The sequence below is a fragment of the Chiloscyllium plagiosum genome, unplaced genomic scaffold (assembly GCF_037043375.1).
Source record: "Chiloscyllium plagiosum isolate Xiang-an unplaced genomic scaffold, Cpla_swu_hap1 HiC_scaffold_46, whole genome shotgun sequence".
Lineage (NCBI taxonomy): Eukaryota > Metazoa > Chordata > Chondrichthyes > Orectolobiformes > Hemiscylliidae > Chiloscyllium > Chiloscyllium plagiosum.
The window spans coordinates 4,666,111-4,799,873 of record NW_028270184.1 but is presented as its reverse complement, the minus strand read 5'-3'; the positions used below and the strand labels follow the sequence as shown (position 1 = coordinate 4,799,873).

The 133,763-nt window shown below is 47.6% G+C and overlaps 5 protein-coding genes and 1 long non-coding RNA gene across 15 annotated transcripts in view; 3 read left to right on the top strand and 3 right to left on the bottom strand.

Moving 5' to 3' along the window:
* Positions 1-693: 693 nt before the first annotated feature.
* LOC148136196 (uncharacterized) lies at positions 694-5,347 on the bottom strand. Its single transcript, XR_015754615.1, has 3 exons — positions 5,333-5,347; positions 1,001-1,244; positions 694-874 (listed from the first exon to the last, which is right to left on the bottom strand). It is a non-coding gene; the product is annotated as an uncharacterized LOC148136196 (long non-coding RNA).
* Positions 5,348-5,633: 286 nt separating this feature from the next.
* On the top strand, positions 5,634-18,805 carry LOC122544025 (transmembrane protein 179B-like). 2 transcript variants are annotated; one of them, XR_015754545.1, is made up of 6 exons: positions 5,634-5,789; positions 11,428-11,621; positions 12,894-13,034; positions 13,652-13,730; positions 14,862-15,102; positions 18,387-18,805. XR_015754545.1 is itself a non-coding variant. In XM_087983576.1 (5 exons), the coding sequence occupies exons 1-5, from the start codon at positions 5,694-5,696 to the stop codon at positions 15,036-15,038; spliced, it is 687 nt and encodes a 228-aa protein (XP_087839702.1). In that variant the 5' UTR covers positions 5,634-5,693; the 3' UTR covers positions 15,039-18,805. The 2 variants fall into 2 exon arrangements, 1 of the variants encoding a protein (XP_087839702.1); XM_087983576.1 differs by having other exon boundaries at positions 14,862-18,805.
* A 5,676-nt stretch (positions 18,806-24,481) lies between these two features.
* LOC122543816 (pre-mRNA-processing factor 39-like) lies at positions 24,482-53,327 on the bottom strand. 2 transcript variants are annotated; one of them, XM_043682618.2, is made up of 14 exons: positions 53,173-53,327; positions 45,769-47,285; positions 42,120-42,245; positions 40,894-41,012; positions 39,361-39,528; positions 37,538-37,709; positions 36,845-36,952; positions 36,244-36,408; positions 35,688-35,814; positions 32,242-32,510; positions 29,754-29,938; positions 27,669-27,743; positions 26,812-26,965; positions 24,482-26,073 (listed from the first exon to the last, which is right to left on the bottom strand). In XM_043682618.2, exons 1-14 carry the CDS (start codon positions 53,252-53,254, stop codon positions 26,011-26,013), a joined length of 3,330 nt encoding a protein of 1,109 aa, XP_043538553.2. In that variant the 5' UTR covers positions 53,255-53,327; the 3' UTR covers positions 24,482-26,010. The 2 variants fall into 2 exon arrangements, 1 of the variants encoding a protein (XP_043538553.2); XR_015754544.1 differs by lacking the exons at positions 24,482-26,073; positions 26,812-26,965; positions 27,669-27,743; positions 29,754-29,938; positions 32,242-32,510 and having other exon boundaries at positions 35,709-35,814; positions 35,946-36,408.
* A 4,569-nt stretch (positions 53,328-57,896) lies between these two features.
* Positions 57,897-96,066, bottom strand: syvn1 (synovial apoptosis inhibitor 1, synoviolin). Of its 5 annotated transcripts, none has more exons than XM_043682604.2 (16): positions 95,921-96,066; positions 94,438-94,771; positions 89,330-89,422; positions 85,400-85,552; positions 83,250-83,298; positions 79,901-80,004; positions 77,946-78,072; positions 77,587-77,686; positions 75,992-76,057; positions 73,797-73,913; positions 72,448-72,596; positions 69,530-69,679; positions 67,457-67,597; positions 66,495-66,681; positions 65,215-65,366; positions 57,897-60,277 (listed from the first exon to the last, which is right to left on the bottom strand). In XM_043682604.2, exons 2-16 carry the CDS (start codon positions 94,567-94,569, stop codon positions 60,126-60,128), a joined length of 1,872 nt encoding a protein of 623 aa, XP_043538539.2. In that variant the 5' UTR covers positions 94,570-94,771; positions 95,921-96,066; the 3' UTR covers positions 57,897-60,125. The 5 variants fall into 5 exon arrangements, with proteins under 5 accessions (XP_043538539.2, XP_043538541.2, XP_043538543.2 ...); XM_043682606.2 differs by having other exon boundaries at positions 95,948-95,969; XM_043682608.2 differs by lacking the exon at positions 95,921-96,066 and adding an exon at positions 95,730-95,820.
* On the top strand, positions 93,996-123,290 carry LOC122543815 (speedy protein A-like). Of its 4 annotated transcripts, none has more exons than XM_087983569.1 (7): positions 93,996-94,053; positions 100,898-101,146; positions 110,976-111,034; positions 112,634-112,719; positions 113,849-114,020; positions 114,817-115,099; positions 122,928-123,290. In XM_087983569.1, the coding sequence occupies exons 2-7, from the start codon at positions 100,927-100,929 to the stop codon at positions 122,987-122,989; spliced, it is 882 nt and encodes a 293-aa protein (XP_087839695.1). In that variant the 5' UTR covers positions 93,996-94,053; positions 100,898-100,926; the 3' UTR covers positions 122,990-123,290. The 4 variants fall into 4 exon arrangements, with proteins under 4 accessions (XP_087839695.1, XP_087839696.1, XP_087839697.1 ...); XM_087983570.1 differs by lacking the exon at positions 93,996-94,053 and adding an exon at positions 96,347-96,367; XM_087983571.1 differs by lacking the exon at positions 93,996-94,053 and having other exon boundaries at positions 96,972-101,146; positions 122,936-123,290.
* A 2,585-nt stretch (positions 123,291-125,875) lies between these two features.
* The window catches only part of LOC122543812 (mammalian ependymin-related protein 1-like), a 24,301-nt gene continuing 16,413 nt past the window's right edge, over positions 125,876-133,763 (top strand). The window contains exons 1-2 of the mRNA XM_043682602.2: positions 125,876-125,926; positions 130,687-130,785. Of these exons, the coding sequence (XP_043538537.1) occupies positions 130,710-130,785 (76 nt within the window). The 5' untranslated portion in view covers positions 125,876-125,926; positions 130,687-130,709. The remainder of the gene's footprint in view (positions 125,927-130,686; positions 130,786-133,763) is intronic.

Here is a 133,763-nt window from a genome sequence, read left to right as displayed (position 1 = left end):
GGTGTGTGGGTGTGTTGGGTGGGGTGTGTGTGGGTGGGGGTGTGTGTGGGTGGGGGTGGGTGGGGGTGGGGTGTGGGTGGGGGGGTGTGGTTGGGTGGGGGTGTGTGTGGGGGTGGGGGGGGTGTGTGGGTGGGGGGGGGTGTGTGGGTGGGTGTGTGTGTGTGTGTGTGTGGGTGGGGTGTGTGTGTGGGTGGGGGGGGTGTGTGGGTGGGTGTGTGTGTGTGTGTGTGGGTGGGGGTGTGTGTGGGTGTGTGGGTGTGGGGGTGTGTGTGTGTGTGTGTGGGGGGGTGTGTGGGTGGGGGGGGTTGTGTGGGTGTGGGGGGGGTGTGTGGGTGTGTGGGTGGGGTGTGTGGGTGGGGGGGTGTGTGGGTGGGGGGGGGTGTGTGGGTGGGGGTGTGTGTGTGTGGGTGGGGGGGGGGTGTGGGTGGGGGGGGGGGTGTGTGGTGGGGGGGGGTGTGTGGGTGGGGGGGTGTGTGTGGGTGGGGGGGGGGGTGTGTGGGTGGGGGGGTGTGTGTGGGTGGGGGGGGGTGTGTGGGTGGGGGGGGGTGTGTGGGTGTGTGGGTGGGGGGGGTGTGTGTGGGTGTGTGGGTGGGGGGGGGTGTGTAGGTGGGGGGGGGTGTGAAGGGATCTCCCCCCTCAGCCTGGAGCTGGATCCCTCTGTTCCCCCTCCCAGCGCCACCCCAGAGGCGGCTGTCCCCGAGCCTCGCTCGCTCACCTTGCCGAGGGGGAACTTGTGCAGGAAGGCGGCGCTCCTGTTGGTCTGGCCGAAGGTGAAGTGCGGGGGCCCGCTGTGGAGCCGCAGCTTGGAGCCGCTGTACTGGGCGGCGATCAGCGCCTTGAAAGCCCGCCAGTTCTCCGGGTAGGAGTAGAGGATCTGTGGGAAATGGAGGCACACAGCTCAGTGAGGAAGGCCCGCCGAGGTGTGGCGGCCGCCAGCCGGCCGCTCGGAGCCGGGATGGCGCCGATACACCGCGGATTGTAACCGGCAGCGTCCACTTACCCCGTCCGCCATCTTGCCCAGGCCGCCGGAGAGAGAGAGAGAGAGAGAGAGCGCCACCTGACTGACGGCACTGTCGTAAACCGAGGCTGGGGGGGGGGCGTGGCCGCTGCAAATGATTGACAGCAGTCAGTCTGACCCAGAGCCAAAGGCTGCAGAGACACAGGGCATTAGCTCCAAGTCTACACCGACACCACTCCTTCTGCTGCTTCCAGTGGGGAATGGCACACATGCTGGAGGGTTTGAGCTATAGGGAGAGATGGACAGCACAGAAACAGACCCTCATATCCAACTCGTCCATGCTGACCAAATATCCAAAATTTAATCCAGTCTCATTGCCAGCATTTGGCCCATATGCCTCTAAATCCCTCCTATTCACATACCCATCCGGGTGCCTTTTAAATGTCGTAAGCGCACTCACTGCCTCTGGTAGATCACTCCATACACGTACCACCTTCTGTGTGAAAAAGTTACCTCTTAGGTCCCTTTTAAATCTTTCCTCTCACGAACTTCCCCACCTTGGCTGTTCACCCCATCCATGCCCCTCATGACTTTATAAACCTCTATAAGGTCACCTCTCAGCTTGTGATGCTCCAAGGAAAACAGCCCCAGCCCTATTCAGCCTCCCCTCCAGCCCTTGTAAATCTTTTTTGAACCCTTTCAAATTTCACAACATCCTTCCTACTTATGTTCCCTTTCTTGATTTATTAAAATCATGAGCCTGGTTACAGGCTTGCTAATTCAGGGAGTCACATAGCTGAATTCTTCAGAACTACAGTCAGACCCTGATGATCCAAACCCTTCAACTGCTGTGCTAAATCCTATTGTAGCTATTTGTACTGAGGGAATGTTGGAGATTGGATCATTTTATGCAACAATACATTTTAGTTTAATGTTTCAATTGAAAGATTGAATTTCTGACAGTAAAGAGCTCCCTCAGCACTGATCTGCTGACAGTGCAGTGCTCTCTCAGCACTGACCCTCCGACAGTGCAACGCTCCTTCAGCACTGACCCTCCGACAGTGCCCTTTCCCTCAGCACTGTCCCTCCGACAATGCCCAATCCCTCAGTAGTGACCCTCCGACACTGCAGTGCTCCCTCAGCACTGACCCTCTGACAGTGCTCGCTACCTCAGCGCTGACCCTCCAACAATACCTGCTTCCTCAGCACTGACCCTCTGACAGTGCCTGCTACCTCAGTGCTGATCCTCCGAAAATGCCCACTTCCTCAGCACTGACCCTCCAACAGTGCAGCACTCCCTCAGCACTGACCTGCATACAGCCACTCCCACAAGCACTTCCACCCCTCACTATTCCTCATTCATCACACGTGACATCACTTCTGCCCCTCATCATTGCTGATGCCACATGCTCAGTGACTTCCGCCACCCCTACTGCTGTGGTCACCACCACTTCCGCCTCCACCAGCGCCACTCACCTACATTCTGCTGACATGCACCCCACAGACCCCACTGTCACTATCCCCACCCCCCAGAACCCCAAAGGGAACACTACCCCTGCTCATGACTCCACCCCCATTCCCCCCACCATCACACCCACTCCAGTTACAGGTTCTGCCCCACTCCCAGCTCTACACCCACACCAGATCCCAGCTCCCAGCCCTGCCGAGTTTTCACCATCCCCCCAGACCTCCCCCTCACTGAGGACGAACGATCAGTCCGCAGCAAAGGACTCACCTTCATCCCCCTCCATCCACGCATCAATGAATTTAATACACGCCGTGACGTCAAACAATTCTTCCGTCGCCTCCGCCTCCGAGCTTACTTTCACAATCAGGACTCCCGCTCACCTTCCGAGGACCCCTTCGCCCACCTCCAACATACTGCATCCACCTGGACAACCCGCTCTGGCCTACTACCTGCCCTCGACCTCTTCATTTCCAACTGCCAACTGCCTCAACCTGTCTACCCCCCTCCCCCACTCCAACCTCTCACCCTCACAACGCGCAGCCCTCCAATCCCTACCTCACCATCAAACCAGCAGATAAAGGGGGCACAGTGGTAGTCTGGCGCACTGACCTCTATACCGCTGAAGCCAAACATCAACTCGAGGACACCTCTTCCTACTGCCCCCTCGACCATGACTCCATCCCCCATCACCAAACCATCATCTCCCAGACCAAACAGAATCTCATCACCTCAGGAGATCTCCCACCCACAGCTTACAACCTCATAGTCCGGGAACCCCACACTGCCCGGTTCTACCTCCTTCCCAAGATCCACAAGCCTGACCACCCTGGCCAACCCATTGTCTCAGCGTGCTCCTGCCCCACTGAACTCATCTCTACACTGTCCTATCCCCCCTAGTCCAGGAACTCCCCACATACATTCGAGACACCACCCACGCCCTCCACCTCTTCCAAGACTTCCGTTTCCCCGGCCCCCAACGCCTCATCTTCACCATGGATATCCAATCCCTCTACACCTCCATCCACCATGACCAGGGCCTCCAAGCCCTCCGTTTTTTCCTCTCCAGACGTCCCCAACAGTACCCTTCCACTGACACTCTCATTCGTTTAGCCGAACTGGTCCTCACCCTTAACAATTTCTCCTTTGAATCCTCCCACTTCCTTCAGACCAAAGGGGTAGCCATGGGCACACATATGGGCCCCAGCTATGCCTGTCTCTTTGTTGGCTATGTAGAGCAGTTGATCTTCCGTAATTACACCGGCACCACTCCCCACCTCTTCCTCCGCTACATTGATGACTGCATTGGCGCCACCTCGTGCTCCCGCGAGGAGGTTGAGCAATTCATCAACTTCACCAACACATTCCACTCTGACCTTAAATTTACCTGGACCATCTCTGACACCTCCCTCCCCTTCCTGGACCTCTCCATTTCCATTAGTGACGACCGACTTGACACTGACATTTTTTACAAACCCACTGACTCCCACAGCTACCTGGATTACACCTCTTCCCACCCTATCTCCTGCAAAAATGCCATCCCGTATTCCCAATTCCTCCGCCTCATCTGCTCCCAGGAGGACCAGTTCCACCACAGAACACACCAGATGGCCTCCTTCTTTAGAGACCGCAATTTCCCTTCCCACGTGGTTAAAGATGCCCTCCAACGCATCTCGTCCACATCCCGCACCTCCGCCTTCAGACCCCACCCCTTCAACCATAACAAGGACAGAACGCCCCTGGTGCTCACCTTCCACCCTACCAACCTTCGCACAAACCAAATCATCTGCCGACATTTCCGCCACCTCCAAACAGACCCCACCACCAGAAATATATTTCCCTCCCCACCCTTTTCCGCCTTCCGCAAAGACTGTTCCCTCCGTGACTACCTGGTCAGGTCCACGCACCCCCTACAACCCATCCTCCCACCTTCCCCTGCCACCGCAGGAACTGTAAAACCTGCACCCACACCTCCTCCCTCACCTCTATCCAAGGCCCTAAAGGAGCCTTCCACATCCATCAAAGTTTTACTTGCACATCCACTAATATCATTTATTGTATCCGTTGATCCTGATGCGGTCTCCTCTACATTGGGGAGACTGGGCGCCTCCTAGCAGAGTGCTTTAGTGAATATCTCCGGGACACCCGCACCAATCAACCACACCGCCCCGTGGCCCAACATTTCAACTCCCCCTCCCACTCTGCCGAGGACATGGAGGTCCTGGGCCTCCTTCACCGCCACTCCCTCACCACCAGACACCTGGAGGAAGAACGCCTCATTTTCCGCCTCGGAACACTTCAACCCCAGGGCATCAATGTGGACTTCAACAGTTTCCTCATTTCCCCTTCCCCCACCTTATCCTAGTTTCAAACTTCCAGCTCAGCACTGTCCCCATGACTTGTCCGGACTTGTCCTACCTGCTTATCTCCTTTTCCACCTATCCACTCCACCCTCTCCTCCCTGACCTATCACCTTCATCCCCTCCCCCACTCACCCATTGTACTCTATGCTACTTTCTCCCCACCCGCACCCTCCTCTAGCTTATCTCTCCACGCTTCAGGCTCTCTGCCTTTATTCCTGAGGAAGGGCTTTTGCCCGAAACGTCAATTTCGCTGCTCCTCAGATGCGCCTGAACAGCTGTGCTCTTCCAGCACCACTAATCCAGGACCTCACACAGTCCCTTCAACCCAACTCATCCATGCCAAACAGATATCCTAAATTTAATCTAGTCCCATTTGCAAGCACTTGGCCAGTGTCCCTCTAAACCCTTCCTATTCGCATACCCATCCAGGTGCCTTTTAAATGTTGTGATCACACTCACTTCCTCCGGCAGCTCATTCCATACACACACTACCCTCTGTGTGAAAAAGTTGCCCCTTAGGTCCCTTTTAAATCTTTCCCCTCTCACCTTAAACCTCAGTGCTGGCACTGAAAGTCAGTCTTAAGTCTGGGTAGTGGTTCCCCATAACCTCAATGCAGGACTTACCCCCCCCCAGACGGGGAAGAAAACTACCCACTGTTCAGAAAACTAAAAATTAACAACATGTGGGCCTTTTCGTGTGTGTATGTGTGAACCCTGCACACGCCTGAGATGTGAAGTGAGGTTTGTAATTCGTAAATTGGTGCAAATCTGTTGGTCAGAGGCTGTGGGCTGTCTTATTCGGCAAATGAATGTCAGGTGAGGGAAAGGGCTGTGCTAAGAACACACATCCCCTCCTCTTTTATAAAAAAAAACATTACTGCAAGTTCCGTGTTTCGGCGTTTGGAAGATGGCGCTTTCTCTGCTTCAGTGTCTGGAGATGTCGATTTACGCAGCTGCTTTTATTTGTGGGATTGTCAGTGCTGCTCTGGTTACAGTTACTCAGGTATGGACTAGACTGGGAGGAGAGAGACACCCAGAGTGTATGTGTGTGAGCAGAGCAACACAGGGACAACCAGCCCTAATGTCCTCTGACTAAATATTAATGTGGACTTTGTCATGAAACCAGACCCCTTGTCCAACACAGAGAGCAAAACTTTGCGACCAAGAGGAGAAAAAAAATGTTGTTGAGGCCACTTTTTAAAAAAAAATTACTTCTGGTATTTTGAGATGCGTTGCTCCTTCTTTAGTCGAGAAACTTTTATTTTCAAAGGATTCCATCCCAGTTGTAAAAGCTGTTTACTTGTTAGGTGTGGGGGTTGGGGAAGTTGGAGGCAAGGTGGATGGTTAACGCTTGTTAGCATAGAATTAGAATCTCTTCGAAAATAAAACGGTTTATTTTTCAAAATGCAACTCTTTCTCCCCCCCCCCCCCCCCCAAAGCTAAGTGTTTCTGGGAAAGCATTGAGTTGGAGAGAAAACTTTTTGTAAATAACTTCCCCAGTGTTAATCTGGTAGCTAACACGTGCTGGACAATATCAATTTCACAAATCCTTCTCCATTCTGAGGCAGAGGAGAAACAGTTGTCACCAGCACCTAACTGTTACAGTATACAGTCAGGGCTTGCTTTATTGTCATAATCATAGAGCACAGAAACAGACGCTTTGGCCCATCTAATCTTAGCTAAACTAGTCTCAGATGGGCTGCTGGCCCATTTCCCTCCAAAGTTTTCTTATCCATGTTTTTATCCAAATGTCTTTTAAACATTGTAACTGCATTCACCACTTCCTCAGGAAGTTCATTTCACATGTGAACCACCCTCTGTGTAAAAGGAATTTGCCCTTTACGCATTTTTAGAAATCTCTCTCCTCCCGCCTTGAAAATGTGCAACCGAGTCTCGAAATCCCCCATTATAGGGAAAATATAACTGCCATCAATAATCCCCTCGTGATTTTATAAACTTCTATAAGGTCACCTCTCAACCTCCTACACTCCAGTGTAAAAAAAAAGGTCCCAGCCTATACAGCCTCGCCTTATAACGCAAACCTTCCACAGAGATGCGCAGCACCGAAACAGACCCTTCGGTCCAACTTGTCCATGCTGACCAGATATCCCAACCCAATCTAGTCCCACCTGCCAGCACCCGGCCCATATCCCTCCAAACCCTTCCTATTCATATACCCATCCAAATGCCTCTTAAATGTTGTCATTGTACCAGCCTCCACCACTTCCTCTGGCAGCTCATTCCATACACATACCACCCTCTGTGTAAAAATGTTGCCCCTTAGGTCTCTTTTATATCTTTCCCCCCTCACCCTCAACCTATGCCCTCTAGTTCTGGGCTCCCCGACCCCAGGGAAAATACTTTGTCTATTTATCCTATCCATGCCCCTCCATGTCTTTATAAACCTCTATAAGGACACCCCTCAGCCTCTGATGCTCCAGGGAAAACAGCCCCAGCCTGTTCAGCCTCTCCCCATAACCCAGTAGACACTCCAGGAGAAAATTTTAAAAAGTGGGGATTGTGGAACCACACAGGACGAGCTCTGTCTCTGCTTTCTAGTCAGACTCTGGAAAGGGTTAGTGTTTTGATTTCCCCCCGCGCCCCCCCCCCCAATGGGCTGTGTTATCCCCCTCTGAGAGGGTATGGAGTGAAAACATGATGTGAGTGCCTACTGGTCCCATGTGCTTGCACGTGGTTCAAAAGCAAGGCATTTGTGGCTGCTCGGTGATGCCCCTCACAGTCAAGTAGCTCTCTGGCACCCCCCAGAGCTGATTCCAAGCCAATCGCACACAAACAGAGACAGACAATTTACGCACAGCAAGATCCCATGACCAGCAATTTGAGTAGATGCTGCGCTTTATTGAAGTGGAGGGGTGGTTGACCCAGGGGAAAGGAGAGGAAAACTCTCGTTTTTACATTCTAATTGAAACACCTTGCCCACACATCCCTGAAGGTGGCAGGATGGGTGGATGAGGCAGTAAAGAAAGTATTTGGGATGCTTTCCCTCACTGGGTAAGGTGCGGGGTATAAGAGCAGGGATGCAATGCTGGAAATCTCATGGTCACAGCTGTGGAGGTTTCTGTACAGTTCTGGTCCCCACATTACAGGAAGGATGTAATGTCTCCGGACAGAGTACAGGGGAAATTTACAAGAATGTTTGCAGGGTTTGTAAAGTGCAGCGATGCAGAAAGATTGGATAGTTTAGGGTTGTTTCCTCTTAGAACAGAGGAGGCTGAAGGCTGGCTTAATCAAGCTGTACAAAATAATGAGGGGATTGGGGAGAGCGGACAGATCTGTTCCTTTAGTGTCGGGAGTGTGGTGCTGGAAAAGCATAGCAGGTCAGGCAGCAACTGAGGTGCAGGAGAGTCAACGTTTCTGCCAAAAGCCATTCCTGATGAAGGGCTTTTGCCAGAAACGTTGACTCTCCTGCTCCTTGGATGCTGCCTGACCTGCTGTGCTTTTCCAGCACCACACTCTCGACTCTGAGCTCCAGCATCTGCGGTCGTCCTCACTTCTGTCTATTCCTCTAGTGGTCAACTTCCAAAGGGGTACAGATTTAAGGTTACTCACAGAAGGATTAGAGGGGACGGAAGGGATAATCTTTTCACCCAGAGGCTGGTGGGTGTCTGGAATTCTCTGTCCAGTTCAGTATTTGCGACAGGAAACCCCTTCACTCATTTAAAATGAAGCCGGGTCTGCTCCTGAAGAGCTGGAACCTGCAGGGTTACAGACCCCCGGCTGCTGCTCAATGGGATTTGAGCAGGCGGCTAGTTTGCTCGGCACAGACATGAGGGGCTGAATGGCCTCTTTCTGCGCTGTAACTTTTCAGCGGTTGTTCAGTTCTGTAGAGGGAAGGAGTTCCATGCCTCCTCTCCTTGCCCGCACTCTGGTATGGTGCAGTTCAGTGGCTATGATCTTAGGAATGTGTCTGAGACTGGAATCTCAGAATGCCTCTCCTCTGTCGCTGAGCGGGTTAGTCCGGGAGGGCAGGCCAGAAGTGGAGGAACTTGTTTTGAGGTGTTTTTTTTTATATATATGCACCCCTTTCCAACAGTCTTATTTCTGCGTGGGCTGTTTGTCTTCTCAGAGATTGAGATTTTGCTGGTCCATTTGAGAAGTTGGTGCTCAGCTGCCTTCTTTAACTGCTGCAGTCCACAGGGGGGGGATGGTGGCCTTGCGGTATTATGGCTGGACTGTTAATCCAGATAAGGGTCCTAGGTCTGAATCCTGCTGCAGCAGATGGAGTTTGAATTCCATAAATACCTGGAATTAAAAATCTAATGATAAACTGAATCCATTGCTGATTGTTGGGGAATACCCATCTGGTTCAGGGAAGGAAACTGCCATCCATACCCAGTCTGGCCTACACTTGACTCCTGACCCACAGCAAGGGGTTTTACTCTGACTTGCCCCCTGGGCAATTAGGGATGGGTAAGAAATGCTGCCTCATCTCCTGAATGAATAAAGAGAAATGTTCTTAGGGAGGGAATTCCAGGAATCTTTTAAAAATTAATTCCTGGCCAGCATTTATTACCTATCCATAATTGCCCAGAGGGCAGTTAAGAATTAACCCCCTTGTTGTGGGTCTGGAGTCGCACGTAGGCCAGACTGAGTAAGGATGGTGGTTCCCTTCCCTGAACCAGGTCGGTTTTCCCCAGAATCGGCAATGGACTCCTGGTCACCATTAGATGCCCGATTCCAAATTTTTAAAATTAAATTCAAATCCCGCCATTCGAGCCCCCTTCCCAGAACACTATCTGAGTCTCTAGATTAACACTCCAGCAATAATACCACCAGGCTGTTTGACTCAGTGACACTGAAAGAACGGCAAAGGATTTCCAAGCCAGGATGGTGAGTGGCTCAGAGGGGAACTTGCAGGGGGTGTGGTGTTCCCATGTATCCCCTACCCTTGTCCTTCCAGATGGTAGAGCTCTTGGGTTTTGAAGGAGCTGTCGGAAGGTTTGGTGAGTGGGGACCCAATTGTTATCTCTCCCTGTGCGAAGGTGTGTGATTTTTACAATGAAGGGTATGCTGTGAGGGGTACAGGTGAGGACTTGACAGACTACCAGGATCTCTCACTGTGTCTCTCACAATCCTGGTGCTGAGGTGGGTAGGCAGTATCCCAGATACAAAGACCACTGGTTTTTCCAAGGTGGAAGTTTCATTCCTGATGACACAGGATTGTCAGTCAGCTATGTCAGTGCTCCCCTCTACCCCCACAACCCCTGGCTCTCTGTCTCTGCCTCTTCCCCACTCCACCCCCCCCCCCCCCCCCCCACCAACACCTCAGTTGTTGTGAGACCTCTTCCCTGTGACTGCCCCCACACTTTTTTTTTTCCGCCACCCTCTTCCTTGCTACTGCTCTCTTTCTCTCCGATCCCTGGGAATATTAATGAAATTATGCATGTCTCCTGATAGATCTCATGATTTGAGATTTTTTTGTTTGCCTTGCGCTCTCTTGATAAATGTTCTGGATAACACCGTGTCCCCAAAAACACAGGACTTGAAATTGTATAGTGCCTTTGCATGGTCTGTGGATTTATCAATTGATTAAAATGGTTTTATTTGCACGCAGCAAGCTCGCACGACAACAAATAAGTAACATCCATTGATGTAGCTCTGGCCTTTAATGTTGTAAACTTCCCCTGAGCTTGTTTAATGCAGCAAGTGGCCTGGAGAGATCCGTCCAAGCCTGCAGCCTCTACCACCTTGACAAGGCCACTGCTCGGCCACGCCCCCCACCCATGGCCTAGTGCTCCCTCAGTCTCCACACTCAGAGGGGGATTGGTTGGGGTTTTGGGGGTTGGTGAGGGGCATTGGTTTGGGAGAGGGGACACTTGGCTAGGGAATGGGGGGGTTGGTGAGGGGATTTGGGGGAGGAGGCTTGGCTAGGGAATGGGGGGGGTTGGTGAGGGGATTTGGGGGAGGAGGCTTGGCTAGGGAATGGGGGGGGTTGGTGAGGGGATTTGGGGGAGGAGGCTTGGCTAGGGAATGGGGGGGTTGGTGAGGGGATTTGGGGGAGGAGGTTTGGCTAGGGAATGGGGGGGTTGGTGAGGGGATTTGGGGGGAGGAGGCTTGGCTAGGAATGGGGGGGTTAGTGAGGGGATTTGGGGGGAGGAGGCTTGGCTGGGGAATGGGGGGGTTGGTGAGGGGGCTTGGCTGGGGAATATGGGCGGTGTTGTTGAGAGGATTGGCTGGAGATTTGGGGGTGGAAATAAAGAATTGGTTAGAGATTGAGGGGGTTTGGGGGGATGAAGGATGGCTGGAGATGGAGGGGGGTAGTGAGGGACATTGGGGATTTGGGGGGGAATGAAGGATGGCTGAAGAATGAGGGGAGTAGTGAGGGACTTTGGGGGGGGGCCAAGGTTGGTTGAGGTTTGGTGAGGGGCATCGGTTGAGGGTTTGTGGGTCAACGTTGGCGGGCATTGGTTGAGGATTTGGGGGTTGTAGTTGGCTGGGGATTTGGGAGGGGTGGTTTGGGGCATTGCTTGGTTGGAGACGGGTTGGTAGGGGATGGGGTGCTGTTTGGGCAAGGTGAAGATGGTGAGCGCTGGTTCCTCTTTCGTCTTGGTGTTGGTCTCTGGGGTGAAGGGGGCTCCTGGTTGGAGTCTGTGATCCCTATGCCTGTGCTCTGGTTTCAGGGAGAGTTTGGCTCTGGTTGTATCCTCTACGGCGTGGCTAAGTACAACTCCACGGCAAAATCCCTGGTGGTGGAGCAATTTGGCAGTGTCACCCTCTGCGGCTTCGTCAGTGCTGTCTCGGTGGGCGTTGCCATCTATTGTTTTTGCACTGTCTTCTACTTCATCTACAGCAGCTTCATTGAGGAAACAGACAGGTGAGTGTTGGAGCCACTGTGCCCACTCGTGGTAGACCGTCCATGGTGGAAGACCCCCTGGGGAGATGTACTCCAAATCCCTCCCTTGGCTGCCAACTGCGCGATGCAGTGCACCGGTTTCCTGGAGCTTGCCTCCACCCACTGAGAGGAAGCCCCCTCCCTGACATCTGGGTGTCCTCTTGATAACACCCCCTCTGGTAGAGCTCCCGCACACCCCCAAAAAGGTGCCCTTTAAATCCGACCGGGATCGGCTCTTGACAAGGTGAGGCCGTCACGTGGTCGCCCAACTTCCTTCCGATGGCGCTATAGCAATGCACGTTTTCCCCCCACGTCGCAGCGGGGCAAACTGGAGTGCAGGCTACAGCCAGGGTCTTTAACGGAGTTGGGGTGAGGATTGATCGATATTAGTAAACTAAGAGAGGAGGAGGAGGAGGCCATTCAGCTTCTTGGGCCTACTACCCCCATTCAACATGGCCAGAGCTGATCGTCCAACTCAGTCCCTGTTCCTGATTTTCCCCGCCCACCCTGTGCTCCGTATCCTGAGAGAGTCCTTCAGGCTAAAAGGATCAAACTCCTCTTTGAAAACATTCAATGTTTCATCTTCAACTCCTTTCTGTGGCAGAGAGTCTCGCAGGCTCCCCACTCCCCAGGTTAAGAAATTTCGAATCTCAGTCTAAAACAGCCTCTTGTAGAGTGTGAGCCCCTGGGTCACCAGGAACATCCTTCCTGTGTTGACCCTGTCTAGTCCTGTTAGAATTTTATAAGTTTCTATGAGATGACCCCCTCGTTTTTCTGAACTCCAGGGAACGTTGTCCTAAACTGATCCGATCTGTCTCTGATCTGCAGAATCGATCACCTTTGACCTGCGACCTGTCGGGGGTGGGAGATGAGGAAGAAGGACAGGGTTGGGTGGGGGTGGAGAGATGGACAAGATGGTGAGAGACAGGGATGTAGATTGTGTATGGTTGGGGGGGGGGGTGGAGCGGGTTGGGGAAGAAACCGGGAGGAGTTGGGGGTGGGATACAGGAGGTGGGGTTGGGATGGAGAGATGGGGACGGGGTTTGGGAAGATGGAGATTATCGAGGGGGAGTGATGTTGGCGTGGGAAAGACCAGAGGTGGGGAAGAGGTGCCTGTGTGGGGGTGAGACTGGGGATGGAGGGAGAGACTGTGAGGGAATGGGGAGCGATGGGGTGAGACTGTAGTGGGGGAATGGGGTAGTGCAGAGAGATGGCTGGTCACACTGAGACTCTGTTTGTGTTTTGGATGCTCAGGGGCTTACGATGGCTCACAGCCTGTCTGGTGACAGCCGGCGTCTTCCTCTTCCTCCTACTGGTTGCTGGCTGCCTCCTGCGAGTCGGCCTCAGCTCGTTCTGTCAGTCCCTTCTCTCGGAGACCAGGGTGGGCATCAAGAGGTAAGGAGGACCGGTGCCAGGGTGCGGCGGTGGTACCATGTGGCTGCAATCACCCCAGTCCCTGGCGGTGGAGGGGGGGGTGTTTCGATGATGAAGCATAGGGCTTCCAGAGGCAGGGAGTTGGAGAGTGCACCCCTCGCTCGTTACAAAACCAAGAGAGAGCCTGAAGGACCGAGGGCAGAGAGAAGATTTGCATTTCCCTAGCGCCTTTCACCATCTCGGAACCTCACGGCCAACAAATCACTTCTCTTTTTGAACTGAGGCCACTTCGGTCGTTGCGGCCAACTGTCATGCAGCAGCAGTGTGAATGACCGAGGTCATGTTCTTTTTTTGGGGGAATGGGGGGGGGGGTTTCCTTAGCTGACTTTCCCATCTGAAAGTCACCTCATCCAATGGTGCAGTGCTGACCCTCTGATGCGCCCGCTCCCTCAGCGCTGACCCCTCCAATTGGACAGTGTTTCTTCTGGGATTGTGTTGTCCTGGATGTAGTTTCGATGTTTGTCCGAGTGAGCTGGGAGTTATGGGAGGAGCAGAGCTTCATGGCAAGGCTGTGTGGTTGGGGGCGATGGAACAAACACAGACAGTGCCTGGGTCTAAAACCCTCTCTTGTTCCTCAGCTGCGCAGATAGTGAGAAAATGAACTGGACATCATCGTACAACGGTTCCCGATTCTACCAAAACTTTACCAGTGCTGAGGTGAGACCAAGTCTGTTTTACTATTGTGTTCTTTAGTGTTATGACCTTTCTGTGTCTGAACCCCCACTCTGTGCCAACTTCAGCTTACCTTAAATTATGATACCCCTCTGTTGGCCCAGTCCCCCCTCGCTCCGTGTACTCAAACTTTCTCCTGGAATCCAAGTGAAGTGGGTAAGAGGTACAGTCTGGTGAATTTCTGTAGTGCGTCTTGGAGATGATGCACACTGCTGCTACTGAGCATCGGTGGTGGAGGGAGTGGGGATATGGTGCCAATCCAGCGGGGGCTGCTTTGTCCTTGGATGGTGTCGAGTTCCTTGAGTGTTGTTGGGGCTGCCCCCAACCAGGGGCAAGTGGGGAATATTCCCTCACCCTCCTGACTCGTGCCCTGTTCTCACATGCAACTGATCTACCAACCACCGAAATCACCATCTCAATTTATTTTGAAACCAGTATTTGACACCAATAAAAACACCCCTGTAGCCAGTTCAACATTTTCCAAGCAAAAGTCCATTAAGGACAATGCAAACCATAAAGTGGAGGGGAATGGGATTGGGGGGAGGGGGTGGGTGGGTGGGAGGGAGGGCAGTAAATGAAAATGGAGTTGGAAGGGAAATGAAACCCTGAACCCATCCCACAGTGCCCACCTCTCTCTGAAGGCAGTGAGAGCATTGAACGTGCTCCCTCTTCCCAGGTCAAACATAACCACCGGCGAGGGGTGGACAGCTGCTAGACACCCCGCCCCACCTCAACCTCCCCACAGCCCTCTGCCTGGACCTGTTTATAGCCAGCCTGGTCAGGCCCATGTGGAGATCCTCCAACCTGCTCACACCCCTCCTGAATTTGTGGCTACACAGGTTAGCCTGCATTTAAAAAAAAAAAATCACACGACACCAGGTTACAGTCCAACAGGTTTATTTGGAAGCATACTAGCTTTTGGAGTTACCTGATGAAGGAGCAGCGCTCCGAAAGCTAGTGCTTCCAAATAAACCTGTTGGACTGTCACCTGGTGTTGTGAGATTTTTAACTTTGTCCACCCCAGTCCAACACCGGCCCCTCCGTGAACCACAACATTGAAAATAATTGCGTCTTTGCAACACGCTGACGGCTCTGAGCACCATCTTGTTTCTGCAGACCTCGACCTGGGTGAATTTCTTCTTCTGGCTCGTGGTATTAACCGTCCTCATCGTGCAGTGGAGGCGACTCGACGGCTTCAGGCCGATGAACGGCGCCGATCCCGAGTGGAGCACAGCCGTGGCCGGAATCACGCCCGAGACTAAACCCTTGATCCCATCGGGACCCCGACCGTGAAAACCCCTCGCGGTCACTGCAGTTTGAAACGTGGGATGAGCTGCAAGAAGAGTCGCTTGAGGATGTGTGTATTTGCCTGTTTGTGTTTGTAAAGGTTTCCCCTCTCTCCCCTGCTCGGAGGATTCAGTACGACTGACTAAAGATGAGTTCCTGTTATTCCAGCCTCGGTGACTGCCTAACTGGGACTTAGTGCTAATGGGGGGTACCATTTTGCCTGCGTGTGCATGGAATACATAAAGCAGCTGGCTTGTGTCTGTTCAAAGTGACTTTCTCTTTTGAAATAGTTTTGTTTTCCTGTGGACCAGCGTCCAACCAGAGTTGATTGTAGTTGAGTTCCTTATCTGGGGGGGGGGGGGAGGAATGGTCTGGGAACTGAGAGAGGTTTTCTGCAGGTGGGGGTGGGAAGGGATCATGTCTGTGGGATGGGGGAAGGAATGAAGGCTGTCGATTCATAGGCACAGGGTGAGTGCTACGTCATCCTGGCAGAGAACCTGAGACAGTCACCTGTCTGATCAGCAACAGCTTTTCAGTGACATGTGGACAAACTGGTTTTTGTAACAAATCATCTGCCAAACTAAAGCTTCCTTCTCTGCGCTCCTTGGGACAATTTGTAAATGTGTGAGTTAAAGCAGAAAGCGACATTTGTATTGAAGGGAGGGAGGGCTAAGACCTCGACCACTCGAGGGTACAGTTACCTCCTCTCAGTACAGTATGAATGTCGACTCTCCCCTTACATTGGTATTCTTGCAAACGGTCCTGATGAGTGCAAAACAAAATGAAGTATCTTTTTTTCCCCCCAGCAATAATCAAGCTCTGTGTCACCAAGCAACCAAATAATTCATCTTCTAAACCTTCCTGTAGTTGTTGGTGTTAGATAGGGACTGTCCATTTACCACCTGCCACACCCACACACCCCCCAGCTGAGTCTATCTGACATTGCAGTACCCTCATCCTACTGCTGCCCTTTCTGCGGGTTGCCGGTTGTACTGCAGCATGTTAAATTTCAGTGTTAACCACTGCTGTGTTTGGCGGCACAGTGGCTGAGTGGTTAGCACTGCTGCCTCACAGCACTGGGGTCCCAGGTTCGATTCCAGCCTTGGGCAGACTGTGTGTGGAGTTTGCACATTGTCTGCATGGGTTTCCTCTCACCGTCACAAAGATGTGCAGGCCTGGTGAATTGGCCATGCTAGATTACCCCATAGTGTTAGGTGCATTAGTCAGAAGGAAATGGGTCTGGGTGGGTTACTGTTCGGAGGGTCGGTGTGGACTGGTTGGGCCGAAGGGCCTGTTTCCTCACTGTAGGGAATCTAATCTAATCTGAAAAAACAATTACGTACAGCAGGAGATAGAAAAGGTCCAGGCCAATGCTTGCAATAGGTCAGCACTACCTGTAATATCGGACTTGGAAACAGGAGTTGGCTATTCTGCCCTTTTTGAAACTGCGTACTATTCAGCAGTGGCCTCCACCTGCTTATCTATTTGCTCAACTCTCCCCTGAACCTGTGGTGAAGGATGTCTGTTGACTGAGAGTGTGAAATGAGGTGAGCCAGTCTCTCAATGCAAACTTACTCCTGGACCTCACTCCTAATTGTGAATCCATCGAGCTGCACTCTGCAATGTGTATCCCATCTCAGCCTGAAGGTCAGCAGTTTGAACCCCATTTCAAACTGGGCCGTGACAGCACCAAGGGGAAGGGTGTGCTGGCTGCTGCAGTACTTTGCATAAAATGTAAAGTAGAAGGGTTCCAGGTACCCCTCTAGGAGGGTTAGACTGTCCTGTGGCTGAGATTTGAAGAGAGAAGCTCTTGTGGTACAGTGTGTCGTATCCGAGGTTAATGTCACAACTGCTCCAGGGATGTGAAACGATATCTGCAAACAGATTTGGTTAGCAAATGTCTGAAGAGAAGATGAGGGTTTATGCCACTTTTGCTGTCCCTGACCTGGTGTGTGAAATAAGATGGACTGTCTTCCAGCTTGCTCAATTTTTTTAAAGCACAAAATGTAGTTTTATTCAAAAGGAGGAGACAAGATTTTGAGAAAACTACCACCTTCTACTTCCTCCTTGTTCTCCCAAGTGACCGTGAAAAGGAGCTTTTAGTTATCACGGACACTCATCACTTCTTCAGGAAGATCCCACCCTCCCTAACGTCAGGCATATGGTAGTGAGCATTCACACAGATGCTGTGTCAGATTCATACACTTGTAGTGCAGGGATCTGTAACAGGATTTAAGTTGACTGCTCACGTGTAACTGATTCCTGGATTCATTGATTTGCTGTCACAAGTACTGAGATAGAGTGGGGAAACGTCGTTCTGCGCACTGCACAGGCAGATCATACAACACCAAGTGCAGCAGGGTAGCAGAATAGAGTGTGGAATACCGTGGTAAAGCTGAAGAGAGAGAGATCTGAACTAACATTTGAGCTGTCTGTTCAAAAGTCTGATAACAGCAGGGAAGAAGCTGTTCTTGAGGCATGTGCGTATTCAAAGTTTTATATCTTCCCCTCGACAGAAGAGAGTATAATTGGAGTGGGAAGGGTGTTTGATTATGTTGGTTGCTTTCCCAAGGCAGTGGGAGGGATGGATGGAAGGCTGGTTTGTGTGATTGGACTGGGCTGAGTTTGCGACTCTGTAGACTCTTAGCTGCCTTGGAAGAGCAGCTATGCATCCAGATAGATAGGATATTTTCTATGGTGCATCTATCAAAAATTGGCAAGAATGTGGGCATGCTGAATTTCCTTAGCCTCCTGAGGAAGCAGAGACGTTGTTGTGCTTTCTTGACCGATGTGTCAACTTGGGTGGACCAGGACAGATTATTGGTGATCATCAGTCCCAGAAACTTTGACGTTCTGGAATATCTCCATCTCAGCAGCATTGATGCAGACTGGGGCGAAACGTCCACTCTGCTTCCTGAAGTTAATGACCAGCTCCTTCGTTTTGCTGACATTGAAGAAAAGATTATTGTCTTTACACCACACCCACCAGGCGCTCTCTACTTCCTGTATTCTGTCTTGTTATTCTTTTGAGATCTGATGGTGGTGGCGTCGGCAGACTTGTAAATGGTGTTAGGGTGAAATTTGGCCACACAGTAATGAGTGTATAAGTAGTACAGAAGGGGACCGAATACACAGCCTTGCAAGGTAACTATGTTGAGAAGGATGGTGGAGGAGGTGTTGCTGCCCGTTCTTACTGAATGCAGTCGATGGGTCAAGAAATGGAGGGTCCGGTTACAGAGCGGGAAAGCTGAGACCTAGGTCTGAGTTTATGAATAAATTTATTTGGAATATGTTGTTGAAGGCCAAACTGTAGTCAATAAGTAGGAGCCTGACGTAGGTATCCTTGTTATCCAGATATTCCAGGGATAAACGTAGGGCCAAGGAGATGGCTAGGGGCCTGTCGCACCGATTTAGTGAATTGCAAAGGACCAAGGCAATCTGGAAGGCTGGAGATGAAGTGAGCCATGACTAACCTCTCGAAGCACTTCATAATGATGGCGGACAGAGCCACGGGGTGGTAGTCATCGAAGAACGCTGCATCGTTTCTCTTTGGCACTGGGATGACGGTGGCCTTGAAGCAGGCAGGGAACTTCAGATGGAAGCAAGGAGAGGTTCAAGATGCCAGCGAATACTCCTGCCAACTAGTCCATGGACTCCATCTTGGCCAGTCACTGTCCATGGGTTAACATTTTGTGATTGGAGATCTAATGGAAGTGCTTGAACTAATACCATGGTGCATTATAAATAAATAAAATTTGTTTTAAGTTCTCAAACTTGGCTCCAGTGGTTTCTATGGGGTGTGGCTAGGGCAGGAATTGAGACACTGAAGGCCTGGATTGGAGGGAGTGTGATGGAAAGCATGGCGGGTATGAGGTTAAATAGCGGAGAGCACCCCAGAAACAGGTTGGAGGAGGAGTGTTTTTAAAATATTACCACACAACTGGGAGGCATTACGGGAATAGAGTCAAACAAAACGCTATAGTACAGAGATACTGCTGAACTTGGCATTACAATGGCATGAAGTGACAACTCCCCTATTAAACAGATGAATCATGCCCTCATCATCATCGTGAGGCTTTGCCAGTTCAGCCTTCAGCCTCCCTAATGCTGAGGTGAATGAATCCAGCCTCGCCACCAAACTGGATTTCCACATCTGGAGAGCTCTCTGCCCTTCTCTGTGGTCAGCAGGTACCCAGAATGGTAACGGTGCTCCTGCTCACTGAAGCTTGGTTAAGTTCAGTCCATCCGCCTGTTTACCAGGCACACACATTAAAAAGGGCCCTTAGTCGATCATAAAGGATTAGGAGCCCTCTGGGGAAAATAATTCCAAACAGTAAGAATGTTCTGAGATTCTTCCTCATTGTTAAATAGGAGACTCCCTATTTTGAAACTGTGCCCTCTCTCTGTAGAGTCTCCCTTGGGGGGGAACATCTTCCCTGAATTTACTGTGCCAAGCGCCCTCAGGATCTTTCAAGATCACCCACTCATTCTTCTGAACTCCAATGGATACAGGCCCATCACATCAATGCTTTCTGCATGTTTAGGGAAGGCAATGACCTAGTGGTATTACCACTAGACTATTAATCCTGAGACCCCATTGACCTGGGTTCAAATTTTGCCCTGGCAGATGGTGTAATTTGAATTCAATAAGAAGGTGGAGTTAGAGTCTTAACGATGACAATGAACCTAATGCTGATTAGTGAAATCAGATGGATTTTCCAATGTCCTTTCGGTAAGGGTTTAATCAGTCTGATCTACCCCCAGAACTACAGCAATGTGACCCTTTGCTATCCTCCGGACAATTGGGGACAGGGCAATAAATGCTGGCCTGGCCAGTGATGCCCATATCCCAGTGAACTAAAAGGCATTGCAGTTGAGTGAACCCTCTCTCCCAAAGATATAAATACACTGAAGAGGTCAAACAGGGAACAAATAAGGCTCCAAGGGGTACAACCTGTGTGAGCGAGAGAGAAGCTGTAGGATATTGGAAAGTTATTGAATGAATACCTTTCTTCGGCCTTCACTCTGGTAAAGGAGAACACAGATTAGGGAGTTCAGGAAAAGAGATTGTAAGGAACTTGCTCAGTTTGACACAGGAAATGGGGAGGTATTGGAGGCTCTTTGGGACATAAAAACAGACAAATTCTGTCATGATCTGGAGATGCCAGTGTTGGACTGGGGTGTACAAAGTTGAAAATCACACAACACCAGGTTATAATCCAACGGCCTGGCGTGCTTCTAATGAAACCAGGTGTTGTGTGATTTTTTGACAAATTCTGTGGCCTGGATGAATTGCACCCCAGGCTGCTGTGGGAGGCGAGGGCAGGAAATTGCAGGGGATCTGACAAATTTTTAATTTCTCTCTGGCACAGGGAAAGTGCCAGAGGACTGGAGTATGGTCGATAATGATTCCACTTTAAGGAGGTGTGGAAGAGATGAACCAGGAAATTAGACCGGTGAGTCTCCTGTCAGTGCAAGGGAAATTATTGGAGATAGTTCTGAAGGAGTGAATTAATAAAGAACAAAAACAGAAGGCAATGGAGAAACTCGGCAGGTCTGGCAGCATCTGTGAAGGGAAATCAGAGATAACATTGCGGGTCCAGAGGCAGGGCCACTATACCAGAGGAAGGGCCACTGTACCAGAAGCGTTACCTGCCACTTGTCTGAACAGATCCTGCTGAGCATTTCCAGCAATTTCTGTTTTTTTGTTTGTTTGATTTACAGCATCTGCCGTTCTTTCAGTGTCTGTGGGTTAATGAGGGATAGGCAGCATAGCTTTGTCAGAGGCAAGTCACACCTAACGGCTTTGTTATAATTTTTTGAAAATGTGGGGATGGGGGTAGTTGGTGTAGTTTGTATGGATTGGAGCAAAGCTTTTGACAAGGTGGCACACGGGAGACTGACTGAGGAGGTTAAAGCACATGTAATTCCAGGAAACGTGGCGAGATGGATCTGAAACCGGCTTAGTAATAGGACATTAGCTCAAAACGTTGATTCTCCTGCTCTTCGGATGCTGCCTGCCCTGCTGCGCTTTTCCAGCACCACACTCTCGACTCTGAGCTCCAGCATCTGCGGTCCTCACCTTCTCTTAGTGTTCTATTACTAAGAATAGTGGTAGAAGGCTGTGACTGACTGGAAGCCGGTGTCCAGTGGTGTACCACAAGGATCAGTACTGGGACCCTTATTGTTTAATATTTACGTCAATGATATTGATGAAAACGTGAAGGGAACAAATTTGACACCAAGACTGGGAGTGTAGTCAACAGTGAAGAAGATTGTTATAGATTACAGGAAGTTATAGATGGGTTGGTGAGGTGGGCAAACCAGTGACAGATGGTATTTAACCCTGATGAATGCAAGTTGATGCACTTTGGAAGAAACAACAAGGTGAGGTGTATTTAATGAATTGTGGGTCACTGGATAGCTTAGAGAAACAGAGGGATCCTGGGGACATCACTGACAGATCACGTGAAAAGAATAGTTAAAGAGACATATGGGATAGTTGGTTTCAGCAGTTTACCTCCTTTTGCTCTTGGGGCAAATAGTTTATGTTGGAGTTTAGATTAGATTAGATTAGATTAGATTACATTACAGTGTGGAAACAGGCCCTTCGGCCCAACAAGTCCACACCGACCCGCCGAAGCGAACCCACCCATACCCCTACATTTACCCCTTACCTAACACTACGGGCAATTTAGCATGGCCAATTCACCTGACCCTGCACATCTTTGGACTGTGGGAGGAAACCGGAGCACCCGGAGGAAACCCACGCAGATACGGGGAGAACGTGCAAACTCCACACAGTCAGTCGCCTGAGGCGGGAATTGAACCCGGGTCTCTGGCGCTGTGAGGCAGCAGTGCTAACCACTGTGCCACCGTGCCGCCCAGAAAGAAGGATTTTCCTGAAGAAGGGCTCATGCCTGAAACGTCGATTCTCCTGCTCCTTGGATGCTGCCTGACCTGCTGCGCTTTTCCAGCAACACATTTTCAGCTCTGATCTCCAGCATCTGCAGTCCTCACTTTCTCCTAGAATGTTGGAGTTGTACAAAGTATTGGCCAGAGTACTAGGGGTAGTTCTGGTCACCTCACTACAGGAAGGATGTGAGCGCACTAGAAAAGTTCACCAAGACGTTGTGTGAGAGGGAGAAATGGAGCTACAAGCAGAGACTAGGCGTAGATTGTTTTCTTAAGAGCAGAGAAGATTGAGATGGGGACACGAATGAGGTATATAAGATTATGAGGGGTGAAGAGAGAGCAGCTGCTCCTCTTGGTTGAAAAGGTCAATTACAAGGTGGGGTGGAATAAAATTTTGGGGAAGGAGCAGGAGATTCAGAGGGGAGTTAGGAAAAAAAACCTTTTCTCTCAGCAGATGGTGGGACCCTTGAATGCACTGCCTGAGCAGATAGTAGAGGGTGGAAATCTTCCAACCTTTAAAGAAAAATCTGAGTGAGTATTTCAAATACAACACTGAAGGGCAAATGCAAGAAATTTGGATTAGCGCACTTTTAGTGGTACTGTAGACTTGATGGGCCGTTTCTGTGCTGTATGAATCTATGAAAGTTAGGAGACCAAAGCTGGATAGTGCTCCAAGAACAATCTCAACAATGACCTGGAACAAGACTTCCTCACTTCTATCATCCATCCCTCTTGCAATGAAGACCAACATTCAATATGCTTCACCACTTGATGCACCCGAATGCTGTTTTTTTTTGATTCATGTACAAGATTCCTCTGCATGGCAGTTCCTCCCCCTTTAAATAATATATTGCAATCCTACTCTGTCATCGTTGATCTGTGCAAAGGCACTTGAGAACGGTGCCTGTGGCACAGACCATTTTAAAAACAGGAGGTTCTAGTATTTTCAGACCGGACAGCCTGGTGCACCAGGGCAATCTGGAACAATTCATAATCGGAGCAGAGGTGAACAAATAAAAACTTGCCACGTGGTATGGAAATATGGTATCTAGCATTGTGCCGTTTCTAACGGTGGAGCATTCGTGATGAAGCAGACCACTGCCAATGGAGATGTCATATAGCAACCAGCGCTAATCAATAAATTAGCAAAAAATTATACTCCTCAAATATCACTAAGTTGACCGTATTATTCTGTCCAATTATTACGGTGGCTCAGTGGTTAGCACTGTTGTCTCACAGCATCAGGGTCCCAGGTTCAATTCTAGCCTCGGGTGACTGACTGACTGTGTGGAGTTTGCACATTCTCCCATTGTCTGCGTGGGTTTCCTCCCACAGTCCAAAGGTGTGCAGCTTAGGTGAATTGGCCATACTAAATTGCCCACAGTGTTAGATACATTCGTCAGAGGGAAATGGGTCTGGGTGGGTTGCTCTTCGGAGGGTTGGTGTGGACTGGTTGGGCCAAAGGGCCTGTTTTCACACTGTAGGGAATCTAACCTAATTAGAGTTTTAAAAAATTTATAATTGAATGACCACACAAAATATCAACAATTGATTCAATGTTGAATACTGCGATGTCCGGATAGCCAGTTGAAGGTGTAAATGAGAAGGCTGTCTCTGTTGCTAAGTTGTATTTAAGCCAAAATTGCATTATTATTTAAGTGATTTACGCTGTAAATAAAGTATAACAGTGACCTGTACACCCCCTGCATTACATTTCTCTTATTTAGTGTGTGCTTTTATATTGATCGTATGGACCTCTTGATTATCTGAATATTGAATCAATCAATCAGCATACTCCTGGTCCCATAGGTGCTGATTAATAAAAAATGTTTGCTGTGGTTCGAAGTGGTCACTGAAGCTCTGTTTACAAGACTGGGATACTTGGGTTATGAAGATGCACTTCAGTGGGTTTGAATGATCAAGAAAGGCTGGGACATTTTTCCACTGGAGTGTAGGAGGTGGAGGGGTGACCTTATAGAGGTTTATAAAATCATGAGGGGCGTGGATAGGTGTCTTTTCCCTAGGACGGGGGATTTCAAGACTAGAGGACTTTTTTCTAAGGTGAGAGAAGATTAAAAAAAGACACAAGGGGCAAAAATTTTACACAGGGTAGTTTGCATGTGGAATGAACTTCCTGAGGAAGTGGTGGATGCGGGTACAGTTACAACACTTGAAAGACATCTAAAGTACACAAACTAAGTACACAAATAGGAAAGGTTTGGGGGGGATTTGGGCCTGGGGCAGGCAGGTGGGACTGGTTTAGTTTGGGATTATTTATGGAATGGACTGGTTGGATTGAAGGGTCTGTTTCCGTGCTGTATGACTCTATGAAGCAGAGAGAGATTTTTTAAACCAGAAACAATGCTATTTACCTTAATAGAGTGAATTCTGGATAAGGTTTAAAACACACTCGGAGAATGCTGAGGGAGAGAAAGGGTATTTTCTGTACAGACTGTGTTTAAACACCAGATGCAACGTTTCTAGAAAGTTCTTCCTGAGCCCAGTCTCCAACAGACTGCACAGAAATAGCCGTCTCCAATCTTCCTTTTATTTACACCATCCATTCACAGAAAAAAATTACATTCATTAAAAAATTGCTACTTGCAAAAATGTGTTTGTTTTTGCCTGAACAAGAATTTGTACAGAAGATGAAAAAAAAAATAAAGGATTCACATTGGAGGTGTCAGGGATCTGCTGTCAGTCACTGCTGGCTGTGAGGTGTAACACAAATCTCTGGCTTATCAACTCACGCCAACTTACAGACTACCATCGGCACTGTGCAACAACAGATAGACAACGCTGGTGAGAACCTGTCCATTATGGTAGCAGCAGAAAGGGATCAGAGAGCACAATTAGTGTTACACCTGAGGTGGGGCCGTGTCAAGGGCATTCAGCCAGGAGAGGATCCCGTCCAGCCGAGACCCACTCATGGGACGCACTCACGGTGTCTCGCTGACGGCAGCTTTTACCGTTTCAAAGGTAAGGGGGGGGGGGTAGGAAGTGGGGTGGAGAGCGAGGAAAAGGGAAGACAGAAAGGCCAGTGTTGCGGGTGGGGGAGTTAGCGGCTGACTCTGGGTCGCAGGGTGCTCACATCTTTGAACAGATGGCTGAGACAGACAGCGAAAGTCAAGGGTACGAGACACGAGGCAGCCTTTTAGAACAGCCGTAACTCTTGACGTGAAACTGTACTGGGAGTCATGTGCTTGGCTACTCCGTGTAACTGAGCACTGTAAATCCCAGTATGAACTAGCCCGAGATTTCAAGTATCTTTCTGGTGTAAGCCGCTGTACCTGTGCCAAGTTATTAGGCCTTGCTTCAAATTCCAAACCTCTCCTCCCAGGAAAACGGCTCACTTACCTGCAGGCTGCCACCAGGGGATGCAGCAAGTGCCGTCACCGGAGCCACAAGGAGATTACAGAAAAGGAAAATCTTTGGCTTGTGGAAATCAGGTCAGAAAGACCAACCCATCTCGCTCTGTCTCAGCTGCTTGGTAGTGCACTGTGAGGGAAGGAGCATGAGATGTCAATCCAGATGTTCACTCTCAGCAGGGGTTATTGGGTACAGACTCCACCTTGGGGGAGTGCGGAGGGAGGGCCAAAGAAGCAGGGCAGGTGGAGGTAAGGGGGCAAGGGAGCCTGCTCTCTTAAACCCCCCATCTTGGAGAGAACATAACGACACACCAAACGTTACCCGAACCCTTCTACAGATTAAAAAGTTGCCCATGCCTTCTTGCTCTCCACGTTAAACATGAGGAAGAGGAGGGCGAGGAAGGTAGGGTGCCTGACGGTAACACCTGTCAGGAGGAACTGCACACAAAAGATGCCTGGTCTCCCCGAAACGGGCGTCGTTTTCTTCAGGGGTAACATCACAACCGCACAACGGACACAAAACACCTCGCGGATTCGATACCAGTGCCTGGCTGTCTCTTCCTGCTCATCAGGGGCTGGGGATGGTGTTTTATGGCTGAGGGGCTTTAGAAAAAGGCAGGGTAAACAGAAATCGGTCCCTTTTTTTTCAGTATGTACATAGTTCACACGCCTTCGAGCCACGCCACCGGCTCGTCTCAGCTGTGTGGGTAATACTGACTGTAGTTCCACGGGTTCTGATATCCATACGATCCATAAGGCTGCAACGAGAGAAAAAGACAATCGGAAAATTGGTGCAAGCCTCCGTCTACCGTGGAAAACCCAGCCCAGCCTTCAGTTGCAACTAAATGCTCTCGACTGAGCCAGAGGGCTTGAGCTTTCGGTGAGACTCCAGCTGACACGGGGTGAAGAATCTGAGCGCTGCTGCACACTTTGCCCCATTGGACAAACTGTTGCTGCTGTTTTCACAGATTTGTTCCTCACTCGCTCCTGGGATGAGTGCATCACTGGCTGGGCCCAGTAATTACTGCCCGTCCCTAACTGCCCCCTGAGAAGGTGGTAGTGAGCTGCCTTCTTGAACAGCTACACCAGTCTGTGAGTGCACCTACACCGACTACGGCACTCCAGAATTATGACCCAGCGACACTGAAGGAGCAGCCGTTGTATCCCCAAGTGGGGATGGTGAGAGGCTCAGCGGGGAATTGGCAGGGGGTGGTGCTCCTCTGCATCTGCTGCCCTGTTCCTCTCAGGGGGACACGACTTTCAGAGATGTCAACAAAACAGAGTTTACCCTGGGAGAGGTGGGCAGGTAGAGAGCAGGCTACATTGTGGAGTGAGGGGTGGGACTGTGCACTAACAGGAGGAGAGACCATTGTCCACAGACATATTCAGGCTGACCAGAAGGGCTCCTGTTTGCTGCCTGAAAGAGAGGGGGGGGGAGTGTGTTGAGGGGACAGGGAAATTCTGGGGGGTGAGGGGGTGGACAGATAGAGCTGTACCTGATACCACGCGCTGTAGTTGTATGCTGCCTGACTGCTGGTCACATCGCCACTCATGAGGGCAGTGGAGCTGGTGCTGGTCGTGGCAGTGCTTGCTGTGCTGATTGTGGAGGCATCGTCCATCCTCGCTCGCTTCTCCTCGAGTTCCTCAGTGCTGCAGAGCCAAGGGTTACATCATCAACAAACACATCAGTGTTCTCGGGGAGAGGGTCAGTGGCAGACTCCTGTCCGTGAAGGGATGACTCATGGGCTTGGAGATCTTGGCCACTTTGTGCCCTCGTGAACCCACACCCCCAGCCCACTCCCCCATTCCCCACTAACCTGCATCCCATTGTGTACAACTGGAGAGGTTTACCTCTTATACACAGAGGAGGGGCCTTCTGCACAAAATCCAGGTCCAGCAAGACTTACACTGGGCCCTGGGGGGGGGGGGGCGTTGCTGGAAGAACCAGGGGCCCCTCCCTGAGGGGCACCGCACTGAGAGGACCAGAGAGCCCCCCCCAAAGGGGCGCTGCACTGCTGGGAGGACCAGGGCTCAGTCAAGAGACTGGAGTCCGGAGGACTGATTCTGCATGTGATACCTCAACCAATATTAAAAGGAGACAATTTGATCAACGCAGATTTAGCAGGATATGGTAAATACGCTGTTGTCTGCAAGGGGCAGGGACGCGATGCCTTCAGGAACACCAAAAGTGTGCACTGTTGTTTCATGCTCAACTCAATGGGATCAGGGCACTCTCTGCCAACTCTTGAAAGTCTGACTGCTCCCTCACATTGCAAACAGATAGTAGGCCAGGAGCAGCGAGTGACACTCTGCAAAGGCAGCGAAATCAAACAAACAATCAGCTAGCACTCACCCGTTCTCAGCTGCTCGCTTCTTACTGGAGTTCTGCTTGAGGAGTTTCTGATGCTCATCATAAGCATGTAACAAACTGTAGTTGGGGGTGGGGGGACAGGAGATGGGGAGGAGGAGAACAAACACATGGGACACTAAATCAGGCTCTGACAATGGGATACAGCAGACACACTCAGGTTGTAGCCTGTAGCTAGTGAAGGGGCTAAATCACTCACCGCTTCCGAGAGAGAAGCTGAAATAGTTGTTTAATAGTCTCCAACCTCAGATCCCCAGTTGTTAACAGCCCAGCTCTTTCTAATCTTGGCTGAAGGTAGCAGGCATCACCAGCCCGCAGAGCGGAAAAAGGACTGACTTCTGACAGTGCAGCCAGGCGGATATTCAAGGGGGTCCTGGTATGGTAGACAGGTAGGGAACCACTGTGAGTGCCCTCTCACAATAAAGAATCCAGTCTGAATGGGACGCCCTTGACATTCGAAAGACCCAATGCACTCAATGTTAAGGAACACAGTCACGACCAGTCATATTAAGACAGGGGCACCTCGAATATCCGAATGAGGTGGACGGGCACTATTTCGTTTGCATAATCGATTATTCGGTTAATCAATTAAATGCCTTTCTTCTGGGGCTTTACATTACAGTGTGGAAACAGGCCCTTCAGCCTAACAAGTCCACACCGACCCGCCGAAGCGCAACCCACCCATACCCCTACATTTACCCCATACCTAACACTATGGGCAATTTAGCATGGCCAATTCACCTAGCCTGCACATCTTTGGACTGTGGGAGGAAACTGGAGCACCCGGAGGAAACCCACGCAGACACGGGGAGAACGTGCAAACTCCACACAGTCAGTCGCCTGAGGCGGGAATTGAACCCGGGTCTCTGGCACTGTGAGGCAGCAGTGCCTGCCTCAGGTGACTGACTGTGTGGAGTTTGCATGTTCTCCCCGTGTCTGCGTGGGTTTCCTCCGGGTGCTCCGGTTTCCTCCCACAGTCCAAAGATGTGCAGGTCAAGTGAATTGGCCATGCTAAATTGCCCGTAGTGTTAGGTAAGGGGTAAATGTAGGGGTATGGGTGGGTTGCGCTTCGGCGGGGCGGTGTGGACTTGTTGGGCCGAAGGGCCTGTTTCCACACTGTAAGTAATCTAATCTAATCTAATTGAGGTGATGAGACACATGAGCCCCCGCCCCCCAACCCCATTCCCCTACCTGCCTTTCCCAACCCCATTCAACATTGCTCCCCCCCCGGCCATGCGGCCACCCCGCCCCTCTCCTGGGCAGTTGGACTGTACACCAACAAGACTGCTGCAGCTGCCTGTGTGGGGTCAGTCTCCAAGTAGCGTGCGCACGTGCACACACACCGCTTTTTACTGCAACTTTTTGACAGGTTCCACTCTGCCCTGTACAATACAACTTGAGAGAGATTATCTGGGGAAGGGGGCGGGGCTTAGGTTACACCCCTCTGCAGAACTGCAGGGAATGTGTGTGTGTGTGGGCTGGGGGAGACACAGCGAGAGAGTGGAGGGTCAGTCATTTGGAGACGGTGCCTGTTTAATCACGATAAACAAAAGACGCGATCAGTGTTGGAAACACGTCTTTGATGTGATGTTTCTATCGGGACTTCAAGATCTCCTTTGGATAATCGAAGTTCCTCTGTACGCCAGTCAAAAAGAAGGGTAGGGGAGCCTTTATGGAAGGGAGAGTGGTTTGGAGTACTGGTGAGGGGGATTAAATATTCCAATCAGCCTGAGACAGAAAGTGTGTGGGCTGGCAGTGAGACACTCAATTGTCAGTGTGGGCAATGACTGATCCACAATCAAGCATCCAGCACAGATAGGGCTATCTGCATCCTGCTTGAGTCCTGCTCCCAGCCTCTTTATCCCCCTCCACTGGCCTTTGACTGTCTGATATTGATGCCCCCCACCACCCTTCTGGTCTCCCCATTCTGAGTGGAAATATTCTCCTACGCTTTCGGAATTTGAGATATTCCGGAGTGCAGGAGGCGCAGCATGTGCTTTTCTTACAGATCCGACAGCACAGAGATTTCGTGCCCCCCCACCACCACCGATACCAAACGGTGACACCCACCTCTGTACGTTGCAGCCAAAATCCTCCAGGAATTCGACTCTCCGCTGGGAGAAGACAATTTTGGTTTCGAGGGGGAGAGAGCTGACCAGCACTTGCTCGAAGCAGCCCAAGATGTTGCCCTCATTCACGCGGATGTCACTGCTGAACTCCAGCTCCAACAGGTTGAGGTACAGCTTGGGGTTGTCCTGCTGAGGCCAAAGGCTCTGCATCAGAGGGAGGCAGCTACTGCAAAACTATCATCTCTCTCTTTCTCTCCACCCCCCCCCCCACCCCCCCAACTCACAGAGGAACATACAAGGCATTCCCCCTCCTTCACCACACACACAGGCCGAAAAAGTGCTGAAATACACTGCCAAGGTGGCTACCACCTCACACCAGCCTGCATGGAGAAAGTCCACTTAACAATAGCACAGGCAGACTGTCCCAACTGGACAGCCAGCTCCCAAGGAGCTGACACTTTGGTGGAAACCACCAGAATTTGATCCCCAGGGATACTTTGCTCTCCTTAACCTGGAACTGGGAGAGATGGATTCTAGCCGCCAGTGCCAGCTGGTGTAGGAGCTTCAGAGTTTAGCATGCGGCAACTCAACCCATCGAGCCAGGCCCAGTATACCTTCATCCAATTTGCAAAAATAAAAACCCCTCTAAATGCAGCTTTGCCTATCATTCCAGTTTGGGAATTGGAGTATTTCTCCTGTACAGAAGATGGGACACTACATTACAATTGCTATCTATTATCTTATTTCTTTATTTTTCTACTTACTTTATGAAGGTAATGCTTAATTATTCAAACTTTGTTTCTTTTAATACTTTGTACCCAAGTGTTCTGGTACCTAGGCACCTTTGTACTAAGATGGCACCAGGTGTGGCGACATTATATACTTTTCACTGTACTCTTGAACAGGAGTAAACATGACAGTAAAATATAAATCTTAAAAAGACGGGCATGGGAATCCACCTGCAATGTATACCTGCAACCCAATCACAACAGCATCAAGTGACCGGAACAGGAAGACAGCTTTGACAAGTGTTCCGGACGGGAAAACACGGTTCCACTTTAATGTGCAACGTGTCAGGAAATAAACACAGTCGATGGTCTGAAACCCACAGAGTCAGCATTTCAATGTTAGTGTTTTAAATACTCAGTGGAAGCCCTTGTTATTGCATAAACAGTCATCGGGATAGATGCTGAACAACATTTCCCTTCACAGATCTTATCAGGAGTAACAGGGTCATTCCTGTTAACTGGATGTCCTGTAACAGTGGGAGCGGTTGTAATTATTTGTAAACGGCACTTGGCTGATACAGGAATTTCGCAGTAGATTTGTTGGTTGGATGTGGGGGTCACTAGCTAGGCCAGCATTTATTGTCCACATCACCGTGGGTTTGGAGTCACCGAAAGGTTAAACCAGACAAGGACTTCAGACTTCCTTCCCGAGAGGACATCAGTGAACCAGATGGGTTCTTCCAAGAATTGACAATGTTTTCACAGTCACCATTAGGTTAGCCTTTTGTTTTGCTGGATTCAAATTTCACCATCTCTCTGGTGGGACTCAAACTCAAATCTCCAGCCAGAACATCAGCCCGGGGCCCTGAATTACTAGCCAGTGTTATTATTGTGACACCACTGCTTCCCCCAAGTGTTCCAATGTTATCCATCAATGTGCAGTGCTCAAAGCAGCAGTGGGGCTGGCCACAAACACAGCTCTCAGAATCTCAGCTACTCACCACCGGCTGGGTAAAATAAAAACCTGTTTCTGCTGACTACACGCCCTCCACCAGTTCTTCAGTCGTTAATCTTCAACCGGGGCCCAACTTTGCTCAGTTCCCCTGTCGAAATCCCTCTCATGATCTGGAGGAACTCTGCTGACTTCTACCTAACCAGCTTCAATTAAATCAGCTTCAGGTTTTCTTCTGTATCTCCTTCGGCAAGCTAACGAAGCTGCCCACTTGGGCCACATGTAGGTGATGGGCATGATACTGTGCAACGCAATTACCACAGAAGAAAAACTTGCATTTGTATAGTGCCTTTTATCAACCTGGAACATCCATGAGTACTGCCACAATTAACGAAGCTCTCTGCTTCCCCCACCTTTTGAATAGGAGCTCCAAAGACTCACATGCCACTGTCTCTCGCTTTAAATGGGGGATCTCCTTATTTTTCCAAGAGTAACGGCTAGATTTGGGTTCTTCCAAAAAGGAGGAAGCATCCCTGTGACATCCTGACAGAGCACCAAGTAAGAACATTCCTCAAACTGAAGTAATAAAGACAGCAGCTTTCAAAAGGGAATTCAATAGATGGTTGGAAGGGAATAAACTTGAGAATCTAGGGGAAGCAACAGGGGAGCGAGACTAATTGAATAGGTCATGCAGAGAGCTAGCACAGGTACGATGGGGCGAAGAGCCTCATTTTGTGATGTACCATGATAGGATTCATCACTTTGGAACACAGCATCTATCCTAACCAACCTCTCCCCATCTCCCTCACCTTGTCTCCCTCGATAGCCTCCAGCAGCACCTTCCGGGCCTTTGCCATGTTCTTCTGGACTTTCAGGAGTTGCCGGGCTAGCTTGATGGAGAAGAAGGAGGCCAGGGTGGTGCCCCTGTGCTGTTCAATGGCCTCACGCAGGAGTTCTTCTGCCTGGTCCAGGTGCCCGCAGCGACGCTCCAGGCTCACGCGCCGCAGCAGCACCATGGCCAGCCCTGGCACTACCATCTGGAAGGACTTGAGGATTCGGCGGGCTTCCTCCAGGTCACCTAGGGCAGAATTCCGTATCAGTCAGGGAGGGCTGAAGGAAAATGGCAAGATACAGCTGATGCACAAACCAGCTTCCAGCAGAGGCAGAAGCGTGTCACATTTCTGAGGGGCCTCCCCATCGTCAAGCCCATCAATCCCTTTCTCCAGCTGTACACCAAGTCAGTATTGTGGAGTATCAGAGAGACTTTGTAAACTTCCTTCTCCTCGCATTTTAAATCTCACACAGCCCCCCCCCCCCCACAATCCTCACTCGTACCACCTTCACCCTCCTTGTACTCCCCGCATAACAGACCGGTCACCCCTTCCCGCTCGGACTTCTATACACCTTCCCCGTTAAACATAAGAAGCTGGGTCTGAGCTTGACATGTTGAGAGCTCTCTGTGACAGCCACCTTGGGCCTTGACTGCTCACCCAGCTGACACCCACGGAAGCTGCTCACTGGTTGCTAGCCTGGCCTCGTACCCATCCCTTGGTGAGAGCTGCAGTTCTGAACAGGTGAATCCCGCTCAAAGCGCCTGCCCCTCAGTTGCTTCAGCCAACTCAGGGACAATACCAAACACCTTGCAAACAGCGAGCCTGGTTGACAAGCTCCCCCAAGGTCAGGCAGGCCATTAACTCCCGTGATAAAAAAAAAAGGGCCACTGGTCTCGAGAATCCTCGATGGGGTTCTCTCGTCTTGTCTGCAGCAGGTTGAGACTTTCATTTTGTGTGATTCACACGTTTCTAGCCCAGCGGTCAACCGTCACAGATTGTGGGTTGCCTCAGTAAGGACTTTGCAACAGCACGGCCTGACCCGAAACTGTGTAACAAATCGAGGTGGAACTGTTTAGACATAGTGTGCACTGAAGCAAACGGACTGAACTGTTATTAAAAGGGATACAATGGCCTCGTGTTAATCTTTTTTTTTGCTGAACTCACATCCTGTGTAATGCTAAACACCACAGGCCTCTGCATTTATGGTTCCTGTCTCCATTCTGGAGTGCCTGCCAGTTCAGCTCCATTAGCTTGATTAACTACCCTCACTTTGTCTGGTTGGCTCTCAAAGTTCAATCCCATGACTGTCCCCCCCCCCCCCCCCCCTCCCCCACACATACCAACACTGAAACGGTGATTAACATAGCTCCCTGAACAGGCCTTCTTACCAGGACAGGTTGAGTACAATGAGCTTATATTCAAATCAGAGTGAGATGATTACATCAGATTATGAAGTATGTTCGACAGGAGGGAGGATGGAGAGGGTGCATCTTCCTCCTTCTCCCCGACTGAAGGGTCTACAAATAGGAGGGGTCTCAGAATGAGGAGCTGTCAGTTTGAGGAAGAATTGCTTCACTTAGAGGCTTCCGAATCTTTGGAATTCCTTACCCGAGAGACAGCTGTGGCAGTGTAAACTGGCGGGGGTGACATCCATTGGGGGCAAAATGGTCAAATGACATAATTATGAAGACAGATTGCATCGGTTAGGCTTGTATCCTCTCCAGATATACATGATGAATGGATGAAATAATTGCCCCAGTAAGATTTCACTGAACCGAGGCACAGGGTAGCCATTCAGCCCATGGTGACCATACTAGGTTTCTGCACGTTTGAACTTAGAGCCAAACTCTTGGCTTCAGCCGCACTAACCCTGCCCACTGTAATAACCATTCAAAGCCCTCTTGAATGGCTCAGCTTAACCTGCCTCCTCTACACTTCCAAACCCTACCCACTCACTGCGTGAAAAACAGACACTTTCTTCACCATAGGTACTTCTTTTGCACAACACTTTTGAACTGTGCCCCATGGTTTCTGACCATTTTACTCACCTCCAGCCCACTGTCCAGACTTCTATCAAACCTCCTCCCTAAAGACAACAGTCCCAATTTCCCAATCTACCCTCAAACCTCTTCCATACTCTCTCCAAGGTGTTAACGTTCATCTGATACGATGTGGCACACCACTCTAGCCTTGGTCCAAACAGTCTTGTATAAGCTCAATATAACCTCCCTGCTGTTGTATGCGATGCTTATATTAACAAGCCTGATATACTGTGTGTGTAAATACCAGCTCTCTCATTCCACTATCTTTAATGACTTCTGTAGATTTACAGTGCACACTGTGTACAGTAGCTATTTCTCAGTCACCTTCTTACTCTGTTGTGCGACCTTGACATTGTTGACAGAGCAAGTATTTGCCACCCATCCCTAATTGCCCCTTGAACGGAGCTATTTGCTCAGCCATTTCAGATGGTGGTTAAGAGTTGACCATATTTCCGAGAGTCAGGAGTCACAGGTAGGCCAGACCAGTTACCGGCAGCAGATTTCTTTCCTCAGAGGAGATCAGTAAAGGAAGCAGGATTTTATAACATTGGAGGAAAATTTCATGGCTACCCTCAGAGACTAACTAAACTCAACCACAGATTAATAGCTGTTTAAATCTGAACCAGAGTATTTAGACAGGCTTCTGTCTCTGCCAATATGTAATAGGAGGGGGAGGGGGAGGCATTTTTAAGAGTCAAAGTTACAAATCACACAACACCAGGTTATAGTCCAACAGGTTTAATTGGAAGCACTGGCTTTCGAAGCGCTGCTCCTTCATCAGGTGGTCGGAGCGGCGTTCCGAAAGCTAGTGCTTCCAATTAAACCTGTTGGACTATAATCCGGTGTTGTGTGATTTGTAACTACGTACACCCCAGTCCAACACTGGCATGTCCAAATCATGACTACTATCGACATTTTTAAGAGTCAGAGATGTACAGCACAGAAACAGACCCTTCGGTCCAACTCGTCCATGCCGACCAGATATTCTAAAATCAATCTAGTCCCATTTGCCAGCACCCGGCCCATATCCCTCTTCACCCTTCCTATTCACATACCCACCTAGATGCCTTTTAAATACTATCATTGAACCAGCCTCCACCACTTCCTCTGGCAGCTCATTCCATACATTTTGGTGAGTAAGCTGCCCCCTAGGTCCCTTTCCCCCACCCCTCACCTTAAACCTACACCCTCTAGTTATGGACTCCCCCGACCCCGGGAAAAGACTTTGGCTAATCATCCTATTTGTGGCCCCCCCCCCCCAACCTCACGATTTTATAAACCTCTATAGAGGTCACCTCCGATGGTCCTGGGAAACAGCCCCAGCCTACGCAGCCTCTCCTCACAACGCCGCCACCGGGGAGTGACCGGGTGGGTCCTCACCTTGCTGTTCCTCAAAGGCGGCCCACAGCAGGTGCAGGGTGGGCTTCTTGGGCAGGTGGACCATGCAGGCCCTCTGGAAAACGTTGCGGACTCCCTCGACGCTGTGGTTCTCCAGGTATTTGGCATACTGCAGGCAGAAGGAAGTCGGAAAGGGGATGAAGGCAAACAAGATCAACTGCTCCGACGCACTGGGCGCCGGTGTTAAAAAATAAAAAGGCATCATGGTACAGCTTATTGAGAACTGGAGGGGGCACTCACAGTGATAACACGCTTATACATTTCTTCAGCAATCCCTTAACTTCTTTAGTTTGAAGCAACACGTGCAGATAAAACAGCAATGGAATTAAAAGATTATGTTAGAAGTCAGATCATCAAAGTAAAATGTGAAATTTTTTTTTGTTGGAACGCTTGCAAAAACAAAAAAAATAAACCAACAAACACAAAACTTCAAAAAGGAACAAAAAACACAAGAAGCTGCCGATCGGGTAAGATCTGCAGAACAGCCGGGGAGGGGTGACCCCCCCGGGTGCAAGCATCTGAGAAAAGGGGGCTTCACCTTAATCCAGAAGTCCTCGTACAGAGCACAGGCGATCATACAGCGCTCGAACAATACCAGAACCCGCTCATTAGTGCCACTGGCAATCTCAAAATCCAGGTAGTCCTTCCAGTTTTTCAGCTGCACTCTCTCGAGGGGCTTGACGTGGAAGTATGGCCGCTTAATCTGAGGGCAGGGTGACAGAATAACCAGCAGCAGATGAGGGAACAGAAAACTCCACACTCACCCAATTCTAGCCTCGTGCACATCCCCCCTTCCTTAAACTATTCCAACCGAATGTAATTTATGTAGATTCTTCAGGGTTCACATATTTTCTGAACAATTCTTAGGCTCTGCCCTTCAAAGGGGGGCAGAGAGACAGAGAGGCGGGCAAGCAGAGACGGGCGGGCGGGCAGGCAGAGACAGACGGGTGGGCAGGCAGAGACAGACAGGCGGGCAGGGACAGAGAGAGAGACAGACGGGTGGGCAGGCAGTGAGTTGATTCTCCAAAATGAACAGAGTGGGCAGGTTGCCTAACGGTTGCCCACCCTGGAAGCACAGAGCACTGTCAATCTGAGCTAGGGTGAGCAAGTTACACACCGGGCAGTGGGTGCATCCTTACCGCCTCCTCGAAATTCCACCTCTTGCTAACTTCCTCCTCATTCAGCAGGTACATCTCATGCCGAGTGGCTGCCAGGTGGGCTCGGATCTTCTCCAGCTCGGTGTCAGCCTGGGAGGGAAGGTTATAGTGATAGGAAACTGGTCAGTGAAATTAGGGCTGCAAAATGGCAGACCTGTAAATAAACCTGAGAAAGAACCCTCCCCCCTACCCATGCAACACCAAGGATGGTCGGTCTGGTTTCTGCTAAAGCAGCAGCCCACAGGAAGGTGAGGGGGGGGAACTGAGTCAAACACACAGTGAGGAAAGTTAATGATCACAGCACTGCCCCTGGGTCAGGATGAGCAGGAGCTGCTAACATTCCTGGGGCCTGCTGCAAGCCTTTAAACCTACGGAGCAACACTGTCTCAAGGAGGACAAGTCTTGCTGTACTACGATCCAGAGAGCGTCAACCCATCGTCCAAGTGACAACTCCCCACCCTTGGGCTCCTTGTCAACTGTCAGCTATGATCCTGCCATCACCACGCATTCCAGCAACAACTACCAGCAGCAGATCTGCAATCACCATCAGCTCATTCTGCCCACCACCTCAGGTTTGATCACAAAGGACTGACATACCAGCTTCACGAGGTTGGGAAACGGGCCAAGTCATGTAAATAAACCTCCAGTGAGGAAAAACAAATTTGAACGGGTCACCTTCTCCTCATCGGTGGTCCCCACACCGGGCGGAGGGTCATCTCCAGGGGGCCCCTCGTCGCACTCCGTTTCAGCTGCCGCCAGGTTGCTTACGACCTCTGACCTCAGTCTGAGGAACTCGTCAGTGGACAGGATGTCCTTCGGTGAGTAGCTCTGCACATGGTCCTTAAACCTGCATGACAGTCAAGAGACCTGGAGTTAGAGACAGCCTCTGGTTTGGGTAAAACCATCGCTGCGTGAAGTCTGGACGACAGGCAGGAGGAACAGTTCCCCTCCACCTTCACCCTCCTGCTGCCTGGCATCCTAACTTGCACAGAGTCCCATTTATTGTTGCTCCTTACATGAACCGACCCACAAGAGCTCCTGGTCCGACAACACTTCAACGCTAAAATGCTCAGTTATGCCCTCATCTCTCCCTATCTCTGCAATTCCTCCACAGCCTACCACCACCACCACCCAGAGAACTCTGCACTCCTTTAATTCCAGTCTTGCGAACACCCTCCCAACACCTTGGTTTGAACAGCTCTATTAGTGGCTGCGCCTTCAGCTGCTCGCAACCCCTAAACTCTGGAATTTCCTAAATCTCCGTGCCTCTTCCTTCCACTCATGACAGTCCCAAACACTGACCTCTTTGACCTTGTCTGAAGTCATCCGTCCCCAATATCTCGCATGTCAAATGTTGATTTGTTTGATAACTATTCTTGGGATCAAGCCTCAGGATGCTTTACTGTGCTAAAACACTGCGTTAGCACAGGATTAAGAAAACAAAGTCACTGCTCACTCCCAAAGGCATGGACTCTCACTCAGGACCCCTCCCAGCAGGCATCAGGCCGGGGATGTGTGGCTAGCATTTTCCCCTGTCTTGGCAGAGCCTACTGTTCCTGTAGCGTGAACCAATTACCAATGTCCTTTGGGGGATGGAACCAGATGTCCTGAAGCAGTCTGGGTCTCCATGGGAGACATGACATTAATTTGCTGCTGCAACGGCAGATCTTTAACAAATACCTTGCTGCCCCAGCCGATGTGAGCAACTCTGGACAAACAACTTCTGGCCTCATCTCGTTTGCAACTGCTCGTTTGATTTGGAGCCAGGGAGAGGATGCATTGCTGCTACACAAGTGAACTGGACGAGTTATCAGCAGGGTTGCAAATCAACTTGTACACAATTACACACTTACAAACAATTCAGGGTTAATGGCAACGTCCGGTCTAGTTTCAGTTGTAAACCAGGCAGTGGGTCAGAGGGGAATTGTCCACTTCTGATTGCCTCTGGATTTTAAACTTGGTTTCACATCTCTCCCAGGAAATCTCCACTACCAGGTGACGGGAAGAGTTCAAGCGTGGTGCACAGAACATGGCGATTGCTTGGGATGGGGTGGATGGTGAAGAGGGTCTTTTCCTGTCGGTCACTGGCTCCCAAACTGACACAGCCAATCCAGGGAGCATCCTCTCTTTAACCAAAAAAGAAAAATGCATTTATGCAACACGGGCATCGCTGGCAAAGCCAACAGGCCCCCAATCATCTCCAACTAAGGAGAAAGTTCAGAGCAGAGAGTCTGTGGAACACACACAGACAGGGAGTGGTTGAGGTGAAAGATGTTGATGTATTTAGGGAGAAAGCTGGATAAACATAGAAGGGAAAAATAAATGCAAGGGAGACAGAGGGGAGGAGTAGGAGGCGGCCTGTGTGAAGCAGAAACACGGAAGTTTCCTGGTTTCTGTGCTGGATATATTTTTATGACACCAGTCGGGTTACCGGATCAACGGTGAGCATAATTTACAACACTGCGCATTAATCGTGCAAGAGCCCTTCCTTTACTTACTTCTCAAAGTGGTGACTGTACAATTGCGTCGGTATTGATAGCACCCGGTCATAAATGGCAGTTACAGCCTTCAGCTGACCCTGCTCCTTCTCCCAGTTCACATATAGATCCCAGAGCCGGTCAGAACGGAAGTCTGTGCCAGCAGCAGCCAACGCCATTTCAAACACACTGCAAATAAATACATAAATAAATAAACAAACAAACAAACAGCCCAAGTGGATCCATCAACAGTCCAAAGCAGTGCAGGCTACAGAGGCCAATAAATATGAATCTTGATTAGGAGCATTACATCAAGAACTCCCTACCCACCATCTCAATGACTGTTTCCACTGTTGCTCAGGGACATCACTCTATCCTTTCAGATGAGACATTAAACTGAGGTCCCATGTGGTTGGGTGCAAGGCTTCCCACAGGCACTGGTAGAAGAGCAGCTGGTGCCTGCGTGTGTGCGCACACGCGCACGTGCATGGGTCAGTGTGCATGAGAGTATGTGCGCATGCGTGTGCATGGGTCTGTGTGTATGTATGTAAGTCTGCGTGGTTGTGTCCATGCACGGAGAGGGAGGATTCTACCCGGTGTCCCGAGGCCAACATTTCTCCTGCAAGAGCTTGCTGTGTGCCAACTGGTTGCAGTGCCTCCATTACAACAGGGTTTTCACTTCAAAACGTCCTTCCATTGACTAGGAATTCAAGTCTTATTTCCTTCATTTATGCAGCCCCTGGAAAGGTGGCGACACAGCAGCCAACTGGTCGCTGCAAAGCTCGCTCAATCAGCACAGACAGGTTCATCAGTTTAGGATGGTGCCAAGGACAGCCAGAGAATACTCCTGATCTTCACCTGTGAGCAAGCTGCATTTTCTCAGCACCTCGTTGGAACGTCAGCTATGTCCACAGCCAGCAGCTCAAACCTATCAGCTCCTCAAGACATGGGGAGTGCTGCTGGTCGACCTGGAGAAGGGTACCACAGCCCGTGGAAAGAGAGGCCAGCTGAATGAAGGTCGCGGCAGATGGCACAACTATTGTTGGACAAAGAGACTTTCACCATGATGACAAGTTTCAAATCCTTGGGGAGCACAAACGTTGGCGCGTAGGCTCAGAGTACGACTGCTGCGCATTAAGATGGTAGTGAATGGCAGTGAATCAAATAGGATAACCAAGAAGAAGGGACACTCCTGGACGTGGAAACAGTGCCTGCCAGATCGTAGCCACCTGCTGCCAAACAGGACTGCCCGCAGTTTGCTGTTGCTTCTTTGACCAAATGCTGCCATCCCTTATTTTCCGTTTGTTAAGCCGGGGTGGAATTTCCCACACCCAAAAGATTCTGTGATCTTACATGCCTGTCCTGCCTCTGCAATTCTGTGTGCTGCAACAACCTGGGATCTCCGTGAAGCCTTGCTGAAAAACAAGGGGTTGAAATAACACCAGTTCAGTCATAATCCAGCTTGCTCAGAAACAAACAACAACTCAGGTTTGGGCACCAGGCACAGACTCCCCCCATCCCTGTCCACTTCAAAGTCAGATGACATGGGCTTACCTCCGGAGTTTAGCAGGAGTTTCAGGATTGGTAGCTTCGAGGATCTCCTGTAGGAATGTGATGTAGTGAACCCAAAGATCGACACTAAGTGGGATGGACTGGAGTCCTCGCTGGTAAACCTGCAGCAGAAAAACAGCAAGCTGCAACTATCGGAATGTATCGGGAGAATTATGGTATGTTTCAGAGAACGTGGCTCTAGGCACAGTGAAGCATGAAAGGAGCTTTATTCTGTAAATAACCCCACGCTGTCCCTGTCCTATGTGTGTTTGATGGGAACAACGACAAGGGAGCTTTACTCTGTATCTAACACATCCTGTACCTGACCTGGGACTTTAATGGGGACAGTGTTGAGAGCTTTTCTTACACTTTAAAAGGGTACAGAGAGCTGTACCTGTTCTTGGAGAGTTTGATGGGGACACAGTTGCAAGAAAGCTTTACTTTCTGTTTAAAATACTAGAGGGAGCATTAATCTGTATTAAACCTTGTGTATTAACTGTCCTGTGGATGTTTGATTGAAACAGTATCTCTGTTCTGTATCTAATGCTGTGCTGTCCCTGTCCTGGGGTTTTTTAATGGGAACAGTGTAGAGAAAATTCTACTTTCACTTTAAAAAGGAATGGAAGCAGCTTTTACTTTCAGTAGACAAAAAATTATTCTGCCCCTGTCCTGTGAACGTTTAATGAGCAGAGCTTGTGCCAACGGTGAAGAAGCTCCACCATCCTGCACGGATTTCTATTAACTTGGGAAGGTGGCAGTAATACAGTCATTAACGTAAAGAGAAGAGAGAGGAAGGAGCAGGATCAGGAAGAGATTATTCACACGGTGAATTGCTGGATCTCGGGGGTGCTCTGCTACTGAGAGCTGTTCAGGCAGAAACCATCGCAGAGTGGAGAGAGCAGACACTGGTGTTCTGGGTGAGCGAGAGAAGGGACGATAAACAGTTTTCATACACACTCTCAATCTCTACTGTTTACTCTATGCTGACAAGCAAAAAGGACATCTGTTTCACAAGATGTGCATGGGCAATGATTTAACTTATTGCAGACACAAGTTGGCAGCTGTCATCACATCCAAGCAGATGACTCGAGCTGTAATCTGACAGATAGGCAAATTCCAGGGAAACTGTCAGCTGGATCTCCTCTCGGTAGAATGCGAGCAACATTTATCAGCTTAAATAACCCAAAAGAAACAGCAGCCCCCGAAGCTCCCCACGTCAGTCCCCTCACCTCCTCTGCCTCTTTGGTGAACCCCAGGCGCTTCTCTATGTCGGCATATTTCTTCCAGTAGCCATAACAATAGGGATAGCGGGCGAAGAACGCATCGAATGCCTTCCGCACGGCCCAGATGTGATTCTGAAAGAAGACCAGAATGAACAAGAGAGCAGCCCAGTCCTGCACCACGCCCCGAGACACACGACCTTACGTTCCAGTCAGAGACATTGCCAAACCTGCTAAGCCAGGAGTCCTGGGATACACTGCTCTCTGCCTGCCTGCTCGGCTGGGATTCACGTCCATAGCCTCAGCAACTGAAGCAGGCAAGGGAGTGAGGGAGCACCTACTCTCTGGGGAAGCTACACGAGCCAATGACAGTGGAACTGCAGAAGAGAAAGTCACCTGACCTTGGTGCCCCAGCCATTTTCCTGTGGGGACAGGCTCAGTGACTGAAGGTGGGGATGGAGATCACAAATCCCATTTGTCTTGGAATATTCCTGTCCTGAAGGGATGGAGGAGGACAGGTGGGCCCCACATAAACATAGAGCGAGCAGTTAGGAACGTTGGCCAGGTGAGAAAGTTGGCCAGGCTACCCGTGGAAAACACTCTAATTTTCTTCAAAAATACAGTTGGGACTTTTCTACACCCACCTGATATAGCCAGAGTTTAAAGTCTCATTAGGAAACAGCAGCTCCGACAGTGCAGCACTCCCCTAGTGCTGGCCCTGGGGGCATCAGCTTAGATCATTTGGTCAAGTCCTTGATATTGGCTTGAACTCTACAAACAACTCTAGTGACTGTCCCATAGTATTCCACCCTCCCACTGCTGATCACTCACTAATTAAGGAACCTCGCTGAAAGGACAGCACAGAGGCCTGTCCATTTCCTCACCCCTGCCAGGGGAAGCATCCTCTCCCATTCCTCTACCAACCCACCAACTGAATGCTCTCTCCCCTCGGCCAATGGTGTTTCCTTTTCTCCAACCTATTACAGATTCACACCCATTGACAGACACTCCCCTACCACGAAGCCATACAGCTCTGCCCTGGCACAATTGTGCATTTGATCAAGGAGCCTAAAATATAGAAGCGGAAGTTGGCCATTGAGTCTGCTCCGCCATGTGATCATGGCTGATCTGTTTCTCAAACCTTTGCTCCTGCCATCTCCTGTTAACTATTGACCCTCTCGCAAATCGAGAACTGTTAGGCCTCAGTCCTAAGACACTCAATGACTCGGCCTCCACAGCATTCTGCAGCTGTGACTTTGACACCCTCCCTCCTCATTTGCTCATAAAGGTTGACCCTTTACTGTGAGGCTGTGCCCTTGGGTCCTGCCTCTCCTACGAGAGAAAACAACTTTTTCACATCCTCTCTATCCAGGCCCCTCAGTGTTCTGGAAGTTTCAATCAATCAGATTGCCCCCTCAGCCTTCTAAACTCCACCAAGTACATAGAGTCCTCAAGCACGCCCCTCATTCCCGGGATCATTCTGGTGAGCTTCGTCTGGAACCCAACCAAGGCAGGCATAAACTTCCTTACAGAAGGAGCCCAAAATTGCTCATAATATTCAAAATGCAGCCTGACCAGAGCTTTCTACAGCTTCAGCAGTACATCCTTGCTTTTGTATTCTAGCCCTCTCAAAATGAACACTAACATTGCATTTGCCTTCCTAACTGCCAAATGAACCTGCATGTCAACTGGAAGAGAATCCTGAACCAGGACTCGCAAGTCCCTTGGTGCTGCAGATTTCTGAAGCTTTTCCCGATTTAGAAGACAGTCTACATCTCTATTGTTCTGACCGAAGTGCCTAATCTCACACTTGCCCCACACTGTATTCCACCTGCCACTTCATTGCCCACTCTCCTGGTCTGTCCTTCTGCAAAGCCGCCACTTCCCTAACACTACCCATCCTTCCACCCTTCTGTGCATTACCTCCAAAGTTAACAACAACGCCCTTAGTTTCTCTGTCCAGAATATTAATGTGTAATGTAAATATAGAATCCCTACAGCACAGAAAGAGGTGATTTGGCCCATCAAGTCTGCAGTGACCCCCCCCGAAGAGCATCCCATCCAAATCTTCATCCTGTAACCCACATTGGGTTTTTATCATGGCTAACCTACACATCCTAGGACACTATGGGATCTTTTTTTAGCATGGCCAACTAACCTAACTTGCACATCTTTGGACTGAGAGGAGAAATTGGACCACCCAGAGGAAACCCTGCAGACAGGAGGAGAATGTGCAAACTCCACACAGTCGCCTGAGGCTGGAATTGAACCTGGGCCCCTGGTGCTGGGAAGCAGCAATGCTAACCACTGAGCTACCTCACCTTCCAATAGTCATAGTTCCAACACAGACTCCTGTGGAATTCCCACTAGTCACCTGCTGCCATCCTGAAAAACCCCCCTTTGTCCACACTCCCTGTCTTCTGTCAGTCAGTCAATCCTCTACTGATGCCAATACCTTGCCCCTAACATCATGGGCTCTTAATCTTATTCAGCAATCTCCTGTGTGGAACCTTGTCAAGACACATCGCATTAGTTGGTAACCCATCCAGTCCCATCGCTTTCCTTGGCCTGGATGAGAAATATCACCTCTCAACCTCTGTGGGTAACACAGTGACACAGCAGTTAGCACTACTGCCTCCCAGCGCCAGGGACCCGGGTTCAATTCCTGTTTGGGCAACTGTCTGTGTGGAGTTTGCACATTATCCCCGTGTCTGTGTGGGTTTCCTCTGGGTGCTCCGGTTTTCTCTCACAAATCCAAAGATGTGCAGGTTAGAGTGGATTAGCCATGGGAAATTGCCCATAGTGTTAGGTGCATTAGTCGGGATAAATAAAGGGTAGGGGAATGGGTCGGGTTGGATTACTCTCCGTAGGGTCAGTGTGGACTTGTTGGGCCAAATGGCCTGTTTCCAAACGGTCAGGAATCGAATCTAAAAACACCCTCACCCTCCTCCAGATGACTCCAACCTCAGAGAGAGCACCTTCATCCCACATCCTTACCACCTATTTCCACCTCCAGTGAAGATTATGTTGTCTTTCGTCAACCCATATTACCTCTACACCACTGTTTCTCTTGCTGGCCCCCTGATTTCCTTCCCACACAACCTGCAACTCATCCTGGATGCCTCTGACCAAGACGCTAGACTGTGCCAAGACCCTGTCCCTGCCGTTACATCCCTTCACTGTCCTGCAGGCGCCCCATCAACCTCAAAATTCTCTAGTTCCTGACCCACGCAGTCTCCCCTCTGCAGGAGATTGTCAAAGTCTTTCCAACACTGCTTTGCTTTGAATTCACTTTCCTCTGTTTGACGTTAAGTCGGTGGACACACTCACATCAGGTGAACCTATATCCACACCCTCACCGGCCCTGCTTCAGAACTGAGTGACAGTCGCAATCCAAACACCCGCCTCTGATCCCCACTTGTTCTGGTGTCAAATCACTCTCGCGCTTTAGAGCCCCACCTCACTGCACAGAAGGCATCACATTACAGAAGTGTTGCTAAAAATACCGGTGTTGGGAAAAAAAAACTACAGCAGAGAGACCCTTGTCCACTTGCTCTCTTAGTTAAACTGCTGTTGGGAGTTTACCACCAGGGGAAAAAAAGGCAAGTGATATAGAAGGCATGCTAGCACAGTAACACCGACACAACGACTGCCTTACCTCTTGTTCCACATATTGCAGGACATATGTCCATCCTGTAAAATCATATGGATTGTCCTCAACTATTTTCCAATACTTCTCAAAGTCGGTGGGGTACGGAGGGACACTGTCCTCAGTCTCTATGACTCCATAATCACCACTGGCCTGCCCGTACGCATCCAGACAGTCAGTGGTGCTCTCCGTCGCCATATAGTCTGCAATGTCAGGATGGATCAGTTTGTCCATTGCGTGTTCTGGACCGTTGGTGCTCGCGGGGAGCAGGGTCACTGCCTCCAGCGCTGTCGCACTGCTCGAAGAGTCAGCTGCCAGTCCACTCAAAGCGTCCTGACCATGGTCTATGTTCGTGCACTCGGCAACCAGTGATTCCTCGGCTGTTTCCTTGTCCATACCCAGTCCATCTATCTCCATCTCTGCCACAGTGTCCTGGTCACTTGGTGGGTTGGGACTTGTAGCTAGCTCTCCGGCTGAGCTCTGAACACCAGACGGACGTGGGCTTTCAGCAGCCAGTTTCTCTACTTCATTTCGGTCACGTGGGCTGAGACTGTCAGCAGCTGTCTCCCCTACAGTGTCCGTATCACAGGGACCAGGGCTATCTGCAGTCATACCCCCTACCGTGTCTCCATCACAGGGACCTGGACTGTCAGCTGCTGACTCCCCAACAGTGTCCGTATCACATGGGCCAGGACTAGCTGCAGCTGTCTCCACGCCAGTGTCGGTGTCACAGGGACCGGGGCTACCTGCTGCTGTCCCCCTGACAGTGTCTGTGTCACAGGGACCGGGGCTACCTGCAGCTCCTTGTTCTATGGTGTCTGTGTCACAGGGGCCAGGACTGTCAGCAGCCGCGTCCCCCACAGGGTCCGTATCACAAGGACCAGGACTCCCTGCAGGGCCTTGCTGCATAGTGTCTGTATCACAGGGACCAGGGCTTTCAGCAGCAGTCTCGCCGACAGTGTCCCCATCACATGGACCAGGACTACCTGCAGCTGCCTGCTCTACACTGTCTGTATCACATGGGCCAGGACTGTCAGCAGCTGTCTCCTCCCTAATGGCCCCACCACTTGGGCCGGTGGAGTCAGCTGCTGTGTCTAGTAGCCTGTCGATATTACAGGGAGCAGGACTGTCTGCTGCGGACTCCTCGCCAGTGTCACCATCACTCGGGCCGGTGGAGTCTGCGGCTGACTCCTCTCGTGTGTCGTGGGGTCCTGTGGAATCAGCTGCTGATTCTTCCCCAGAGTCTCCGTCACTAGGGCCAGTAGAATCAGCTGCAGACTCCTCCCCGGTGTCAGCAGTGGAATCTGCCGCTAGCTCCTCTCCAGTGTCTCCGTCACTCGGTGCTGGAGTACTGGCTGCTGATTCTTCTCCAGTGTCCCCGTCACAGGGGCTTGGGCTGTCAGCAGAGGCCTCCTCCACGGCAGTCTCATCAACACGCAAGCCGAGAACCCGAGTGGGCAAATTCTGCGTGATGCACGGATTACTCCCACCGCGGCGGCTTTTGTTGAATAGTTTCTGCTCATCATCTGCAAAACAAAAAGGAAAACGTTAATGCTCACGGACTCAAAGCAGAGTCATTGAGTCGTACAGCATGGAAAAAACCTTCAGTCCAACTTGTCCATGCCAACTAGACATCCAAATTAGTATCCTCCCATTCGCCAGCACTTGGCCCAAATTGCTCTAAACCCTTCCTATTCATGTAACCATCCAGATGACTTTTAAATGTTGTAATTATAACAGCCTTCACCACTTCCTTTAGCAGCTTATTCCATGTATGTACCACCCACTGTGTGAAAATGTTGCCCCGTAGGTCCCTTTTATATCTTTCTCCTCTCAACTTAAACCTATACCCTCTAACTTTGGGCTCCACTACCTGGGGAAAACGACCTTGGCTATTCACCCTAACCATGCTGCAAGGTCACCCCCTGAGCCTCTGACACTCCAGGCAAAACAGCTCCAGCCTCTTCAGCCTCTCCCTATCGCCCAAATCCTCCAACTCTGGCAATATTCTCGGAAATCTTTTCTGACCCCTTTCAAGTTTCACAACAGCTTTCCAACACCAATGTCCTGTGCAGCTGCAACATCCCAACTCCTTTACTTCATGCACTGACCAATAAAGGCAAACATACCAAACGCCTTCTTCACTATCCTGTCTACCTGTGACCCCACTTTCAAGAAACTATGAAACTGCACTCCAAGGTCTCTTTGTTCAGCAACACTCCCCAGGACCTCACCATTAAGTGTATAAGTGTAGACCGGATTTGCCTTACCAAAGGCAATACCTCACATGTATGTAAACAGCAGTGATAAATAGTCGCAAGCCTCAGCTCCAGATGGGTTAACGACAGCGAGAACAGGTTGCATGTGCAAAGAAAATATTCAGGATGCTCCATGCTGCCGACATAGAATGTTCAGTTCCAAAATCTACCATGGGAAAATACTGAAGTGACAACAACAATCGCTTGTGAACACCATCCGCTACGAATACCCACCGCTCGCCTCCCCCCCCCTCCACCACAGGAAATTGCAGAGACAGCATGGATCAAGTTCACAGAGGGATTTGAAAAGCAGGCTTTTTAAAAGAAAGGATTGCTTAACTTTGCACAAATGTAGGTCATCTTTTACAAGGGAGAATGATGCGTGGGACTCAGCAAGTTAGGATGCAAGCAACAGAGACTTAAGCTATGTTGAATCAAATTAAACACGAAGTGTAAACTAAGAATAGCACAACAGCCTACGTAGTCATTGTACTACAGCTGTCACACTTGATTATGGAAGATGTCACAATCAATCGGGATTTTACAGAAATGCTGGTGAATGAAATTGAAAATAGGACCAATTCCAAGCTGTGCAAATCCTGGGGAAGGTAGCTCAAGCCTTGAAGCAAGAAAATCAAGTTTTGCGGGATTATTCCAACATTTTTCACCTTCATGGAACCTCAGTCGGCAGAACGTGCTGCAACCTTTAAAGGCAAAGACTACACGGGAGGCTGATATCCCCTTAACACAAAAAGCTGAATTTATCACCTCAAAATAAGAGCTTTGGTGACAGACTAATAACTCACAGAGCGTCACCAGCATTATGGGGAAAACTGACAGCTTCACAGCAGCTTTCACAATAACCAAACACCACAGCATTTTATAATCAAATCAGTGAAGTACCTGAAAGTGAAGTTGGTTTTGAAACATAGGAACCTGGCATTCAATTTGCACACAGACAGGTGACACAAGCAACAAGGTGGTAATGACCAGATCATTATACTGTTTGTGGGATCAAATTGGCCCCTATACATCATGGAACAACACTACACTTCAAAAATAGTGACAGTGGGATCCTTCTCATCCACCTCAAATATGCAGGTGGAGCCTCTATCTAGCTCAAAAGGTGGCCTTTTGATGGGGGAGCTCCCTTGGCACTGGCCCTCTGACACTGTCCATCGCCTCAGTACTGACTCCTTCCCAACCCTTCCAACAGGATTGCACCCCCTCAATGCTGCATCAGACCATTAGTTTCTTCTGCTCCTCCATGACAACTGTGAATGTAAACTGTGTGATTTATGTGCATAGATTTATTTTTTAAAAATAACTTTCCTAAGTTTGAGTTTGGTTTGAACCTGTGGGTTTTCTGTGCCTGAAGTATATTATTAACTCCTAAGTATGCTGTAGCCACGATGATTTATTTTTAAACAGTTCTGAAGCCGAGCTTTAGAGTGAATAAGTTTGTATGGACTTTGTTTGTTTTGTGGCCCATCAAGGTAAATAATGAGGCTTTCAAGGTTGTTCTTCTGGAACTTGATTTTTAAGCTTAAGGGAAACACCCATTAGTAATAGAGTGAGACTTTTGGTTTCTATTTTCTTTTGACTTTTGAGCAATGCTTGGAATACAACAGCTGTGTAGGCAGGATTCCTGAGAAGTGCAAGGTATGACGTATGAGGGGACAAACTGGGTTTTGCACAAAAATTGACAATGCAATGTGAGAATACGTTGTGGTGGAGAAGGTAGATACAATCAAGGCGTTCAGGAGGAAATTGAGATGATTGGTAGAAAAATGTTTACAGTCAAAGGGGAAAGGCAGGAGAATAGCATCAAGTCATTCTGAAGAGGTGTGTTACTGGACTCGATACATCCACTCTGTTTTTCTCTTTCTCCATAGGAGCTGCCAGACCTGCCGCATTTCTCCAGCATCATCTTTTTTTTTTAAGAAGACAGTACTAAGCCATGGTAGGCTGAATGGTGTCCTCCAACACCACAACAATTCTGTCACTGTATACAGCAGAAGGGTGACGGTGGGGCGGGTGTTACATCTATTCACTTCTGTGGGCCTGTGAGGAGCTAGTTACACATGTGGGGCAGAGGTTAATCCCTGCTAATCAGGAGTAACAAAGAAGATTGATGAGGGCAGAGCAGTAGATGTGATCTATATGGACTTCCAGTAAAGCGTTCGATAAGGTGCCCCATGGGAGACTGATTAGCAAAGTTAGATCTCACGGAATACAGGGAGAACTAGCCATTCGGATACAGAACTGGCTCAAAGGTAGAAGACAGAGGATGGTGGTGGAGGGTTGTTTTTCAGGCTGGAGGCCTGTGACCAGTGGAGTGCACAAGGATTAATGCTGGGCCCTCTACTTTTTGTCATTTACATAAATGATTTGGATGCAAGCACAAGAGGTACAGTTAGTAAGTTTGCAGATGACACCAAAATTGGAGGTGTCGTGGACAGCGAAGAGGGTTACCTCAGATTACAACAGGATCTAGACCAGATGGGCGAATGGGCTGAGAAGTGGCAGATGGAGTTTAATTCAGATAAATACGAGGTGCTGCATTTTGGGAAAGCAAATCTTAGCAGGATTTATACACTTAATGGGAAGGTCCTAGGGAGTGTTGCTGAACAAAGAGACCTTGGAGTGCAGGTTCATAGCTCCTTGAAAGTGGAGTCGCAGGTAGATAGGATAGTCAATGTGGCATTTGGTATGCTTTCCTTTATCGGTCAGAGTACTGAGTACAGGAGTTGGGAGGTCATGTTGCGGCTGTACAGGACATTGGTTAGGCCACCGTTGGAATATTGTGTGCAATTCTGGTCTCCTTCCTATCGGAAAGATGTTGTGAAACTTGAAAGGTTCAGAAAAGATTTACAAGGATGCTGCCAGGGTTGGAGGATCTGAGCTACAGGGAGAGGCTGAACAGGCTGGGCTGTTTTCCCTGGAGCGTCGGAGGCTGAGGGGTGACCTTATAGAGGTTTACAAAATTATGAGGGGCATGGATAGGATAAATAGACAAAGTCTTTTCCCTGGTGTGGGGGTGTCTAGAACTAGAGGGCATAGGTTTAGGGTGAGAGGGGAAAGATATAAAAGAGACCTGAGGGGCAACTTTTTCACACAGAGGGTGGTACGTGTATGGAATGAACTGCCAGAGAATGTGGTGGAGGCTGGTACAATTGCAACATTTAAGAGGCATTTGGATGGGTATATGAATAGGAAGGGTTTGGAGGGATATGGGCCAGGTGCTTACAGGTGGGACTAGTTTGGGTTGGGATATCTGGTCAGCATGGACAGGTTGGACCGAAGGGTCTGTTTCATGCTGTACATCTCTAAGATTCTATGAGGGAGTTACAGCTGTTTCCTTCTGTGCTGAGGGTAGTTCCAGACATTCCCTCCATGGGGGTGGGGGAGTTAACACTTATTTATCATTATGCAGGTAGAGGTGAGTTACATCACTTTCCCTCTATATAGGTGGTATTCCTCAGTACTGGAGGAAAAGGGAGAGAGCTATATTGAATTCTCTTGACTCAGGAGGTAGATTAGATTTTTTTTAGATTAGATTACATTACAGTGTGGAAACAGGCCCTTCGGCCCAACAAGTCCACACCATCCCGCCGAAGCGCAACCCACCCATACCCCCACATTCACCCCTTACCTAACACTACGGGCAATTTAGCATGGCCAATTCACCTTACCTGCACATCTTTGGATTGTGGGAGGAAACCGGAGCACCCGGAGGAAACCCACGCAGACACGGGGAGAACGTGCAAACTCCACACAGTCGCCTGAGGCGGGAATTGAACCCGGGTCTCCGGCGCTGTGAGGCAGCAGTGCTAACCACTGTGCCACCGTGCCGCTCACATTGGTACTTACATCTATTTCCCTCTATGGTGGTGGGAGCGGTGGGGAAGATCAAGAAAGAAGGTGGTATGTGTGTGTCAGTAGCATGGTAGTTATACATATCCCCTTCTATTTGGGGCAAGGGGCTGTAATTACATGTATAGTCAGTCTGAGAGACGTGGTATTTACACTATTCCCTTCTACAGGGGGGGGGGGGGGTGATCATTACATCCAGCTATAGGAAGGACGCTGTGAAACTTAAAAAGGGCTCAGAAAAGAGTTACAAGAATGTTGTCAGGGTTGGAGAGTTTGAGCTATAGGAAGGGACTGAATACCGTGGGGCTATTTTCCCTAGAGCGTCAGGGGTGACCTGAAGGTAGTTTAAAAATCATGAAGGTCATGGATAGGGTTAATAGCCCAGGTCTTTTTTCCCAGGATAGGAAAGTCCAAAACATGAGGGCATAAGTTTAAGGTGAGAGAGGAAAGATTTAAAAGGGACCTAAGGGTCAACTTTTTCCACAGAGACTGGTGCACGAATGGAACGAGCTGTCTGAGGAAGTGGAGGAGGCTGGTACGATTACAACACTTAAAAAGAATCTACCAAATGGCCTGTTTCCATGCTGTACAGCTCTACAACTCTATGCCCTTCTATTGAGGTGCAATTCGTTATGTCTATTTCCCTCAATATGGAGGAGGAAAAGGTTTCAGTTACACATGTTCCCCTCAATATGGAAGAGGAAGGGGTTGCAGATAAAACTGTTCCCTCAATATAGGGGAAAGGGGTTGCAATTACTTGTGTTCCCCTCGCTATAGAGATTGCAGATACCCGTGTTCCCTTCGATTGTGAAGAAAAGATTGCAGTTACATGTGCTGTCCTCTCTTGGGGTAGGTGGGGAGGTAGTTGACTTTACTTCCGGGTTCCCATCCGGGTCTGCTCCCCCCTCCAAATCCCCCGCCACCCACCGGAGTCCGGCTCTACGCATGCGCGGATCGCTCCGCCGGCTGCTCCTCGCCGCCATTACGAACGACTTTGCCAGCCCGACTTCGGGGGCGATGGTAAAGGGAGAGAAAGGAGGCTGACACAGGAAGTGTCTCCGTCTCTTTCTCCTCCGACTGTATCCCGACGACCGAGCAAGCGTCCATCTTCTCCCTCCCCCCAACACAACCCCCGCCCCTTCCACGGCGTCGGTGACAAATCTCTCGTATCCGCCATCCTTTGCCCCCACCCCCTGTCGCTTCTCCCCGGTCAATATCGGCGCCATTCGACCGGTCCGCTCGTTCTCTCGCCATCAGTGACAGGACCGCGATCACTCACCACCCGATGGAGCGGATGCCGGCGGATTCCGCTCGGGCTCCAGCCACGGATTATCCACCGCCTCCATTACTCCTGTCACCATCGTCTGAGGCACCGGAACCGGAAACTGCTCTGACTGGGGATGGGGGAAGGGAAGGGGAGGGGAGGAAAGGAGAAGTTTTCTGCACCTTTGCTGAAGATCATTCCAATTTCAATTACAGGTATTCATTTTCCATGACTATGACTCACCGCAGATTAAACTTTTTATTTGGGTGGGAGTTAAAATAATGCACCCTCAGAGGTGTTTAGGAAACAAATCAGTTGATCCTAAGCCATCTAGATGTCTGTACTAGTCATCACCAATATTAGGAGAACTAGTCAACGTTTTGCAAGCAATATTTCTGTTGCAATATTTTGGTCATCTACAGAGAAAAGCCCTGCTTGCAAAGTGTTTATTAAATTTCCTAATATTGGTGACTGGGAGGTGTCGAGGCGGCTTGGGATCAGCTAACTTGTTGCCTAAACACCACTGAAGGTGTATTCTTTAAGCTCCCACAGTTACACACAAAGAAAAAGTTTAATTTACAATGATTTATTGTGTGCAGTTTTGGTCGCCATACTATAGGAAGGATGTGGAACGGGTGCAGAGGAGGTTTACCAGGATGTTGCCTGGTATGGTAGGAAGATCGTATGAGGAAAGGCTGAGGCACTTGGGGCTGTTTTCATTGGAGAAAAGAAGGTTTAGGGGTGACTTGATAGAGGTGTACAAGATGATTAGGGGTTTAGATAGGGTTGACCATGAGAACTTTTTTCCACGTATGGAGTCAGTTATTACGAGGGGGCATAGCTTTAAATTAAGGGGTGGTAGGTATAGGACAGATGTTAGGGGTAGATTCTTTACTCAGCGAGTCGTGAGTTCATGGAATGCCCTGCCAGTAGCAGTGGTGGACTGTCCCTCTTTATGGGCATTTAAACGGGCATTGGATAGGCATATGGAGGATAGTGGGCTAGTGTAGGTTAGGTGGGCTTGGATCGGCGCAACATCGAGGGCCAAAGGGCCTGTACTGCGCTGTATTTTTCTATGTTCTATGATGTCATAATAATGGGAAATTAATGATTGAATTTGGAATGATCCTCAGCATTTATTTATTTATTGCTGGGCTGACAGTTCTCATTCACTTTGGAATGATAAGTCACACTTGCTATTGCAGACTCGTGTTTGCAACTATTTGCATGCATTTTTCATTACCACTGGATATCTCAAAGTGCTTTACAGTGAACTAATTACTTTTGAAATGTACAGTAGATACTTGTAAAGTAGGAAATGTGGTGGTCAATTTGCATTTATCAATCTTCAAACAGCAATTTAATAATCACCAATTCATAGAGGTTCTGCAATGTTGATTGTGGGTCAGGTCGAGTAGTATCTATGGAGAGAGAAATAGTTAATGTTTGAAGTCCACTATTTCACTTCTAAACCAGAGATAATTGAGTGAAAAATCACACAACACCAGGTTACAGTCCAACAGGTTTAATTGGAAGCACACTAGCTTTCGGAGCACCGCTCCTTCATCAGGTGAGAGATAATTGATTTATTCTTCAACATAATGCTATAGTTTTTTTTTAAGTTATCCAGAGCCATCAAATGTTAAAATCAAGTTTTAACATCCTCATAAAAAATACAGCACCTCTGATTGTGTGGCCTTCCCTCTCACATTGGGAATGTCAGCTTTGATTTTAGTTTTTAAGTCCCTATAGTGGAACCTGAATCCAGAACCATTGTCTCCAAGGTGAGAATACGCCCAACTGAGTTGCAGCTGTTTTTAAAGAATATCAGGTTGTGGACATCACTTTCAATGTTTTAAAGTATATGAATAGGAAATGTTTCCAGGGATGTGGGCCAAGTGCATGCAGGTGGGACTAGTTTAATTTCAGATTGAGTGGCATAGACTGGTTGGATTGAAGGGTCTGTTTCCATGCTGCATGCCTCTAACTTGCTAGGCCAGCATTTATTTCTAATACCTCATTGTCCTCTAATGTGATAATGAGCCACCTTTTGAACTGATTCAGACAATGTATTGTGCGGTCACCCACAGTCCACTAATTTACTATTGTCACATATACAGTACCTAGGTGTGGCAAAAAGTTTTGTGTGTGGTGCAAGCAGATCATACTATACAAAGTGTACAGGGTAATAGAATAGAGCTACATTATACCCACAGCAATGCACAGCGAACAAGATCAAAATTAAAATCCACTGTGTGTATCGTCACACTATTATTAGGAAGTTCAAGCATTTTGACCTAACAACAGTGAAGGAATGGTTCCAAATGAGATAGGTGACTGATAGGAGGGGAATTTGTTCCAATTCAGCTGCTGCCCCTGTCATTCTAGCTTGTAAAGAGATCACAGATTTATTAGGTACTGTCACTTGGTGAGTTCTTGTTGTGAACCTTGTACTGTAGATGGTATACACTGGTGCCACTGAGAGTCGGTAGTGAAAAGGGGAATGAACGTTTTGGGTGGTGGATAGGGGTACCAAGCAAGTGCTTTTTCCTGGATGCATTGAGCTCTGAAGGATGCTACACTCTGAGGTAGTTTGCATCAATCTGATTTTAAATTAAAATCCTTATCTATAGCAGAAGGACACTTTAACCATTACAGTCTTAATGGAAGAAGCTTCTGTGACACTGCCACTAATCTTACTAAAACATTATCTGATTATCTCATTTCGATTTAGAGATCTTTGTCACGTACAAACTAATAATATCCTCCTCCAGCAGAATGACTACTTAATTAACTGTAACCTGATCTAGGATATCCTAAAGGAGTGAGGGACACTGTTTAAAATCAAGGCATTGTTGTCAGCCTCTGTACATTAACAAGGTCTTTTAAAAAAAAGACTTCTACCTAGGCTTGCGGAGAATCTTATAGTGGAGTGGTAGCATGCCTTTCCCTAGGCAGATGGTCTGAATTTAAAGCCCACCTGCCCCAGAGGTGTGTCATAACATTGGAACAATTAAATGCAGTTCTTTTTAATTAACCGGCCTAAGTCTAGTGATAGTGCCTCAACCTTGCAGATTCAAGTCCCAGGTGGCCAGAGCTGTCTGAACAGGTTGATAAAAATAATGGGCTTTTTTTTTGGGGGGGGGGTGGGGGGGAAAGAGAGAGAGGAGGGAAAGAGAAAAGAAAGAAATGAATACCTGGGCCAGCATTTACTACCTATCCCTAATTCACCTTGAAATGGTGGTGAGTAGCCTTTACGAACTTCTGGCGTCAGTATGATATAGGTACACCCTTAAAGAACGGTAAAATAGTTCCACAGCAGGATGGTTTGCAACATGGAGGAAAAGCTTACAGGAGGCACATTTGCATTTGACTGCTGGATGTTTGTTGCGTTAGTACAAATTAAAGTGTAATAGAAAGTATTGTCAAAGGAACATAAGATATGTTGGCACTGGAATAGGGTTTTGACAGTACAGACATCTGCTAACTTGTTTATGTGAAAATAAACATGACCACTATTGGATTGTTAGAAAGACCACACACAAGACAGAACCAGCAGAATTTATTGTGCAGTATGTACAATTCCAGCTATTAAAATTTTATACAATATGTACAAATTAAATAATCAACCACAAAACCCTCACCTGTATAGAGCTCTTACATTTAGATTCCTTGCATTAGGTTGAGAACCTGAAAATGGTTGCTGTAGGTCACATGTCTCAGATCCAAACGACCCTCAAAATCACAGATCTGACACATGTACACACACACACACACACTCTCAAAATTGATACTTCCCGAAATTTTTGGTGGTGGGGAAAAAATGGGTTTTAAAAAAAAAGAAACATTGCTGATCGGGCAACCAGAAAGGTTTGGAACGTTTTAGTCTTCAAAAAGCCAAATCCAAATAGAAAAAAAAAACAAGAGGAAGCCTTATTCCTTAGGGAGCAGTATTATTGTTTTGGGAGCAGTATTCTTCCGCCAAACTGCCTGGTTTGTTTGATTCTGCTTAATTTTGGTGGTGTCAATGAGTTACAACTCGCATAGATGCCTCTATCAAGACAACAGTGTTCTACTTGGTATCACAGCAACAAAGAGGGTGATTGCAGAAGAAAGGACAGCATCCAACACTATAGTAGGTCTAATTGCTTCCAACAGAACCCTGCATCCCAATTATTGTGTTACAGATTAATGAAGGCTAGCACGCCCTCAGACTCTTTCTCTCTTTCCCCCTCCCCCCCCCCAATTTTTATTACCAACACATCCTAGGCACTTTACAAATGAACACTCAGCATTACCCAAAAGAGAGGGAGAGGGACAATAACAGGCCTCATTTCCCTTCTGTTTTCCACTACAACAACAGGAAAAGATTCCTTGCAAGCTCTTAGCACTGTCATTCAGAGCAAGAGCAACAGAAGCCACTAACTGCAAGCTCAATCCAGACCACACTGCAAAATTTACGTGACCCATCTCCCCCACAGCAAAACCATCAAGTGCCTACCTTCCCCAACCTCCAATTAATGTCAACTGGCAGGTGGAAGGGGTTGTGGAGGTGACAGATCCTTCAACAGCCCCAAAAAACCTGACACATCCATATCCAGAATGCTCTGTCCACAAGAAAATCCCATCTCATCCTCACTCAGGGTCTTAGATGGGAGGACCAATTCTTCCTGCATGCAGTTTAGTGGATGGAGGCCGTGTATTACAACTGGCATGAGCCAGGTAGAGGAGTCCACATTGTCACAATGGCTTTGCTCACCTTGCCCCCAGGGAGGGTGAGCTGTACAGCAGCCTCAGCAGTCAATCCCTTGGGATTCCACAGTACAGCCCACATCTCCAGCACACCCCTCACCAACCACCTTGGGACATGGGGAGATCGATCTTCCCCTTCACAAATCAGCCAACTCAATATTGACACTGGAAAGGGAAACTGAATTTTCCAAAGTCCTGGATTATATTGGTCACCAGAGGGAGAAGGGGAGACAGGTTCTCTCACACTGTTACTGCTGGCAACAATACATGCCAACAGGATTGTTGTGAAATACCAGCCAGTTCAGTCATTCTGTGAAGTGAAATTACAAAGCTGCTTTTTGCAAATAGAGAATGTAAATTTCTTGTGCATGCAACAATTAAATCTTTTAAATCGACAGGGGAACATTGAAGAAAGCAGTGGTGGGAATAAATCTGCGCAATGCCATTTCCACTGATCTTTACACTGGGCAGAAATTAGCAAAAAGAGAGGAATGGGAAGGCAGGCCTGTCCCCTTCCCTCGTGTCTGTTTCTGACAAACTAGCGGATTCACTTGCTCGACCCTTTCCACAGCCTCTGAAATCACAGTTGGCACCAAAAATAAGAGAGAGTAATTGCCAGGGGGCAAACCAGGGTGGGGGCTGCAGGCCCCTCGCCAATCCCCAGAGAACGATTGGTCAGGAGAGCGGGAAAGGAAAACTGACAAAACCCCCCTCCTCTTGACTAGCGCATGTTATATGCGCACAAACACAACTCTAATATATTTGACATGAAGTAAGAAATAGGGACTTCTCTACAATGGATTTGAAATGAGAAACAAAGTGCTTTATGTAAAATTAAAAACTTTTTAAAAAAAATCAGCCAATCTACAAGTCCCAAAGTCACAAGCTGTGTCTATTTAGTTTGAAAGAAGCTGTCAGTTTAATCCTATTGCAATGGGTGAAAGTTTAACTGCTGAAGTGTCCCTCTTGGACCTAGTTCCCAGATCTCCTATCCAAGCCTCTTCACTCTCTTTCTCCACCATACCCGCGCCCAAGATTGACAAGAGGCTTATTCAGACAAAGGAGAGATATTACCTCCCTCTCACATGAAAAGCAGATGAGCATCTACTTAATTGTGATCATTGATCGCTCTGCTGTTTTATAATGTTCGAGAAAACTCTTGATCCAACACATGAGCCATATTATTAAACCAAGTGAATAGGAAGGTTAAAAACATTTGAAAGACGGGCAAATGATCTGCATGATATTTAATGCAGCTGTCTTCCAGCACGTCGAGACTCAGTCCATTCCAAGCTGTTTTAACCCATGTAGCTGGAGGTGGATCATGTCACCTCTCACCCTCTGGCTGTTCATGCAGAGAAGGGGAAGGTACATCAACGCTTTGGATTTGGAGAATCCAAAGTCAAAAACAATTATTGCAGCTGTGGTTGGTTGACAGCAAGTGTTTTTTGGTGGTGGCGGGGGGCAGGGAGAAAGAGAAGAGGTCGCCAAAGTGCATCGAGGAGGGCAGGCTCACTGTATGGATCGTCCCGTTGACAACAGTGGACACAGGGCTACTGAGGTGTGGTCCTGTCGCACAGCAACACCAGAGATAGACTGACTGTCAGATATTATACAGGGGGACGGAGGAGAGAAGGCGGCAAATACAGAGAGAGAAGGGGCTTGGTGGAGAGAGAGAGAGAGAGAGAGAAAGAAACAGCACGAGCGAGCACGCAAAGACCCTATGCCAGATAGCAACAGGAGCCCTGTCCAAACCCAATTGACCTTCTGAAGTGGGGATGGGCAGAGGGGAGGATGGGAGAGAAATCTTGCCAAATTTTGGTACAAACATCAGGGTGTGCGCATGGAGAAGGACAGAACGAGAGAGCGTAAGAGATCGCAGCTGGTGTATCTGTTGCCTTTTACTGGACGTTTCTCGATATTCTCAGACTTGCTGCAGAGTCTTCAGCAGCGACATTCAAAGCTTGGATTCCCTGCATTAGGGTAGGATCAATGGCACTTGGTGATGGGTCGGGGTGGGTGGGGAATAGAGGGATGAAAAGAAAACACATCTTTGAGAGAGAGAGGGGAGGGAGAACACAGTGGCACCCTCTCTTGCTGCAGCCCAAGCCCTCCCCACGTTCTCTCTGGCTGTCTCCCATCCTCCAGTTTCCCTCCCATCCCTCCCACCGCCCGTCTCTGACCCGGCGTCGAGCCGTGTAGTCTAATCCGAGCGGTCAGTGACGGCCACTGGGTAGGTCGAGTTTCCGCAGCCGCCGTCGGCGCAGTTCGGCTGCATCTGGTTCACTGAGAGCGTCCTTCTCATCGTCCGGGACTTCGGCCGAGTCAGGTACAGAGTATCCCACTGCCCCTTCCAGGTCAATCTGCCCTGCAAACATTGAACAAAGAATAACATTGCTTTTTAAGAAGAATAAAAACAAAACCAGTTCACCCAAAAGCCGATGCAGGAGTGTAGGGGAGGGGGGAAAAAAAGGACAGGGTTTCCATGCTGTACATCTCTATGACCAGTGAGGACCCCTTCATTTCTCATGAAGCCTTCCTCTCCACCCTCCCAATAGCATCCCACCCACTCTGACTGGATCCTGAACGACTACATTATATAGCCCAGGTCCTGCTCCACTTAATGTTCACACTCTGGATGGTGAACTGCTTTTAGACATTAGCCCCTGAACTCATCTCTTCCCAGTTTGTCACCATGTCCCTCATGTCCGGTGGTTTGAATGAAAACCCCTCTACCCAGAGTTGGAGAATAAACGCCACGCGATGACAAAGTGGTTGAGGCGAATGAACAGGGCTGAAAAGGTGAGAGATTCAACAAATTGTCATTGAGTGTATGCATTTGGTCCCTTTGGTGAAGTTTTTGTTTGTTGAAACTTTATTGCTGGAACAGCACAGCAGGTCAGGCAGCATCCAGGGAACAGGAGATTCGACGTTTCGGGCACAGGCCCTTCAGGAATGAGCAGAGAGTGTTCAGCAGGAGAAGATAAAAGGTAGGGAGGAGGGACTTGGAGGAGGGGCGTTGGAAATGTGATAGGTGGAAAGAGGTCAAGGTGAGGGTGATAGGTCGGAGTAGGATGGAGGCGGAGAGGTCAAGAAGAAGACTGCAGGTCAGGAAGGCGGTGCCGGGCTGGAGGGATTCGGCTGAGACAAGGTGGGGGGAGGGGGGATGAAGAAACTGGTGAAGTCCAAGTTCATCCCCTGTGGTTGGAGGGTTCCCAGTCGGAAGATAAGACGCTCCTCCTCCGACCGTCGCGTTGTTGTGGTTTGGCGGTGGATGAGTCCAATGACCTGCATATCCTCGGTGGAGTGGGAGGGGGAGTTGAAATGCTGTGCTACAGGGTGGTTGGGTTGGTTTGTCCGGGTGGCCCAGAGGTGCTCTCTGAATCGCTCCGCAAGTAGGCGGCCTGTCTCCCCAATATAGAGGAGGCCACACCGGCTGCAGCGGATGCAGTAGATGATGTGGGTGGAGGTGCAGGTGAATCTGTGGCGGATATGGAAGTTTCCTTTGGGGCCTTGGAGAGAAGTGAGGGGGGAGGTGTGGGCGCAAGTGTTGCACCTCCTGCGGTTGCAAGGGAAGGTGCCGGGAGTGGAGGTTGGGTCGGTGGGGGGTGTGGATCTGACAAGGGAGTCGCGGAGGGAGTGGTCTCTATGGAAAGCTGATAGGGGAGGGGAGGGAAATATATCCTTGGTGCTGGGGTCTGTTTGGAGGTGGCGGAAGTGACGGCGGATGATGCGCTGTACATGGAGATTGGTGGGGTGGTAGGTGAGGACCAGTGGGGTTCTGTCCTGGTGGCGGTTGGAGGGGCGGGGCTCAAGGGCGGAGGAGCGGGAAGTGGAGGAGATGCGGTGGAGGGCACCGTCGACCACGTCGGGGGGGAAATTGCGGTCCTTGAAGAAGGAGGCCATCTGTGTTGTACGTATTTTGAACTGGTCCTCCTGGGAGCAGATGCGGCGGAGGCGAAGGAATTGGGAGAATGGGATGGCGTTTTTACAGGGGGCAGGATGGGAGGAGGTGTAGTCCAGGTAACTGTGGGAGTCGGTTGGTTTGTAGTAGATGTCCGTATTGATTCGGTCGCCTGAGATAGAAACAGAAAGGTCTAGGAAGGGGAGGGAGGAGTCCGAGACTGTCCAGGTGAATTTGAGGTCGGGGTGGAAGGTGTTAGTGTCGTGGATGAACTGTTCAACCTCCTCGTGGGAGCACGAGGTAGCGCCGATACAGTCATCAATGTAGCGAAGGAAAAGATGGGGGGTGGGGCCAGTGTAGTTGCGGAAGATGGATTGTTCCACATACCCTACGAAGAGGCAGGCATAGCTGGGGCCCATGCGGGTGCCCATGGCTACTCCTTTTGTTTGGAGAAAGTGGGAGGATTGGAAAGAAAAGTTGTTCAGGGTGAGGACCAGTTCGGTCAGTCGAAGGAGGGTGTCGGTGGAATTTTTGCGCTGTACATGGAGATTGGTGGGGTGGTAGGTGAGGACCAGTGAGGTTTTTGTTTGAAAAAGCTAGATCAGAAGAAGTTCCTTCTGGAACCTAATCCAGTATATGTCAGAGTAAATGCCTGCAAATCCCTGAAATTGTAAATGAAGCATTCCTTGTAACATAGTGGCTTATGACAGGTGGCATAAACATGGATTTTGTAACCTTGATTACTAACCAAAGAGATTGAAAGCTTCAGGCAGCTGTTGGAGGTGGCCTGACTTGGATCAGAAGCAAGAGAGCGCGGTGTTGAGAGAGCACAGCAGGCCAGGCAGCATTCGAGGTACAGGAGAATCGATGTTTCGGGCAAAAGTCCATCATCAGGAATTAGGCTTTTTGGCCAGGGGGCTGAGAGATAAATGGGAGTTTATCCCAATTATCTCTCAGCCCACAAGCCTCATTCCTGATGAAAGGAATATGCCCAATACGTCGATTCTACTGCACCTCAGATGCTGCCTGGCCTGCTGTGCTCTCTCAGTGCCACACTCTTGATTCTCATCTGCAGTCCTCACTTTCCCCTTGGATCAGAAGCAAGCTTTGTATTCTGCAAGAGACATGTGCAGGACTGTACAGGACAAGCAGAATTACTTCAGTATGGAAAAGCAAAGTTTAGTTTGTGGAACTTCCACACCAGAAGTGTTTGGTTATTAGAAGCTGGAGAGAGTTTGAGCTCTCAATCTTGAGGCTATTCATGCAAGATGAGTTCACAGGTCAGATGTCAGAAACTGGGGAGAAATCAAACTTCATATTGAGGTATTCTTTGGATTTTAAATTGCAGTTTTGGATGTGAACATAGGAGATATAGTTAGTCAGTTTGCAGATGACACCAAAATTGGAGGCGTAGTGGACAGTGAAGAAGATTACAACGGGATCTTGATCAAATGGGCCAATGGGCTGAGGAACGGCGGATGGAGTTTAAATTTAGATAAATGTGAGATGCTGCACTTTGGGAAAACCAATCTGATCAGGACTTATGCATTTAATGGTAAGGTCATAAGGAGTGTTGCTGAAAACAGACCTTGGAGTGCAGGTTCATAGCTTCTTGAAAGTTGAGTCACAGATACATAGGATAGTCAACGTGGCATTTGGTATGCTTTCCTTTATTGGTCAGAGTATTGAGTACAGGAGTTGGGAGGTCATGTTGCAGCTGTACAGGACATTGGTTAGGCCACTTTTGGAATATTGCATGCAATGCTTGTCTCCTTCCTATCAAAAGGATGTTGTGAAACTTGAAAGGGTTCAAAAAAGATTTACAAGGATGTTGCCAGGGTTGGAGGGTTTGAGCTGTAGGGAGAGGCTGAGGCTGTTTTCCCTGGAGAATCGGAGGCTGAAGGGTGACCTTATAGAGGTTTATAAAATCATGAGAGGCATGGATAGGATAAATAGATAAGGTCTTTTTCCTGGGGTGGGGGAGTCCAGAACTAGAGGGCATAGGTTTAGGGCGAGAGGGGAAAGATTTAAAAGGGACCTAAGGGGAAACCTTTTCACAGAGTTCAGTGTGTATGGAATGAGCTGCCAGATGAAGTGGGGTGGAGGCTGGTACAATTACATCAACAAACACATCGACCTGGACCCAATATACCAACCACTACAGCGGACAGCTGAAACTGACAATCGGAAGCGGCAGGGACAGACCACTATAAACACCGGAGGAAACATCAAAGAAGCGCTTCGCAGGAGGCTCCCAAGCACTGATGATGTCGCCTAGCCAGGGGACGAAACGTTTGCAACAAAAACTTCCAGCTCGGCGAACAGAACCACAACAACGAGCACCCGAGCTACAAATCTTCGGACAAACTTTGAACAATTACAACATTTAAAGGGAATCTGGATGGGTATATGAATAGGAAGGGTTGAGAGGGATATGGGCCAAGTGCTGGCAAATGGGACTATATTGGGTTGGGATATCTGGTCAGCAAGGATGAGTTGGACCGAAGGATCGGTTTCTGTGCTGTACATCTGACTCTACTGATGGCATTGGGAATAGATTGAAACTTTATTCTGCTGAATGTTGAAGTTGTTTTTCAAATGACTTTCTAGAATTAGAAATTACTCAGTTTGCTTCTTTTGGCTTTTTGTCTTTTGTGCTACAAGCTTCTGTTGAATCTCTGCACCCTCCTGTGACTGTTTTACAGTGAGATGACAAGGTGGGGTGGAAGGGAGCTGGTGTGGAGTAGAAACACCAGCGAGCAGCAGATGGGCTGAACGGTCTACTAACACGTTAGAAAATTCCTTGTCCTTCCACGACCGAGGATTAACCCTGCTTGTTCCCGGAAAGAATCCTCATTGGTAAATTTCTCTCTGATGCACAAAGCAAAGTAGTGTGATGCTACATTCCTGTGCATTATTTATTGTTGAAGTGTACTGTGTGGAGAATGATGTGATAACAGCAGGAGATCATGTGTGAAGGTCACAAAAGCTTCAAAACCAAACAAAACCTCAGAATATCTCAACAAGAAACCTTCACACCCAATAACAGTAGAGGTTTTGCAAAACGCTCTTGTAATTCAGTCTTTTGACTTGAACACACTTGCGTTCCAAACATCAATAATGCCTTGCATTTCCCCTTAACTTTGTGGCGTGAAGTCCAATTGGCTTCTTTCTTCCTATTTTCAAACCTCTTAAAACTTCCCCTTGGCCTCCCGCTTGGAAAGACAAACGTGAAAAATGCCAGCTCAGAGCTCAGACAGTCCCGCATCAGAACTTATTAACCTATCCACCACCTACCACCCCCCAAAAGCCCTACCATGAAGCAAGTTGGTCAGCTTCTCGGAGACCAAACTGACTGGCTCCCCCCCATGCCAGCAAACAGATCCAGTAGAAACTGGTACCTATTTCTTCAGGTTGCAAGGGAGATTGTGCAGAGGTGCTGTCGAAAGCAGGAGGAGGGGAGTCTCCAGTAGAATCCACCTGTGATCCAGACGTTGGATCCGTTGACTCTGTGCTTGGTGCTGAGCTGGTAGTTGCCGTTGGTCTGGGCGGACTAGATAGAGGACAGTAATGACAGGGTGCATTTGAAAATCTACATTTAACTCTTAATGAGGTCCCCCTCCCTGCAATAGATCCAGAACATAATCACTTGGTCACTTTTAAAATCCAGCCAGTTATAATCTTTGACAATTAGACTGTGCTGTGTAGCTATCGAGGGTGCCAAAGGTGACCTTGCTTCTGGGAGATATTTGTGACGGTCTCACGGGGGAAGGGGCTGGTAAAGGAACAAGGCAATAGAAGTCTGGTATTAAATCGCGAGACTTTTAATCCAGAGACTTGGGTCGTGTTCCGGAGATTTGGGTTAGAATCCTCTTGTAGAAGATGGTGGAATTTAAATTCAGGATGTAGGTTTGCTTGCTGAACTGGAAGGTCCATTTTCAGACGTTTCGTCACCACACTAGGTAATATCTTAAATGAGCGTCCAGCGAAGCACAGCTTGTGTTTCCTGCTTTCCATTTATAAGCTTGTGTTTCCTTGGGCTGATGAGGTCATTTCCTGTGGTGAATATAAATAGCAAGCAGGAAACACCAGCAATGCTTCGTCTGGAGGCTCACTGAAGATGTTACCTAGTATGGTGACGAAACGTCTGAAAATGAACCTTCCAGTTCAGCGAGCAAACCTACGTCCAGAAGCTCGACCGGAGCTACAAATCTTCTCAAAACTTGCTAATCTAAATTTAATTAGAAAAGAATCTGGAATTATGTCTAATGGTGACCATGAATCCATTACCCATAGCTAGGAAAAAACCATCTGGTTCACTAATGTCTTTTAGGGAAGGTAAACACCATCCCCATCTGGTCGGGCCAATATGAGACTCCAGACCCATAGCAACAGGGCTGACTCAACTGCCTTCTGGGCAATTAGGGATGGGTAATAAATGCTGGCCTCGCCAGCGATGCCCACATCATGTCAATGAATTTGAAGGCAGCTTTCCTTGGTGCTGCAAGGTTTTTACTGCACTGCATGGTCAGAGGGATCAGACTTGAATTCAATCATCAGAATTCAGTAAGTCTGGACCAGCAGAGGGGCTGCGAGATACTGCACACATTTGGCTTAAACTGGGTGAGTCTGCCCAAGCCTTATTCAATACTAGGCCCTGCGATACGGTGGCCCAGCCTACCTGAGAGTAGCGACAACAGAGAGGTATTGATGGATCTGCACCATGGCTGCATCCAGCAGTGTGTGAATGTTTTGAAGACACTGCAGCCGTGCTTCCAGGTTCTGACGCTCCTGACCCTCCATCGCTCGGAGTTCCTCGTCTGTCAATCCGGCAAAGCCAGATGGTGGCATCGGCATCGGAGGCATTCCTGAAAAGAACGAGGGGCAAAAAAAAAAATAAGAGCAGCTGTAGCTCATATCCCACAGAAAGTGCTACTCCATGGGTGCCAACTCAAAGCTGAGTATCTACAAACAAATAGAGACAAATACTGCAAAGCTGAAATAAAAATAAAGCACTAGAGAAACTCAGGTCAGACAGTTATGGAGGAGAAAAACCAGAGGTAACTTTTCAAGTCCAATTTAATCTGGCTCTACATCAGAAATGAAGGGAACTGGAAAATGATGGTTTTCATGCTATTGGTAAAGGGGAAGCAAGAGGAGATGAAACGAAGATAGTGAGGGTACCCAAAGCAAAAAGAATAAAAAACAAAAGGAGTGCTAATGGTGGTAGAAGAGTGATATAGATGCAGAAGTAGGTGTTAATGATAGCAGTAAGAACAGACAGCACAGTACCTTTGCAGACAACAGACCCATTCAAATAAGACATCACGGAGAAAAGGAGGGGTTGCAAAAGAATGGAGGAGTGTGTTTATGGTCTGGAATTGAACAAGTCAATTCTCCTCACCAGCACAAGTCTGACTGCAAGTGGTGCTCAATTTGATCTAACCAAACTGACACTCTGTTCTGTGCCATGTATCACTGTGAAGGTAATCCTTTAAGAGCAACAGGCCAGTCTGTAGCACAGTATAGCTGCAGACTGGGACAGAGTCAGCGTGCTAAACCCAAAGCAGCTGCAATAATGGGAGACTGGAGTTACTCACGAGCACGTACATCAAACCATCACAGCGCATGCCTTACACTTACCAAACGGAGGGGGGGGCATTCCCACCCAAGGAGCCGACGGGAAGGGAGGGAAGGAGAAGGGAAATCCTGGGATTGATCCAGCACCGGGCGTCTCCAATCCAGTCCCCGACATGGTCTCAGTGCTCCGGGATTCTTCACCAGCTAGAGTTTACAGAGGGGGAAGGAGAAATGGGGAGAGAAACAGAACAAGTATATTAATGCAAAGGCTCATTGGGGTTGTTGGGAAGTAAGAGGCATTTCAGAAGAGACTAACAAATAGCAGTGCGGTTCAGAGTGCTTAAAAATCAGGCAGGCTTGTCTTCTGTACCTTCCCTATACTCAAAAGTAAAGTAACTGAGTGCCAGCCAAATACTTTGGGACAGACAAAGACTTAATATCTGCACTCCTGATTGGACAGGGCTAGCTGGGAATTGGAGTAAACATGGTGACAGTGGTGCTAATGCTATAATCTCCAGGATCATTACATTCCACTCTTGTCCCCCCTCACATGTCCCTATCCAGAACAAACTGATCTCTGGGCCTTCCTGGGTCAACAATGTAGAAGCTCAAACAGGGGGATTATGAACTAGTTGTTTGCCAACGGAGCTCAGTCAGGACACCACCTTAAAAAGGTTTATTCCACCTATTTCCTCATCTAAGAATACACTATGGTGAACACACAGATTTTAGAAATCACTCCACGTCACTGCTCATTTCCTCCCATACCACACTCTGCTTTGAATGCTCTCCGCGGATCAACTGTTAAAAGCTCAGTTGCTTGCCAGGGTTGCTGGGATGGGTGACGTTAGTGAGAAACGGGCTCCCACTGGCAACCCGCCACACCCCTAATCAGTGCTGAGGGGGAATTGCATTCCCTTGCTCATTCCAGACACTGGGCCTGGAGTTGGGATTTCACTTTTGCACATCGACACCAGATGTCAGCCTTGGATTCAGTAGGGTTCACTCAACCCAGAGTCAGAACTTTGAGTGTGTTCAGGTCTTCAACCCACCAGGGCTGAAACATGGGGCTGACATTCCCACAGCTGGCATGGAGGGAGGAGCTGCCCAGCCGGGGGACTGGCATGGAGGGAGGAGTTACTTCAGAAGTGGCCTATTTCTCCTTCCCCCTCTGTAAACTCTAGCTGGAGAGAACTCTCTCTTTCCCTCACCACGGCATTGCAATTCCGAGTAGCTCCTCAGCTTGATGACCGCCTTCTCCCTTCGCTTGCTATGGCGATGGGCACTCTTGCTGGATTCCATCAACGGGTCAGAGGTGACTGAGGAACACTTCACCCCCACCCTCCTTTCTCTTTCACAGTCTTGAGTCTGTGACCTGGCTTGCCAGTGACATCACACTGGATGCCGTGCTCCTCTGTGAGGTCATGGGCCAACCAGATCACTACCACACACAACATACTGACCAGCAAGCACACGCTTTAGGGCCCACAAGTGCCAACTCCACTGACACCCGAGCACAAACCCAAGCTGACCTGAAGTTGGAGGCTATTGCTGTCCTTCAGATGGGAGGCTAAACAGAGGTCTTGGTGGCCATGGATTCCACAGCCACTGCATGGAGGCAAGAAGAGAACACATGTGCCAGGAGAAGTAGAAATATTAGTCGATCTTTCAATACGGTCATGTGATCTTGACCTTCAACTCCATTTTTCCTCAATCACTGACATTTAAAAACGCCTCACTCACCAGCGCATGTAATCAATGGAGATTCCACAACCCTCTGGGGTAGAGAATTCCAAAGACTCGTCACCCTTTCACAGAAATAATTCCTCCTCATCTCAGTCCCAAGTGATCGGCCTGTTAGCCAGAATCTGTGCTCTAGATTCCCCGACTGCCAATGTCTACCCTGTTCAAGCCCCTCCAGAACCTGCCCCAGTCGCTTTCCTAATATGCAACCGTCAAACACAGGTGACCCAAATGTCACCTCATTGGTGGGAGCCTGGGACCGTACAAACCGCTTCCTCCGTTACTGTGGGTAGGCTGATTGTCGTTTTTATTTACTTTTTGTTTTGGTTTCCAAAACAATGTTGTTGCTTCACGTTTCTCCCATTTCCCACCACCTCACACGTTACCACTTACCGCTTGCCTGGCCCTCTGCACCAGCAGGAGCTGACGTGTTTGATTGCGGCACATTCGGAGCTGCACCAGGAGCCTGCGGGAAGAGGTGCTGGCCCATGGGCGGCCAGAAGGGGAACATTCCTGGTGGAAAGGGCGGCATCCCTGGAGGCACTGGGAAAAGGAACAGCAGCAGTGAGGACCAGGCACACCACACAGCGTGAACGTGTACGACTCAGCAACACACAAAGCCCTGTAGGGGGACCACGAAGTACAGTCCTGCCTCTCCCATATTCTCGCTGCAAGTCGTTCCCCAATACATGCAGTTGACCCCCCTGCCCAGTTCACCAGTTTTGCAAAGGTCCCCAGCAGCAAGACTAGCCTTAAAGTAAGAGTTTATAGAATTAAAACTCGCTCCAGGTGATTCACATTCCAGGTTTATACTTCCACCTTTAAGAAGTAGGCCTTCAGCCCAAGTCCACACTGAGCCCTCCAAAGAGTAACCCACCCAGACTCATTTACCTCCGCTCCCCCCTCATCTGACTTTACTAAAACACTTGACCAGAGTCAGAATCATAAAGCATGGAAACAGATCCTTTGGTCCAACTCGTCCGAGCTGACCAGATATCCTAAATTAATCTAGTCCCATTTGCCAGCATTTGGCCCATATCCCTCCAAACCCTTTCTATTCACGTGCCCCACCAGATGCCTTTTAAATGTTGTCATTGTAGCAACCTCCACCACTTCCTCTGGCAGCTCATTCCACAAACGCACTGCATGAGAAAGTTGCCCCTCAGGTTGCTTTTAAATTTTTCCCCTCTCGCTGTAAACCTATGCCCCTCTAGTTTTGGACTCCCCTCTTCTGGGGAAAAAAAAAAGTCCTTGGCTATTCAGCCTATCCATGCCCCTCATGATTTTATAAACCCTGACAAGGTCACCCCTCAGCCTCCGATGCTCCAGGGAATATAGCCCCAGCCTGTTCAGCCTTGTCCTATAGCTCAAGCCCTCCAACCCTGGCAATATCCTTATAAATCTTTTCTGAACCCTAACCCTGTCCTATAGCAGGCTGATCAGAATCAGAAGCAGTCCTATTTGCCTATATTGGGACCACGTACCTGTCCAATGTCTTTTAAATGTTGTACGGGGGACATAGAAAGGCCTTTACTTTGGAGGGGATTATTCCCACTGTCCTGGTCAGCTGATGCTGTAATCGTTCTATTGTTTAAGCAAGCTGGCACTGAATTATGGATGTCAATAGGTTACTTATCTCACTGCCGACTACAGGGAGCTTACATACAAGAGACCGGACTTACTGAAACATGTCATTTATGGATGACACTTTAGGAAAAAGGGGCAATATAAACTCAAGCTGTTACGGACTGCTGCTATATAGTGCAATCAGTGTGGTGTGTTTCAGATTCTGAGCTCACGATGATGGCAAAGTTTCCAGCCCTTCCCATTTCAAGCACCTCAGTTGTTCCCCGACTGCTGAGCTCCCTTCCAGAGCATCCTTCGAGAACAGCTCTTACTCAACTGCCCCAATTACTCCAATGCATCCCACCTTCCCGGAGATGTCTCGATGGTTCATAGAATCTCTACAGTGTGGAAGCAGGCCATTCAGCCTGTCGAGACCCACTACCGTTTCCCTGTAACCCTGCATTTCCCATGGCTGATTTACATAGCCTGCACGTCCCTGGAGACAACGGGCAACTTTGCACGGCCAATCCACCTAATATTCGAATTGGGAAGAAACTGGAGCACCCGGAGGAAACCCATGCAGACACAGGGACAATGTGCAAATGACAGACAGGTAGATGCCAGAGACTGGAATTGGCCGAGGGTCCCTGGCGCTGGGAGGCAACAGTGCTAACCACTCAGCCAGTGTACTGCACTGAAGCTGCTTCAGACAGTCACGTTCTGCCAAGCAATACAAAACCTACACAGCCAAATGTGATTTTTATTAAAGGGTGAATAAAAGTGATTAACTGCTCAATGGATAGGAATTCTTTGGCAAAGACGGTAATTTAAATTAACTGGAAACTTGGAATAAAAATAAAGTTAGCCTAATGGCAATCACATAGCCTCTGTCAATGTTTGTAAAAATCTATTGTGGTTCACAAAAAACCTTTATGGAAGGAAATCGGCCGTCCACCCCCATGTGACTCTCGACCCAGAGCAGTGCAGGCTGTTAACTGCTCCTTGAGAGGTCGGAGTAAGACACAGCTTAAAGGCATGTTGAACTGGCCAACAAACGCTACAGACTTGCAGATTTTTCCCTTAAGAACTTACCTATTTCCCTTTGGAAATCCCCTGTTGAACGTGCTCTTACCAGCCTATTCACAAAGCACCCCAGAAAACCAATTCTCCTGGACCTAACTGATCTAATGTCATTCATTTGAAGTTACCTTCTTTAAAGCAGGAGATAGTAAACGGATTGATCGCCAGTTTGACATTTTCAGTAACTCACCGCTCGGCATCAACATTTTCTCCCCTGAATGGTTTGGCTTGGACTTTTAAACAAAAGTGCTGCCCCCTTTGCTCTGGGATCTTTGTGCACCCCAGACACCAGAGGAAATAGCTTCCCTGTGGATCCTTCAATCATCCTTAACACCTCAAATCTAATGGTGCCTTTAAGCTCCTATATCTAGGGTCAACACATGCTCAAATTATCGCAGAATTCACAATTGCTACAGTGCAGAAGTCAGCCATTCTGTTCATTTGTTTCGGTGTTTTTTTTAAAAAAAAGAAACAGCAAATAATTTAGTGCCAGTTTTCTTCAGGCTCCAAGGCCAGTATACCCACCCTGGGGTAGCAGTATAGCAAAGCTTACTGGTTGTGGATAGGAAAGCATTGGCAAGGCAGGGTGGGGCGGGGGGGCGGGGGGGGGAAAGAAAGAGAAAGGAGGGAAGCTGGGGAGTGGACAGATTCAGGTTGCGACTCACGATTGGGTTGCTGGGGGACCAGGGGGGTCTGTGGCACCTGCGGCTGAGGCTGCTGCGGCGGCGGCGTCTGGGTGGGGAGTGTGACTCGCAGCACGTCCATGCGACACGTGGGGCACGTCTGCTGCCGCTGGAACCACGAACGGAGGCAACTGCAGGAAAAGAAGGAAAAAAAAGAAAGAAAGCAGTTACTAGCTAGCAGGCGAGGAAAACGGACAGCAACGCGCACAGGTCCATGCAGCGGCAGCACCACACACACACCTGACCCAGGGCCTGTCAGTTTGGCAGGCTTCCCGTCACATTAAAGTGGGAGTCAAAGCAGAGATTCCTGGCAGAACGGACTCGCAACCAGAACTGGTTTGGGGCTGTGCTGGAGGGAGGCAGAGCAGGCTAGCAAGATGCCATTTACAGATGAATAGTCATCATGACTCCTCAGTCCCCCAATGGGTGATATTGATAAGAGAAATATTGGGCTCTGGACGCCCAAATTTTTTTTAAATATTAAAAAGTGGAAGGGTGTTTTCTTAACAGCCACCCGAGGGGATCAGATCAAAACTGGGTTTAGATTTTCACCCAAAAGACATGGAGCAAAAGGCTGGAGGAGTCATGCAAACCTCTGAGTGAACCCTGAACCTGCAACCCAGAGAGGGAAAAGCTCTACCATGGAGGGATGGAGGCACATGGCAACGTGAGCAATTTCAATGGGCCAAGGAACAAACAGTGAGCTAGTCACACAAGTCCGGCATCACAGCACTACCTGCAGACAAGTGGAGACACGCAGGAAGGAAAGATCAGGTCAGGGCTACAATTCTCCACAGGATCGAATTTCACACTAACATCCATCACTTGACAAAAAGACAAGATCACAGGGGGTGAACTGTTGGTGTCAATGGGACACAGCACGAGATGGACAGGAAAATAAGTAGCTAAAGGCAAGAAAAGTAGCAGCAGCAGGCCATTTGGCCCCTCAAGCCTACCCCACTGCCCAATCAGATCCAATCCCTCACCCTATCCAGCAATTCCATAATAGCACCAGAGAATTGAGTCATCTGTTTTGAAGAATGTTATATTTTGCTCTGTGTGGGAGTGTCTAGAATTGATTAGGCGAACAATTGTCAACTGGAAACCTATTGGGATCTCTCCACTCTATTTCATCACTGGATCTTTAACCTTGACCTACACAGGTAGATGGGTGGGTGGCTGAATGAGAAACATCTGCTCCAAAGGTAAATTTTTAAAAAATTAAACTTCATTTTGATGTTAATCTACCGACTCGATGGTCTAGTTCATTATTTTCAAACCCGCTTAGGCCCTGGGATATGGAGGGGACATTGGAGATTGGCGATACTCACCTGGTGTGGAAGATGTGGTTACACGGTAGGCGTTTGGCTCCAGTTACCATCTCCTCACGGCAAATGATGCAGACGTTGTCGGTTTGCTGGAGCTCCTCTAGGCTGGCATCGGGGTACCTGCCGGAAACAGACAGAAGGTGTTATGGGGGCTTAGGACATCACAAGTGACTCAGTGCAGCAGTATACACCAGCAGGAGATAGAGTGAGCGACTGCAGACCTTCATGGCTCCAGTGATACAGAGTGACTGACTCTGCCAATATATCTTTAGCAGTACAACAAAGGGTGACAGGTCCAACTGTGAGAGACATTAGGAATATGTACTGGGTATTGTCAAAGACAGGGAGGATATTCTGAACAAGTATCAAGTTTCAGCTAGGCACCAACTACAGCATCATGCCCAGTTGCGGTCACTGCATCTCAGCAAGGATGCAGGGGGTGTTCATGAAAATGGTTCCAGGGCTGGTGGAGTAGTTGGGACTGTTTGCCATGGACTGAAAGTAGATTGAGAGGAGAGCTCATCAAGAATAGGGCAGGATTAGATAAAGTAGATAAAGCAAAGCTGTTCCCATTGACCGATGGAACTCTGTCTCAGGAACACAGATTTCAGGTGTTGCAGAAACCCGAATAAGAGAAACAACAGATTTTAAGAAATGCAGCGAGGGGCAACTCACTGCCTCACAAGGTGGACTCTGGGTGGAGTGGGCTTCTGTGCTCTAGCAGCTTTGACCTCATGACATCCTGAAGCCCAAGGTTTGTGAGAAGATTTGTAGTTCAGCTGCCAGTTGCAGATGTTGTGGGCTTGTTCACTGAGCTGGGAAGTTGGTTTGCAGATCTTTCATCCCCCTTTCTCGGTGACCTGCTCAGTGCCGTGGAGCCTCCTGTGAAGCGCTGCGATACTGTGTGAGTTGGAACTTAGTTGGTTTCATTCCCACTGTTTCTCGTTACTGCTGCCAGCGGTTTTGGCCCAACACACTAACTACTCTGCCTGGTGTAAACAACATCTCTGAACTGACAGCCAGACTCTTCCGACCACTCGGATTTATGACAGCAAATAAACCGATAGCTCAGCAACAACTCACCAGAACAAAAGACCCAATACCCATCGTGTGCGAGACACGCATGGTGTACTAGATTCCATGCAGGGACTGCACAAAACACTATCTAGGACAAACAGGCCGACAACTAGCCATCCACATTCGTGAACATCAACTAGCCACTAAATGCCAAGACCAGCTGTCCCTTGTAGCTATACACAGACACACAGGTGCGGGTACACACAGCCACAATCCATAAATTCGACTGGGACAACACAACAGTAGGACAGGCCAAACAGAAGAGAGTCAGAGAATTCCTAGAAGCTTGGTACTCATCGACGGACTCCATCAATAACATTGACCTAGAGCTAGTATACCGACCACTGCAACATACAACTGGAACCAGCATCCGAAGCAGCGGGAATGAAACCAAATAAATTCCAACTGAAACAGTACAGCAGTGCTTCACAGGAGACTTCATGACACGGAGGGTGTCACCTAGAAAGGGGACAAAATGTCTGCAAACCAAATTCCCAGCTCGGAAGCCTGTCGACCATCTATACGGCACAAGTTCGAAGTGCGATGGAATACTCCTCAGGTGCCTGGCTGGGTGCAGCTTCAACACTCGAGCAGTTTGACATCATCCACGACAAAGCAGCATCCTTGATTGGAACGTAATTGTCAACCTTCCACAGTCACACACCCTCCATTACTTGTCACAGAACTGTGCTTGATCTACAAGACGCACTGCAGCCTCTCAGAACATTCCAAACCCATATTTTCTATGTTGAAGGACAAGGGCAGCAGATTCATGGGAACGCCACCCCCTGCAAGTTCCCCTCCAAGCCACACACCGCCCCAACTTGGAAATATACTGGCTGTTCCTTCAGTGCCTCTGGGTCAAACTCCTGGATCTCCCTCCTGAATAGCACCATGGGTGTACCCAAGAACTGCAACGGTTAAAGACAACAACTCCCCACCACCTTCTCAAGGGGTAGTCAGGAATATCCAATAAATGCTGGCCCAGCCAAATCCCAAAAAGAATCAACCACCAACTGGGAAAAGCATGAGATCAAACACAAGTTCTGCTGACCACAGCAGAGGATGACAATCAAAAAGGGCAAGTGAGTGAAAGTGAGGTCACCCAGCTCAGTACTCACAGCGTGTTCATGTTGCGAATTGCTCTTCTCGACATGATGGCATCAGTCACTGCCTTCTTGAATTGCCTGGAAACGGAGGCAGGGAGACAGTTAGGTTGGTACGACTGCCACAAGCTCCTGGCCCAACACCAATCCCTTTGCACTGCCAGCATTCAAAAACACAGCGGGCCACAACAAGCTGCAAGGAACCTGTCAGCTAGGGCGCTGGGGGAAAGCTGGGCAAGGTGGGGAAGGAAAGAAACACAGAGAGACTATTTGGAAAAGATGGCTGATGGACGTTTATAGATTTCCAGTCCACAAGTCTAAAAGTCAAAGAAACAGTTTCCCTTCTTGAAGTCTGGTATCCTGTCCTGTTTTGGGAAGGCCCCTGTAACACGCTACCACCAAAATGATGCAAGAAATAAAACTTTAAATGCCTGATGCTGTGATCCTTTGCTCTCAATTCCCCTCCTTGATAGAACTTCGTTCCAATCCTTTTAAATGCTTTCTCTAAGTATCCTATGTCTTGACACTCCCAGCACAGGGAAATTCCCCAGTCACTCCAGTCAATATGCCTCCTTCAGCTAACTAGGTGAACAAAGCTGCTGGGTATTCATCTGGTTGGCTAGTTTGGGGCATCTTGCTGTGCCTATGAGAGGTTGGCAGCATTAGCTAACCTCATCTACCAGGATTGCAACTTTAAAAGGGACACACCATATGAAGTGTGTTGGGCTATCAAACAATCCGTACACAGTGTGGAAGCAGGCCATTCGGTCAACATTGACCCTTTCAAGAGCATCCCACCCCTCTACCCTACTCCCTTTAAGCCTGCATTTCCCTTGGCTAAACCACCTAGCCTGCATATCCCTGAGGACTATGGGCAATTTAGCACAGTGAACCCACCGTAAGCTGGACTTCACCAGTTTCCTCATTTCCAACCTTCCAGTTCAGCACTGTCCTCATGACCTGTCCATCTCCCTTCCCACTTATCCACTCCACCCTCCCCTCTGACCTATCACCTCCAACCCCACCCCCATTCACCTATTGTACTTTTTGCTACTTTCTTCCCAGCTGCCCCCCACATTTATCTCTCCACCCTTCAGGGTCTCTGCCTCTATTCCTGATGAAGGGCTTTTGCCCGAAACATCGATTTTCCTGCTCCTCGGATGCTGCCTGACCTGCTGTGCTTTTCCAGCACCACTCTGATCTAAACTCTGGTTTCCAGCATCTGCAGTCCCACCTTTTAACCACCGTAACCTGCACATCTTTGGACTGGGGGAGGAAACTGAAGCACCCAGAGGAAACTCATGCAGACGGAGGGGGAGTGTGCAAACTCCACAAGACAGTCGCCTGAGGGTGGAATTGAACCCGGGTTACTAGCGCTGAGGCAGCAATGCAAACCACGGAGCCATCACGACAAAGAATGGCTGAACTGTTCAAATCTGGCCTTGATAGCACAGAGTCTAACTCTAACCCAATCTTGCCCAGCAGCTGAAAACTCAAGTTTCTCCAGACACAGCCCTTTCATCTAGGAGCTGCTGGTGCCATCAAGTCTACCTGTGCAGGAGGAGAGGGCTAAAACCGAAACATCACCTCCTTCTCATGGGAGCACTCACCTCATGGTCAGGTACATGGGACGGATGGCAAACAGAGGGAACGTGTGAACCTTGATCATTATGGTCATGAAGGCCATGTAGAGCAGCACCTTAATGAACCCTGAAACAGACAGAAAGATCAGCTTTGATAACAAGAGCGGCAGCCACGCACCACGAGAAAGATGGTACAATAACCACAGCCTGGAATTAAGCAAAGGATATCCGAGATGAAAGTTACCAGCTGATCTTCAATCTACCTATCAGAGTCCAAAACACATTCGCCCTTTCAGAGTCTCGTTTGAAACCCCAGAGCAAGAATTGCCACACATCTCACACCCTGCAATTTTACAAGCCGCCCCGACCACCGCCCCTCCCGGTACCTGTCAAGAGCTCGGTGTAGAGCATATACACAGCCTTGTTGTCCCAGGGATTCTCACTCTGAAGATCGATGGTGTGCAGAATGTATTTGATGAATATGGTCAGCACCATAGTGAGGAGAATGGCATACTGTAAGGGAACACAGGACAGAGGTTAAAGCATCAGCCCCACAACCACGACATCACCACCCAAGAGTCTCACTATGCCAACTTGGGACACAAATCGCTATTGTTTTAATGCCACTGTCAGTATCTGCCATTCAATGGGTCATCAGAACAACTAGGGCAAGGGTAATTGACAGAATTACTGATATATTTCCAAACATTTCAGGATATCGCTAGCTAGACCAGCATTTATTGCCCACCAAGGATGTAGTGTGAACTTTTCTCTTGAAATAAAAACAGAAGTTGCTGGAAAAGCTCAGCAGGTCTGGCTGCATCTGTGAAGATAAATCAGAGATAACGCTTCGGGTCTGGTGACCCTTTCCTAGAATGTTCTCTTCACAGATGCTGCCAAACCTGCAGAGCTTTTCCTGCAAGTTCTATTCTTGCTTCTGATGTATAGCATCTGCAATTCTTTCAGTTTTTGCTTTCTTGAAATGCTGGATATAGGTAGACCTATAATGCAGGCAGGCAACAAACTCTAGGATTTTGATTCCATGACACAGAAGGAATGGCAATATATCTCCAAGTTAGGACGGTCAGAAAGGACCTTGCAGGTAGTGTTGCCATGGATGTGCTGCTCTTGTCCTTTGCATTGGTAGAGTTCACTGATGTGGAATAAACTGCTAAAAAAAAAAGCATGCATGCGAGTTTCTGCAGATGGCATTGCCACTGAGTGTCAGTGTGGAGGGACTGAATGCTGAATGTGGTGGATAGGATGCTAATCGAGTGGATTGCTTTGTCCTGGATAGTGTGGAGCTTCAAATGTTTTAGAATCTTCTAGGTATACAGAGTTTTCCACTTCACTCTTGACTTGAGCCTTGTAGAGTCAGGAGGTGACTCCCTCACTGCAGGAGTCCTGGCCTGTGACCTGTTCTCCTTATCAAATCCCAGGAATGTGTCATTTCTCAAAAGATGACGACATGTTTGCCACAGAGACAGAATTAAACAACTCAGCCCCACATCTCAGTCTTTAAACCTTGGTCACCTTTGGCAATGAGCTGAGAACTGAATTGTGGGTAAAATGTTCAGGTATAACCCTTACACCTGACAGAGGAAACCCAACTCCATTGCCTGCTACTCTTCCACATTAAGGAGGGGCGGGGGAGTTACAACAGCTGGGGGGGGTGGGGGGGGGGAGCAAAGAACCCATTAACTGTCTCCTGGTTGAAATGAAAGAGTTCTTGCTGGACTGTGACTATAGACCGAATAATTTCCCATTTTCTTTGGTAAAACCTGTGAAGTTATTTCTGAATGTATGGCAGTGGGGGAAGAGAGAGAAAGGAGAGAGATGCAGACACAGGACAGGTCGCACTTTGGAACCATTTGGTAAATGGCAGCCCTAGGAGGGTTACGTGAATACAGGTAGACAACCCTTTATCCAAAATCCCGAAAGCTGAAGGTTTTTTTGTCAAGTTTTTATCTCAATAACAAGGATGTTTGGCGTGCAAACAGTTGTCCCAACTCCACACCCATGTGACGTGCGTCACTCAGATGTGACGTGTGTGTGTGTGCGTGTGCATGCACGGGGGAGGCCTTAATTCTATCTCAGGGCCCATTACTCTCACAGGCTGCTGTGCGGCAAGATTTTTAAAAATTTCACGGTCACTTATTCCGAAATTTGAAAAATTCCAAAGACCAGCTGGTTCTGAGAGTTTCAGATAAAGGATTGTGTACCTGGATTACTACTTTCAAGAGAAAAGAAAACAAGTTTTCAAAAGGTATTCATTCCCTGTTGGTGGCCCACAGGCATCCACCACTGTCACCGCCACACATTCCCATGAGGAAATCCTCACCTCAAAGCCAAACACCAGCTGGACGGATGCTCCACGGGTCATGATGCTGTGACAGGCATGGTTTACAAAGAGCAGATCCAACAGAGCCAGTAAACCCATCAGTGCTGCAAGAGAAAGAAGGCAAGATGTTTCTTTAAAATCCTAAGCATGAACATCTGAATGCTGCAAACGAAGATCATTCCATTGTAGGTAATCGTGTCAGTACCAAACACCAAAATGCATTAGCGTGTTTTGAGAAGATTTGTAGCTCAGGTTGAGGTTCTGGATGTAGGTTTGCTCACTGAGCTGAAAGGTTCATTTCCAGACGTTTTGTTACCTTACTAGACATCATCTTCAGCCGGCCTCAGGCGAAGAAATCCAAACATATAAATAGAAAGCAGGAATCATGTATACTGCTTCGCCTGAGGCCCACTGAAGCTGTTACCTAGTAGGGTGACAAAAGGTCTGGAAATGAACCTCCCAGCACAGCGAGCAAACCGACATCCCAAAAAAAAAAATGCATTCCCAGGACAACTATACTGCAGGGTTAGAGGCAAAGTAAAGATTCCTCAATAGCGTCCCGATGAGATATTCCAAGGATAGGTATTAGGTACAAAGTAAAGCTCCCTCTGGAATCCCAGGGAGGAGCTGCTAAGATTACATTTGATACAGAACAGCACATCCCAATGTGTAATCTAATATTTACATCTTGTCCAATACTTGGGACACTCATGTTGAGAAGGAACCAAGTTGTATCATATTGTGCAAGCCCAGAAAATCCAGGCAAAATTTCCTCAATTTCTCCTCATTGCTCCTGCCACCCTGTTGGCGAGGGATGTTAAAAGAGGAGCCTTAGCCCTGTGTTCAGGGCTAAAAATCTTCTTTTGGAACTCCTTCTCATTGTAGCCTAGAAGAGGTCACTGGAGACAGACTCAAAGACACTCCTCCTCTCCAACAGGATATTTATACATGCCTTGTCACAATGATTACAGCAACATTGACATCAGTGCTTGCCATCTCTTCTCTGCCCTTTAGGCCCATCCCCAGACATTTGCTAGCTGCATCACACTGAGGGGGGGGTGCTGTTTGTTAACTTGTGAAGCTGCAATTATTTTCCTGAGGTCATAATACCTAAGCAAGGTTTTGCAATAGCTCCCTGACAATGCCCCTTGTCTTCCACTGTCCTTTCAGGAGGTTCTCTGTTTCTACTCTTGCCTTATAAGTTACTTGATCTTTGGTATTCACACTATTTGTCCTTCAATTCCCCCCTGTCGATGGGACAGGGGCTTCTCTCTGCTGTGAACAGCAGTTTGTCAGGTGCAGTTAATATGTAATAGCAATTACTTAAGCCTTGGATTATGGTGGGATCAGACTTTTCTTTCTCCACTTTATAAACACCAGGTTTTGCACTTTCCCAAAGAGCTTCAGGAGGCACTTCATTACCTTCTGGTTACCATGAGCATAAAGACCATGATTCTGGCTGAGGAATCTGCTGCCCCAAAGCCAATAACCCCCCCTTTAGGCCCTTGGCCTAGGATCAGTTTGGTGAATCTTCACTGCACTCACGCTCAACGGCAAGACCATCTTGCCCGAGAACAAAACCGTACAATAAGTGCTTCTCGTATCACAAAAACTTCGTACAACTGCAGTAAGACATCACTGCCGTACTCTAATTTGACAGTCAACCTGCACACTACTTCTTTTATAAACTAACTCATGAACATAGATGCCCAAGTCCCTTCAGGCACCTGCAGTTTCTAACCTCTCACCGTTTATGAAAACAATCTTGTTTCTCCACCACTGAAGGGAATAATTACACACTATTCACATTATCTAATTTCTGGCCTTCTTGCCCCCTGCTCTAGATTTTCCTTTCCGATCTCAGTTGACAGTTTGCGGGCAGGATGATTTAAGGACAGGTCAGCAGCTTACGAGCAGAGAGACACGGCAGCTTGTGTAAGGGTGCCACAAGGAGCAGCGCCACCAGAAAGCTGGCTGCTCCCTCGAGCTTGATTTAAAAAGGTGGCCTGCTCTCCACAAGCTGTGGCAAATACCGAGAAGACACGTCATCTCGAAGCAGCAGCTGTGTGGAGCCGTGAAGGGGGAAGGTCCACTTCAGTATTTAGTAACGTCTATGCAAATCCTCAGCATCTGCTTCTTGTAATTGAACCGGAGGGGGACTGGGGACTTTTGCACAAACCAGTCCCTTTGCGCTGTTAGCTGCAGATGAGGGAGTCACCACTTAGAGCCTGAAGGTCCAACGCCTGAAACCTAAATACATCAACAAGGATGACACAGATGGTGACAAACTGCATGAGCACTACACTATCAGAAGTGCCTTCATTCAGATGAGTGCTAAACCCTTTCTGCCATCTCAAGATCTCAAGGCAAATTTTTGTTTAAAATAAAAAGAATCAATTGTGGGTATGTGGGCATCACCAGCAATGCCAACATTTAATGTCCAGCAAATTGGTCTTTGTGCGACCTCGCGCATCTCAAATACTAAGTAACTGGCTGCAAACTGCTTTGGGATATCTCACAGTCACCCAAAGGTGAAGAAATCACAACTCAAGTCATTATGGAGACGTGACTGGAATTGATCAGTCACAGAAAGAAGGGATTGATGAAGAGACACGAAATGGTAGCGCAGTGACAACGGTCAGCACGGTCAACTCCCCACTTTGTCACATGGGACTGCAGGACCTTGTTGGCGATTTAATTGAAACAGAAAACAGCAACTTAGAATCCCCACAATGTGAAAACAGGCCCTTCGTCCCAACAGGTCCACACCGAACCTCCAAAGAGTAACCCACCCAGACCCATTACCTTACTACTCTACATTTACCCCTGACTAATGCACCTAACCGACACATCCCTGAACACTACGGGCAATTTAGCATGGCCAATTCATCTGACCTGCACACCTTTGGATTGTGGGAGGAAACCAAAGCACCCAGAGGAAACCCACGCAAAGACAGGGAGAATGTGCAAACTCCACACACACACACACACAGGCACCTGGAATCGAACCTGGGTCCCTGGTGCTGTGAGGTAGTAGCGCTAACCACTGAGCCACTGTTCCACCTTTTCTCTCAGGGTGCCTCTGGTTCTGAGCAAAGGGACACAAACACTAGAGATTGAATTTCTTAATCAGGGCAGGAGGAAAAGAGTTGGCTCCAGAGCAAGTGACCCAGATCCCACAAAAACCTCACCACCCTGTATGGGAGAAGCTTCCACAGTCTCCCGGATCAACCTGTTCACAGTAGCTGACCTGCAGACAGAGTCTGTATCCCCACTGGACTAAATGTAGACTGCATGAAACCCAAGAATGACGTGAAACTTTCACTCAACCGTGAGGTACAATACTCACAGACAACTCGGAAGTGAAACAGCCACGAGATGTTTGGACTCCGTTCCATCTGTACAGAAACGCAAAATAGAAACACGTTCAGATGATGCACACACACAATCCACGACAGTGCAGTGCTACAGGCAAAACAAGCTGACAATGGGGGGAGGCTTCTAGGCTCTATCTTCTTGGACTAACATTCAACCCCACTGTCTGCTAAGATTGCAACCTTAATCTAATGAATTTGCCGAGTCCCAGCCCTAGCAGGAAGAAGCTCACAACATGAAACTGTCTTGAATTCACTTACTGTGGCTGCTGCAGGAAATGGCAAAAGCTTTTGATTGGAATAGTGTGATAGGAGCTCAACTGTGTCAAACCCCATGCTGTCCCTGCCCTGGGAGTGTTTGATGGGGATAGTGTAGAGGGAACTTTACTCTGTATCTAACCCCATGCTGTCCTGCCCTGGGGGTGTTTGATGGGGATAGTGTAGAGGGAACTTTACTCTGTATCTAACCCCATGCTGTCCTGCCCTGGGGGTGTTTGATTGGGGGGGGGGGGGGGGGGGGGTGGAACAGTGAAAGCTTTACTTTCAGAAGTAGAGAGAGTAAATAGGGCTTTACAATGTTAATAATGAGCTCGAAGAAGGGATGATGTGGATGCCTGGAAGGGTTCCATTTCTCTTCGCAGAGAGATGGAAAAGATCCTCTTCTCTCCTCTGCTTAAAGCCAGTGACAAGACCAAGACTTGGAATGTAGCTGAAACCAATCTCTGAGGCTGAGAGGCATCTGCTGTAGGCCATCACGTTGCTGCAGTGCACAGCACGGGAACAGCAAGTGGTTGCACATCTGGATTGATCGGGACAAAACTAACCTCTCCCCCACAATCCAGACTGGCAAAAGACTGTTTTTCAGTTGTTGTTGTAGCAATCAACCTTTCGGCCCATCATGCCTGTGCTGACTTCATTGAACTACCCAATCAGTCCCACAGTCTCCCTTCCATTCTCCCATGCCACTCTGTGGTCCTGCAAGTCTCTCCCTTTCCAAGTATTCATCCAAATTCTGGTTTTGAAAAATTCCCACTGAATCTGGACAGCAAAGAAGGTTACCTCAGATTACAACAGGACCTTGATCAGATGGGCCGATGGGCTGAGGAGTGGCAGATGGAGTTTAATTTAGATAAATGCGAGGTGCTGCATTTTGGAAAACCAAATCAGAGCAGGACTTCTACTCTTAATAGCAAGGTCCTGGGAGTGTTGCTGAACAAAGAGACCTTGGCGTGCAAATTCATAGTCCCTTGAAAGTAGAGTTGCAGGTAGATAGGATAGTAAAGGCAGCATTCTGTATGCTTAGCTTTATTAGTCAGTGCATTGCATAGAGGAGTTAGGAGGTCATGTTGCGCTGTACAGAACATTAGTTAGGCCACTTTTGGAATATTGCATGCAATTCTAGTCTCTTTCCAATCAGAAGGATGTTGTGAAACTTGAAAGGGTTCAGAAAAAATTACAAGGATGTTGCCAGGGTTGGAGGATTTGAGCAATAGAGAGAGGCTGAACAGGCTGGGGCTGTTTTCCCTGGAGCGTCGGAGGCTGAGGGGGGACCTTATAGAGGTTTATAAAATCATGAGGGGCATGGATAGGATAAACAGACAAGGTCTTTTCTCTGGGGTCGGGGAGTCCAGAACTAGAGGGGCATAGGTTTAGGGTGAGAGGGGAAAGATATAAAAGGGACCTAAGGAGCTACCTTTTCAGAATGAACTGCCAGAGAAGTGGTGGAGGCTGGTACAATGACAACACGGAAAAGGCATCTGGATGGGGATATGAAGAGGAAGGGTTTGGAGGAATATGGGCCAAGTGCTGGCAAATGGGACTGGATGAGGTTAGGATATCTGGTCGACATGGACGGGTTGGGCCGAAGGGTCTGTTTCTGTGCTGTACAGCTCTGAGTGTATGTTCTTTCGGGCAGTGCGTTGCTAACAGCAATGACCCATCATCAACTGCGCCCCCTCCGCTCCCCTCAACCCTTTCCGCCGTTCTATCAAATCAGAGTCAGCAGGAAGGGGATGGCTACAAAACCAGGAAGACAGTCTAATGCACATCTACAACTTGAATTTCACAGCATGTACATGCTTGACTCATCAGCACTCCAGGAGTGTGAAACACCAGAAACACTTACAAAGTCCACCCTGTCCTCAGCTAGCCAGTGGAAGCACTTGAGAAAGAGCAGCAGGGTGAAGAGGGCCACAAAGCGTGGACTGAAGTCATCCCTGAAGACAGTGAATGCCAAGCAAGTCTCAGTCACAGCGTACCAGGAACGCTCGATTAAATGCTGTAGAAAACAGGAAGAAAACAGCATTAGAATATCCAATCACCATGGCTTAACTGAAGGGATTCTCCACAACCTCGCAATCAGGAAACATTCATTCCGCAGACACCCTGTGGAGGGCTGGTAAGAATTTCATATATGATCACTTCTCATTTCCCTAAACTTCAGAGAATAGAGGCACAGTCTGTTCAAACCTCTCCCACAGGACAATTCCATCATCCCAGAGATCTGTCTGTTGAAGCTCTGCTGCACTCCCTTGAAGGCAAGCATATCCTTCTCTCGGTAACTGTACACAATACTCTCAGTGCAGTCTCACCAACACTCCATAAACCTGCAGCTTTCATCCAGCGCACAAAGCCTCTTGTAATAACAGGCCAACACACGATTTCTTTAATTTGCTTGCTGCACTGGTGCAGAACAAGCCACAGACAGAGCAACGAGTGTCAGCGGACTGATCCCAAAACAGAAGGCTCTTCACTCGCTGGGACAGGTCTACTTAGGATGGCCTTCAGCCCACTTGACTGACTGAGGGGGAGGGGGAGACTGAACACAGGAAAACTTTGCGAAGTCACACCAAGGCACTGCACCAAGTCAGCTCTACTTCAGTACTCTTGTTTTAGCAATAACAGTGAACATACCCTTTGCCTGACTACCTAACCAGCTTTGAATTACACATGAACAAGGACACCTAGATTGTGCTGGACATCAACACTTCGCTAGTTCAGGCTGCCAGCAGTAAGTGTGCAGAGCACTGAGCAATGAATTCGATAGCTACTGGAGTCAGGGAGTTAAGAGCAGTGTGCGTGTGTCAGAATATGCCAAAATATATTTTTGGTTGTCTGAAGCCTGGAGGGACCTCTCAGCTATTAGAACTCTGCACCAGACAGGATTGGTGTCATGGTGACGCTAATTCAGAGGCACCAATGGAGGGGGACAGTGAAAACACTGCACTGTTCCTCCTTCAATAACCACAAGCAAGTGCAGCAGTCAGACTAACTTCCTTCTACGTGCCAGTTACTGATCCGAGACCGCAGATGTCCCAGCGTGAGTCAGCCAATTAATCTGCCGTCGAGGCTGACTAGATTTGCAGCAGAGTTCCAGCTCAGAAGAAGTGAGTCAAGGGTTGGCCACGTGGAACAACATTGATAACGTTCTGACTTGAAACCTTTACACAACACAGGGAGGTTTGTGGCCCTCTGACAAACAGCCAGGTGGCATCCACCTCAACCATGTTACAGACAGACTTTACACCTTACTTGTTGGGTGACTGGCTGAAACTTCACAAGGAGAAACCAAAAGGTGCCAGGCTACGTTAACAGTGTAGGGTATAAGGAGCTAGAGGTAGCAGACACAGTTACTGCCCTTGACAAGCCCTCGTGGCCACACAGACATTTCAACAGGGAACCAAGGGAATACAAGATGATTGGATACTTTCCCTTCATTCACACAAAGCTGGAACACTAATCCAGTCACCCCCTCACCCGATTCTTTCCCATCATTTCGGATTCCTCTTTGAAAACTATTAAGTCCATCTGCACAATATCAGACAGCACAAACACTAATCACCACTTCAGTTTCAAAGATTCCTCCTCACCCATTGCCCCAAATACTGATGGGAAATGTAGCCTTTGTGGGTCTATTCACCCTCATTTTCCTCAACCACACCTGGAGGCCATTCAGCCCCTTTACATTGGGGCAGCCTGGCCTTGATATAACACTTCTCACTCCTACAAAAAAATAAACCCTCTACCTTCAGAAACTCCCCAGTGTGTTGTGCGCAGCCCCCCTGAAGGACTTGGTCCAAGTCAGTCTGGTCACGTGGGAAAACGCAGATGGCAAGGATGTGCACAGCAAGGACCCACTCCCTGAAAAGGGTAGCAGAGGCAGGAACCCTAGAGACATTTCAGAACTACAAACACTTGAAATGCCTGTCTACTAGATACTAGTCTGTGCGCCAGGTGCTGGAAAATGGGATTAGAGTAGGTGGGTGTTTGATGACCAACAAGGACATGATGGGCTGAAGGGTCTCTTTCTATGTCACAAAAACCTTTCCTAGAATGCTCCATCTGTGCGTCCTGGCGCACACACGCACATGAGCAATTAGGAACAGATGCTCAACATTGACTCTTTTGAAACCCTACTTCTGAGTATTCCCTTCACTGGCTCTATTCCAAGGAGAAACAGGCCAGAAATAAACATGGAATGGAGAAAGGTAAAAACAATGACTGCAGATGCTGGAAACCTGATTCTGGATTAGTGGTGCTGGAAGAGCACAGCAATTCAGGCAGCATCCAAGGAGCTTCGAAATCGACGTTTCGGGCAAAAGCCCTTCATCAGGAATACAGGCAGAGAGCCTGAAGGGTGGAGAGATAAGTGAGAGGAGGGTGGGGGTGGGGAGAAAGTAGCATAGAGTGAGTGGGGGAGGGGATGAAGGTGATAGGTCAGGGAGGAGGGTAGAGTGGATAGGTGGAAAAGGAGATAGGCAGGTAGGCCAAGTCCGGACAAATCATGGGGACAGTGCTGAGCTGGAAGTTTGGAACTAGGATGAGGTGGGGGAAGGGGAAATGAGGAAACTGTTGAAGCCCACATTGATGCCCTGGGGTTGAAGTGTTCCGAGGCGGAAGATGAGGCGTTCTTCCTCCAAGCGTCTGGTGGTGAGGGAGCGGTGGTGAAGGAGGCCCAGGACCTCCATGTCCTTGGCAGAGTGGGAGGGGGAGTTGAAATGTTGGGCCATAGGGTGGTGTGGTTGATTGGTGCGGGTGTCCCAGAGATGTTCCCTAAAGCGCTCTGCTAGGAGGCGTCCAGTCTCCCCAACATAGAGGAGACCGCATCGGGATCAACGGATACAATAAATGATATTGGTGGATGTGCAGGTAAAACATTGATGGATGTGGAAGGCTCCTTTAGGGCCTTGGATAGAGGTGAGGGGAGAGGTGTGGAATGGAGAAACTCAGGTCTAGCAGCATCTGTGGAAACTCCAGACCTACCAAATTTCGCCAACATTCTCAGCATTTGGCTTTCAATCAAGACAACAAGCCTAGTGGCGTCATCAACCCTGGAGACATCATGGTATATTCCCTGTGCATCCTTTCACAAAAGCCCACCTCAACACTCCAGCTGGGACGAGATCACTGCTCTCGAGAGACTTAGCCAACAGCTTCCTTCCTTCGGTACTCCTAACCCAGTCTAGCTGTTTTGTTAATCCTCCTTGATTTATGGCTTATGCATCAACACTTTGAACTAGGTACCCATATTAGCTCAACCTCTCTGCCCTGTCCTTTCCTCAGAGTCTGGCAAAAATTACAAGACATAGGAGTGGAAGGAAGGCCATTCGGCCCATCAAGTCTACTCCGCCATTCAATCATGGCTGATGGGCATTTCAACAGCACTTACCACACTCTCCCCGTAGCCCTTAATCCCTTTAATAAAAATTATAGCGCCATACAACAAGGAAACAAGTCCATGTCAACCATAATGCCAAAGAAAACTAGTCCCACCTGCCTGCGCTTGGTCCATCTCCCTCCAAACATTTCTTAAATTTCCTTATCCAACATTTTTTAAACATGGCAGTTGGACCCACATTCACCACTTTCTCTGGAAGTTCCTTCAAGTCTAAACCCAATTCTCTGTGACTGAATGCACTGCCACAGCAATGTGCCAATGATAACCGAGGAAATGACATGCCTAGTCACCAACTGCACAACTTTGTAGCTGGCTCTCCGCAGTTAGGTTGCAATAGCCCACCAGGGCCAGAGATTGCTACAGCTGTTACATTCTCACCTCCATCTCTGCAGCACGCAGCTGCCCAAAGAACACCTTCCGCATGAACTTGCCGATGAGGAAGACCAAGACAAACGCCTGAATGTACAGCACCTGGTCAGGAAAATAAAGAGAGAGTAAGCAGCAGGTGAGACACGTTTGGGTAAAACTGCTGGCAAAACCAATCTGCAACTGAATGACGGGGGACGCCCCAGCAGCTAAGTGACCAAATATCAGATCAATCGGCATTTTTTTCAGCTTGTTTCATCTGGGTTAGGAAGTTTGCAACTCAGGCCAGCAACCCTGGCTCAGCAGCAGGGGGAGTGCTGCTACAAAACAGCCATCACGTGCCAAATGAGACAATAAGTGGAGGCTCATACAAGTGGACAGACTAGTGATTGGTGTGTGTGCGCCTTTCACCCCATGCCATGAGCCAACACTGAAACCAGGTATTTGCGGGAATAATTTCCAAAAAGAAAAGCACTAACAGCATGTGGATTACTTATCTTCCTTTGGGCAGCTTCGCAATCAATCATTGATGATATCTTTGATGAGGGCGACAGTGTTTACTCTTCCAAAAGGGAGATGTTGGTTGCAAGAGTCCCCTCCCCACCCCCCACCCGCCCCCGTCTCAAGATATTGTGGATTTGATTATCCTAAAGTATGAAAAGACAATGAGTGCAACAGACCACGTGTGCTGTATTTGCACACCAGCTCCTGGGAGAGATTTTTTTTAATACTTGCACATCTCAACATTAGATAACTGTTTAGCAGAAGAGCTCCAATTTTATTGGAAGTCAGACACCTCGGTTTTCAGAACAATCCCCACTCCAAGGGTGAAAGGAACAGTTGTACCACAGCAAGTTTTGCAGCTCCTTCCTGGTTAACTCGCAAATTTGCAAATTCTTAAAATTCCTGCCAGTGCCCTCATATCATCTGAACTTCAAACGCCCAGCACCCATGATCACATATCCAGGGCCCCTGGCTCCTCTTCACTTTGTAGCACCTAACAAATTCAGATACCACCACGATGTCACCCAAATATTCAGTGTCACAATGATGGTTGTGTGAGGAACCCAGCATTTCGGTCCCCAATCCCCATGAGCCACGACTTGATTGAAGAGAAATTCCTGGATTTAACTCCAGAAGCTGTTTGGGCGCTTCCTTCCTGGGCACAGAGAAAGGATAACGTTGCTTGCCTTTTCTACCCACCCGATTCTAGCACCCAGTCATTGACCTGTCGGGAATAAGCTTTCTACTTTTAGCCCCCATCTGCCTCACAGCATAAGGGACCTGGGTTCAATTCCACCCTCGGGCGGCACCATATGGAGTTTGCACATCTCCCTCATGTCTGTGTGGGTTTCCTCTCGGTGCTCCAGTTTCCTCCCACAGTGCCAAAATTAGGTGGATTGGGAAATGCAGGATGAAAGGACAAGGGGGTGGGATACTCTTTGGAGGGTCGGTATGGACTCAGTGGGCCAAATGGCCCGCTCCCACACTGTAGAGATTTTGTGAATCTAAATGAAATGCACAGAGCATAAGTGAAGATTAAACTGGCTTCTGAGACAACTGGGGCATTTGATGAGGGAACATAAATGCAGCGATACCAGGGGGAGGAAATCAGAAGGGAATCCAAATGTCTAATTGCAGCCTTAGTTGATGCACTGCACCATTAGTTAATTCTAGCTGTTTGGAGGATATGGTTTCCGAAAGATGGAACTAGGGAGCTTATAAAGCTTCTCATCAATCCCCCCCCCCAGGTGGACGTGATGCTCAACAGTTTTTCTCTCACGTAAACCAGCAGTGCTCATTCACAGAGGCAGAAACAGCAGAAGAGAAACTAGAACAGCTTCTGAGGAAGGGTCACTCGATCTGAAACCTTAACTCTGATTTCTCTTCACAGATGCTGCCAGACCTGCTGAGCCTTTCCAGCAATTCCTGTTTTTGAAACGGGAACTGACTTCGAGTTGCAAACAAGCCAGGCCAGGACTCCCAATGCAATAGGACAATATTCAGATGATTTGTCTCCTCAGTGGCCTTCCTCTGCCCTCCCAAACAAAGATAATAAAGATGCCACGGCAAGTCATCACCAAAATGTCTCCTTCAGCCAAAACAGACCACTGGGCATTTATGCAAAAAAAAAGGGTGGCCATGTTAGATTAGATTACTTACAGTGTGGAAACAGGCCCTTCGGCCCAACAAGTCCACACCGACCCGCCGAAGCGCAACCCACCCATACCCCTACATTTACCCCTTTAACCTAACACTACAGGCAATTTAGCATGGCCAATTCACCTGACCCTGCACATCTTTGGATTGTGGGAGGAAACCGGAGCACCCGGAGGAAACCCACGCAGACACGGGGAGAACGTGCAAATTCCACACAGTCAGTCGTCTGAGTCGGGAATTGAACCCGGGTCTCTGGCGCTGTGAGGCAGCAGTGCTAACCACTGTGCCACCGTGCCGCCCACTAATTTATATTGCTATAAATTAACACAGTGACAGAAACAGAAAATTTACTGAAAGTCACATCTTAAACCTGCACAACTTTCAGGCTTGGGTTGATAAGTTTAAGTACATTTATGCCACATACCAGGTAATGACCACTTCCAACCAACCATTCTTTCACAGGATGTGGACAGCCCTAGTTGAGTCAGCATTTATCACCAATCCCTAATTGCCCCAGGAAAAAAATAAAAAGGTGGCGAGCTGCCTTCCTGAACTGCTGCAGTCCCATAGGGGGTGTAGAGACACCCACAATACAATTAGGGCATGTATTCCAGGACTGGGACCCAGTGACAGCAAACAAACAGTGCTATAGTTTTAGGATGAAGAATGGCTGGAAGTGGCATTCCTGTGAATCTGATGTCAGTTTCCTTCATGTTGTATCAGAGTTTAGAAGATGCTTTCTAAGCAGTCAGCGTATGTTCCCTCCAAGATATTGTCTTGTGCTGGGTACAGCTCCAGAACTACAGCAAGGAAACTGACGAGGGCACAGGAGGTTGCACAAACCTGCAATCCACTGCAAAGTGCCACTCGGATTAGTCTCAATCTGAACAGAAACCAGTCATTTTACAAGATCAGCTGTAATAAAAATTCAACACCCTCTCATTTGAAGTACGTGAGGGTTCAGAGGTTCTCATTCGGGACCGAGACTCTCAGCAATACGTAATGCTGTGCTCTTGGGGCCTGAAGGTCAGCTGAGGTTTGCCCCAGGTTTCCTCTTCCTCATAGTGGCAGCAAGAGGAAAGAGCAACTGGAACTGCGTTGGAACAGACGCACTCTCGAGTCTGATCGGCCATTTAACAATTCGGGCCAGAACTCCCACGTTGACAGCCTTGGTGTGACATGATTTGACCACGAAGTGTAAATGCCAAGGCAGACTGGTTGGGCTGGGGGACTGGTGTCAATGGCACATATTCTATATCTCTTGGCAGCCTATTCCCAGATGTGTAATCTGCCCCATGCCACCCCAAGTCATTAAACAACTGTCCTCTGGTAAAAAGCAAACCAACAATAATGAGCGGGGTGGGGGCGGGGGGGCACTTGGTCACAAAGATAACAATGACTGACAAGCCTGTCGGGATCGACAAATCTTGCGGTCGCTTGGCAAAGGTACCACGGAACAATGAAGGAGCTTTGCAAACTAGTGCCTTTTGGGACAGTGGCAGTTTGTGTCACATGGGTGAATCTCCAAGTGACTAACATTCTAGCACTCAAGTACAAGGTTAAAATACTAAATAGAAAATTACCTCAAAACAACCAGTCAACTTAAGGCCCACATGTATCTCAAAATGAGTAATTGGGCTCTTTCCATATGGCAAAATAAAACAAAGAACTAGAGATCTGAAACAAAAAAAAAAGAAATTGCTGGTGAAACTCAGCAGTGAAAGTGTGTCACCAGACTTGAAATGTTAATTCTGCTTTCTCTCCTACTGGGTTTCACCAATTTCTATCTTTCCATACAGTACACCAGGCTACTGGAACCACATGGCTGTGTGGCACACCAAAGCACTTGCCAAAACAAACAACAACCCCACAAAAACATCACAAACTCAAAACAAGGCCAGAAAGCCAGACCAAAGTAGGAAACTCAAAAAATTAGGAATTGTTGGCTAGGAGCAACAGATCATGCTCATGAGTGATCATGAGTGATATTTCTGTCCTGAAAATTCAAAATCGATAGGCCTACCAAGTTAGCTTACCCTTGACAAAAACTGCTTTGCTCCATTTTCCAAGCCACAAAAATCAAGAGACCCACAAATGAAAAGCACACCGAACTCACTAAAATTAGTCATGCAAGCTCTTGAAGTTAAACATTAATAAATCAACTACAGAAACAGTACAGAAAGGCACATCAACGTCACCTATTAATGTAGCAAAAAGCAGTCCAACAATTGGTAACACAGGTAACATTAAACATTTTCCTTCTTCCAGGTTATTAATTTACTCCTCCTGTGACTTCTGAGTGAGCTCCTGCAAATGGATCTTACCTAGGACTCCAGAAAGGTGGCACCTTACCCAATTCCCAGCCAATCCCACTCTTCCCCCAACAGTGCTGCAGTAGCACGTTCACACCAAAGTTCAATAATGCACCCTCCTGCGACTTGACCAGTAAAATCGTGCCATCACACCTAGTGGCCAGCACAAAGGGAAACATTGCATTGTTGGAAGGTGCTTTCAGTTCAAACATTGAATGGAGAATCCACTAGTCCTTAGTGCCCATTATTTCGAAGAAAAACCAGGTGAGCATTTTCATCTTTCGACCCAAATCACTGGTCACTATTCTGCCACATTTCTGACAACATCAGCCACTCTTAAAAGGTTTTAAGGGATATGATTGATGCTAGTTCAGCCTAGCATTTATCCAGCATTCCTATTTTGCCCTGAAGAAGTCGGTGATGAGCTGCTGCAATTCGTGCACTTTAGGGACAATTGCCACACTGTCTGGGAGTTCCAGAATTTTGTTACACCACTGGATGTAAAGGCATCTTGTTAAAACAAGTCTTGGCTGTTTCTTAATCTTTATCAACTGGTCTAATCGTTTTCCATCTGTGCAGCAATCCAAAACGTACTCAAAAGATGGAGGGACTAACAGTTTGCCCCAGCCACACCGCTTCCAAACTTACCGCCATACTTGGGCTGGATTTAGTCAGATACACCACAGTAGGGTAAAACTGCCGCTTCAGGTAATAGGCATGGGTGACCACAGTTGTGGTGAGCACCAGGCTGGCTGCGGTGGCCAACGTCGATCGGACCATCGCGTCCCTCCCCGCGGGAAACAGCTTGCTGGAGATTAACCGGGAACCTGAGTCCCGGAACTGGGCCCTGGCAAAATGTTTTCTTTTCTTAAAAAAAAGTCAGTCCTTCACCACCCCTCCTAAAGGGGAGGTGTGTTGCTCCGAATGAGGACCACTTGGTGATCTGCTGGCACTCCTCAGCTAGACTTTGGGGATCCCACAGCTGCTTAAATAGAAAGAGAAACACAGATGATCACAATCTCCATAATATTCTGAATCCATAGCACGATGCAAATTCACAGCAGGTCAGACTGTGAGATAGGGCATGATGGAGTTAACTGAGCTGAAGGGAAACATTTTTAACAGCTGAAGAGTAGTAAGGAGAAGATTTAAAGTTTGTTTCATGTATTTGTGGGATGTGGATATCATTGACTAGGTTAGCAGCCATTGACTCATTCAGGAATAGTCAACCAAATTGCTGTCAGACTGGTGTTAGATGTAGACCAGATAAATCAGGACAATAGATTTCTTTCTCTAACAAACCAGATGGTTTTTAAAACAATGATAGTGATCGCATGGTCATATTTGGCCAACTCTAAACACCAATTTAAAAAAAATTGAACTTAAAATGTCACCATATGCCATGGAAAAATGTAACCCCTTGTTCCCAAAGCCTTACCTTTGTACTTCTGGATTACTAATACAGTCACATTATCACTACCCCAAAATCTCTCCTCAAAGCGAAACACGGAATATGTCAAACCATCAAAAGTCAGAGGAGAGATATTTAAACAGCTGGAAGTTTTAGAGGGGCGGGGTTATTTAGATAGGCGGATGGGTTTTAGAGGAGTGGGGGAAACTTTTTTTAAAACAGGATGGGAAGGATTTAGAAGAGGAGCTGGGAAGACATCCAAATCAAGTAGTTGAGGGAGGGAAAGGGAGCAGAAAAGCTGGGAAGATATCTTAAACAGATGAAGGGGACTAAGGAATCAGCTGCGGGGGGGGTTGGGGTGGACACTAACCCACCCCCCTGTTCAGGGGCAGCCAAGCCTTGAACCCACAGACGCCACTTGCGAGGGTTCGGCCGGACTGGCGTTGGATGCCTCCCCACCCACCAGTGGCCGCAGGGGAGACCGAGGGCAAGGCAGAGGGTCACCTCACACCCAAGGGCCGGCACTCACCGACCACCGGACACCCTCCCGCCGCTCCGATTGCGATGAGATGTCTTCAGACAACTCACTTCCGGTCGGGGGGGTGGGGGGAGGGAAGGCGTCCGCCCTCTTTTACCGTCCCCTACTTCCGTTCTCACGGTGCCCGTGCTTTTACCGTCCCCCCCCAACCCCAACGCGCGCGACAAGCCGAATCCTCTCACCGCCCCCCCCGATGATGCTGACGCTACCGCTCACGACGGCTCCGAATGCTCAACCCTCTCACTCGATCCCCAATCCCTCCAGTCGGCGACTTATTTTTTTTTTCGTTCCTGTTTGTCCGCTGGCGTAGAAATCCCCCTCACTCCTCCCACCCAGAATAGATCAAGGATACCGAGTCCGTGGCCACTTCCCATTGGTCGGCCCGCCGACGAATGAACGCGCGGCAGCTCCGCGAGGCCGTCGTCCAATCGGAACAGCCAGACGATCGCCTCCCCGCTCACCAATCAGGAGCCACGACCTCCCCTTCCACGCTGTTAGACCAATGGGATACCGCGTCGTGTGACCGGGGCGTGGGCACGTGACTCCACGCACCGTTTTTTTTAAAAAAACATTTTTAATTTTTAGGAAACAGAAGTTATGATGTGACGGAATGGAGGAATCTTCGGATGGTTGAGATTTTCATTTTTCTTTCCTCTTGGGATGTTCATGTTGTTGTTGTTGTGGAAGCAGCGGGAGCCATGCCGGTGGTGCGGGGCGAGCTATTGGTTGTCATAGTCACCGTGAGGCGGGGCGGGCCGCTGGTTGCCGTGGTCACCGTGCAGCAGGGAGGGGCGGGGCGCCGGTTGCCATGGTCACCGTGCGTCAGGGCGGGGCGGGCCGGTGGTTGCCATGGTTACCGTGCGGCAGGGGCGGGGAGCGGACCGGCGTTTGCCGGGACGAAGGGGGCGTGGCGCTCAGGTCGGAGGGCGACCATTGGTCGCGACGCGCTGACCTCAGCACGGCGGCAACCTATGAAAAGCCGGTTGGCGGGCTGGGCGCCGGCTCAGGTGCGGCACGTGCCTCAGTCCAGGTGCGAGTAGCACGACGGCAATAATGGCCGCCGTATTGGGCTGAGGCGCTGAAGGGATTAAGTGTTGGGGTTGGGGTTGGGGTTGGGGTTGGGGTTGGGGTTGGGGTTGGGGTTGGGGTTGGGGTTGGGGGGTGAAAGGGGTTGGGTTGAGGCTGGGTATGTTGGGGGTTAGAAACCTGAGGAGGAAGGCTGGACATGAGGGTCTGGTGGTGGGGAGATTGGCCAAGTTGGGAGTAGCTAAGGGAAGGCATTTGGCTGCTGGGCTGAAGGCTTCAAATAACAGAATGGGGGTGTGAGTGATAAGTTGTGTATGGTGTGGTGAGGTGTGTTGTGGAAGAAGGCTGAGCAGGAAGTTTAGTGAGGTAGGCTATTGAGGTGCTGAGTGGACACAATGTGGGTCTTGGAGAGAATTTGTGCAATTGGGTTGCGCCTGCAAATAAAAAGTTGGGGAGTTGGTTTCTGTTAGTTAGATCTTCAGTTCAATGTGGTCAGTTGACTCAATATCCTGTTCTGTTCTTCTACTCTTTGATCCTAAGTACTATAACTCCTTGAAAGCATTGGGTCTTAATCACTTGCTGTGGTTGATAGTACCACTATTTCACCCTTTTCTGGGTGAAGATGTTTCTTATCTCAATGGCACACCCAAACTGTGTACTTACACTAGCCATGTGGTTCTGAGATCCTTGTTCCTTGAGAACATCCTTCAAGACAGGCAGAGAGTAAAAAGAAGGGCCTTGGTGTTTGGAAGGGAGAGAGATGGAAGGTAAAGCTGTGGGGTTGTAGAGTGAATGAATAATTATGTTAAGAGCTAAGGGGGAAGAATAAAAAGGAAGGGATGGATTGTAGGACAAGTTGAAGGGGGAGGCACAGGAAATTATTGGGAGGATGGTGGAATGAATGAGTGATAGAACATGAGGATTGAGGGGAAAGGACATTAAGATGGAACAGACTTGGGCTGAAGGGAAGGATGTGGGAGTGTGTTAGGAAAGACATGCAAATGTGTGGGGATGAAATAGGAAGAACATGATGGGTTGGGGAGGTAGAGGGTATGAAGAGGAACTGCTGGGAAGAAATGAGGTGACTTTTTCTGGGACTCTTTCTGTGAAAGAGTTTAAAATGTATGAGGTGAAACCTATATAATCTGGAGGCTGAAGTTGCTGAGGTTATGGAAGGAGGGGTGGATGTGGTGGGCAGGGGGAGGATTGTGATTCTCCTCTGGTATGTCTATATGAACTAGTAATCTGGAGACCCCAGGCTAATATTCCAAAATTGGGATTAAATATCACCATAGCAGCTTGCAGTGGTCCAAGAAAGTAGTTCACTGCCTGTCTCGGAGTAATAAATGCTCAGGCAGTGATGTCTTTATCCATGAATAAATACAAGAAAACTAGTGTATTTTCAATTTGGTATAAAACTTGAATTGTATGCTACCTAAAGGGGGAAAATGAGCAGTTTAATTAAAATATGTAATTCTTGAAGTACATAATTCTGAATCCACAGTTGGAGGTATTCATGATTTATTTGACCAATTTGTTGTTCATAAGTTTTTCTTGTTTGTTTTTTTCCTTTCTCTGAGTAATCTCATGGTGACATTTTTATCCATGACTGTAAAAATACATTTGTTTCAGTGCCTTCTGAATGAGGAAATTAATGTGCTGTCCCTGTCTACAAATGTTTCCAGACCTGCAGCAATATGGCTCACTGATAAGTGCCTCGTAAAAGCCAAGCCACACTGTTCAAAAGCAATTGCAGATGGGCCACCAATGCTAGTTTTGCCAATATCCACATTTGTTGAGAGGATGGACAAAAACGTTTGGACCTTGGGGTCATTTAAGCATGTGGAGTTACTACTTTGGCTGGGCAGGAGATTTTTTTCTGATAAGGTGGAGTCTTTCTCTTTTTTTTTAATGTAAGAGTTCCAATGGAAGCAAATTCTTTGAGCACTTATAAGGCAGAAGCAGATTTTTGATCATCTGGGAGTTAAAGTGCACTAGAGTAGTCAGGAATGTGGAAAGGAGGCCACAGTTGGATCAGTTATGATCTTTGTGAACGGCTGAACAGACCCGAAGGTCTGAGTGGCCTACTTCTCTCGTGTATGGAAAGAGACAGGTGTGTGTGCAAAAGGTGCCACAATTAGCCAAAGAATGGGATTCGTCACAGTTAGACTATTTGAGTGTCTTGATTCTGTGCGTCTCTCCCCTCAAATGGCCATTGGAGATGGTTAATGTCAGCTGCCTTCGGGGCTTGGAATGTTTTGTTCTAGCTTGGGCAATGTTTCACTTGCCTCAGTAAGTAACATGTTTGTTTGGAGAGCTGGTGCAAACGTGGGCTGGAAAGTTTGTGCTTGTAACCATTCTGTGGTTCTGCATCTTAGTTTGAGTATCTTTTCACTTCAATATCCATGTAAAGGCATAGTAAGCCTTATCCTTCAATGATTTGTTTGGCATTAATGCTTTGAGTTCAACCTGATGCACAACGTATAATATTGGATTAAGGCAAAAGTCTTTTCACATTAGTGATTTGATTTGGTGTTCATAAGTATGTGTTCTAACTGTAGAAAGTTGACTGTCTCAAACTAGTTTTGGGAAGTTGCATGTTTTTGTCCTGCGTATCACCTTGGGATATTGATTTTGCCTGTTGATCTTGAGATGTTGCCTCTCCTTTGGGAGTTCCATACGTGGTATCTTCCAGCATGTTGATGTGCTCATTCAGTGTAACCTCAAGCTGGTAGTGTATCACAGCCTAATACTATACCAGGTCCTTAGGCTGTGCCCTTCTACCTGAGTGAAAATGTTTTTCTGTAGAAATATGTTGTCCAAATATCTTCCCACCCTCATCTTTGACAGACTGGATATTGAATTTGGTGCCTTGCTAGCTATTATTCAGGAGATGTAGAATTCAGAGCCACAAAGCCCTGTTTAAAATTACTGAAATAATTATTCCTGTAAATGTGAAATGAACTTCTTTTATAGAGAAAGCAGGTGCTGGAGGAACTTAGCTGGTTTTGCAGTAACTGAAGAGAAACAGTTTCAAACTGAATGTGACTCCTTTTTCAGAACTGAAATTGTCTTGCTCATGTTCATGATCCTAAAAGGGTGAAAAACTAGGCTAGTTATACCTTCACCTTTCTACAATAGCAACTGTATGACATGGCTGAGCCTTGTAGACCTGATTCTATATGATGTGAATGATGGTGTATGTACACTCAGTTAGTCTTGTGTATCAATTGATTCAGGAAGATTTGCCAACAAATAGTCTTTATGCTTAAAATTCACCTATTTAAGGGTGTTAATATATTAAAAGTCAGAGTTGCACAGCCTGGGAACAGACCCTTCAGTCAAACTTGTTAGGCTGACCAGATATCCTAAATTAATCTGGTCCCATTTGGCCCATAATCCTCTTAAACCGTTCCCCATTATGTACCCATCCAGATACTTTTAAATGTTGTCATTGTACTAGCCTCTACTGCTGGCAGCTTATTTCATACACTCTTCACTCTCTGAAAAAATTGCCCATCAGGTCTCCTGTCACCTTTGAACCTACATCCTCTTGGTTTGGACGACAATACCCTGAAGTGGGAAAGAAGACCTTGACTGTTTACCCTATCTAAGTCTGTAACCTTTGTAAGGTCACCCCTCAGCCTCCAATGCTCTTGCCTGTGGTGGGGGGAGGTAAGTGTGGAAAAGAAGCCCCAGTCTGTTCAGCCTCTCCCCAAAGCTCAAACCCTTCAATCGTGGCAACATCATTGTAAATCTTTTCTGAACCCTTTCAAGTTGAACAACATCTTTCCCATAGCAGGGAAGCCAGAACTGAACGCAGTTTGCCATAATCACAAAATGATGTGCTTAGTCTAGGATTCTATCAATGTTCAACTTCATAATGTTTTTAGCTCATTTTTGCACTCCTGAGAAACTTGGTTGAACAGCTTCTGGATTGGCAATTATGCACTAAGGTGAATTCAACCCCTCAAATATTGCATGTAGAGAAGTTGAACCTGACTTGAGCATAATTTCCAAGACTAAATTTCAAATTTTAAGTCTGGTTTACTGGAGAATTGAACAATGACTGGAGATTTCCTTGAACCTGCTAATTGGCATGTGATTTTAACTCCTTTTTTTCTTTATTGCAGACCACCCCTAACTGCCCTCATTTACCATCATGAGGCACAACCAGACCCGCTCTCAGAATCCCTCTTCGGTCACCGTTCAGGTGAAGCCAGGGGTTTCAAAATTGTCACATCAGGGCCGGGATTTGGTTTCTCGGAAGCCACGGCTGCACGAGAGGGGTGAAGGGGAATCCAGTAAGATGTCAAAAGTCTCAAAGGAGGTTCCATTTGTCGTACAGAACCAGGAGTTGGAAGCATTTCTTAAACTTCTCGGTATGTCTGAATTCATTTTATTGATCAAATTGTGTATTCGGGTGTTTTATATTTCTCCTTTCAAACACTGCGGCTGGAACAGATATGTAACTGCCAAACTGATAGACATCACATTGAACTGAAATGAATATTGAGATTGGCGCTGGTCATTTAGTACTTAGGGATGAAGATCTTCCAGAATATTGGAATAGATAATTAACTAACATCCCCAGTTAGATGGGCACAAGGGGGCTTGGACTATTGTTTAGAGTTCCTGGGCTCGTTTGCTAACACAGATTTACGTTTCCACAATGCCCTTCTCAACCCTGGGGCACCCCAGAGTGCTTTATAGACAAAAGGTGTTTCCTTTGTAATGTAGGTCATGTGGCTCTGTGAGCTTCCACGAAAGCGCAATCTGATAATCCTGAGAATGCCTACAACTTGGTAAACAGGCCATTTGGCCCAACAAGTCCACACTGTCTCTCCGAACAGCATCCCACCCAGATTCTTTCACCAAACCCCTTTTATCCTGTGGCCAATCCACCATCTTTGGACTGTAGGAGGAAACCCACACATGGGGAGGATGTGCAAACTCTGCATGGAGTCACCTGAGTGTGGAATCGAACCAGGGTCCATGTTGCTGAGACAGCATGAGACCATTCAGCCCAAACATGGCTAAGTTTCTTGACCCTATTCTCCTGCTTTTTCCCCATAAACCCTTGATTCCTTGATACTCCAGAACCTCTCTATCTTGGTCTTAACTATACTCAATGAGCTGGCCTCCACAGCTTTCTGTAGCAACAAATTCCATAAATTCACCACTCCCTTGCTGAAGAGGTTTCTCCTTAACTCTGTTCTAAAACATACCTTGGAGTTAGTCTCTCCCACCAATGGAAATATCTTCTCAACATCTACTGTCCAGGCCATTCGGCATTCTGTATGTATCAATTAGATCCCCCCCCAATATCCTTCTTCTAAACTAGATTGAGTTTGGACTCCGTCTTCAAAGGTTCCTTATGTTAGACCTTTCGTTCCTGGGACCATTCTTGTGAACTTCCCCTCAACCCACTTGAAGGCTAGTAAATCCTTCCTGAGATATGGGGCCCAAAACTGCACGCAATACTCCAAATGTGACCTGACCAGAGCCTTAGAGCCTCCAGTAAGTCCCTGCTTTTATAGTCAAGTCCTGAAAGTACATGCCATTATTGCATTTGACTCAATCGGCAGGTTCACCTTGAGAGAATTCTGGTTTAAACTCCCAAGTCTCTTTGCATTTCAGACTTCTGAATTTTCTCCCCAGTTAGAAAATAGTCTATCCTCTATATGCCTCCTACTAAAATGCATGGTCTCACATTTTTTCATGTTTTACTCTATCTGCCACTCTTTCTTCCACTCACCTAACGTGTCCAAATCCTTCTGTAGCCTCCATGCTTCCTCAATGCTATCTGTGCCTCTACTTGTCTTTATTGTAGGCAAACCTAGCCAGAATGCCTTCCGTTCCTTCATCTAGATGGTTATGTAAAAGTAAAAAGTTGTGGTCCCAGCACTCAACCTTGCAGAACACCACCTTGTCACTGGCTGTGATCCTGAAAATGACCCTTTTATCCCCACTCTTTCCGCCAGGTAGCCGAGCTTCTATCCATGCTAACACCTTGCCTTACACCATGTTTGTATTTTCCAGTCCTCTGGGACCCTTCCTGATTCTTATGATTCCTGAAAGATCACCAGTAACACCTTCACAAACTCTTCAGCAATCTCTTAGAACTCTGGTGTGTAGTCTCGTCCAGGAGATTTAGCCACTTTTAGGCCATTCAATTTTACTAGCGCCTTCTCCTTGGTAACAGCCACCATACTCAGCTCTGCCATTACTCTGAATTTTTGGAATATTACTGGTGTCTTCTACCATGAAGACTGACAAAGCAATTATTCAGTCCCTCAGCTATTTCCTTGTTTGTCACTACTATCTTTCCAATGTTGTTTTTCAACAGTGCAGTGTCCACTTTTGCCTTTTTATTTTGTCCTTAGTCAAAACTCTTAATCTTCCTTAAATTATTGGTTAGTTCACCCTTGTATTTAATCTTCTCCCTTTTTCTTTGTTGCCCTTTGTTGGTCTTTGTAAGCTTCCCAATCCTCTGGCTTTTCCATTGCCCCTCACCGCATTCTCTGTTGTCTCTTACTTTTATGCTATCTCTCACTTCACTAGTTGAATCATCCTCCCTATATCATGCTGCTTTATCCTCCGGAATCTCTACTGTGTCTTCTGAATTATTCCCAGGAACCCCTGCCATTGCTGTTCGATAGTCTTTTCTGCTAGGCTCCGTTTCTGGTCATAGTCTGTTTCTATGTTGTACATCTTCGGTCCAACTCTCCCATGCCGACCAGATATCCCAACCTAATCTTGTCCCATATCCCTCTAAATTCTTCCTATTCATATACTGATCCAGATGCCTTTTAAATATTGTAATTGTACCAGCCTTGCCACTTCCATTGGCAAATCATTCCATATATGCACCACCTGCTGCGTGAAAACGTTGCCTCTTGGGTCCCTTTTATGTCTTCCCCGGTCACCTTAAACCTATGCCTTCTAGTTCTGGACTCACCCACTGATGAAAATACCTTGTCTATTTACGCTATCCCTCATGATTTTATAAGCTTCTATAAGGTCACCCCCCCCCCCCCCCACCCCAAGCCTCTGACACTCCAGGGAAAACAGCCTATTCAGCCATTCCCTATAGCTCAAATCCTCCAACCCTGGCTTTATCCTTGTAAATCTTTTCTGAACCCTTTCAAGTTTCACCATATCCTTCCGATAGGAAGGAGTCTAGAATTTCACGCAATATTCCTAAAGTGGCCTAACCAGTGTCTTGTACAGCTGCAACGTGACCTCCCAACTCCTATACTCGTACTCTAGCCAATAAAGGAAAGCATACCAAATGCTGCCTTCACTATGCTATCCACCTGCGACTCCTCTTTCAAGGAGCTACGGACCTGCACTCCACAGTCTTTGTTCAGCAACACTCCCTAGACCTTACCATTATGTGTATAAGTCCTCTTAAGATTTGCTTTCTCAAAATGCAGCACTGCACATGTATTTAAATTAAACTCCATATGTCACTCCTCGGCCCATTGGTCCATTTAATCAAGATCCTGCTGTACCATTCTACCCATCTCCTTCCTCATGCTGCTGTAGTTGCCTTTATTCAGCTATAATACTGTTACCTTTGATTCGATCTTCTCCTTCTCAAATGGCAGAGTAAATTCAATCATTATGAAGGTTTCTTCACCTTAAACACCCTCATCAAGTCTATCTCGCTGCACAACACTAAATCCAGTATTGTTTTTCCCCAGCGGGTTCCACCACAAGCTGCTCCAAAGGCCATCTTGTGAATATTACACTAACTTTCTTGCAATCCACTGCCAATCTAATTTTCCCAGTCCACCTGCATATTGAACTTCCCCAAGATCACTAACTTTGCCTTTCCTGCACATGTCTTTGATCTCCTGATGTATCTTGTACCCCAGCTCCTGACTACTGGTTGGAGGCCTGTACATAATTCCAACTATGGTTTTTTTCACCTTTGCCGTTCTTTAATTCTACACACACCCCTGACCCACTTCATTTCTTACTATTGATTTAATTTCATTTCTAAGGCAATCCTGCCCCTTTACCCATCTTTTCAATAGTACGTATATCCTTGAACATTCAGTTCCCAATCCTGATCCCCTTGCAGCCATGTCTGTGATGCCAACCCATTATACCTACTAACTTTGGTCTGTGCTATAAGCTCATATACCTTATCTGAATGCATGCAGTATAAAGAATATAACCTCTTCAGTCCTGTATTAAGTGTCCCTCTTCTAATTGTCACTAGTTTGTCCAGTGTGCTTAAGCTTGGTTGTTAACCCTTTTCATATTGTCCAATTTCTGTGCTGGAGGTTTTAATAACCTCTGCAGAGATCTGCACTGCACCTCTAAATCTGATTTTGTAATTTCCCCGATAAGTGAACCCCCCTCCAACATTACCCCCCACCCTGTCCAGTTTAGTTTAATCTGTCTGCAGCCCTAGTTAGCAATTCACTAGGACTCTGGTGCTAACCACTGAGCCATATTACAGCCCCATAAACCATACCTGCTGAAACTCAGCAGTGCCCTGTTGTCTTAGATGCGAGTTTTCTTGTGTTCAATCTCTGGAGTGGAACTTGAGCCCACAGCTTACTGGAACAGAGATGAATGTTACGACCAATTTGCAAAATTTTTAATGCTGACTTGATAGACATAGCTTGGCCTCTCTGCCCTGACTTGAAGGTGCTGACTGTGCGAGGGTGAAATTGTACAGGCGTCAGCCATTCTTCACCAAAACCAGATGGACTGCAGCAGTTCAAGGGACAGTCTACTGTTACCTTCTCAAAAAGCAATTAGGAATGGGTAATGCATACTGCGTTTGTCCATGGGGGAAGAGAGAAAGTTAGAAATGACAGCCACAAAACCTTGATATCTTGACATGGTTAGTATTTTTGAATTAAAGCAATTTTTTCTGATACTGCGCCAATCCTCTTTTATTTTTGATTTGCTGGTAGGATGCACACAGTCACATAGATATGGTATGATCAAAATGAAAATACTTTGCTGCCTGTGATTCCGTGGCATGCTGAAATAACCCTGAGAACAGCTGCTAGTTTAGAATGGTCCAGTACTGATGGGATAAAGTTGCTCAGTGAACTACACAAAATAAACACATTCAGCACGAGCCGTTAATTTTAGAAACTGTTGTCACATAGGTCATTGGCTGCCATTCTTTTCAGCAACTATCCTTGAGCAGCAGTGAGCTGAAGGACTGTCTTGAACTAATGATTTCTGAAGAATTAACGTTGATCAGCTTTGAGCAATTAACATTGTGATTTGTTAATATGCCCCAAGGAACTTGATGATTGTGTTCTTGAGCAAAATATGATATAAGGACACCGTGGGAGATTTGCATTTCTTAAAAAGGATCCCTTTAAAGGTAGTGGGAATCAGAGGCTTGGCACGGAGGCAGCTGAAGACTAATAGTTAAGTAAACAAAATGGGGCATGACAGAAATCCAAGATTTTTAACAGTTCTAGTATTAGAAACAGGCAGGGAAATCTTACTGAGGGCGTGAAAGATGTGCACCTTTTATCATTTAAGTGGAGTGTTGAATTGTTGGAGATGAAATTCAAAACTGGTGCAGTTTGAGAATAAAAGGGTGTCCCATTCATGATGGAGATGGGGAGGAATCTCTTCTTTAATCATACAACATAGAAACAAACCCTTTGGTCTAATTTGTCCATGACTACCAAGCTTCCCAAGTTAAATTAGTCATGCTTACCAGCTTTTGGCTCTCATCCCTCTAAACCTTCCCTATGTACCTATCAAAGTCTTTTAAATGTTACAACTGTACCTGTCTGCCACTTCCTTTTGACGGTTCATTGCATTTGTGAACCACTGTCACCTGTGGCTGCAGATGAAACTAATCTTTGATAGGGACCCCTTCATTTTTTTTTTCCCTAACTTCGTGCAAAATCCTAGGAAACACTTGATCAGGTCTTGGAGATTTATCCACTTTAAGACCTCCAGCATCACCTCTTCTGTAACGTGAATTATTTTCAAGGCATCTAAATTTATTTCCGAGTTTCCTGGCCTTGACTTTCCATTTCTTTCTCCACAATAAGAACTGATGTGAAATATTTTAGTATCTCTCTCCCATCTCCTGTAGTTCCACACCTAGACAACTTTGACTTTAAGGGCCCAATTCTCTAGCTGGTTTCTTTTTTAACTCTTAATGTACTGTGGAATCTCCTTTGGATTCTCCTTAATCTTAAAACGCTACTTCATCCCTCTTTTGTCCCCTTCATTTCCCTCTTAAAAATGCCCCCACACCCATACTCTTAAAGAGATTCACTTGATTCCTGATTGTCTATACCTAATGACTCCTTACTCTGACCATAGCCTTAACACTTTTATAGTGGAATTCTCCTCTTGGTGAGCAATGGCAGCTGGATCATTGGATGCATCCTAGACTGAATTAGACATCCTTTAGATCAAGGACTCACAAGCAAGGAGAAGGTGATCACGTGGCCTCACTCCACTTTCCCATCTGATCAATTATGGCTTTACACCAAAGTAGCTTCAAGGGGCTGAATGGCCAACCCCTAGTTATTTTGTTCTCTTTTTGATCAAGGTGGTTGGTGCCTGATTTAAACTCCATTCTGAAGGCAGTCCAGAATGAGACTGGAAAGATTTAAAAAAAAAAAACCCAAGGGGCAACTTTTTCAGAGGGTGGTGCATGTATGGAATGAGCTGCCAGAGGAAGTGGTGGAGGCTGGTACAATTACGCCATTTAAAAGGCATCTGGATGGGTATATGAATAGGAAGGGTTTGGAGGGGAATTGGCCAAGTGCTGGCAAAGGGGACTAGATTGATTTAGGATATCTGGTCAACATGGACAAATTGGACCAAAGCGTCTGTTTACATGCTGTACATCTGACTACACTGTAATGCATTGGTGGCAGTCTTGCTAAAATGCCAGAGCCAGGATTAAGTCAACCTTTTGAGGTCAACTGAATCTTGCTGATACTAGAGGAGCAGTACATCTTGTGGCTGTGATGCATCTGCATCTGCTCCTGCTCATCAATGTTAAACTCGTAAAAGGGTAATGTGTTCAGCTAATTATTCCTGAATCTCAGTCCCAGATCATTGCCTTGTTAAAGGCTCAATTTGGTGATTCTGTCTTGGTTCTGAACTCTCTCATTCCACTGTGAATAAAAACACCACCAAGTGTAGAATGTGATACCTGACTGCTCTTGAAAAGAATGAGCTTACCCCGCTGTCTTGATTTTGTTTCTGAAAGAATTGAGAAATCAGAAAAGCTGTTGTATTTTTCAAAAGTCTCAGCATTTCCTCCTTTTTTTAATATACTTTAGGTTGTCTAAAATGTTGTGGACCGTCAATTCTTGGAAAGATTCCATTGCGTTTTTAAAAAAAAAAAATTCCCCCCCCCCCCAACCCTACCATTGTTACCTTTTCATGGATTTTTGAGGTTTTTTCTAAAACTTAGTTTATTTGTGCATTTGGATTCACTGAAGATGTTCAGAGATGTCTCTAAGTGGGCATCGATTGCCTATCCCCATTTTATTAAGGTAAATGAATCTTTATTCCTCATGGTGCTCCAGTGCTTGCCCTCCTTGGTTGAAGGGAAGACAAATGCTTTGAGTATCTGCAGTAACTGAGCTGAGTTACCATATTGTCTCATTGCCGTGACCTGGTAGTGGAGGCAGTGGGCTGTGCAGCCCGGCAGTGGTGGCATCAAGAAACTGATTTTGTAGTGTTTATTATTGATGTGTAGTTACATCCAACTAGGATCATGCAGACTTCTGTATTCTTCTGACTTGAATCTTTGCAGCTGAGGGTCTGCATTGGTGGTTGATTATCTTGTAAAGAGGACCCTGCATCTGGTCTTCTGTAGTAGCTACATTTTTCAACCATTTTTCAACTTTCCTCATTCCTGAAGAAGGGCTTATGCCCGAAACGTCGATTCTCCTGTTCCCTGGATGCTGCCTGATCTGCGCTTTTCCAGCAACACATTTTCAGCACATTTTTCAACCAGCTGATTCGGTTAAGTTTCTGTTGAGTCATCAAGTTACTGATGTAGGAATTCATTGTCATTCAGCATCAGTTGGGCAGTGTCCTAGGGTTTGGTTTGAGGTTATTAACTACCAGTACCTGTCCCAAAGCAGGTGATTTTTCACAGGTCCTCCTGCCTAGATTGGCTACTTCATTACTAGGGCTTTCTGAATGAGTTAACATGGCCCAGCTGTTGCACTGTCGAAGTTTGTGGCTTGTAAAACTGCTTCAGAGACCTGCACCTGTCCTGAGTAATGCCAAGGAATGTTGTGCCCACTCAAGATCAAACAGCAGACAGATCCCACTGTACATTCCAGAGAAACCGAAATCTTCCTATTCTGATATAAGTTTGTCCTTCACCCAGTAGGAAACTGGTCTGTATCAGATGGTGGTTTGTGTAATCTTGTGTATAGATTGTCAAGTTTGCCAACATTACAACACATACCTTTGCAGTGTTATAACCTCCTACAACATCGTTGTGATTCTGTTCGCCGAGCTGGGAATTTGTGTTGCGGATGTTTCGTCCCCTGTCTAGGTGACATCCTCAGCGGTTGGGAGCCTCCTGTGAAGCGCTTCTGTGATGTTTCCTCCGGCATTTATAGTGATTTGTATCTGCCGCTTCCGGTTGTCAGTTCCAGCTGTCCGCTGCAGTGGCCGGTATATTGGGTCCAGGTAGATGTGCTTATTGATTGATTCTGTGGATGAGTGCCATGCCTCTCAGAATTCCCTGGCTGTTCTGTTTGGCTTGTCCTATAATAGTGTTGTCCCAGTCGAACTCGTGTTGCTTGTCATCTGCGTGTGTGGCTACTAAGGATAGCTGGTCATGTCGTTTCGTGGCTAGTTGGTGTTCATGGATGCGGATCGTTAGCTGTCTTCCTGTTTGTCCGATGTAGTGTTTTGTGCAGTCCTTGCATGGGATTCTGTTTTTGCACAAAACACTACATAGGACAAACAGGAAGACAGCTAATGATCTGCATCCATGAACACCAACTAGCCACGAAATGACATGACCAGCTATCCTTAGTAGCCCCACACACATAACAAGCAACAAGAGTTTGACTGGGACAACACTACTATTTTATAGGTCAAGCCACACAGAGAACAGCTAGGGAATTCCTAGAGACATGGCACTCATCCACAGATTCAATCAATAAGCACATCGACCTGGACCCAATATACCGACCACTGCAGCAGACAGCTGGAACTGACAACCGGAAGCGGCAGAGACAAACCACTATAAATGCCGGAGGAAACATCACAAGCGCTTCACAGGAGGCTCCCAACCACTGAGGATATCACCTAGACAGGGGATGAAACGTCTGCAACACAAATTTCCAGCTCAGCGAACAGAACCACAACAACGAGCACCCGAGCTACAAATCTTCTCCCAAACTTTGAACTACTACAGCATCGTTCGCAAGTACTTTGAGATGTGCTGCTTAAAATGCTACATATTACGCATTATATTAAAATATTTTGATCTGGAGCTATCCCCTTAGGTCTGTGCTCTCAAAGATCATGGTCTGGTCTGATAGTAGTCTCATTCCACTTTGCCTGTTCCTGGACTCCAACTGTTTGAATATTTACAAAAAGTTGCATTTTCAAACTGTTTTGTGTTGGAGGGGAATTCCTCTCCGCAGTGGAATGACCTCACATGGCTGGGTGAAGATGCTTCCTTTTGGATTCCTGCAGTGATGAGCAAGTTTGTAGCCCTGAGCATGCTCTAACTCCAAGCCACCAGAGGGCCCCTTTGTGCTGCATTCTAAAAGTCTTGAAACCCTGAGGGAGGGTGGGGGCTGGTTGGAGGTGGTGGAGAGAAACTGAACATTGCCTTAATGTCCAGTTAAATAATTAGTGGCAATAAAGTGGAGGCAAAAATGCAATTCGCCTTGGCTCCTGTCTCTTAAGGCACCAAAATGAGTATTTCTTGGTGATTAATATTGCAGTCAATTTAAGGGGCCAAGTGTTTGCCAAGGAATACAACTGTAGTTGGGTTCTGCTAAATGGAGAGTTAAATTTCTAAGGAACCCGATTGGAAGTTTGAGCTCTCAATAGGCTAGACTGGCTTGTGAGTTTTCACTTATTGTGTGCAATAATGTGGCTCCTAGAATGTGGGTGCCGAAAAGCCTGCAGTTGTCTTTTCTCCTCCCCTGTGTCGATGCTTGTTTGGTAGCTTGCTATATTTGGTCTGTATTTTGTTTCTTGCAGATGACGAGATGATTCAGGATTTCCTCTGGATGGACAGTTGCTGCCGAATTGCAGATAAGGTACTGGGGAATGGCAGCCACATGTGCAGTTGGGATACTGGGCTCTAGACATGAAATGAGTAGTTCTAACTTACAGGCAGTCTTGAAACTAACACCACTCCAGGCTTGGGCGACTGAAGGTTGTGCACGCTTTGTATCTGTGAGAGTTTCCTCTGGGTGCTTAGGTTTCCTCCCACAGTCCATAGTTGTACAGGTTAGGGTAGATTGGCCATGCTCAATTGCCCTATAGTGTTCAGAGATGTGCAGGCTAGATTAGCCATGGGAAATGTCGAGTTAGGGTAGGGGGCTGGGTCTAGGTGGAATGCTCTTTGGAGGGTTGATGTGGACTTGATGGGCTGAAAGGCCAGCTTCCATGCTATATGGATTCAGTGTGCCCTGCAGGCATTTGAGCAGTGTCTAATGGCATTTATTGTTCACCCCACTCAAGTTTATAATTCTAGTATGGTGTTTGGTTCGGAACTATTTTCAGGTCTTTCAGTTGTGGTTTGTGTTCAGATTTTATCTGACCAAGTGAAGTCCCAAGGTTCAATGTATTAAATTTTCAGCAATCTATATTCTAGAGTGTTCAAAAGGCCAAATGTGCTGGCACTTCAGAGCTACAGGTGTTGATGGAAGTGGTGCCATTTAATGTGATCTGATGGGTGACAACAGCCTGGTTGCATTCTGTACATATTTCACTCACCACCACCTTTGGATGTCACTCTGATCCCAGTTGGTCCATATATCCTTGGCTGCTTTCCGGTCGTGATTTAGATACTTGTTGAATGGCATCCACCTGTACAGTTAGATGAATTATGCAATCTGTACTAAAGCAAAAAAAAGCTGGGAATCGCAGTGGGTCAGGCAGCATCTTTTGGAGAGACCTGATGAGTCATGCCTCAAAACATTAGCCTGCTCTGTCCATAGATACTGCCTGACCAGCTGTGATCTCCAGCATTTTCTACTGTTTTAGTTCAGATTTCAGCATCTGCAGAAATTAACTCCCATTAGGCAATTTGCCTGTGTACTGGCAGCAATCTCACTCAACCAGTCATTCCACATTCTTGCAAACTCCACATGACTTCAGTGGTCACATGCACAGTTATCCCTGTCTTGTTATAATAAATTGTTGGAAGGCACTGACCATACAGTTGAGACTGTGTAGCTTAATGACCTGACACACTGTATATCAAATGTTGCACAGTGCTAATTGAGTGGTTTACTTTCAAGATTATATCCTGATTAGCATAACGTTGAAAGGTCAAGAGGAACTGGTTCAAAACTTTGTGAAACGGGCACAATATGCCCCTGCAACATGAGTGTTTACTAGCTAGTTTTTGCACTACACTGACTCCTGTTTGGTTCAGGAGTAGGTTCTAGGAGTGAGACTTTCTAATGTGAGAGGCTTCTGAACCAAACTTCCTGTTTTGAGCAAGAATCAGTGAATGAAACAGTGCAGTGAACAGGAGTGGGATCACACCAGGGTTAATTGTAGTATCCAGACTGCTGAACTAGCTTTGCTAATCTAGGATTCTGTGATACATGTTTGTTTCAGTGAGCCAACAAGTCTCATTTACCTCTTTTTTTTTTTGTATCTGAACCCCAACTGCTCTCTTTCAGTATTTATTGGCCATGGTGCTGACTTACTTCAAACGTGCAGAGCTTCACATAAGTCAGTACTCCAGAATGAACTTCTTCTTGGCGCTGTAAGTACATGCCTCTTAATTGTGGCAGTCAGCCTCCTCCTGTAGGGTTGGGTCAAGTGCTTGTCTGGTCGGAATCTATTTTTATCTTTGCACCTGGAAGGCAGTTGTGACTCCAAGTCTTGCTTTTATAGAGTCATTCAGTACAGAAACAGACCTTTTTAGTCCGACTTGTCCATGCTGACCACGTTTCTGAAACTAAACTGCTCCCACTTGCTTGCAATTGGCCCATATCCTTCCAAACCTTTCCTATTCCTATTAGTCCAAATGTCTTTTTAAATAGTGTAACTAAACCTGCATCTACCACTTCTGGCAGATCATTCCACATACACCCCATCCTTTGTGTGGGATTCACTCTTAAAAAGAATATAATGCCTCAACATTTGTCTCTTTGGAAAGCTTCTCACTTGCCAGTGGTCCCTTCACCTGAGAACAGTCGACTCCAGTCAATTTTTTTGCAAGTTCCCCTCATACTGTCCATTTGCTTTACTTCAATTAGAAACTTTCACTTTTATACAAGACCTAACCTTTTCCACAACTATTTTAAAGCTTTTAGAATTATGATCGCTGGCCCCAAAGTGCTCCCCCACTTCAGTCACTTGCCCTGCCTTATTTCCTAGGAGCCGATCCAGTGTTCCTTCCATTAGTAAGTGTATCTACATGTTGATTTCTATTGAACACATTTTAACAAATTCTTCCCCATCCAAGCCCTTAACACTGGCCATCCCACTCTGTTTGGAAAGTTCAAATGCCCTAATGTTCTTGCAAATGTCTATGATCTCTCTGCATATTTGCTCCTTCATTCCCTGTATTTATTGGGGGGCCCACAGCACGATCCATCAAGGTGATCACCTGCTGAGTCCTGCCCATATACAGCAGGAAGAGAACCCTGCTTCTAGCTATAACAAGAAAAACAAAGCCCACATCCAACTTCAAGACCCCAGCAGTAACTGCTACTGAAAACTTAAAAAAAAAAAATCCTAGTTCTGTGGGGGCTTGACCCCACCCATTCATGGAATAGGCAAAATGGCTGCATCCAATACAATTGTGATTAAGAATTTGTTTATTTTCACAAGCAGCCTGACAATTCTTAACAGGGTTAACTGGCAGGTCTTTGTAATTGCTCCTGCAGGTACCTGGCAAATGATATGGAGGAGGATGAGGAGCAGTACAAGTATGAGATATTTCCATGGGCATTGGGTGACAACTGGAGGAAGCTTGTGCCGAAATTCCTCAAATTGCGACTGGACCTGTGGGCTCAAATGGATTACAAGGCGGCAGTCAGCCGGCGATGCTGTGAGGAGGTGATATGCTGGACTTGGTGTTTGTAACTTCAGGGTAACATTGATGCTTTACTGTGCTTTTTGCTTATAGCCCTGGGTCAGTGAGTCACTTTAGAGCTCAGCTCAGTCTTTGCTGCTGTTCACTTTGTGGGCTAGCAAACTCTGCAAGCTGACATTTTCTGTTAAACTGAGCCAGGTTGCTCTGTGGTTAGCACAGCTGCCTTCCAGCACCAGGGAGCTGGGTTTGATTCCAGCCTTGGGAAACAGGAGTTTGCACTTTCCCCCCATGTCAGTGTGGGTTTCCTCCAGGTGCTCTGCTTTCCTCCCACTGTCCAAACAGTGCAGATGAGGTGGATTAATCATAATAAATTGCCCAGTGTGTCCAGGCTAGGTGGGTTAGCCATGGGAAATGCAGGGGAGGGATGTGATAGGGTCTGGGTGGATGCTTTTCAGGGGGTCAGTGCAGACTCTGGGCTGAATGGCCTGCTTCCACATTGTAGGGATTCTATAGCTTCCTGAATCATACATTGGCTGCTTGGGTGAGCAGTCTACAAAAGATCCTGTTGCCCTTTAAGGATTCATACTAAGGGCTTGGTGTTGCAGCCCATTGCTTCTCAGAATTATTGGGAGGTGGGTCTGCACTCACTGCTTGGCTGAGCCAGGAGTCAATGCCCAATGCACAGAGGGTATCAAGCAGGGGCCACAGTGGTTATACAAATGTTGAAATATTGCTCACTTCCATTTCTGGCGGTGTGTATGCTGTCTGTCATTTTCTTCACCCAATGAGATGTTTGTGCCTTTGGTTTCTTTGCTGAAGGTGATTGCCACTATCCCTTGCCATTATATTTGGCACAGAGACCGCCCAGTTCATCACAGTGGTGCGATCAGAAGCTACCTGCAGAAAGAAACCGTACCTTACCCACAGGGGCCCAGTGGGACACCACCATTTTGCACACTCTGCAATCGCTACCGGTGCTACTTGGACCTTGATTCGGATTCTTCATCTTCTTCCCCAGAGAACACTGTCTTGTTGGATGGTGACTGGCCCCAGGATCTATTGATATTGTCACCAGCTGTCCTGATAGACCATGGAATAGAAGGTATGGCCTCACTGAGCTCTGGGGTTGGCTTGTTTTTTTTAAAGGGGATGTCTGTAACCAAGACACTAGCTGAATGATGCTTATGTGGATAAGATTGATCACTCGTGTCAGGAAGCTTTTAGCTCAAAGGAATGAGATTACTCAGCCCATGGAGCAACATAACATGTGCAGTTAAAATATATCGTGTGAGACACCAAATCTAGACCTCAACTTGGTGACCAAGCAGTCAGCCATTGTGCTTTCTCATGGAATCTAATCTTTGATAGCTGGGCCATTGCTATTGCCTTTAAGGTGGTGATGAACTGCTGTGTTGATCTGGTGCAGGAACAGACAATGCTGTTAGGGATGAAGTTCCAGGACTTTGCTCCTGCAACATTAAAGGAGCATGCCTGGATGTTTTCTCAGGTTGGAGAGTCTGAGATGGCAGGGGGTGGTGTTCACGTGTATGTGCTGCCCTTGTCCTTCTAGGTGGTAGAAGTTGTGGGTTTGGAAATCACTGATTTAAGGAATATTGGTGATTTTCTGCAGCATTGCACCTTTTCAATGATATGTGCTGCTACCATGCTTCAATGGTGGATGGAGTGAATGTGGTGCTAATCAAGTGTTCTGTTTTATATGAATGGTGTCAAGCTTCGCATCCAGGGAAGTAGGAAATATTCCATCACAATTTTTGGCTTATACCTTGTAAAAATAGTGGACTGACCTTTTTAGGGTCAGGAGGTTAGCTAGTTGGTCAAATTCCTCATTCCTTTAGCTACAGTATTTGTATGGCTGGTCAATGGTAATCCCCAGCATATTGTCAGTGGGATTGAGCAATGGTAATACCTTTGAATGTCAAGTGTTTGATTAGATTCTCTTTCCTGCCTCTCATGGCAATCAAAGTACTTGCCAATCCAAGGCTGGATATGTCAGTGCCTTGCTACATGTGGATATGGACTGTTTCAATATGAGGAGTCGCAAATGGTACTGAACACTTTATAGCCATCACTGACCATTCCCACTTCTGATTCTTATGGTGGGAAAGCCATTGAAGCAGCTGAAGATGATTTGAGCCCAGGACATGCCCATAAGGAACACCTGCAGAGATGTCAGTCAAACAGACCCTTCCGTCCAACTTGTCCATGCTGACCAGGTTTTGAAACCAAGCCAGTCCCACCTGCCTGCACCTGGCCCGCATCCTTCTAAACTGTTCCTATCTTTGTACCAGTCCAAAGATCTCAAATGTTGTAACTGTACCTGCATCAACCACTTGCTCTGGCAGTTCATTCCATATGCAAACCACTCTGGAAAAAGTTACTCCTTGGGATCCTTTGTCTTTCCTTTCTGCTTAAACCTATGCCCTGTAGTTTTGAAGTCCCCTACTGTAGTGAAGAGCTTTTTTGGCTATGCATCTTATCGATGCTCCTCATGATTTTATAACATCTTAACATCACTCCTTTTAACTCCTTAAACCCCTCTAGTGAAAAATGTCCCAGCTTACTCAGCCTCTCTTTACAACTCCAGTCCCAGTAACACCCTTCCAAGTTGGGGCTAAGAAGGCCATCACCAAAACAAATCTTCCTTGTGCTTGGAGTCTAATCCAAAGGGTTTTCCTCCAGATTGCCATGACTCTATTTTTGGTCTAGGAGAAAGTGAGGACTGCAGATCCGAGTCGAAGAGTGTTGCTGGAAAAGCACAGCAGGTCAGGCAGCATCCGAGGAGCAGGAGAATCGACGTTTCAGGCCAGAGCACTTCATCAGGAATGAGGCTTGAGCCAAGGGCTAGAGAGATAAAACGGAGAGGGTGGGGCTAGGGGATGGTAGCTAAGCATGTAATAGGTGCATGAAGGTGGAGGTAAAGGTTGAGCAAGTAGGTGGGAAGGAAGATGGGCAGGTCAGGAGGGTGGTGCTGAGTTGGAAGGTTGGATCTGGGATAAGGTTGGGTGAAGGGGCAATGAGGAAACTGGTGAAATCTACATTATTCTCGTGTGGTATGAAGGTCCCAAGGCAGAAAATAAGACGTTCTTCCTGCAGGTGTCAGGTAATTAAGGTTTGGCAATGGAGGAGGCCTCACACTGCAAGTCCTTGGGATAGTGGGAGGGGAGTTGGTGTTTGGCCATGGGGTGGTGGGGTTGTTTCATGTATGTCCTGAAGATGTTCTCTGAAGTATTCTGCAAGTAGATGTCCTGTCTCCAATGTAGAGACTGCATCGGGAGCAATGGTTACAATAAGTTGTGTGGAAATGCAGGTAAATAGCTGATGGATGTGGAATGTTCCTTTGTGGCCTTGGATGTAGGTATGAGGGAGGTGTGGGTGCTGATTTTGCATTTCTCGCAGTGGGAGGGATGGTGGAGGGCATGGATCTGACAAGAATCGTTGAGGGAATGATCTGCATTCCATAAAGAATATATTTCCTTTCCCACCCCTATCTCTAGTCTGTAAAAACCATTCGCTCCACAACTCTTGTCACAAAGCTAGTCCCTTGTTTTTCAAAAAGCTGTTCCTTAGCTCGAGGTAACTCTGTCCTTGATCTTTTTTTCAGAGGGTAAATAAATTGGGCCAGGCTCAGACCAGCTTGGCTTGGGACAGCTGAAAAAGATTGAGGCCTTTTGCTTATATGTAAACAGATGAGACTTCAGGCCAAAGTGGTCATGTTTTAGAAGTGACCCGTATAATGAAAGGGAGGTGGTCCGCTCTCTGGGCTGAGCAGTTTTACATGGGTCTTGACCTGGGAAGTTCAACAGGGAGGAGAAAGTGAGGTCTGCAGATGCTGGAGATCAGAGATGGAAATGTGTTGCTGGAAAAGCGCAGCAGGTCAGGCAGCATCTAGGGAACAGGAGAATCGACGTTTCGGGCATTAGCCTGAAGAAGGGCTAATGCCCGAAACGTCGATTCTCCTGTTCCCTAGATGCTGCCTGACCTGCTGCGCTTTTCCAGCAACACATTTCCAAGTTCAACAGGGAGCTGTGTGAAAACACTTTTTCTGCCCTTCAACTTCAACCTGTGAACATGTGTTCCATTTATCCTGGTTTTAAAGGGAGTTTCCTTATTGGGACTGTATGTTCGGGACAGTATAATTGAGTCTAGTTTTGGTGCACTGAGTTCTGTTGGTTCTTCATTCTGTTCTGTTTCATTGTGTAATTTTGTGAATAAATTTGTAATATCTAGTAGTCAACCTAGCTCTCTCACTCCCAGGTAACCTTCAGTGTACACTTATCAAAACAAATTGCAAAGCTATGATCTGGGGCTGCCTGCTTAATGTTCTGAGTGGTCTGGCCTAGTCCATAACACCCTAGGTCCAAGACCCCCACCAATCCATCCATCCTTTCAACACCTTCCCCTGCCACCACCAGAATTGAAACCTGCTCCCTCACCTCTGTCCAGGGTCCCAAAGGAGCCTTCCACATCCATCAATGATTTACCTACACTTCCACACAGGTCGCTTAGTATATCTGTTGCTCCTGATGCCGTCACTTTTACACTGGGGAGACAGGACGCCTACTTGCAAAATGCTTCAAAGGACATCTCCGAGACATGCACAAAGCAACCCCACCGCCCTATGGCTGAACACTTTTTTTAACTCCCCCTCCCACTCAGCCTAGGGTGTGAAGGGACTGGGCCTTTTCTATTTCCAAACCCTCGCCCCCTGATGCCTGGAGGGAGAACCTTATCTTCAGCCTTGGGACCCTCCAACCCCAGGGTATCAATGTGGATTTCACCAGTTTCATTTCCCCTTCCCCCACCTTATCCCAGATTCAACCTTCCAAGTTGGTACAGCTCATGTTCTGTCCTGTCCTGTCCATCTTCCTTCCCACTGATCTGCTCCACCATCCTCGCAGACCCAGCACCTTCACCCCCACCTCCATCTACCTATTGCAGTTCCAGCTACCTCCTCTTCCCTCCCCTTGCCTCACCCATTCCATTTATCTCCCTACCCATTTCAGCTGATGAGCCTCATTCCTGATGAAGGGCCGATGCCTGAAACTTCGATTCTCCTGCTCCATAGGTGCTGCTGACCTGCTCTGTTCATCCAACACCCCACTCTTGATGCTATTTTTGGTCTGGCCCCTTAATGCCACAGCCAGTCAGATACAACCTTTATGTCCATACAAATTCTTTTCAACTCTCCTGTGGAGTTGAGGTCTCTCATTGATGCTTAGGCCAAGGCTATAACAAAGTCAGGCAGAACCCAAACTAGGGGTCAGTGAGCCTGATACTAAGCATTGAATGACCTCTCCCATCACCTTGTGAGTGACTCCGATTAGACTGGGCAATAATTTGCCTGGGTTGGATGCTAGTCCTGTAGCTGTATTGGAATAGCTCAGCCTGGGGAGCAGCATGTTCTGGAGAACCAACTTTGATTACTGTTGCTGGAAGTACTGTCAGGGTCATACATAACCTATGCAGTATCCAGTGTTGTCAGCTGTATGTTGATATTATGTGGAGTGAATTGAGTTGGCATCTGAGATACTGGAGAGCTCCAGGAGGTTGGGATAATTTTGATATTTCTGGTTGTTCTGATCGTAATGCTTCAGTTCAGTCTTTAGCATTGATGTGTTGGACTTCCCTCCTAATGGATGGGGATATTTGTGGGGCCACCACCTCCCGGGAGCTGTTTCATGGCTGGATGTGACTGCTGAACTTTGACTTGATCATGTAGGGTTTGATTCTTTCGTTTGCTGTTTATACTGTCTGGCACACAAGCAAATCTGATCAGCTTCACCAGGTTGACACCACATTTTTCAGTGTACCTAGTGTGACTCCTGGCATGCCCTCTGCACTCTCCTTTTGAACCAGATTTGATCTCTTGCTTGATGGTAATTGTAGAGTGGGGGGGATACGCTGTTGGACTGCAGATCTGCTTCCCAGTCAAGTTGCTTGATCTGTTTGAAATCTATCCCATTCTGAATGATAGCACCATCCAACCTGATGGAGGGTATCCTCAGTGTGGATTTTCCCATGTCCATGTTTGTCCTGCTGTGAAATATTTCAGTAAGATCAATGTTGAGAATTCCTTCCTAACTGTATGTACAGTACTGTGCTGCCAGTCTAGCTCTGCTAGACTGATCCTTCCATTGGGCTAGGACCGAACCAGAGGATGTGGAATTGAACTTGACATCACATGTCCTGCTATAGCTTAACTACTGAGATGATCCTGTCAGCTTTGGCACTAGCCCCCAGATGTTAATAAGGACTTTTCAGGTTTGGCAGGGATGTTCGTAGTTTTTAGGCACGTGGTCTGTTGGGATTTTGGTTGAAACAAACCATTTCAAAAAGCCTGAAGTTGAGAGTCTACCATATTTGAGAGTCTGGAGGTATATGTAGGCCAGACTGAGTAAGGGTGGTAGATTCCCTGCCCTGAAGGACATTTAATGAACTTTTTTGATGGTTCCATTGTTGTCAGTGGACCTTTTTTCTACTGTGATCTTTTTAAAATGTAAAACAAATTCCTCCATCTGCCATGGTGGGGTTCAAAAGTGGTCTCGGAGCATTACCTGAGTCTCTGGATAATTAAAATACAACTAGGAATTGCTGGAGGAACTCAGTAGGTCTGGTAGTATTCATACAGCGAAGCAAGGGGTTAACATCTGGGTCTGTAACCCTTGTCAGAATTGAGTTCTGGTGAAGGGTTGCTGGACTCAGTTACCTCTGCTTCTCTCAAAGATGCTGTGAAACTGGAGTCTCTCCAGCACCTTCTGGGTGTTTCAGATTTCCAGCTTTTGCAATTGTTATCTTGGGTTACCAATCCAGCAATAAGGTCACTCCAGTCCACTAACTGTTAATCCCTGTTAGCTAAAGTCTCACTAATTGACTGCACCTTGGTTTTCCAACCCCACTGCCCTGTGGCCAAACACTTACACACACCTTGGGTGTGTGTGCGCGTGTGTGTGCGTGCGTGTGTGTGCGTGTGTGTGTGCGTCATCAGTAAGGCCTTCACCCGTTTCCTCGCCTTACAGACAGACGTCCCGGTCCCGACCTCCCAGGTTGATTCTGCTCTCATCAACTGTCATACTTATCCATCCTCCTTCTCACTTATCTGCTCCACTCTACCCTCTGACCTATCACCATTACCCACAACTCTGTCTACCTATTGCGCACTCAGCTACTTTCCTCCCACCCCTTTTGATCTGTCTATTTCCCCCCCCCTCCGCCCACAAGCCTCATTCCTGATGAAGGGCTCCTTCCCGAAATGTCAGTTCTCCTGCTCTTCGGATGCTGTCTGACCTGTGCTTTTCCAGCACCCCACTCTGGCTCTAATCTCCAGCATCTGCAGTCCTCACTTTCTCCTTTTGGTTCTCCTTAGTCAGCTGCCCCTCATCCAACCTTTTTCAAACACAAGTGCCTCTTCTCCCTTGACTATCTCTCTTGCCAGTCCAATTGTTGACCTCCAGTATGTTTGCTGTTCCCTCATTATTTCTCGTGGTCAGATCCTTGCAATGTGGTTTGTTCTGGCATTTTTTCTCACATCTGCCTTGTAAGGCTTTATATATTCACTTTGAATGTTGGTACTAGAATTGGATTGCTTAATACTGCTTTTTGGTTATCAAGTACTTTTAGATTTTTGTTTTACTTTTTAACCATCAAAGGCTTTTGGCAATTATATATGCTATTGTAGAACGATCATCCAGATGTGACCTTTTTAAACATCACAGGGAATAGAGATGACTGCAAAAGTATAATTGTAAGATCAGTAACAATGTTTACAGCGTCCTTAGCAGGACTTGTACACTTAATGGTAAGGTCCTGGGGAGTGTTGTTGAGCAAAGAGACCTTGGAGTGCAGGTTCATAGCTTCTTGAAAGTGGAGTCGCAGGTAGATAGGATAGTGAAGGTGTTTGGTATGCTTTCCTTTATTGGTCAGAGTATTGAGTACAGGAGTTGGGAGGTCATGTTGCAGATGTACAGGACATTCGGTAGACCACTGTTGGAATATTGCGTGCAATTCTGGTCTCCTTCCTATCGGAAAGATGTTGTGAAACTTGAAAGGGTTCAGGAAAGATTTACAAGGATGTTGCTAGGGTTGGAGGCTTTGAGCTACAGGGAGAGACTGAACAGACTGGCGCTGTTTTCCCTGGAATGTTGGAGGCTGAGGGGTGACCTTAAAGCTTTTAAAATCTTGAGGCAGCAATGATAGGGTAGATAGACAAGGTCTTTTCCCTGGGGTGGGGGAGTCTAAAACTAGAGGGAATAGGATTAAGGTGAAAGAGGAAAGACAAAGGGACCTAAAGGGCAACTCTTCCATGCAGAGGGTGGTGCGTGTATGGATGAGCTGCCAGAGGAGGTGTGGAGGCTGGTACAATGATTCCATTTAAAAGGCATCTGGATGGGTATATGCATAGGAGGGATTTAAAGGGTTTTGGGCAGCTAAGTGACTTGGCACTACTGCCTCACAGCTTGGGACCGTTTCATCCCACCCCTGGGTGATGTGCAGCTTGCACGTTTCTGTCTGTGGGTTTCCTCCAAGTGCTCTTATTTCCTCCCACAGCCCAAAGATGTGCAGGCTGGGTGGAAATGGAAGGTTACAGGGTTAGAACAGGTGAGTGTCTGGGTGGAATGCTCTTCAGAGGGTTGGTATGGACCCAATGGGCCAAATATCCTGGCTCCACACCAGGGTTCTTGGATTTGTTTTTGAAATGCAGCGATCTTAGTTTCTAAATGATCTGCCTGGTTTTCAGTTGAATTGTATGGTACCCAGTGTTTTATATCACCTCTTCATATGCTTCCTCAAGATAAGGCTTTGGGTGTGTTTGCTGATCTTGATTTAAAATCGGGAAATTGGACATCACAGCCTGTATTTTGGAAGGGGGCCACAAAGGACAATGCTGTGTTATATTGACTTGTTTCTGTTAGTCCTACAGGAAGCTTTGGTCAGTACCACACCTGATGGACAAGATTACAGCTGGTGCATGTAGAGTGGTGACCGGTGTGCCTGCCTACAGCTGGACCTTTTAGATTTGACACATGCCAGCACTGGTGTTTCTATTACTTAACCCTGTTGAGCATTTTTATGATCTGATGCACTTTATGATTTTTTTCCCCCTGTCTGGCTGCCAGCCCCCTCCCCCTTGTGAGACTGAGGCCAGGAAGGGAGTTGTTAGCAACTGAACTTTAAATGGTTACACTCAAATGTTAAGACATTTGTTTGCAATTGAATGTATATTTATTGCTGTGAAAATGATTAATGTATAGAATAAATATTGGCAGATGAACATGCATGTCTGTGTCTGGCATTATTGCCTCTATCGAATGGTGATCCAAGTAGGGTGATCAAAACTGTTACCTTGTTTAAAATTGTAGAATCTCTATCTTGAGCTGTGGTTTATATTCCTAAGGCTTCAAGTTGAGAAACAAGCTTTTGAGTCACTGGGGAAGATAGTGGGGACATTGTTCAATTTACAAAGGCCAAATGCCTCTCCAAGTCTAAACAGATTGGGACACTACTCATTTTTCTAAACTTCAGTGAGGTGATCTCCTTGAAACATGAGATTCTTAAGGGGCTTGACAGGGTGACTGCTGAGAGAATATTTCCCCCTTATGGTCTCTGAACGGCATTGTCTCAGAATAAAGGGACACCAAGTAACTGAGATGAGGAAGAATTTCTTGTTGAGTTGTTGGGACTCCTGGCCCCAGCTGTGGGGGCAGTCCTAATATTTCAAGGCTGAGAGATTCTTAATCAGCTGGGGAATTGAGGGTTATGGGAAATGTAGGAAAAGTAGGTATGAGGACTGATCCAATTGAATGGTGGAGCAGGCTTGAGAAGGTAAGTTATTTACCCCATTACTATTTTGAATGATCTTGAGTCCTAATCTAAATGACACTTGTTACAGTATAATAAATACTGTTAGTTGTACAGCATGGAAACAGATCCCTTGGTCTAACTCAGCCATTCTCGCCAGATATCCTAAATTAATCTAGTCCCATTTGCGAACATTCTGCCCAATAGCCCTCTTAAACCCTTCATATTCAAATACCAATCTGGATGCCATTTAAGTACTGTAATTGCACGAGCTTCCACCACTACCTCTGGCAGCTCATTCCATCCACACATCAGCCTCTGAAAAGGTATCCCCAGTCCTTTTCAAATCTTTCCCTTAAACCTATGCCTTCCAGTTTTGGGCTCCCCTACCCTGAGGGAAAAATGCCTCTGCTATTCACCCTATCAAGGGTCTCCTGATTTTATAAACATCTAAAGGTCACCGCTCAGCCTCCCATGCTCTGGGGTTGGGGCCAGCCTGTTCAACCTCTGTCTATAACCTGGTGTCGTGTGACTTCTGACCTTGTCCATGCCAGTCCTAACATGAGAACCTCCACATCAGGATCAGTCATGATCATAAGATCTTAACACACTAGTGGACGTAAGGCCATGCAGCCCATCAGGTCCACGTGTTTTAGTGGATCAGACTTGAAGGGCTGAATGGGCTACTGTGCTCCTCTATTCTGCTTTCGAAGGGAATTGTATAAACACTTGAGATTTGCAGGAATATGGGAATCATTGTGCATGCATGGAATGAGCTGTCAGAGGAAGTAGGGGAGGCTGGTACAACAGCATTTAAAAGGCACCTGGATGGGTATATGAATAGGAAGGGTTTAGATGGGCATGGACTCAATGCTGGAAAATGAGACTAGATTAGATTGGGATATCTGGTCAGCATAGGCATGTTGGACCAAAGGGTCTGTTTCTGTGCTGTACATATGATTCTGATGTGCATGTTGCTGGCAGGGCCACTGCTTGCGAACCCCTAATCCCTAATTTCAGAGGGCAGTTCAAAGTCCACCACATTGCTGTGTATGTGGTGTCACATGTAGGCCAGTCTGTGAAAAGGGCTCAGATTTCCTTCCCTCAACAATATTCACAGGTCACAAGATGTACAAGTGGAAGACTATTTGGCCCATCACGTTTGTGATCCAGCTGGGTTTAGGAGCACTCTGGTATTCTTGCCGATTCCCTATGATATTTATCTGGAGTTGGGATCCCTGCTTGTAGTGAATCCCAGCAGTGCATGTTCATGTGCACAAATGTGCCCCCGTTTGGTCACAATGGGAGTCCACATGTGAACTACCGTAAAACCTCAATTGTCTGAATTTCAGATTATCTGATTGAGATCTCAAGGTCTTGGTTTTTAAAATAAAAACTATCCATTATCTGAACAATGTTATCTGACAAAATATTCCCTGCCCAGGTTGTTCAGTACACTTTTTTTTTCTCCTGATTTCCCCAACACCACCTCCCAAAATACATGGCAGCCATTCAGATAGAAATATCTGACAGCAGTTGTTCAGTGGGATAGGGTATAATGTAAAATAGTGGATATCTGCTATTGAGGATACTGGGGTCAAAAAAAGTTTGGCTAGACTGCATTAATAAGAAACTCAATTTTTCAAATTATCAAAATTTGCTGCTGAAGTGAAAAATGCCCTCCCTTGGAAGCTGAAGTGTATAGAACCCAGTTAAAACCGATTTCCACGGTGTTTACATAATCTAAAGTGATATCGCAGGCTAACTCCAATGTTTAAGTTTGATACACATTATTCAGTAAATATTTAATAAAGGCAAAGTTGCTGAGATTGAGCATTTAGCAGTTTCTCCCAGTCTTGAGCAACCTCCCTTCTTCCCCACCTGCCCTTCAAAAACCAGACTCATTCAATAATCATGGGTGAGGTGACAGCGCAAACCTGATATCACACTGCCTTTTGAGGTTAATACATCAGTTAATTGGTTGCCTTTGTATCCGATTGCATAACTATAATGTCATGTGACAATCTGGTCCCATGATAAGGAAGTATAAAAGTGTCACACTTTGAGCAGGATTTTGTGACCTCTCAACGCCATCGAGTTGTTCTCATCACAGGTGAGTGTAGGGGGTAAGAGTGCTTTAGAAAACTTGCAGATCATGAACAGCAGGCTACGTCGCAGTCTGTTGTCAAAATGATTGTTAACGAGGAATGTTTGGTTTGAATACTGAGATTTGTGCAGTCAATAACTTGCCTTTATGGAGAAAGTGAGGTCTGCAGATGCTGGAGACCAAAGTTGAAACTTTATTGCTGGAACAGCACAGCAGGTCAGGCAGCATCCAGGGAACAGGAGATTCGACGTTTCGGGCACAGGCCCTTCTTCAGGAATGGCCTGAAGAATTTCCTGAAGAAGGGCCTGTGCCCGAAACGTCGAATCTCCTGTTCCCGGGATGCTGCCTGACCTGCTGTGCTGTTCCAGCAATAAAGTTTCAACTTGCCTTTATGTGCCATCTTTAACATGGTAAAATGTCTTGAGGCATTTAGTTGGCAAGAAACAGCATTTGACACTGAGCCAGTTAAGATCATGATCCCCACCGAGCCTGCATCAAACTCTTTTAAAAGTGTCTGCCATTCTTCCCCTGTACCTGGGTTCAAGATCTGTAACTCCTTCACTGTCAGCCCTGCGGGTATCCTAACACTGCACGGGGGAAGCAGAATGCCTGTGGTCCGATCCGTAGGTTCATGGTGTGTTGAGCCTCATGGGGCTGGGGGAGATTGCAGAAATGCTGGGGAATGAGTGGGTTTTACAAAGTAGGATGAGTTAAAATCAAGAAATTGCTGGCTGGGGAGCCAATACGTTCTCAAGTACAGGGTGATGTGGGTGGTGTTGACTGACTGGGTTTTGACTGATTTAGCAATGCTGGGAGAATTTGAAACCTTTAGAGGACGGTGGACTTTGGCAGCAGAGTATTGGAGCAATCCGGTGCCTGAAGGACAGTGGTTCAAGTTTGCAAGTTTTGCATCGAATGCTGAGGGGTGATCTGAGGTTTATAAAATCATTGAAGGAGCATGAATATGGTAAATAGACAAGGTCTTTTCCCTCGGGTGGGGGACTCCAGAACTTGAGGGTTTAGTGTAAGAAGGGAAAGATATATAAAAGGGACTGAAGGGGCAACTTTTTCACAGACGGTAGTAAGTGTGTGGAACAAGCTGCCAGAGGAAGTAGTGGAGGCTGGTGCAATTGCAACATTTAAAAGGTGTCTGGATGGATATATGAATAGGAAAGGTTTAAAGGGATACGGGCCAGGTGGTGGCAAATGGGACTAGATTTAGGTTAAGATATCTGGTCGGCATGGACGAGTTAACCAAAGTGCTGTACATCTCTGACTCTGACCATGACTGTCCTGCATCTCTGCCAGTATGTGGTCTCCCTCTGTTGCTGTGGTTTAGATCAGTGATCCTCGCAGAAGCAGAACTGTTCCTGCTTTGTGTGGAGAACCTTTGACCCAGTCAGAGAGTGTATTGAACCATATTTTTGTTTTATTACTGAAACTCCCAGACTGTTCCAACCAACAAAAGTTGACGGAATTATCTTTAGCATGGGTGTGTTGGAAGGAACGGTTAGAATCAAGGCTGTAATAGGCTCCAGGGGAGTGGAGCCTCCAGTTATGTTAATCACAAAACCTCTTTAATTATCACATTCTAATCTGGCCTTGGCTTCTGAGGTTAACCCCTTAATGTACCCCCCTCTCTTTCACACTGCTGCTTATAACCAACCTCTTCGACTCAGCCCCTTTTCGGTTTTACTTTTCATTCGGAGGATGTGGGTATCAAAGGCCAGCATTTACTGCCTATCCCTAACTGCCCTTGGAGAAGCTGGTGGGGAGCCACTTGAACTCCCCACTGCAATCTGTGGGGTGAAGGGACACTCATGGTGCTGTTGGGGAGGGAGTTGCAGGATTTTGACCCAGCGACAGCAAAGGAGTGGCAAAACCATTCTGATTCAGATGTGTGGCTTGGAGGGGCACTGCAGCTGTGATGTTCCCACCTATCTGCTGCCCACGTGATAGAGTCCAGGGATTTTAGAAGGCACTGTACATCGGTGGTGGGGGAAGTGAATGTTGAAGCCGGTGGGAGAGTTGCAGGGGGGGGGGCTGCTTTGTCCTGGATAGTGTCGATCTTTTGGAGTGGCATTGGAGCTGCCTTGCCCAAGTAAGTGGGGAGTATTCCAACACTGTTCCTTGTCGATGGTGGACCAGTTTTAGGAATAGCGGTGAGTGACTCGCCACAAATTACGTCTCCTTTTGTGGTCCAATGCCAAATTTTTATAACACTCCTGCACAGCACCTCAGGATGTTTGTTTATTTTGAGTCTATCCAAGTCCCTGAAGCCGCAACTCTGTCACAACAGAATTTATCCGAGATTTTCAGCGTTTCCCATTCCTTGGTCTGAAGGATATCTGCTTGGAGATCCCGCTCAGAAGGCTGCTCTGTCTGAACACTGCAGGAGGTGCTTAGTTCTCCAATTAATGTTCCGATAGATGTTTCCACCACTCAAACCTGTTGGCACACCACCCCATCGCCTCCATCCAGGGCCCCAAACACAGTTTCACCTGCCTCTCCTCCAATCTAGTTTACTGTAAGCGGTGCTCCCAATGTGGTCTTCTCTACATCCCAGGCACTACCCAATTTTAATTCCCCTTCCCACTCCCTTACCGACGTGACCATCCTCTACCACCTCCATTGCCACAGCGAATCAGACCGCAAATTGGAGGAACAGCACCTCATCTGTGAGGAAATTGGAGGAACAGACTACAGCCTGGAGGACTCAACACTGAGTTCTCCAATTGCAAATAACTTCCCTTCCCATTCCCCTACCTCCTTTCCCAGCTGCTCCCCCTCCCTTCCATCCCTCTAATTGACCTATCCTTCCAGCTCTCGACCGGATTCATTCCTCCCATCGACCAACCAGGCCGTACTCTCTACTTGTGTTCACCTATCCCCATCCTACCACCCCACTCCTCTCCCCACCCCATCTTTATCTGCAGCTCCCCTCATACCCACCTCCAGCCCTGAAGAAGGGTTACACCTGAAATGTTGTCTTCTTCACTTCCTGGCTTGCTGTGTTCTTCCAGCCTCCTGCATGTCAACCTTCACTTCCCCTCCTGTCTCCTCCTGCTCGTGCCCTATGGCGTTCGGCTTAAATGTCCGAACTTCATCTGTGTAAAAATGTACTTTATTCATAAACAAAATCTTAATGTGCATTCACAGATACTGAAGTAGTCCTGTTGCGTGTCATCTCAGGGCATGAACACCAAGTGTCACAATGTACCGAGGTTCATAGAGATCATTATAGAATCCCTTCAGTGTGGAAACCGGCCCTTTGGCCCAACAAGTCCACACCGACCCTCAGAGCATCCCACCCAGACACATTCCCTTACCCTAAATCTACCCGCTAACCTACACATCCCTGAAGAGATGGACAACTTAGTATGACCAATTCACCCTAAACTGCACATCTTTGAACTGTGGGAGGAAATCCACGCAGACACGGGGAGAATGTGCCAGCTCCCCACAGACAGTCACCGCAGCTGGAATCGAACCGGGGTCTCTGGTGTTGGGAGGTAACAGTGCTAACCACTGGGCCATCATGCCGTCCCAGGTTCTACCTGTCCCAGGTTCTACCTGTCCCCGGTGTTGCTGGGACTGGCCTTGGCATGGCAGAAAGCTCCAAGTGGTTGGACCATTCCGTATTACCTAGTCCTTTGTGGAAAAATTTGCAAAAAAGAAAACTATCTTTGACCACAAGTCCATCAGGAAGTGGTCAGCACGTAGTGTCCTCGATACCCTGGGGGGCGAGGGGAGGGTAGATCCTGTCGCACGGTTTCCTGAGCAGACTGTCAAACTCATTCGGCAAAACGTCTCATCACCAGAACTTTCTACCAAGCACCAAGACGTAGCTTGGTTGATGGTGCCTGTCAGATCCTTCATGAAGCAGCTGATTGGCTGGGAAGATGGTTTGGGAGGGTGGGGGTGGGGTGATTGGGTGTAGTGGATTGGAGTGGTGGGGGGAGTGGAGGGGTGTTGTGGGAGGGTTGGGGTGGTGGGGGTTCGGGGGAGTGGGGGTGGTAGGAGGGTTGGTGTTGTGGGGGGGTTGCAGGGTGGTGGGTGTGTTGGGGGAGTGCAGTTTGGGGTTCGGGATGGTGGGTGCGAGGCAGTGGGTGTGAGGGGGTGCAAGGTGGTGGGTATGATTGGGAGGGTGTGGGGAGATGCAGGGTGGTGCTAGTAGGTGTAAGGGGATGGAGGGTGGTGGGTGTGAGGGTTGGTGGGGGTGGGTGTGTGTGGGGGTGGTGGGTGTGGTGGTGGAGGGTGCGGGTCGGTGAGGGTGTGGTGGTGGAGGGTGCGGGTTGATGGTGGTACAGACTGTCGAACCTCCTGGAATATTCCTTTGCAACGAAGGTCTGGAGAAAGATAATATGATTTTTGTCGAGGTTCACGTGATATGGGACTCTGTGCTCTACAGTCTGTTCTCTAGGACGCACACCAAGACAATCATCGACAGAGTTTGGAGGATCATCGACTCGGTGAAAGATGCTCTTTGGTATGGCCCAACACTTGTGGGTCTTACAGTGTAAAGAGTTGATCTCGACCGGGTGCTGCAGACCGGTGCATTCCGAGGTCCAGGACTACGCGCTGAGGGATGCAGTAAAGCCTGGGACAGCTGCTGCCAAGACACTGGGGAAAGGAGCATTCTCTGAGGTCTTCCTGCTGAGGTTTAACGAGTCTGTTCAGTTATCAGACCCTTTCATTGCCTCAATGCATGTGAATACTCTCCCACATGAGTAAGAAATGCCTTTGTTTCATTTTTGTATCTGTAGGGAGTGACCGAAATTCAGATCCCATGAAGCTGCTAGCTGCCCTGGCTATCTGCTCCTCATTCTTCCTGGTGACTGCCAAAAACCAGCCTCAACCTTGTTGTGAGTACCTTTTTCTTAAACTACACTGCCTTGGATTCCAAGGCGATAGGATAGAGAGGGGAAACCATGCATCTTACAACTGGGACACCCGAATAACTGGGTCTTTCTTTCTGGCTGTTCTTTTGGTTCTCATTTCCCGAATATTCCAAAAAGTCCACTTGTGGCCCATGGGCTGCCATTGGATTGGCCAATGCTTCTTTACGACTGCGATGCACATTCGCAACACACGCTCTATGTCCGACGTGCAACCCGAGCAAACCATTTCCAATGGAGTACACAGTGGGGACAAACTTCTCTCCGTGCACCAAGTTCCACGCTGAGGTCCCTCGATACGATTTCAATGCTGTTCATGTGCGCAGCTCCTCAGAAAGCTGGAGAAACTGAGCAGGCAGCATCTGTGGAGTGAGACCCAGTTAGTGTTTCTAGCCTAGCATGACTCTTCAGAGCTTTATCTCTGTTCTCCTCTCTCTCTCTCTCTCTCTCCCTCCCCTCTCTGTCTCTTTCTCTCCAAGGATGCTGCTGAGTTTCTCCATATTCAGTTTCCAGCACCTGCAGTATTTTGCATTTACTCTCAAAGATCATGATGTAAAATCATATTGAGACATCTCAAAGCGAAACATGCACAAGTGGACTTTACAGTGCCTGCTGTAGCATTAAGGTTGTGATGTGCTTTTACAAAGTTTATGAATGATGGTCTTACAAGTGAAATACTGTGGCAGTTTGTCATAACTATCTCCAGGCGGACTGACTGGGAGACTATCCCAGTCCTGTTGCCTGTTGCTAAGCATGCTGGGATGATTTACAGGCCTGTTTGGTCAAAACTCTCCATCTGTAGCCAATGACCTAGCCTGGCACTCAAACCCAACACATCCAGCCCAGAGGCAGGATTATTGCCTACTGCACGACCAGGCTCCTTAATATGGGAGTGGGACGTCATCAATTCAATGCCCTTGTTTTTGGAAGTTCCAGGGGAAATAATTGCTCCACGTTTAGCCAAATGGGAGCCCATTATGAACACTAGCAATTGGAATTAGGTCAGCCGAGTGAGCCTCGTAGAACGAGTTCCCTGATAACCCGTTCCAATCTGGGAGCCCTGGCTGACAGACAGGAGTGTCGGAGGTTTGTTCATTGAGAGATGGTTCTAAGGGAGCCAGACCAGTGTCAAGGACTATACACTTGTAAATAAAGGGTGACGGGACACCGGCCCCTGTGGGGTTTCTTCAGACAACTCGTTTGGATCGTCCACTTGGGGGCCAGGTTTTAACGAACTTTTCTGAAGGATAATGAGTAACAGGTAAAGAGCCCTCAGGTGTACCCGATCTTTCTCTCACCTCAACAGTCTGTACATCGCTACAAAACCTATCCTCCCTCCCTCTCTTATGTCCTTCCTACTCCAGACTTGTCTCCGATTTGCCTGGGAGAGCTTAAGAAAATTAGAGGAGAAACCCACAGGCTCACTAAGAGAAAGTTGCACTGGAATCTTCCTCTCCCGCCCTCTTAGGCAATGGAAAGATTCCAGGAGATCACATGAACTCAGTTTTATCTATAAATACATCTTTTGTCTATATATACACCCACACCACACCACACCCAAAACATTTTGTGACCTCTTGCGAAGTGCATAATGAGGCGCTGATTAGCGGAACTTTACAAAGTGCTAATGTGGATGGGAATAAATGACCTCCCCCTCCCCCGCTATGAATAACAGTCGGTCACTTGGTCCCTTTGAGCTCCTCTGCTATTTAATAACATCATAGCTATTCTGATTTTAACCTCTATCTCCACTCCAAATTCCTGCATATTCCCGATTAATCTTTCATCCCCCTCAGAGGACAATACTGGACTTTTTATTTCTTTATTTTCCAACTGAACCATCCGTACCTAGGTACCTTGTACCAAAGATGGCACCGTAAGTATGGCAACTTGTCAACTTTTCACTATGAGGAGATGTGACAATAAAGCTAATTCAATTCCATGGTAATCCAGAATGTATCTACCTCTGCCATAAAGATATTGAATCCCACTTTGACATATGTCTCCTGACACACCTTTCCCATATAGATTCAAGTAGTCTAGGTGAAAGAAGACAGAGGGATCACTTGATGGAATAGTGTTGCCCCTTGTGGGAGAGTATAGGACAAAGGCACATGGCTTAAAAGTGTGAGAGGAATGTTATTAAGCTGGAGAGAGTTCAGAAGAGATTTACCAGGATGTTGCCGGGTTTGGAGGGTTTGAGTTACAAAGAAAGGCTAGGACTTGTTTTTCACTGGAGCGTAGCAAGTTGAGAAGTGACCTTTATAAAAGTTTATAAAATAATCAGGGGAATAGGGATAAATTGAATGGCAAGTGTCCTTTCCCTAGGATGGGAGAATTTCAAGTAGTGGGACACATTTTTAAGGAGAGAGATTTAAAGACATGAGGTTCGTGTGTGGAATGGCCTTCCTGAGGAAGTGGTGGATGTGGGTACAATTACAACTTTTGAAAGACACTTGGCTATGTACAGAAATAGGAAAGGTTTGGAGAGGATATGGGCCAGGAGCAGGCAGGTGGGACTAGTTTAGTTTTGGGATCATGTTCGTCATGGACTGGTTGGACCCAAGGATCTGTTTCCATGCTGTTTGACTCTGTGCACGGTCTCCCGTTTAGAACAGAGATTAGGAGGAATTTTCTGAGTGTTGAATGTGTGGAACACTCTCTCTTGGCCAAGATTGGGGTTGGGGAGAGAGAGAGACTTGTCGTTTATGTGATATTGTTCCAAGACAGGATAGCATGTGATCTCAGATGGAAACTTTTCCACCTGATAATCACAGCTAAGTAGATAGTTGTGAAAGGACATGGGGGATTGATGGTGTAAGTGCAGTGGATGGAATTCAGTGTGAAGAAAGTGAGAAGCCGGACATTTCAAAGCCAAGGAGGGTGAATTGGGAAACTTTATTTTTCGCCAACGAGATGTGGAAATATGAAAGAATTTTGGATAT

What these genes read in the sequence shown, in the direction of transcription:
- LOC122543815 (XM_087983569.1), top strand. Translation starts at nt 100,927, where the DNA reads ATGAGGCACAACCAGACCCGCTCTCAGAATCCCTCTTCGGTCACCGTT. An exon ending in ATGAACTTCTTCTTGGCGCT is followed by an intron (nt 112,720 to 113,848) that starts GTAAGTACATGC and finishes TTGCTCCTGCAG; the next exon opens with GTACCTGGCAAATGATATGG. An exon ending in GCCGGCGATGCTGTGAGGAG is followed by an intron (nt 114,021 to 114,816) that starts GTGATATGCTGG and finishes TCTTTGCTGAAG; the next exon opens with GTGATTGCCACTATCCCTTG.
- LOC122544025 (XM_087983576.1), top strand. Translation starts at nt 5,694, where the DNA reads ATGGCGCTTTCTCTGCTTCAGTGTCTGGAGATGTCGATTTACGCAGCT. An exon ending in CTCTGGTTACAGTTACTCAG is followed by an intron (nt 5,790 to 11,427) that starts GTATGGACTAGA and finishes CTCTGGTTTCAG; the next exon opens with GGAGAGTTTGGCTCTGGTTG. An exon ending in AAAACTTTACCAGTGCTGAG is followed by an intron (nt 13,731 to 14,861) that starts GTGAGACCAAGT and finishes TTGTTTCTGCAG; the next exon opens with ACCTCGACCTGGGTGAATTT.
- LOC122543816 (XM_043682618.2), bottom strand. Translation starts at nt 53,254, where the DNA reads ATGGTGACAGGAGTAATGGAGGCGGTGGATAATCCGTGGCTGGAGCCC. An exon ending in ACTCCTGCTAAACTCCGGAG is followed by an intron (nt 39,529 to 40,893) that starts GTAAGCCCATGT and finishes ATTTATTTGCAG; the next exon opens with TGTGTTTGAAATGGCGTTGG. An exon ending in ACGAGGACTTCTGGATTAAG is followed by an intron (nt 35,815 to 36,243) that starts GTGAAGCCCCCT and finishes TTCTGCCTGCAG; the next exon opens with TATGCCAAATACCTGGAGAA.
- syvn1 (XM_043682604.2), bottom strand. Translation starts at nt 94,569, where the DNA reads ATGGTCCGATCGACGTTGGCCACCGCAGCCAGCCTGGTGCTCACCACA. An exon ending in CTACACCGAGCTCTTGACAG is followed by an intron (nt 77,687 to 77,945) that starts GTACCGGGAGGG and finishes TGTCTGTTTCAG; the next exon opens with GGTTCATTAAGGTGCTGCTC. An exon ending in GGTCCCCCAGCAACCCAATC is followed by an intron (nt 69,680 to 72,447) that starts GTGAGTCGCAAC and finishes TCCTTTTCCCAG; the next exon opens with TGCCTCCAGGGATGCCGCCC.